Source organism: Ranitomeya variabilis, chromosome 1 (genome assembly GCF_051348905.1).
Source record: "Ranitomeya variabilis isolate aRanVar5 chromosome 1, aRanVar5.hap1, whole genome shotgun sequence".
NCBI lineage: Eukaryota > Metazoa > Chordata > Amphibia > Anura > Dendrobatidae > Ranitomeya > Ranitomeya variabilis.
In genome coordinates, this window is record NC_135232.1 from 789,471,929 (window position 1) to 789,616,107 (window position 144,179).

At 46.9% G+C, this 144,179-nt stretch overlaps 1 long non-coding RNA gene across 1 annotated transcript; it reads left to right on the forward strand.

The window, feature by feature from the left end:
- The first annotated feature begins 136,683 nt into the window (after positions 1 to 136,683).
- LOC143767917 (uncharacterized) lies at positions 136,684 to 137,506 on the forward strand. The gene is made up of 4 exons (XR_013213775.1): positions 136,684 to 136,755; positions 136,885 to 136,957; positions 137,159 to 137,249; positions 137,347 to 137,506. It is a non-coding gene; the product is annotated as an uncharacterized LOC143767917 (long non-coding RNA).
- Positions 137,507 to 144,179: the final 6,673 nt, after the last annotated feature.

The window sequence follows — 144,179 nt, forward strand, 5'->3', positions numbered from 1 at the left end:
TTCTTCTGCGTTGGCAGGTCATCCCGGGATCTTTGGTACCAGGGATTTGGTGGCTAGGTCCTTCTGGTGGCCTTCCCTGTCTCGAGATGTACGAGTTTTTGTGCAGTCTTGTGATGTTTGTGCTCGGGCCAAACCTTATTGTTCTCGGGCCAGCGGATTGTTGTTATCTTTGCCTATTCCGAAGAGGCCTTGGACTCACATCTCTATGGATTTTATTTCTGATCTCCCTGTTTCTCAGAAAATGTCTGTCATCTGGGTGGTGTGTGACCGTTTTTCAAAGATGGTCCATTTGGTGCCCTTGCCTAAGTTGCCTTCCTCATCCGAGTTGGTTCCTCTGTTTTTTCAAAATGTGGTTCGCTTGCATGGTATTCCGGAGAATATCGTTTCTGACAGGGGGACCCAGTTCGTGTCTAGATTTTGGCGGGCGTTCTGTGCTAGGATGGGCATTGATTTGTCTTTTTCGTCTGCGTTCCATCCTCAGACAAATGGCCAGACTGAGCGAACTAATCAGACTTTGGAGACTTATTTGAGGTGTTTTGTGTCTGCGGATCAGGATGACTGGGTTGCCTTTTTGCCGTTGGCGGAGTTTGCCCTCAATAATCGGGCTAGTTCTGCCACTTTGGTTTCTCCTTTCTTTTGCAATTCGGGGTTTCATCCTCGTTTTTCTTCCGGTCAGGTGGAGTCTTCGGATTGTCCTGGAGTGGATACTGTGGTGGATAGGTTGCATCGGATTTGGGGACAGGTGGTGGACAATTTGGAGTTGTCCCAGGAGAAGACTCGGCATTTTGCTAACCGCCGTCGTCGTGTTGGTCCTCGTCTTCGCGTTGGGGACTTGGTGTGGTTGTCTTCTCGTTTTGTCCCTATGAGGGTTTCTTCTCCTAAGTTTAAGCCTCGGTTCATCGGCCCGTATAAGATTTTGGAGATTCTTAACCCCGTGTCCTTTCGATTGGACCTCCCAGCATCTTTTTCTATCCATAATGTCTTCCATCGGTCATTATTGCACAGGTATGAGGTACCGGTTGTGCCTTCCGTTGAGCCTCCCGCTCCGGTGTTGGTTGAGGGTGAATTGGAGTACGTTGTGGAGAAGATCTTGGACTCCCGTGTTTCCAGATGGAAACTTCAGTATCTGGTTAAGTGGAAGGGCTACGGTCAAGAGGATAATTCTTGGGTGACAGCCTCTGATGTTCATGCCTCTGATTTGGTCCGTGCCTTTCATAGGGCTCATCCTGATCGCCCTGGTGGTTCTGGTGAGGGATCGGTGCCCCCTCCTTGAGGGGGGGGGTACTGTTGTGAATTTGGTTTTTGGGCTCCCCCGGTGGTCACTGGTGGTACTGGACTTGTGTGCTTCACTTTCTCTGTTCACCTGTTTCCATCAGGATATGGGTGTATCCTATTTAGCCTTGCTGCTCAGTTATTCTAGTGCCGGCCATCAATGTAACCAGAGCCTTTCTGTTGCATGTTCCTGCTTCTAGACTACTATCAGCTAAGTTGGACTCTTAGTCCTAAGTTTGTTTTGCATTTTTGTTCCAGTTCACAGTTATGTTATTTTTCTGTAGCTGGAAGCTCTTGTGGGCCGAAATTGCCACTCCGGTGTCATGAGTTGACACATGAGTCTTAAAGTAATTTCGGGATGGTATTTTAATAGGGTTTTCAGCTGACCGTGAAGTTCCCTATTGTATCTTCTTGCTATCTAGTAAGCGGACCTCGCTTTGCTGAACCTACCTTCATACTGCGTATGTCTTTTCCTCTGAACTCACCGTCAATATATGTGGGGGGCTTCTGTCTCCTTTTTGGGGGAATTTCCCTAGAGGTAAGCCAGGTCTGTCTTTTCCTCTATTAGGGTTAGTTAGTCCTCCGGCTGGCGCTAGGCGTCTAGGGATAAAACGTAGGTACGCCACCCGGCCACTGCTAGTTGTGTGGTAGGTTTAGCTCACGGTCAGCTCGAGATTCCATCACCCAAGAGCTAGTCTGTTGTTTAAGTTCTCTGACGTTCCCTTGCCATTGGGAACCATGACACTCTGGGTGGCTCAGGAGTTTGGCGCTGACATGGATGTTCAGGGACTTGCTTCTCATGTGGATCAACTTGCTGCTAGAGTACAGGGTATTTCTGATTATATCGTTCAGACTCCGGTTTTAGAGCCTAGAATTCCAACTCCTGATCTGTTTTTTTGGGGACAGGTCTAAATTTCTGAGCTTTAAAAATAACTGTAAACTGTTTTTTGCTCTGAAGCCCCGTTCCTCTGGTGATCCCATCCAGCAGGTTAAAATTGTCATATCTCTGTTGCGTGGCGACCCCCAGGATTGGGCATTTGCCCTGGAACCTGGGAATCCGGCGTTGCTTAATGTAGACACCTTTTTTCAGGCGCTTGGGTTATTGTATGATGAACCTAACTCTGTAGAGCATGCTGAGAAAACCTTGTTGGCCCTGTGTCAGGGTCAAGAAGTGGCAGAATCATATTGCCAGAAATTTAGAAAATGGTCTGTGTTGACTAAATGGAATGAGGATGCCTTGGCGGCAATCTTCAGAAAGGGTCTTTCTGAATCTGTTAAAGATGTTATGGTGGGGTTCCCCACGCCTGCTGGTCTGAGTGATTCTATGTCTCTGGCCATTCAAATTGATCGGCGCTTGCGTGAGTGCAGAGTTGTGCACACTATGGCGTTGTCTTCCGAGCGGAGTCCTGAGCCTATGCAATGTGATAGGATTGTGTCTAGAGCTGAACGACAAGGATTCAGACGTCAGAATAGGTTGTGTTTTTACTGCGGCGATTCTGCTCATGTTATTTCTGATTGCCCTAAGCGTGTCAAGAGAATCGCTAGTTCCGTTACCATCAGTACTGTACAACCTAAATTTCTGTTATCTGTGACCCTGATCTGCTCATTATCATCATTTTCTGTCATGGCATTTATGGATTCAGGCACCGCTTTAAATTTAATGGATTTAGAATTTGCCAGACGTTGTGGGTTTCCCTTACAAGCCTTTGCAGAGTCCTATCCCTTTGAGGGGCATTGATGCTACACCATTGGCTAAAAAAAACCCTCAGTTTTGGACACAGCTAACCATGTGCATGGCGCCAGCCCATCAGGAAGATTGTCGTTTTCTGGTGTTGCATAATCTGCATGATGCTAATGTGCTGGGGTTTCCATGGTTACAGGTGCATAATCCGGTGTTGGATCTGAAATCTATGTCTGTGACTAGCTGGGGTTGTCAGGGGGTTCATGATGACGTTTCTTTGATGTCAATTTCCTCCTCCCCCTCTTCTGAAGTTCCTGAGTTTTTGTCAGATTTCCAGGATGTTTTTGATGAGCCCAAGTCCAGTTCCCTTCCACCGCATAGGGACTGTGATTGTGCTATTGACTTGATTCCAGGCTGTAAGTTCCCTAAGGGCCGACTTTTCAACCTGTCTGTGCCAGAACATGCCGCCATGTGGAGTTATGTTAAGGAGTCTTTGGAGAAGAGGCATATTCAGCCATCTTTTTCTCCATTGGGAGTAGGTTTCTTTTTTGTTGCCAAGAAGGATGGCTCCTTGAGACCCTGTATTGATTATCGCCTCTTGAATAAGATCACGGTCAAATTTCAATACCCTTTGCCTTTGCTTTCTGATTTGTTTGCTAGGATTAAGGGGGCTAGTTGGTTTACTAAGATTGACCTTCGAGGGGCATATAATCTTGTTCGTACTAAGCAGGGTGACGAATGGAAAACTGCGTTTAATACGCCCGAGGGCCATTTTGAATATATTGTGATGCCATTCGGACTCTCTAATGCTCCATCTGTGTTTCAGTCCTTCATGCATGATATATTTCGGAATTATCTTGATAAATTCATGATTGTATATTTGGATGATATTTTGATTTTCTCCGATGATTGGGAGTCTCATGTTAAACAAGTCAGGATGGTATTTCAGATCCTTCGTGATAATGCCTTGTTTGTGAAGGGGTCTAAGTGCCTTTTTGGAGTACAGAAGGTTTCTTTTTTGGGCTTCATTTTTTCTCCCTCATTTATAGAAATGGATCCGGTTAAGGTTCAGGCCATTCATGATTGGATCCAGCCCACATCCGTGAAGAGCCTTCAGAAATTTTTGGGCTTTGCTAATTTTTATCGCCGTTTCATTGCCAACTTCTCCAGTGTGGTTAAACCCCTGACCGATTTGACGAAGAAAGGCGCTGATGTGACGAATTGGTCCTCTGCGGCCGTTTCTGCCTTTCAGGAGCTTAAATGCCGATTTACTTCTGCCCCTGTGTTGCGTCAGCCGGATGTTTCTCTTCCTTTTCAGGTTGAGGTTGACGCTTCTGAGATTGGGGCAGGGGCCGTTTTGTCTCAGAGGAATTCTGATGGTTCCTTGATGAAACCGTGTGCCTTCTTCTCTCAAAAGTTTTCGCCTGCAGAACGCAATTATGATGTCGGTAATCGTGAGTTGTTGGCTATGAAGTGGGCATTTGAGGAGTGGCGACATTGGCTTGAGGGGGCTAAGCACCGTATTGTGGTCTTGACTAGTGTTGAGCATTCCGATACCGCAAGTATCGGGTATCGGCCGATACTTGCGGTATCGGAATTCCGATACCGAGATCCGATACTTTTGTGGTATCGGGAATCGGTATCGAAACAACATTAATGTGTAAAATAAAGAATTAAAATAAAAAATATTGATATACTCACCTGTCCGGAGGCCCCTGGACATCACCGCTGGTAACCGGCAGCCTACTTTGCTTAAAATGAGCGCGTTTATGGCCTTCCATGACTTCACGGTTTCTGATTGGTCGCGTGCCGCTCTTGTGACCGCCACGCGACCAATCACAAGCTGTGACGTAATTCTCAGGTCCTAAATTCCTAATTCTAGGAATTTAGGACCTGAGAATTACGTCACGGCTTGTGATTGGTCGCGTGGCGGTCACATGAGCGGCACGCGACCAATCAGAAGCCGTGACGTCATGGAAGGCCATAAACGCGCTCATTTTAAGCAAAGAAGGCGCCGGTTCACAGCGGTAAGGTCCAGGCTGCGTCGGAGAGGTGAGTATATCAATATTTTTTATTTTAATTCTTTATTTTACACATTAATATGGATCCCAGGGCCTGAAGGAGAGTTTCCTCTCCTTCAGACCCTGGGAACCATCAGGGATACCTTCCAATACTTGAGTCCCATTCACTTGTATTGGTATCGGGTATCGGTATGGGATCAGATCCGATACTTTGCCGGTATCGGCCAATACTTTCCGATACCGATACTTTCAAGTATCGGACGGTATCGCTCAACACTAGTCTTGTCCGATCATAAGAATCTGATTTACCTCGAGTCTGCCAAACGGCTGAATCCTAGACAGGCCTGATGGTCCCTGTTTTTCTCCCGTTTTGATTTTGTTGTCTCGTATCTTCCGGGTTCTAAGAATGTTAAGGCTGATGCCTTCTCTAGGAGTTTTTTGCCTGATTCCCCTGGGGTCCTTGAGCCGGTCGGCATTCTGAAGGAGGGGGTGATTCTTTCTGCTATCTCCCCTGATTTACGACGGGTTCTTCAGGAATTTCAGGCTGATAAACCTGACCGCTGTCCAGTGGGGAAACTGTTTGTTCCTGATGGATGGACTAGCAAAGTGATTTCTGAGGTTCACTGTTCTGTGTTGGCTGGCCATCCTGGGATTTTTGGTACCAGAGATTTGGTTAGTAGGTCATTTTGGTGGCCTTCTTTGTCACGGGATGTGCGTTCCTTTGTGCAGTCCTGTGGGACTTGTGCGCGGGCCAAGCATTGCTGCTCATGCGCCAGTGGGTTGCTTTTGCCTTTGCCGGTCCCTGAGAGGCCTTGGACGCAAATTTCTATGGATTTTATTTCGGATCTTCCGGTTTCCCAGAGGATGTCGGTTATCTGGGTGGTTTGTGACCGGTTTTCTAAGATGGTTCATTTGGTACCTTTGCCTAAGTTGCCTTCCTCTTCTGAGTTGGTTCCGTTGTTTTTTGAGCATGTGGTTCGTTTGCATGGCATTCCGGAGAATATTGTGTCTGATAGAGGTTCCCAGTTTGTTTCCAGGTTTTGGCAGGCCTTTTGTGCTAGGCTGGGCATTGATTTGTCTTTTTCTTCCGCATTTCATCCTCAGACAAATGGCCAAACTGAACGAACTAACCAGACTTTGGAAACTTATTTGAGATGCTTTGTGTCTGCCGATCAGGATGATTGGGTGGCTTTCTTGCCATTGGCCGAGTTTGCCCTTAATAATCGGGCTAGTTCTGCTACCTTGGTTTCACCTTTTTTTGTAATTCTGGGTTTCATCCTCGTTTTTCTTCGGGGCAGGTTGAGCCTTCTGATTGTCCTGGGGTGGACTCTGTGGTTGACAGGTTGCAGCAAATTTGGGCTCATGTTGTGGACAATTTGGTGTTGTCTCAGGAGGGGGCTCAGCGTTTTGCTAACCGTCGGCAGCGTGTGGGTTCCCGGCTTCGGGTTGGGGATTTGATCTGGTTGTCTTCCCGTCATGTTCCTATGAAGGTTTCTTCCCCTAAGTTCAAACCTCGGTTTATTGGTCTTTATAGGATTTCTGAGATTATCAATCCAGTATCTTTTCGTTTGGCCCTTCCAGCCTCTTTTTCCATCCACAATGTTTTTCATAGATCTTTGTTGTGGAAATATGTGGTACCCGTCGTTCCCTCTGTTGATCCTCCTGCCCCGGTGTTGATTGATGGGGAGTTGGAGTATGTTGTTGAGAAGATCTTGGATTCTTGTTTTTCAAGGCGGAGGCTTCAGAATCTTGTCAAGTGGAAGGGTTATGGCCAGGAGGATAATTCTTGGGTTGTTGCCTCTGATGTTCATGCTGACGATTTGGTTCGTGCCTTCCATTTGACTCGTCCTGATCGGCCTGGGGGCTCTGGTGAGGGTTCGGTGACCCCTCCTCAAGGGGGGGGTACTGTTGTGAATTCGGTTCTTGGGCTCCCTCCGGTGGTTATAAGTGGTAGCGCTGCTGTCTGTCCTTCACAGCAGTCATCAGGTGTTTCCACTTTGGACTGGGCTATTTAGTCTGGCTTCACCCTTTAGCCAGTGCCAGTTGTCCATTGTTTCTGGAGGATTCACAGGGTCCTGGTCTCTCCTGCTTGTTGTTCTTTTCAACAAGATAAGTCCTGCTTGTTTTTGCAGTCCACATTTTGTGGGCCTCATTGTTTAGTGCATTTCATGTCTTTTCTTGTCCAGCTTAATCTGTGTAAGGATTTATGCAGTCAAGCTGGAATCTCTGGAGAGGCAGATATACCCTCCATGTCTTTAGTTAGATGTGGAGTTTTTTGTATTTTCTGTGGTGGATATTTCCTAGTATTTTAATACTGACCGCATAGTTCTCTGTCCTATCTTTCCTATTTAGCTAGATTGGCCTCCTTTGCTAAATCCTGTTTTCAGCCTGTGTATGTTTTTTCCTCTCCTCTCACAGTCAATATTTGTGGGGGGCTGCGTATCCTTTGGGAATTTTCTCTGAGGCGAGATGGTTTTCTCTTTTCTATCTATAGGGTTAATTAGTCCTCCGGCTGTGTCGAGGTGTCTAGGATCAGTAGGTACATCCCACGGCTACTTCTAGTTGCGGTGTTAAGTTCAGGGTCCGCGGTCAGTACAGATACCACCTTCTCCAGAGTATGTCTTATGCTGCTCCTAGGCCACCAGATCATAACAGCGGGGTGCGTATAACCTGATTCGCATCCGTGAGGGGGCCGAATGGAAGACGGCGTTTAACACCAGAGATGGGCACTATGAATATCTAGTGATGCCCTTCGGGCTCTGTAATGCCCCAGCCGTTTTCCAAGACTTTGTCAACAACATTTTCCGGGATATGCTCTCCACCTCGGTTGTAGTCTATCTGGATGATATTCTCATCTTTTCTCCTGATATTGACTCCCACCGGAGAGATGTTGGCAGAGTCTTCGACCTCTTACGGGCAAATACCCTGTATGTCTTTACCTTTCCTGGGCTATATCATCTCAGCACAGGGATTGGCTATGGATCCTGCCAAACTACAAGCTGTGATGGACTGGCAAGAACCTCATTCTCTTAAAGCGGTGCAGCGCTTTATGGGGTTCATTAATTATTACCGCCAGTTCATTCCCCACTTCTCAACTTTAGTAGCTCCCTTGGTAGCCCTCACCAAGAAGGGAGCAAATCACAAAATGTGGTCAGAAGAGGTCTCCAGGGCCTTCTCTTCTATCAAGTCTCATTTTGCTAGCGCTCCCATTCTACATCGTCCCGATGTAGATAAGCCGTTTATCATGGAGGTGGATGCCTCATCCGTTGGTGCAGGAGCAGTCCTTTTCCAAAAGGATGCTCAAGGTCGGAAGCATCCTTGCTTCTTTTTCTCCAAGACCTTTACACCAGCGGAGAAGAATTATTCCATCGGGGACAGGGAGTTGCTAGCGATGAAGTTGGCTTTCTCTGAGTGGAGACATCTCTTGGAGGGGGCTTGTTTTCCCTTTCAAGTCTTCACGGACCACAAAAATTTATTATATTTGCAAACAGCTCAGCTGCTAAATTCTCGCCAGGCCAGATGGTCCTTGTTCTTCTCCCGATTCCATTTCACCCTCCATTATCTCGCTGGGGAGAAGAACATTTGTGCTGATGCCCTTTCTCGCTCTGTTGTGTCATCTGAGGAGGAGGAAGGAGAGCCTCGGCTTATTGTCCCTTCCGAGAGTCTGAGAACCGTAGCTCCGGTTTCGCTAGAGTCTGTGCCTCCGGGCAAGACTTTTGTGCCCATTAATTTGCGACCTGAGGTTCTCTCTTGGGCTCATTCATACAGGGTGGGTGGACACTTTGGGACAAAGAGGACGTCTGAGCTGTTGGCGAGAACGTACTGGTGGCCACATATGGTCTGTGATGTCAGAGATTATATTCAGGCGTGTGTCTCCTGCGCCAAAAATAAGTCTCCTCGACAATGGCCAGCTGGGTTACTCTATCCCTTGCCGGTGGCAGACAGGCCCTGGGAAATGGTCGGGATGGACTTTGTGGTGGGTTTGCCAAAGTCTCGTGGCTGTACCATCATTTGGGTTATCACTGATCATTTCTCGAAAATGGTGCATTTGGTGCCGCTACCACGGTTACCTTCTGCACGGGCTTTGGCAGCGTTGTTCATAAAACACATCTTCCGCCTACACGGTATGCCGGACAAAATTGTCAGTGAATGGGGTCCCCAGTTTGCGTCTCGGTTCTGGAGAGAGCTTTGTCGTCTTCTCAGCATTGAGTTAAATCTCTCTTCCGCATATCATCCCGAGACGAATGGGTTGGTAGAGAGGGCCAACCAGACCTTGGTCACATATCTGCGACATTTTGTCTCAGCCAGGCAGGATGACTGGGCATCCCTGCTACCGTGGGTGGAGTTTGCGCTGAACAATACTGTAGCCGACTCCACTGGTCAAACCCCATTCCTCCTCAACTGTGGTCAGCATCCGTGGGTACCTGTGCCTACGCCTGTGTCTTCCGCCAACTCCAGGGTGGCAGACTGGGCTGTGGAGGCACGGGATATTTGGGACCGCACTCAGGATGCCATTCGGGACTCCAAGGAGAGAATGAGGTCTTCCGCCAATGCACATCGGTGCCCCGCTCCGACCTTTGCTCCTGGTGACTTGGTGTGGCTCTCCGCCCATAACATCAGGCTTCGAGTTGAGTCCACTAAGTTTGCACCTCACTACTTGGGTCCTTTCAAGGTCCTCGAACAGGTTAACCCTGTGGTCTATCGTTTAGCCCTTCCGCCACGCCTGGGTATCACCGACACCTTTCATGTGTCCCTCTTGAAACCCGTACACATGTCCCGGTTTTCCGAGTCATCTGCTGGGACATCGGGTTCATCTATGGATGATTACAAGGTGAACACTATTTTGGGGTGCAAGGTGGTATGTGGCAAAAAACTATATTTGGTGGACTGGAAGGGTTATGGTCCTGAGGACAGGTCTTGGGAGCCTGCTGAGCACATTAGGGCTCCGCAGCTCATTGCTGCCTTCAAGCATAGCGAGGCCCAAGGAGGGGGGCCCTAGGAGGGGGGTAATGTTAGGGGTCGAGTTCCCGCCTCTGCACAGGGGGAATCTCGGGCCATCTCCGCTGCGGTCTCCCATTCTTCTCCTGCCACAGTGGAGGCTACTCAGCAGAGACGTCGGTCTCAGCGTCTCGCTCAATCTGACTCTGTGAGGAGGATTACTGCTGCTCTTCCAGCTTCTGCTATTGTAGTCAGTGCTGGGCAGCAGTGAGCAGATGCTTTTGGGACTAAGTCTTGCTTTTCTCCTTCTGAGCATGCCCAGGGTAAGATCTCTCATTGGAGATCGAGGGTTACATGCTTGGATACTGCAGCAAAGCCCATTGGTCCTTTTTTGGAAGGTCCTGTTCAGGCTGCAGCTATAAAAGGCCATGCGCTAGTGTCTTTCTAATTTATGTGCTTTGCGCCAGTGTGGTCATGTCCCAGGCCATTTACAGCTTTGGCCTGGGAGAGCTCATAGAATCTCATGGCTTTCAGTATCACCTCTATGCTGATGACACACAGATCTACATCTCTGGACCAGATATCACCTCCCTACTAACCAGAATCCCTCAATGTCTGTCCACTATTTCATCCTTCTTCTCCGCTAGATTTCTGAAACTTAACATGGACAAAACAGAATTCATCATCATTCCCCCATCTCACGCGACCCCCCCCAACGAGCCTAACCATTACAGTAAATGGCTGCCCACTTCCAGTCCCAAAAGCTCGCTGCCTCGGGGTAATCCTTGATGCTGATCTGTCCTTCAAACCACATATCCAAGCCCTTTCCACTTCCTGCCGACTTCAACTCAAAAATATTTCACAAATCCGTTCATTCCTCAACCAAGAATATGCAAAAACCCTAGTCCATGCCCTCATCATCTCTCGCCATGACTACTGCAACCTCCTGCTCTGTGGCCTCCCCTCGAACACTCTTGCACCTCTCCAATCTATTCTAAACTCTGCTGCCCGGCTAATCCACCTGTCCCCCCGCTATTCCCCTCCCTCTGTCAATCCCTTCACTGGCTCCCCATTGCCCAGAGCCTCCAGTACAAAACCCTAATCATGACATACAAAGCCATCCACAACCTGTCTCCTCCATACATCTGTGACCTCGTCTCCCGGTACTTACCTACACGCAACCTCCAATCCTCACAAGATCTCCTTCTCTACTCCCCTCTTATCTCCTCTTCCCACAATCGCATACAAGATTTCTCTCGCGTATCACCCCTACTCTGGAACCCTCTACCACAACACATCAGACTCTCACCTACCATTGAAATCTTCAAAAAGAACCTGAAGACCCACCTCTTCCGACAATCCTACAACCTGCAGTAACCACCGATCAACCAAACCGCTGCATGACCAGCTCTATCCTCACCTACTGTATTCTCACCCATCCCTTGTAGATTGTGAGCCTTTACGGGCAGGGTCCTCACTCCTCCTGTACCAGTAGTGACTTGTATTGTTTAAGATTATTGTACTTGTTTTTATTATGTATACCCCTCCTCACATGTAAAGCGCCATGGAATAAATGGCGCTATAACAATAAATAATAATAATAATAATGTGTGATTGTGTTCAGGGACCCGGCTGAAATAAGCCCCTAGAATGCTGGCACCTCCGGTGAGGAGTTTGTGTGTCTGAGTACATTCAGGGACCTGGCTGAAATAAGCCCCTAGAATGCTGGCACCTCCGGCGAGGAGTTTTGTGTGCATGCATGACCACTGACTGCTCTCTCTTGGGTAGTTAGCCTGTGCTCCTGTGAAGTTAACAGGGCGCAGAGCTTTGCTTTCACGGCTGCTCTGTGAGTTAACCAAGCTAGCCAATACCGCCATATAGTGCTGCCATTTGTCTAGCAGCAGGTTCTCCTGCACGGTGGACCCCGGGCTGCGAACGCACCAATAACAATAAAAACTATTTTCCTCGGTGCGTTCTGCTAGCCCTAACAGCGAATTCTGGAGTATTGAAACATGAAACATTGAAACTTCTGGTTGGGTCTTCTTCATGCGTGTTTTTTGTAGCAGTAGGCCTCCGCGACCATCAGGCCTCCACTTCATTGGAGTCAACTACCCACGTTACTACTATCCTTAGATTTTTCTGACAATGGTAGTCTACGAAATTGATATGTTTGCCACCTGAGTGTGGCTCAGCATGAAAGCAGGTTGAGCTTTTGTATGTGTTATCAGGGCTCCCAGCACAGCAGGCCTACACCAATCCATCACCTACCTCGTCTTACTTTGACGTTCAGTTTAATACTGTAAATGATGGCCCTGACCACAATACCTTATGCGTGGCTGATTGTTATCGTGCCATGCTACAATTTGTACTGTGGGTGAATTGAGGCCACTTTCCTGATGTCTGTCCCTCATTTGATGTGTTTTGCCAGCTTTTGGGGCCATTGAAAGGTGTTGTACATGCGTTTGTTTCTGCCTCCCTTAGACTTGAAAGGCGTTTGGTTATGTTTGGCGAATATTCGACTAATAAATCGTTGAATATTGCAAATTCAGTGATTGTAATCCGAACCAAATATTGAAATGTTCACTCATCTCTAGTCTCCAGGCCTCTAACTTCAGGAGCCGCTGCGCACAATTCAGGGACGAAAAAGTTCATTGCAACAAGCAAATGCTTACTAGTCAGTTCAAGTTCATCAGTTGGTAACACGTTGGATAGGGTACAGCAATTGCTATTCCATACTTTCTTAGCACAACACACCTTGAGCCCTACCATTCATTCCTCCTTTGACCACTGGCTCTGTTAGCCCCAATGAGATTAAGCCCGGGATTACCCTCGCAGCCCACTGGATTTGAACTTGAACTTGTCACTGCTCTTCTTTGTCTTTATGGGTAGGAACACAGCAGAGTAGTCCATTATTACACACGTTTGCCTCCAAAACACCAAACAGCTACTGTTACAGATAAATGAGTACATTGTGATAAGCTATTGCACTGCAAAGGTCCCATATATTGTTCTTGCATAATGCCCCCTCTTGTGTCTTTGCCAGCCCTTGATACACTGTGTAATGGTCTTTCTCATTCAGACATGCCATCTGAGTAAACAATCAATGGGGTGGGTGCACCAAAGGGCAAATTTTGCATCAGTAACTATTCAGCCTAAGGCCAGCCCTTGATATTATCACCAGAAAAGACATTAGCAAGCTTTCAAAGACAATATTCACAAACAAATGGTTTCTATGCATTATGCTACAAATCAGGTAATGCCTGTTTCCAAAATACTCAGTAACAATCCTTCAGCTTCTCACAATGTATCATTAGCTGATCCTGCTCAACCTGCCATTAATAATTTTCTGTTTTTACGGAATCACTTTGGTCACCACAATATTGATGTTTTTATTTGTATATGTTTATACAGTTGGATTCAAGAAGGATGGTGAAAAATTGTAGCCTCGGTATTGATAACCATGAGAGCATAACACAAATTTACTATCGTGAAAATTTACAATTAGAGATGGGCGAACTTGTTCAGAAAACGTTCGGCAGTTTCAATTCGGCACGAATGTAGCATATTCAGATTCGCGTTCGGTTTCCCGAGCATTTTTCTTCAAAGTCGTCAACATTCGGTCACTGAAAAGTTTCCACTAATGCTTTTATTTAGACTTTCTCTAGGATAGTGGTGCCGTATAATGAGCGAGGGGGATATGTTATATTAGGGGAGGGAATGTGTCTAGGTCAGAGGAGTGGCGAAGTGTAGTTTTTTTATCATTATTGTTTGGGATAAAACTGTGTTACAGTCGCGAGACCCCATTTGCTAATCCAAATAATTTGGGCTAAAACTGTGTTGCAAGAATCAGGAAGCACCATTTGCTAATCAAAATCGTTAGGGCTAATATTGGGGATCAGCCAGGAGGCCCCATTTTCTAATCCATATCACTTGGGATAAAACTGGAAAAAGTAGGGTCTGAGCAGAATCCACACCCTCTTTACAAGATGTTAACCTCTGGTTGTGGAGGTCATCCTGTTGAGACTCAGATACCAGATCAGCAGTGGACTGAAGTGTCGTATCAGAGCAGGAAGAGAAGGAGGGTGGGAGAACAGGGAGGATGACGATGAAGTTGAATATCCATGCAGCTGAGTAGCTCAGCAGAGGAGATGGAGGAAGAGGAAGATGAGGAGGTTACATTGCGGAATGCCGCTCAGACAAGGAGTGATGCAATCATGACAAGCACTTCATCCAGTACCAGTCACAAATTTGCAGTTCGCAGGAGCTCCAAAGGGTTGCCTAGCCTGTGCCTTTTTTGAGAATGCAAAGGATGACCTGATTCATGTTATCTGTCAAATTTGCTAAAAAAGACACAATAGAGGCAAAAATTGCAATAATTTGACTACTACATGCATGAACTGGCACATGCGCTATCAACATGCCTTAGTCTGGGAATCTCACTGAGCTAAAATGCGGACTAGCGGGCCTCGCCATCCACCAGCTGTCCCATTACCATATCTGCTGCTTCTTTCTCCTCCATCATGTTGCCAAGTGTTCTCACACAGGTTTCTGGCTGCAGAAGCTCTTCTTGTTTACCCACTACAGTCAGGGTGAGGGAGAACCCATCAGCTGTTATGGAAGTGGACATAAATGCTGTTTTTGTCTCACCGAGCACAATACATCTTTCTCAATCCATCATAACATCTCCGCCTGCACCTCACTCCCAGATCAGCAGTTTGTCCTGTTCACCCCACTCCTTCCTTACTCAGCACAACAGCCTGCCCTCAGTCCCACAGTTGTGGTCATGCAAAATAATGTTTCCTCCTACACAAAACAAAGCTAAGAGCTTGAACTCCACCATCTCCAATCTGTTGGCCATGGAAATGCTGCTTTCCTGCCTGGTGGATACAGACAGTTTCTGAAAGTTGATGGCTGTCACAGTCCCAAACACCAGTTGCCCAGTCACCTATACTTCTCTACAAAAGCTGTGCCTGCGCTACACCAGCTTGTCACAGACAACATCACCCATCCCTGAAAACATGTATGTCTGTCAGGGTGCATTTCACCAATGACACCAGGACGAGCAAACATGGGAAGAGGCATTACATCTCGCTGACTGGCCACTGGGTGTCTCTGGTGGTGTTGAGGGCAGCCGTTCAAGAGGGATGCTCCACAAGTCTTGGAATCCTCAAGGCTTAGTGGACAAACCTCTGTATCTAACACTTCCTCCACTGCTTCTGCCTCCTTCACCTGCACCCTCAACCTCTCTCTTAATCAGACATGTGTTCCAAAAGTGCAGAGAGAATCCCCCGCACCTCTGTCCTGCGCAGCCAGGACTCACGGCAATCAGGCAGTGTTTAAATTAATATGCCTTTTAAATCACAGTCACACATCTCAAAAGTTGTAGACAGCTATCCATGCCAAGTTAGAGCAATGACTGTCACCACTGAACCTGGAGCCATGGAAGGTCGGGTGCGATAACGGTGCAAATTTTGGTGGTGGCCTTTTGCCAGGGCAACCTCACACACGTGTCTTGCATGGCTTACATCCTAAAACTGGTGGCACAGCAATTTCTCTGCCACTATCCCGGTCTAGATGTGGTGCTGCAAAAAACATGATCACTGTGTGCTCACATCCCGCAGGTCATCGACTTGCATTTCTGCAAAGGTCTTTTGGCCTACCATATAACCATTTGATTTGGGATGTGCCGACAAGGTGGAATTCCACTCTGCACATGATGCGACGACTATGGCAGTAGCAACAAGCCCTGGTGCAGTATGTCTTTTTGCATAGCCAGGGCCAACGCACTGTGGACACCGTGCAAATCAAGCTTGCGGAGTGGGCACAGATGAAAGACCTCTGCACCCTTCTGCACAGTTTTGAAATGGTTACTAAGATGGTTAGTGCTGGCAATGCCATCATCACTAAACTAATAGCAAAGCCACAAAAGAGGACTAAAATCCTCCAAAAAAAAAAAAAAAAAAAAGCAGACAAAAGGCAGCACCGTTTACCTGCCCAGGTCTTTGAACAAATGAACTATAGGATGCAGCCAGCCCATATAGCAAAATGCTGGCAACACAGATGCAAAATATTAAATAGACAGCCACTCACTATTGCACTATTTTTTTCAGGGTGCAGCCAAGCCCAGCACGTTTGCTCTTTTATGCAGGGGTGTTCACACTGGGATGCATTGAGAGAGTGCTGGCCAGCCCGCCTAATCAAATAGTAGAGGCATGACTAATAGGCTGAGAACCAGACACTATGCATTTCCTTTATGTGAACAGGGTCCTATACAGGCCTTTATTGTGGAAATGTAACTAAGCAGTCACCTCCTTCATTAATGGGTATGTGGTGAGTGGCTGTCTATTTAGCATTTTGCACCTGTGTTGCCAACATCTTGCTATATGGGCTAGCTGCATCCTGTAGTGCATTCGTTCAAAGACCTGGACAGGTAAGTGGTGCTGCCTTTTTTCTGCTGTTTTGCTTAATTTTTGGAGGATTTTAGTCCTCTTTTGTGGTTTTGCTATTAGTTTAGTGATAGGACTTGAAAGTGTGGGGATCCTTGACGTGGATTGCGAGCTTGTGTATTTTGGCCGAAATATCGACCAATAATTCACTATTTTTACATATTTTGTGCAATATTTTTTCAGGGTCCAGCCAAGCCTAGCACATTTGGTCTTGCATACAGGGGTGTTCACACTGGGATGCATTGAGAGAGTGCTGGCCAGCCCGCCTAATCAAATAGTAGGGGCATGACTAATAGGCTGAGAACCAGACACTATGCATTTCCTTTATGTGAACAGCGTCCTATACAGGCCTCTATTGTGCAAATGTATACTAAGCAGTTCCCCCCTCTATGAATGGGTAGGTGGTGAGTGGCTGTCTATTTAGTATTTTGTGAAATGCCCGCCAGAACTGTGGGGTACTCGGTACCGCGTCCAGTACTTAAGGGGACGTGTCATGACGGCAACCTGGTCTGTGGCCCGTGGCGCCCATGTAAATGGGACATTGATTAAAGTTTGTGTTCGTGATGCCACCTGTGGTATTCGGTCAGTAGGGACCGACGCTGCTTAAAAGGGGTCCTCTGGGGTGATGTTATGGCAGCTAGATGGTATACCTTCCCACAGGTGAAGTAAATCCCCAGGGCTCCCGGTGTATAGATAGAAGATGGTGAATGGTGCAGTAAAGAATGGAGGACACAGGGTTGCAGTCTATTTACCTGGTTTACTGTAGCTTCAGGCAACCGCAGCCCAGGGCACCAGATCACAGGACAGGCAGGGTTCGGCCGGCCTGGAAGCGAATCCAGAGTCTCCTTTACCAGGCGGAGATGAAAGCCTTCCTCAAAGCGCGGTGGTGTTGTAGTCCCTTACTGTCTATGGCTTCTGATAAGGTCCTCACAGTTCTTCTCTGTCCCCCATATAGGTTAGGACACAACCTGTATGACAGGTGAAGCAAGCCTTTTTTACAGGGTCTCTATCATGACCAGGGCCCTATAAGTATCACTGTGTCTCCTGGGTGTTAAGGCGGACAGGTAACTTGAAGTTCAGCTGTCCTGCCGGTTTCAGCTATGCCACTTAGAATTCAGCACGGCAACAGTTGTCCGGCTACCGGAATCTGCGCCAGCCAGGGAGGTAGCTAATTTACTGCTCTGCTGGTATCACTCTGCTGTGCCTTTGCTCTCCTGCACACTTTCCACAAGCTGTTAATTCTTTCTAAGTTCTCCTTTCTCCAGGAGCAGTAGTACCTCAGATTACATGGCCCCTTCAGACCTTCTGACACTCTATGTCTGTCTGCTCTCTTCTCTGTCCACTGACAGTCTGCCTGAAATCTCTCTTTCCCTCCAGACCAGAATGTATTAATAGGAGAGTTCACCCTAAACCAGGTTTAAAACTCCCCCTTCTGGCCTGGAGTATGAACGTGTTGTGTGTATGTGATTACCTGGTGAAAGATATCCTTCATCGCTTCCAAGTGTGACATCACTCTCCCCAAGGGGAAAGCAATGCCACTGTGATGACCAGGACCCTGGGGCATCACATTTGCACCTGTGTTGCCAACATCTTGCTATATGGGCTGGCTGCATCCTGTAGTGCATTTGTTTAAAGACCTGGGCAGGTAAGCGGCAATGCCATCATCAGCATCACTATTCCAGCCATCTACATGCTGGATCAAATTTAGAATAGCTTGGGTGAGGAGAATGTTAGTGAAGGTACAGGAGCTGAGGAACAAATTGAGGAGACGAGGAGGAAGATGTAATGGACGCGCAACCGTGAGGAGATGAAAAGGATAATAATCCCCTATCTGTTGTCCGTGGTTGGCAGGAAGGGACAGAGGAAGCAACCTTGAGTGTTACCCTGCCACGAACAAAGCATGGACTTGGGCCTCATGGAATTGCCTGACATGATGCCCATATTCTTAGGGTTCGAAATAGTGCTGGGTTGCCACTCTTTTAGATCCACGGTACAAGAGCAAATTTTGCCAGCTAGTTCCCCACGAGGAAAAAGACACGCGCATGCTGGACTATTGAAACACGCTTGTAAACGATCTTAAGAGTGGTTTTCCCCAAAACAGCAGTGAAGCACACAGTGTGCATCGCAGTTCTAAACGTCAAACCCCAGGAACGTCAAGGCGTCACTGCAAAAACATTAGCAGCAGCAGTGTAAGTGGCATAAGCAATTTCTGTGAGTCATTTGACACATTTTTTAGACCAGCCCATCATCCACAGAACAGAGTATATGTCTGACACGTTGTGAATGACTTAAGAGTATGGTGCAGGAGTCTCTCTAGCTCAATTACAATGCTATTAGGGTTAATCTGGACCATTTTGCATTTTGGCTTCAAAAATAGAAAAGTGGCCTGAGCTCGCCTGTCATGCCTTGGAGGTTTTGTCATGCCAGTCAGCCAGTGTTCTCTCAGAACTTGTGTTCAGCGCTGCTGGTGTTGTCCTGATGGATAAGCGCATCCGGCTGTCCCCTGAAAGTGTAGACTGGCTAACTTTCATCATTAACAAGTCATGCATCTCCAATGACTTTTGCACCCCAGTCGCTAACTGACCAGACTAGGCAATTGTGTAGTTTGTAATGTCATGCATTGAACTTGCGTTATGGCAGTCTATGACACCTTTGTCATGGCTTCTGTGCTTGCTGTTGCTACTGCTGCTAATGCTACAAACATTTTTTTGAAATGTGGAGACTCCAAGTTGGGTCTCCATCTGGTGGGTTGCCTCTAGTACAAGGTGTGTCAGAGGCCTATTATACTGTTTCTACTCTGTGGAAATGTTTGCCACCTTAGTGGTGTGTGACAATAAATATTGGAACTGTGGAGACTCGAAGTTGAATCTCCATCTTGTGAGTTGCCTGTAGTAGAAGGTGTGTCAGAGGCTTGTTATACTGTTTCTACTCTGTGGAAGTTGATGCTACTTTAGTGATGTGTGACAATAATTTTTTGGAATGTGAGAATTCAAGTTGGGTCACTTTCATGTGTGCTGTGCTTGTAGCAGTAGGGCTCCCACACTGGCAGGCTTGCACTTACTTTCACTCAACTACCTGTGTTATTATCCTTAGATTTTTTTTACCAATACTACTCTATGAAACTGATGGTTGTGCCACCTGAGTGTGGCTGGGCAGGAAACAAAATTTGCACTATTGCATGAGGTATCATGGTTCCCAGCAAAGAAAGCTTACACCGCTCCCTTAACTAGCAGGTCTCAATTGAAACTTGAATTCAAACTTCTAATGCTGGCCAAGACTCTGATACTTCTTGTTTGGCCCATGGCGTGCTGCTGCTGTGCCATTATTTTAGCTCTTTGGGAAGCTTTTCATCACCACTTAAGGTATTGTGTATACATTTGTTTTTTCCTCCCATTGAATTTAATGGTGTTCTGGTAAGTTCATTGAACTGTTTGGCGAGCATTGAGACGTTCAGCAATCCGAACCTTGGAAGTTTGGCTCATCTATACCTGTGACTGGGATGGACAAATACACTGTCAGTGATGTAGCCTCACAAAAAGAAGTCACAGGTTTTAAATCTGGTGATCTCGGAGGCTGTTGTGAATTCTGCTCTTGGGCTCCCTCCGGTGGTTGTTAGTGGTAGTGCAGTGGTCTCTGGATTATAGGCCAGGGCAGGTGTTTCTGCTTATTGCAGTTCTATTAGGTATTTAGGTTTGTAGGATCCATCAATCCCTGCCAGTTGTCCAGTGTATCTTGGAGGGATTGCATCTCTGTCTCGCTCCACTGCCCTGCTGTCATTTCAGCTAAGATAAGTGCTTTGTTTTGGTTCTCTGTAGCACGCATGCAGTGTGCTTTTATGTGCAGTGCAATCTATTGTGTTTTTGTCCAGCTTGACTTGTTTGGATTTTTCTGTCATGCTGGTTTCTCTGGAGATGCAGATATACATCCTATGTCTTTAGTTAGATGTAGTATATAGTATTTTCTGCTGTGGAATTTTCTAGTGTTTTAATACTGACCGCTTAGAACTCTGTCCTATCCTTTCTATCTAGCTAGAAGGGCCTCTTTTGCTAAACTCTGTTTTTTCTGCCTGTGTACGTATTTCCTCTTAAACTCACAGTCAATATTTGTGGGGGGCTGCCTATCCTTTGGGGCTCTGCTCTGAGGCAAGATAGGATTTCCCATTTCCATCTTTAGGGGTATTTAGTCCTCCGGCTGTGTCGAGGTGTCTAGGCCTGGTTAGGTACATCCCACGGCTACTTCTAGTTGCGGTGTCAGTATTAGGATTGCGGTCAGTACAGGTACCACCTACTCCAGAGATAGTCTCATGCGGCTCCAGGGTCACCGGATCATAACAGTACAACTGGCCAACTATGAGTTAAATGCATCTCAGAAGAAGGGAAGAAAAGTCCTGAGCCATTTTTTTTTCTGCAGTCTGTTTTGTCTTTCCTTCCCTCTTTTCCTCTGGGTGACTGAGGAGCTGTGTGCTAGCATGGATGTTCAGGGATTAGCTTCTCGTGTAGACCAACTAGCTGCTAGGGTACAGGGTATTTCCGATTATATTGTTCAGACTCCGGTTTTAGAGCCTAAAATTCCTACTCCTGAGGGTATTTTTTGGGGACAGGTCTAAATTTTTGAGTTTTAAAAATAACTGTAAACTGTTTTTTTCTCTGAAACCTCATTCTTCTGGTGATCCCATTCAGCAGGATAAAATAGTCATCTCCCTGCTGTGTGGTGATCCTCAGGATTGGGCATTTTCCCTGGAATCTGGGAATCCTGCCTTGTTTAATGTAGAAGCCTTCTTTCAGGCTCTAGGGTTATTATATGATGAACCAAATTATGTGGCTCATGCTGAGAAGACCTTGTTGACCCTGTTTCAGGGTCAAGAAGCGGCAGAATTGTATTGTCAGAAATTTAGAAAATGGTCTGTGCTGACTAAATGGAATGAGGATGCTTTGGCGGCAATTTTCAGAAAGGGTCTTTCTGAATCTGTTAAAGATGTTATGGTGGGGTTTCCCACGCCTATTGGTCGGAGCGATTCTATGTCTCTGGCCATTCAGATTGATCGGCGCCTGCATGAGCACAGAGTTGTGCGCGCTGTGGCGTTGTCCTCAGAGCAGATACCTGAGCCTATGCCGTGCGATAGGATTCTGTCTGGAGCTGAACGACGGGGATTCAGACGTCAGAATGGGTTGTGTTTTTACTGTGGCGATGCTTCTCATGTCATTTCGGTCTGCCCTAAGCGTATTAAGAGAATCGCTAGTTCAGTTAACAGAAATTTAGGTTGTACGGTACCAATGGTATCTGTGACATCGATCTGCTCATTGTCGTCATTTTCTGTCATGGCGTTTGTAGATTCTGGCGCCGCTTTGAATTTAATGGACTTTGAAATTGCTAGACGTTGTGGTTTCCCCTTGCAGTCTTTGGAGAACCCTATTCCTTTAAGGGGCATTGATGCTACACCTTTGGCTAAAAATAAACCCCGGTTTTGGACACAGGTGACCATGTGCATGGCGCCAGCCCATCGGGAGGATTGTCGCTTTTTGTTGTTGCATAATTTGCATGATGCTATTGTGCTGGGTTTTCCATGGTTGCAGGTACATAATCCAGTGTTGGATTGGAAATCTATGTCTGTGACTAGTTGGGGTTGTCAGGGAGTTCATGGTGACGTTCCTTTGATGTCAATCTCCTCTTTCCCCCCTTCTGAAGTTCCAGAGTTCTTGTCTGATTTTCAGGATGTGTTCAATGAGCCCAAGTCCAGTTCCCTTCTACCGCATAGGGACTGTGATTGTGCTATTGACTTGATTCCAGGTTGTAAGTTTCCTAAGGGCCGAATTTTCAACCTGTCTGTGCCTGAACATACCGCTATACGGAGTTAAATTAAGGAGTCTTTGGAGAAAGGGCATATTCGGCCTCGTCTTCACCATTGGGAGCGGGATTTTTTTTTGTTGCCAAGAAGGATGGCTCCTTGAGACCTTGTATTGATTATCGCCTTTTGAATAAGATCACGGTCAAATTTCAATACCCTTTGCCTTTGCTTTCTGATTTGTTTGCTAGGATTAAGGGGGCTAGTTGGTTTACTAAGATTGACCTTCGAGGGGCATATAATCTTATTCGTATTAAGCAGGGTGACAAATGGAAAACTGCGTTTAATATGCTCGAGGGCCATTTTGAATACCTTGTGATGCCCTTCGGGCTCTCTAATGCTCCATCTGTTTTTCAGTCCTTCATGCATGATATCTTCCGGAATTATCTTGATAAATTCATGATTGTATATTTGGATGACATTTTGATTTTTTCCGATGATTGGGAGTCTCATGTGAAACAGGTCAGGATGGTTTTTCAGATCCTTCGTGACAATGCTTTGTTTGTGAAGGGGTCTAAGTGTCTTTTTGGAGTGCAGAAGGTTTCTTTTTTGGGCTTTATTTTTTCTCCCTCATCTATAGAGATGGATCCGGTTAAGGTTCAGGCCATTCATGATTGGATTCAGCCCACGTCCGTGAAGAGTCTTCAGAAATGTTTGGGCTTTGCTAATGTTTATCGCCGTTTCATTGCCAACTTCTCCAGTGTGGTTAAACCCCTGACCGATTTGACGAAAAAGGGCGCTGATGTGACAAATTGGTCCTCTGTGGCTGTCTCTGCCTTTCAGGAGCTTAAATGACGATTTACTTCTGCTCCGGTGTTGCGTCAGCCAGATGTTTCTCTTCCATATCAGGTTGACGCTTCTGAGATTGGGGCAGGGGCCGTTTGGTCTCAGAGGAATTCTGATGGTTCCTTGATGAAACCATGTGCCTTCTTTTCCCGAAAGTTTTCGCCTGCTGAACGTAATTATGATGTCGGCAATCGGGAATTGTTGGCTATGAAGTGGGCACTCGAGGAATGGCGACATTGGCTTGAGGGAGCCAAGCATCGCATTGTGGTTTTGACCGATCATAAAAATCTGATTTACCTCGAGTCTGCCAAGCGGCTGAATCCTAGACAGGCTCGATGGTCTTTGTTTTTCTCCCGTTTTGATTTCGTGGTCTTGTATCTTCCGGGATCTAAGAATATTAAACCTGATGCCCTCTCTAGGAGCTTTTTGCCTGATTCTCCGGAGGTCCTTGAACCGGTCGGCATTCTAAAGGAAGGGGTGGTTCTTTCTGCCATCTCCCCTGATCTACGACGGGTCCTTCAGGAATTTCAGGCTAACAAACCTGACCGCTGTCCAGTGGGGAAACTGTTCGTTCCTGATAAATGGACTAGTAGGGTGATTTCGGAGGTTCATTGTTCCATGTTGGCTGGTCACCCTGGTATTTTTGGTACCAGAAAAATGGTTGGTAGGTCTTTTTGGTGGCCTTCTTTGTCGCGGGATGTGCGTTCTTTTGTGCAGTCCTGTGGGACTTGTGCGCGGGCTAAGCCTTGTTGTTCCCGCGCTAGTGGGTTGCTTTTGCCTTTGCCGGTCCCTGAGAGGCCTTGGACGCATATTTCTATGGATTTTATTTCAGACCTTCCGGTTTCCCAGAGGATGTCAGTTATCTGGGTGGTTTGTGACCGGTTTTCTAAGATGGTTCATTTGGTGCCTTTGCCTAAGTTGCCTTCCTCTTCTGATTTGGTTCCATTGTTTTTTCAGTATGTGGTTCGTTTGCATGGTATTCCGGAGAATATTGTGTCCGACAGAGGTTCCCAGTTTGTTTCTAGGTTTTGGCGAGCCTTTTGTGCTAGGCTGGGCATTGATTTGTCTTTTTCTTCCGCATTTCATCCTCAGACAAATGGCCAAACCGAGCGAACCAACCAGACTTTGGAAACTTATTTGAGATGCTTCGTGTCTGCTGATCAGGATGATTGGGTGGCTTTCTTGCCATTGGCCGAGTTTGCCCTTAATAATCGGGCTAGTTCGGCCACCTTGGTTTCGCTTTTTTTTGTAATTTTGGTTTTCATCCTCGTTTTACTTCAGGGCAGGTTGAGCCTTCTGATTGTCCTGGTGTGGATTCTGTGGTGGACAGGTTGCAGCAAATTTGGGCTCATGTGGTGGACAATTTGGTGTTGTCTCAGGAGGAGGTGCAACGTTTTGCTAATCGTCGTCGGTGTGTTGGTTCCCGGCTTCGGGTTGGGGATTTGGTCTGGTTGTCTTCTCGTCATGTTCCTATGAAGGTTTCTTCCCCTAAGTTTAAGCCTCGGTTTATTGGTCCTTATAGGATTTCTGAGATTATCAATCCGGTGTCTTTTCGTTTGGCCCTTCCGGCATCTTTTGCTATCCATAATGTTTTCCATAGATCTTTATTGCGGAAATATGTGGTGCCCGTTCTTCCCTCTGTTGATCCTCCGGCTCCTGTGTTGGTTGATGGGGAGTTGGAGTGTGTGGTTGAGAAGATTTTGGATTCTCGTTTTTCGAGACGGAAGCTTCAGTACCTTGTCAAATGGAAAGGTTACGGCCAGGAGGATAATTCTTGGGTTTTTTCCTCTGATGTCCATGCTGCTGATTTGGTTCGGGCCTTTCATCTGGCTCGTCCTGATCGGCCTGGGGGCTCTGGTGAGGGTTCGGTGACCCCTGTTCAAGGGGGGGGGTACTGTTGTGAATTCTGCTCTTGGGCTCCCTCCGGTGGTTGTTAGTGGTAGTGCAGTGGTCTCTGGATTATAGGCCAGGGCAGGTGTTTCTGCTTATTGCAGTTCTATTAGGTATTTAGGTTTGTAGGATCCATCAATCCCTGCCAGTTGTCCAGTGTATCTTGGAGGGATTGCATCTCTGTCTGACTCCACTGCCCTGCTGTCATTTCAGCTAAGATAAGTGCTTTGTTTTGGTTCTCTGTAGCACGCATGCAGTGTGCTTTTATGTGCAGTGCAATCTATTGTGTTTTTGTCCACCTTGACTTGTTTGGATTTTTCTGTCATGCTGGTTTCTCTGGAGATGCAGATATACATCCTATGTCTTTAGTTAGATGTAGTATATAGTATTTTCTGCTGTGGAATTTTCTAGTGTTTTAATACTGACCTCTTAGAACTCTGTCCTATCCTTTCTATCTAGCTAGAAGGGCCTCTTTTGCTAAACTCTGTTTTTTCTGCCTGTGTACGTATTTCCTCTTAAACTCACAGTCAATATTTGTGGGGGGCTGCCTATCCTTTGGGGCTCTGCTCTGAGGCAAGATAGGATTTCCCATTTCCATCTTTAGGGGTATTTAGTCCTCCGGCTGTGTCGAGGTGTCTAGACCTGGTTAGGTACATCCCACGGCTACTTCTAGTTGCGGTGTCAGTATTAGGATTGTGGTCAGTACAGGTACCACCTACTCCAGAGATAGTCTCATGCGGCTCCAGGGTCACCGGATCATAACAGGAGGCCAACACAACACTGGTGAACACACCTGAAACATTACATCGCTGAAACAGTAGAATCCATAGGATATGATGGCACGCGTCTGGACAGAATTGTGCAACCACTTAAACATCTGCCAAGAACTAATGAAAATTATTTTGAACATGTATGGCATAGATAAAACTTGGATACATAGCATGTCTTTTCATGTTAATTAATTAGTGATTTGTTCTTGGTTATAAATACAGAGGCTATAATTTTGCATCATCCTCTTTCAATCACCCAGTATAAGACTTAAAATATGTATAGTCAGTATGTTACATTTTTTCCATGTTCATAATTTTTTTAAATGTATTAAATGTCTTCCTACTACATGCTGAATTAGTATTGGATGGCTGTATTTTGTGGGTGAAAACAAAAATGCATGCAGCCAAAATACATGTACATAACATAAATGTTGCATGATCAAAATATTATGACAAATAAGCATGTATGTGTTAAGGAGTGGAGGATTGCCAGCACTGCTTAAGAGATTTACTTTATGACATAATGCTTTATTTGTTATGCTGCTGCAGATATTCTAATACTATATTTTTCAGACTATAAGACATACTTTATCCTCCAAAATTTTGGAGGAAAGTGGGTGGTGCATCTTATATTCTGGATGTACCTTTATACTGTGGCTTTGGATTGGGAGGAGGGAGTGGCAGAATCGGAAGAGTGGTTCACAGAAGGCAGGAGCCGGCTGCTGTAGCTAACACGTGTGCCTGCTTTATATGTCGCCGGCGTCTGATATCACCGATGGAATGCAGCCAGGTAACGAGAAATTTTTTTTTTAAATTACTTTTATTTCAAAGGCAGGATGGAGACACATGGACCATGAGTCTCCATCCTGCACAATCTGTCTCCATTCTGTCTCATGTCTCCATCCTGTACCATGTGTCTCCATCCTGCCCCATGATCCTTCACCATGTGACATGGGGCAGGATGCAGACATATGGTGCAGGATCATTCATGGGGCAGGATAGAGACATGGGGCAGGATGGAAACAGATGGTGCAGGGTGGAAATACATGGTGCAGGATGGAAACACATGGTGCAGGATGGAAACACATGGTGCAGGATGGAAACACATGGTGCAGGATGGAGACACATAGTGGAGGATGGAGACACATGGTGCAGGATGGAGACACATTATGCAGTATGGAGACTGTTGTGAATTAGACTTTTTGGCTCCCTCTTGTGGTTACTATTGATATGACTCTGGGATTGTCTTTCCTCAGTTTGGCACCCACCTGGGTCGTTAGTCCAGGGGTGTTGCTATATAAGCTTCCTGGATCCTTAGTCCAGTGCCTGGCATCGTTGTAATCAGATCCTTTCTGTTTGCTCCTGTCCGCTGGTCCTGGTTCGTGCAAAATTAAGCTAAGTCCTGCTTCTTTGTTTTTTGGTTATTTGCTTTGCTCTTATTTTTGTCCAGCTTGTACTAATTGTGATTCCTGACTTTGCTGGAAGCTCTAGGGGGCTGGTGTTCTCCCCCCGGGCCGTTAGACGGTTCGGGGGGTTCTTGAATATCCAGCGTGGATATTTTGATAGGGTTTTTGCTGACCATATAAGTCATCTTACTATATTCTGCTATTAGCTAGTGGGCCTCTCTTTGCTAAATACCTAGCTCATTCTTACATTTGTCTTTTCCTTTTACCTCACCGTTATTATTTGTTGGGGGCTTGTATCCAACTTTTGGGGTCTTTTCTCTGGAGGCAAGAAAGGTCTTTCTTTTCCCTTCTAGGGTTAGTTAGTTCTCCGGCTGGCGCGAGACGTCTAGAACCAACGTAGGCACGTTCCCCGGCTGCTGCTATTTGTGGTGCTAGGATTAGATATATGGTCAGCTCAGTTACCACTGCCCTATGAGCTGGTTTTTTGTGTTTGCAGACTTAGTAATTATTTCTGAGACCCTCTGCCATTGGGGTCATAACAGTATGCCAGGCCAACATTGAATGTTTAATGCATTGCAGAAGTGGGATAATAAGAAAGGAAATTCTGAGTTTGTTTTTTTTTTTTTTCCTCTCTTCCTCCCCTTTACCTCTGAGTGGCTTGTGCTTGCTGCAGACATGAATGTCCAGACCTTGATTACAAGTGTAGACCAGCTTGCTGCTCGTGTGCAGGGCATACAAGATTTTGTTACCAGTAGTCCAATGTCTGAACCTAAAATACCTATTCCTGAACTGTTTTCTGGAGACCGATTTAAGTTTAGGAATTTCAGGAATAATTGTAAATTGTTTCTATCTCTGAGACCCCGTTCATCTGGAGATTCAGCTCAGCAAGTTAAAATTGTTATCTCTTTTTTACGGGGCGACCCTCAGGATTGGGCTTTCTCGCTAGCGCCAGGAGATCCGGCATTGGCAAATATTGATGCGTTTTTTCTGGCGCTCGGATTGCTTTACGAGGAACCCAATCTTGAAGTTCAGGCAGAAAAAGCCTTGCTGGCTATTTCTCAGGGCCAGGATGAAGCTGAAGTGTATTGCCAAAAATTTCGGAAATGGTCCGTGCTTACTCAGTGGAATGAGTGTGCTCTGGCCGCAAATTTCAGAAATGGCCTTTCTGAAGCCATTAAGAATGTGATGGTGGGTTTCCCCATTCCTACAAGTCTGAATGATTCCATGGCGCTGGCTATTCAAATTGACCGGCGTTTGCGGGAGCGCAAAACCGCTAATCCTCTGGTGGTGTTGTCTGAACAAACACCTGATTTAATGCAATGTGATAGAATTCAGACTAGAAATGAACGGAAAAATCATAGATGTCAGAATGGGTTGTGTTTTTACTGTGGTGATTCTACACATGTTATATCAGCATGCTCTAAACGCCTAACAAGGGTTGTTAGTCCTGTCGCCATTGGTAATTTGCAACCTAAATTTATTTTGTCTGTGACTTTAATTTGCTCATTGTCTTCTTACCCTTTTATGGCGTTTGTGGATTCAGGTGCTGCCCTGAGTCTTATGGATCTGTCATTTGCCAAGCGCTGTGGTTTTGTTCTTGAACCGTTGGTAAATCCTATTCCTCTTAGAGGTATTGATGCTACGCCATTGGCGGAAAATAAACCGCAGTTTTGGACGCAGGTAACCATGTGCATGACTCCTGAACATCGGGAGGTGATTCGTTTTCTTGTTCTGCATAAAATGCATGATTTGGTCGTTTTGGGTCTGCCATGGTTACAGACCCACAATCCAGTCTTGGATTGGAAGGCAATGTCTGTGTCAAGTTGGGGCTGTCAGGGAATTCATGCTGATTCCCCGCCGGTGTCTATTGCTTCCTCTACTCCTTCGGAAGTTCCTGAGTATTTGTCTGATTATCAGGATGTATTCAGCGAGTCCAGGTCCAGTGCTCTGCCTCCTCATAGGGACTGTGACTGCGCCATAGATTTGATTCCAGGTAGTAAATTTCCTAAGGGAAGACTATTTAATCTGTCTGTACCTGAGCATGCCGCAATGCGTTCGTATATCAAGGAGTCTCTGGAGAAGGGGCATATCCGTCCATCCTCTTCCCCTCTTGGTGCGGGATTTTTTTTTGTGGCCAAGAAGGACGGATCTTTGAGACCTTGTATTGACTATCGGCTTCTGAATAAAATCACTGTTAAATTTCAGTATCCTTTGCCTCTGTTGTCGGACTTGTTTGCCCGGATTAAAGGTGCCAAGTGGTTCACCAAGATAGATCTTCGTGGTGCGTACAACCTTGTGCGCATTAAGCAAGGAGATGAATGGAAGACAGCATTTAATACGCCCGAAGGTCATTTTGAGTACTTGGTGATGCCTTTTGGGCTCTCTAATGCTCCCTCAGTGTTTCAGTCCTTTATGCATGATATTTTCCGGAAGTATCTGGATAAATTTATGATTGTTTATCTGGATGATATTCTGGTTTTCTCTGAAGATTGGGACTCACATGTGGAGCAGGTCAGGATGGTGTTTCAGGTTTTGCGTGAGAATGCTTTGTTTGTTAAGGGCTCAAAGTGTCTCTTTGGAGTACAGAAGGTTCCCTTTTTGGGGTTTATTTTTTCCCCTTCTGCTGTGGAGATGGACCCAGTCAAGGTCCGAGCTATTCATGATTGGACTCAACCCACGTCAGTTAAGAGTCTTCAGAAGTTCTTGGGTTTTGCTAACTTCTACCGTCGTTTTATCGCTAATTTTTCTAGCGTTGTTAAACCTTTGACGGATATGACCAAGAAAGGTTCTGATGTTGCTAACTGGGCTCCTGCAGCCGTGGAGGCGTTCCAAGAGTTGAAGCGCCGGTTTACTTCGGCGCCTGTTTTGTGCCAGCCTGATGTCTCACTTCCCTTTCAGGTCGAAGTGGATGCTTCTGAGATTGGGGCAGGGGCCGTTTTGTCGCAGAGAGGCCCTGGTTGCTCGGTAATGAGACCATGTGCTTTCTTCTCTAGGAAGTTTTCGCCTGCTGAGCGGAATTATGATGTTGGCAATCGGGAGTTGCTGGCCATGAAGTGGGCATTTGAGGAGTGGCGTCATTGGCTCAAGGGTGCTAAGCATCGTGTGGTGGTCTTGACTGATCACAAAAATTTGATGTATCTCGAGTCTGCTAAACGCCTGAATCCTAGACAGGCCCGCTGGTCATTGTTTTTCTCCCGTTTTGACTTTGTGGTCTCGTATTTTCCAGGTTCAAAGAATGTGAAGGTTGATGCTCTTTCAAGGAGCTTTGTGCCTGACTCTCCTGGAGTCGCAGAACCAGTTGGTATTCTTAAAGAGGGAGTTATCTTGTCGGCCATTTCTCCTGATTTGCGACGTGTGTTGCAGAGATTTCAGGCCGGTAGACCTGACTCTTGTCCACCTGACAGACTGTTTGTTCCTGATAAGTGGACCAGCAGAGTCATTTCCGAGGTTCATTCCTCGGTGTTGGCAGGGCATCCGGGAATTTTTGGCACCAGAGATCTGGTGGCTAGGTCCTTTTGGTGGCCTTCCTTGTCACGGGATGTGCGGTCATTTGTGCAGTCCTGTGGGACTTGTGCTCGAGCTAAGCCTTGCTGTTCTCGTGCCAGCGGGTTGCTCTTGCCCTTGCCTGTCCCGAAGAGGCCTTGGACACACATTTCCATGGATTTCATTTCAGATCTCCCAGTGTCTCCCAGTGTCTCAGATCTCCCTGGTCTGTCATCTGGGTGGTATGTGATCGCTTTTCTAAAATGGTCCATTTGGTGCCTTTGCCTAAGCTGCCTTCCTCTTCCGATCTGGTTCCTGTGTTCTTTCAGAATGTGGTTCGCTAACACGGCATTCCTGAGGATATTGTGTCTGACAGAGGATCCCAGTTTGTTTCCAGGTTCTGGCGATCCTTTTGTGCTAGGATGGGCATTGATTTGTCGTTTTTGTCTGCCTTTCATCCTCAGACTAATGGACAAACGGAGCGAACTAATCAGACTCTGGAGGCTTATTTGAGGTGTTTTGTTTCGGCAGATCAGGATGATTGGGTGACCTTCTTGCCGTTGGCTGAGTTTGCCCTTAATAATCGGGCTAGTTCCGCTACTTTGGTTTCGCCATTTTTCTGCAACTCTGGTTTCCATCCTCGTTTTTCCTCGGGACATGTGGAGCCTTCTGACTGTCCTGGGGTGGATTCTGTGGTGGATAGGTTGCAGCAGATCTGGAATCATGTGATGGACAACTTAAAGTTGTCACAGGAGAAGGCTCAGCGTTTTGCCAACCGCCGCCGCGGTGTGGGTCCCCGACTTCGTGTTGGGGATTTGGTATGGCTGTCTTCTCGATTTGTTCCTATGAAGGTCTCCTCTCCTAAATTTAAGCCTCGCTTCATCGGTCCTTACAAGATATTGGAAATCCTTAATCCTGTGTCCTTTCGCTTGGATCTTCCGGTGTCGTTTGCCATTCACAACGTGTTCCATAGGTCTTTGTTGCGGCGGTACGTTGTACCTGTGGTTCCTTCTGTTGAGCCTCCTGCTCCGGTGTTGGTTGAGGACGAGTTGGAGTACGTGGTGGAGAAGATCTTGGATTCTCGTCTCTCCAGACGGAGGCTTCAGTATCTGGTCAAGTGGAAGGGCTATGGTCAGGAGGATAATTCCTGGGTGGTTGCTTCTGATGTGCATGCGGCCGATTTAGTTCGTGCCTTTCACGCTGCTCATCCTGATCGCCCTGGTGGTCTTGGTAAGGGTTCGGTGACCCCTCCTTAAGGGGGGGGTACTGTTGTGAATTAGACTTTTTGGCTCCCTCTTGTGGTTACTATTGATATGACTCTGGGATTGTCTTTCCTCAGTTTGGCACCCACCTGGGTCGTTAGTCCAGGGGTGTTGCTATATAAGCTTCCTGGATCCTTAGTCCAGTGCCTGGCATCGTTGTAATCAGATCCTTTCTGTTTGCTCCTGTCCGCTGGTCCTGGTTCGTGCAAAATTAAGCTAAGTCCTGCTTCTTTGTTTTTTGGTTATTTGCTTGCTCTTATTTTTGTCCAGCTTGTACTAATTGTGATTCCTGACTTTGCTGGAAGCTCTAGGGGGCTGGTGTTCTCCCCCCGGGCCGTTAGACGGTTCGGGGGGTTCTTGAATATCAAGCGTGGATATTTTGATAGGGTTTTTGCTGACCATATAAGTCATCTTACTATATTCTGCTATTAGCTAGTGGGTCTCTCTTTGCTAAATACCTAGCTCATTCTTACGTTTGTCTTTTCCTCTTACCTCACCGTTATTATTTGTTGGGGGCTTGTATCCAACTTTTGGGGTCTTTTCTCTGGAGGCAAGAAAGGTCTTTCTTTTCCCTTCTAGGGTTAGTTAGTTCTCCGGCTGGCGCGAGATGTCTAGAACCAACGTAGGCACGTTCCCCGGCTGCTGCTATTTGTGGTGCTAGGATTAGATATATGGTCAGCTCAGTTACCACTGCCCTATGAGCTGTTTTTTTGTGTTTGCAGACTTAGTAATTATTTCTGAGACCCTCTGCCATTGGGGTCATAACAGGAGACACATGGTGCAGGATGGAGACACATGGTGCAGGATGGAGACACATGGTGCAGGATGGAAACTCATGGTGTAGGATAGAGACAGATGGGGTGGGATCATAGGGCAGGATGGAGACAGATGAGGCAGGATGGAGACAGATGGGGCAGGATGGAGACAGATGGGGCAGGATGGAGACAGATAGGGCAGTATGGAGACACAATGTTGCAGGATGGAGATACATGGTTCAGGATGGAAACTCATGGTGCAGGATGGAGACAGATGGGGCAAGATCATGGGGCAGGATGGAGACAGATGGGGCAGGATGGAGACAGATGGGGCAGGATGAAGACAGATGGGGCAGGATGGAGACAGATAGGGCAGTATGGAGACACATGGTGCAGGATGGAGATACATGGTTCAGGATGGAAACTCATGGTGCAGGATGGAGACAGATGGGGCAGGAACATGGGCCAGGATGGAGACAGATGGTGCAGGATGGAGACAGATGATGCAGGATGGAGACAGATGGGGCAGGATGGAGACAGATGGGGCAGGATGGAGACAGATGGGACAGGATGGAGACAGATGCAGCAGGATGGAGACAGATATGCAGAATCATGGGGCAGGATGGAGACAGATGGGGCAGAATGGAGACCTATGGGGCAGGATCATTGGGCAGGATAGAGACAGATGGGACAGGATGGAAACAGATGGTGCAGGATCATGGGGCAGGATGGAGACAGATGGGGCAGGATGGAGACAGCTGGGGCACGATGGAGTCACATGGTGCAGGATCATGGCGCAAGATGGAGACGCATGGGGCAGGGTGGATATGATGGAGACAGATGGGCAGGATCATGGGGCAGATGGGGCAGGATCATGGGACAGATGGGGCAAGACCATGGGACAGATGGGGCAAGACCATGGGACAGATGGGGCAGGATCATGGGACAGATGGGGCAGGCTCAAGGGACAGATGGGACAGGACGGGACATCAAATGGGGCAGAAAAAAATACTCATGAGGGTAGGATGGGAGAACACATGGGGCCAGGATGAGAGAACATATGGCTGGAGCCAGGAATAAGACACGCTGGGGCCAGGATGGGGTTATTATTACCATAGGGGCTAATTAAGAGATATTATTACTGCAGTGATGTATTTATTTTATTTTTTGAGGATACTGTTTTAAATGGGGGGCGGTCCTGTTACTGTGCAGAGCGACACTGTGGCACCTTTTTTTCTTCATCTGGTGTAGTGTAGAAGTTGGGAAAAAATTAAGTAATGTGCTCTGCAAGCGGTGCTCTAGATAACTGTTATTCCCTGCAGAGATGAGCCCTGGCTGTATGAAGTGATGGCGGTCTATGCTGGATGAAAATGAAAAGCGAAGATGAAGGACTTCACCTAGAGACGTCACCTGTGAGTCAGTGTGTAACCTGTACACTGACACTATACACTGCATACTATATACAGAGGTCCTTTGTACAATGTCACCAGTGATCACTGTATTACCTTTACACTGACACTATATACAGAGCTCCTGTGTACAATGTCACCAGTGATCACTGTATTACCTTTACACTGACACTACATACAGAGCTCCTATGTATAATGTCACTGGTGATCACTGTATTACCTGCACACAATACATCAGAGGTCCCCAACGTTTCTGACCTTGACAGCCACATTCATCTCTGAGAGGGTCGCAAGCCACATCCAGCCTTGAGAGAGGGTCGCGAGCCACATTCAGCTCATGCACGCCTCACAATAGTGGCAACCAAAGCCCCCATTACAGGCATAATGGTAACCAAAGCTTTCCCACAAAAATCAATCACCCCAAAGCAGCATACAAAGATCCAGGGGTTCCCACAATACCCCCCATTCAATATTCTCCTATAAAACACTCCCAAGACACTGTCACATTCAGCTTCAAGCACCTCCTCTGACAGGTGGTGTCATCTTGTCTCCAGCGTACCATACTTAAATCATCTCAAAACCCCTAAGACCAGTAGAAGTGTACCCAGATCCACTCTTCTGTGCAGGGCTGCTCGCAAAATTCATCATTTTCAGATGTGCTCTTCATACCTGTTTGCTTGAACAGGAGCTAATGCACCAAGTTGGCAGACAGCCGTGAGCCACAATTGATGGGACCGCGAACCACATGAGGCTCCTGAGCTACAGGTTGGGGATCCCTGCAATACACTATATACAGAGCTCCTGTGTATAATGTCACTTATGGTGATATTATTATTGTGTTTTTTTCATTAATGATCAGTATTTTAGTATTCTGTCACTATGTGGTGGTAATACGTGGTTTGGCCATGGTGTGGGTGTATTTGTTTCTTGTATGTGGTATTATAGGTCACTGTATGGTGGTAATATGGTGTCTGGTCATGGTGCGGTGGTATTTGTCCCTTGTATGTGATATTATTGGTCATTTTAAAAATTGAAAAATAAATAAAAATATACCTAAATTGTATTGCATATTTTAACAAATGTTTAATAGGTTAGAGTAGACTAGGGCCCGGCCAAAATATTCTACCTTGCTGTGGTGGCAGATTAAAAAAATATTTTGGCCAAAACAAAAGCTGCTGGCTATGCTTGTGATCTCGTGATGGGAACTGTTTATGTGTGATTGTTGTGAAGTGGAGTTATTCCAAGAGAAAGCGGTGGGGCTGTTGACAGTTCGAGGGGTGGAGCCTGGGTTGAGTCTCAAGGGGGCCAAAAAATTTTTGCCAGTATGGGGCCCCGAAATTCCTAGTGGCAGCCCTGGTTAAAGAAGTTGTCCGGCCCTAGTCTACAAGTCTACAGTCACTATATGTGACTGCAGACTTGAGAATACTCACATTGTGCATACTGCGAAGATTGTCCAATGCTGGCATCGGAATCAGAAGCGTAACTGCAAGTATGCAATTTTTCAATGTGTCAATTTGCTGACTGCAATTATATTAACCCCTTAAGCCCCGAGGGTGGTTTGCACGTTAATGACCGGGCCAATTTTTACAATTCTGACCACTGACCCTTTATGAGGTTATAACTCTGGAACGCTTCAATGGATCCTGGTGATTCTGACATTGTTTTCTCGAGACATATTGTACTTCATGATAGTGGCAAATTTCTTTGATATTACCTGCATTTATTTGTGGAAAAAAACAGAAATTTGTCAAAAATTTTGAAAATGTCGCAATTTTCCAACTTTGAACTTTTATGCCCTTAAATCACAGAGATATGTCCCACAAAATAGTTAATAAGTAACATTTCCCACATATCTACTATACATCAGCACAATTTTGGAAAAAATTTTTTTTTGTTAGGGAGTTATAAGGGTTAAAAGTTGACCAGCAATTTCTCATTTTTGCAGCACCATTTTTTTTAGGGACCACATCGCATTTGAAGTCATTTTGAGGGGTCTATATGATAGAAAATAACCAAGTGTGACACCATTCTAAAAACGGCACCCCTCAAGGTGCTCAAAACCACATTCAACAAGTTTATTAACCCTTCTGGTGCTTCACAGGAATTTTTGGAATGTTTAAAAAAAATGAACAAACAATTTACTACAGCTCCAATTTTTTATTTTACCAAGGGTAACAGGAGAAAATGGACCCCAAAAGTTGTTGTACAATTTGTCCTGAGTACCCCGTTACCCCATATGTGGGGGGTAAACCACTGTTTGGGCACATGGCAGAGCTCGGAAGGGAAGGAGCGCCATTTGACTTTTCAATGCAAAATTGGCTGGAATTGAGATGGGATGCCATGTTGCATTGGGGAGCCCCTGATGTGCCTAAACATTGAAACCCCCCACAAGTGACACCATTTTGGAAAGTAGACCCCCTAAGGAACTTATTTAGATGTGTGGTGAGCACTTTGACACACCAAGTGCTTCACAGAAGTTTATAATGTAGAGCCGTAAAAATAAAAAATAATATTTTTCACAAAAATGAACTTTTCACCCCCAATTATCTATTTTCCCGTTACCACAAGAAATTGTACCCCAAACGTTGTTGTGCAATTTGTCTTGAGTACGATGATACACCATATGTGGGGGTAAACCACTGTTTGGGTGCATGGCAGGGCTCGGAAGGGAAGGAGCGCCATTTGACTTTTCAATGCAAAATTGCCTGGAATTGAGATGGGACGCCATGTTGCATTGGGGAGCCCCTGATGTGCCTAAACATTGAAACCCCCACAAGTGACACCATTTGGAAAGTAGACCTCCTAAGGAACTTATCTAGATGTGTGGTGAGCACTTTGACCCACCAAGTGCTTCACAGAAGTTTATAATGTAGAGCCATAAAAATAAAATATAATATTTTTTCACAAAAAATAACTTTTCGCCCCCAATTTTTTATTTTCCCAAGGTTACCAGAAGAAATTGTACCCCAAAAGTTGTGCAATTTGTCCTGAGTATGCTGATACCCCATATATGGGGGTAAACCACTGTTTGAGTGCATGGCAGAGCTCGGAAGGAAAGGAGCGCCTTTTGACTTTTCAATGCAAAATTGGCTGGAATTGAGATGGGACGCCATGTTGCATTGGAGAGCCCCTGATGTGCCTAAACATTGAAACCCCCCACAAGTGACACCATTTTGGAAAGTAGACCCCCTAAGGATCTAATCTAGATGTGCTGTGAGAGCTTTGAACTCCCAAGTGTTTCACTACAGTTTATGACGCAGAGCCTAGAAAATAAAAATTCTTTTTTTTTCCACAAAAATTATTTTTTAGCCCCGTTTTGTATTTTCCCTAGGGTAACAGGAGAAATTGGACCCCAAAAGTTGTTGTGCAATTTGTCCTGAGTACTCTGATACCCCATATGTGGGGGGTAACCACCGTTTGGGCGCATGGCAGAGCTTGGAAGGGAAGGAGTGCCATTTGGAATGCAGACTTAGATGGAATGGTCTGCAGGCATCACATTGCGTTTTCAGAGCTCCTAATGTACCTAAACAGTAGAAACCCCCCACAAGTGACCCCATATTGGAAACTAGACACCCAAAGGAACTTATCTAGTTGTGTTGTGAGAACTTTGAACCCCCAAGTATTTCACTACAGTTAATAACGCAGAGCCATGAAAATAAAAAATCATTTTTTTCCACAAAAATTATTTTTTAGCCCCCTGTTTTGTATTTTCCCTAGGGTAACAGGAGAAATTGGTCCACAAAAGTTGTTGTCCAATTTGGACAGAGTACGCCGATACCCCATATGTGGGGGGAAACACCGTTTGGGCGCATGGCAGAGCTCGGAAGGGAAGGAGCGCCATTTGGAATGCAAACTTAGATGGATTGGTTTGCAGGCGTCACATTGCATTTGCAGAGCCACTGATGTACCTAAACAGTAGAAACCTGCAAGTGACTCCATATTAGAAACTAGACCCCCCCAAGGAACTTATCTAGATGTGTTGTGAGAACTTTGAACCCCCAAGTGTTTCACTACAGTTAATAACGACAGAGCCGTGAAAATAAAAAATAATTTTTTTCCTACAAAAATGTTTATTTAGCCCCCCAAATTTTTATTTTCCCAAGGGTAGAAAGAGAAATTGGACCCCAGAGCTTGTTGTCCAATTTGTCCTGAGTACGCCGATACCCCATATGTTGGGGTAAACCCCTGTTTGGGCGCACGTGAGAGCTCGGAAGGAGCACTGTTTTACTTTTTCAACGCAGCATTGGCTGGAATTGAGATCGGATGCCATGTCGCGTTTGGAGAGCCCTGATGTGCCTAAACAGTGGAAACCCCCAATTCTAACTGAAACCCTAACCCAAACACACTCCTAAACCTAATCCCAACCACACCCCTAACCCCAACTCCAACACACCCCTAACCCTAATCCCAACCATAACCATAACCACACTCCTAACCCTGACACACCCCTAACCCTAATCCAAACCGTAAATGTAATCTAAACCCTAACCCTAGCCCTAACCCTAGCCCTAACCCTATCCCTAGCCCTATCCCTAACCCTAACCCTAACCGTACCCCTAACCCTAGCACTAACCCTAATGGGAAAATGGAAATAAATACATTTTTTAATTTTTTTTATTTTTCTCTAACTAAGGGGGTGATGAAGGGGGGTTTGATTTACTTTTATAGCGGGTTTTTTTAGCAAAGTTTTATGACTGTCAGCCGTCACACACTAAAAGAAGCTTTTCATTGCAAAAAATATTTTTTCCCTTTAACACATTTTGAGAGCTATAATTTTTTCATATTTTGGTCCACAGAGTCATATGAGGTCTTGTTTTTTGCGGGACGAGTTGACGATTTTATTGGTAACATTTTCAGGTACGTGAGATTTTTTGATCCCTTTTTATTCTGATTTTTGTGAGGCAGTATGTCCAAAAAACAGCTATTTATGAATTTGTTTTGGTAAAATGGATAAAGCAGTTTTATTCTTCGGGTCAGTGCGATTACAGCGATAACTCCTTTATGTCTTTTTTTTATGTTTTGGCGCTTTTATACGATAAAAACTATTTTATAAAAAAATAATTATTTTTGCATTGCTTTATTCTAAGGACTATAACTTTTTTTATTTTTTTGCTGATGACGCTGTATGGCAGCTCATTTTTTGTGGGACAAGATAACTCTTTCAGCGGTACCATGTTTATTTATATCCGTCTTTTTGATCGCGTGCTATTCCACTTTTTGCTCGGCGGTATGATAATAAAGCGTTGTTTTTGGCCTTTTTTTTATGGTGTTCACTGAAGGGGTTAACTAGTGGGACAGTTTTATAGATCGGGTCGTTACGGACGTGGCGATACTAAATATGTGTAATTTTATTGTTTTTTTTATTTAGATAAAGGAATGTATTTATTGGAACAATATATATATATATTTTTATTTATTTAGGTTTTTTTTTTTTTTTTTACAGATGTAAATATTTTTTTTTTAAACTTTCCACTCTTCCCCAGGGGGGGACATCACAGTAAAGGGACAGATCGCTGTAGGCACGGTAGGGAGGCTTACCAGCCTCCTAAATTTCTCCAATATAAAGAAAGACACCAATACAATATTACCAAAGAATAGATATATTCAATATTAGTAACTTAAATGTATGAATTCTTCAGTATCAAAAACTGCAATATAGTGCAACGCTAGTCAAATTTGGTAACACTAATGGTAGCATAGGTTTAGTCTTTCTGAAAATCATATTACTTCAGTTCAGAAATTGCTATGTATGCATCTATTCACTACTCTGGATGTATACTGATTTATGAATTGGAAGACGCAATCCTATACTACAGGACTATGGACTTTATGCATATTTTATTGGCTGTTATTAGGGTCTCTTAGGGACTCCTAGGGGGCATTAGAGTATGCCACATTTGAGCTAAAGTGCCAGTTGTGCATATAGGGTGCAAACCTCCGCGGCTAAGCAGAGTACTACAGAGATACGTTAGGGCATCCTAGGCTATACCTAACTTCGCACTACGTCCCTTTCCTTGATTCCATGGTACAAAATGGGGAAACAGTTCTATAGCCTACCTATGTTGTGATTTTTCAGTTACATATTTCATTTTAAGAAATCATTAAAGATTATATTTTAATGGTACATTTCTGTTTTTCTGTGAATAAGGACATAATTACAGGATGAGGATACTATTACAGAATGGGGGCTGGGATGGGGATCTTTATTATAGGATGGAAGGCATTATTATAAGAAGGGAGAAATTATTAAAGAATAGGGCCATGATGAGGGTCATTTATACAGGATGGGTGACATACTTACTGTATTTGGGCTAAAATGAGGAACATACAGTAGGGGAAATAAGTATTTAATCCCTTGCTGATTTTGTAAATTTGCCCACTGACAAGGACATAAACTGTCTATAATTTTAATGGTAGGTTAATTTTAACATTGAGAGACAGAATATCAAAAATAAAATCAAGAAAATCAAAATCACATTGTATAAATTAAATAAATTTATTTGCATTTTGCAGTGAGAAATAAGTATTTAATCCCCTACCAACCATTAAGAGTTCTGGCTCCTACAAACCAGTTAGACACTCCTTCTCAACTCGTTACCTGCATTAAAGACAGCTGACTTACATAATCTCTTTTATAAAAGACACCTGTCCACAGACTCAATTAGTCACTTAGACTGTAACCTCTTCAACATGGGTAAGACCAAAGAGCTTTATAAGGATGTCAGGGACAAGATCATAGACCTGCACAAAGCTGGAATGGGCTACAAAACCATAAGTAAGATGCTGGATGAGAAAGAGATAACTGTTGGTGCAATAGTAAGAAAATGGAAGAAATATAAAATGACTGTTATTCAACACTAGTCGGTGGCCCGATTCTAATGCATTGGGTATTCTAGAATATGTATGTATGTATATAGCAGCCACATAGTATATAGCACAGGCCACATAGTATATAGGAGCCATGTAGTATATAGCAGACAAATACTACGTGGCCTGTGCTATATACTATGTGGCTGCTATATACATACATACATATTGTACAATACCCGCTGCGTTAATACAGGCCACGCAGTATATAAAAGTGGCCACGCAGTATATAACACAGCCCACGTACTATATAACACAGCCCACGCAGTATATAGCAGCCACGCAGTATATAACACAGGTGACCTAGTATTTAACACTGGCCACGTAATATATAGCACAGCCCATGCAGTATATAGCAGCCACGCAGCATATAACACAGGCGACGTAGTATATAACACAGGACATGTAATATATAGCACAGCCCACGCAGTATATAGCAGTCACGCAGTATATAGCACAGTCCCCGCAGTATATCACACTGGCCACGTAATATATAGCACAGCCCACGCAGTACATAGCAGCAACGCAGTATATAGCACAGCCCACGCAGTATATAACACTGGCCATGTAATATATAGCACAGCCCATGCAGTACATAGCAGCCATGCAGTATATAGCACAGCCCCCACAGTATATAATACTGGCCACATAATATATAACACAGCCCACGCAGTATATAGCAGCCACGCAGTATATAACATAGCCACGTTAGTATATAGCACAGAGATGTAGTATATAACAGAGCCCATGCAGTATGTAACACAGCCCACATAGTATATAGCAAAGTGGGCACTATATGCGTGGTTAAAAAAGACTTAAAATAAAAAATAAACATATACTCACCTTGCAAAGGCCCCTTGAAGTCCTGGCCCTGTGTGCAGTGCACGCAGCAGTTTCCGGTCCCAGGGTTGGTATGAGCGCAGGACCTGTGATGACGTCATGGCAGGTCCTTCTCGCAAAGCATCCTTGGCACCAGAATCTGCCGCTTGCACTGCCGAGGACAGCCGCGATGTCGGAGGGTGAGAATAACCTTTTTTTTTATTATTCTTATTTGTAACATTAGATGTTTTTACTATTGATGCTGCATACACAGCATCAATAGTAAAAAGTTGGTCACCCAGGGTTAATAGCTGCATAACCGGAGTGCGTTACACCGTGCTCCGGTAACGCTGGCATTAACCCTGTGTGAGGGCTGACTGGAGGGGAGTATGGAGCGGGCACTGACTGTGGGGAGGAAAGAGCGGCCATTTTGCCGCCAGACTGTGCCCGTCGGTGATTGGTCATGGGCGTTTTGTCATGACCAATCAGCGACTTGTATTCCATGACAGACAGAGGCCGGGACCAATAAATATCCGTGACAGACAGACAGACAGAAAGACAGACAGAAGGACAGACAGAAAGACGGAAATGACCCTTAGACAATTATATAGTAGATTGATCTGGGTCACCATGCAAAATCTCACCTCGTGGGCTATCCTTCATTATGAGGAATGTAAGAGATCAGCCTAAAACCACACGGGGGAACATGTTAATGATCTCAATGCAGCTGGGACCACAGTCACCAAGAAAACCATTCGTAACACATTATGCCTTAAAGTTTAAAATTTTGCAGTGCTGCCTGTGACCCAAAGAACACCGTTCCCACTGTCAAACAAGAGGTGGAAACATTATGTTTTAGGGGTGTTTCTCTGCTAAGGTCACAGGGCTACTTCACCACATCAATGGGAGAATGGATGGAGCCATGTACTGTAAAACCTGATTGACAACCTCCTTCCCTCTGCCAGGAAATTAAAAATGTGTCCTGGCTGGGTCTTCCAGCAAGACAATGACCCAAAGCATACAACAAAGGCAACAAAGGAGTGGCATAAAAAGAAGCACATTAAGGTCATGGAGTGGCCTAGCCAGTATCCAAACCTTAACCCCTTAGTGACAGAGCCAATTTGGTACTTAATGACCGAGCCAATTTTTACAATTCTGACCACTGTCAATTTATGAGGTTATAACTCTGGAACGCTTTAACGGATCCTGCTGATTCTGAGACTGTTTTTTCGTGACATGTTGTACTTCATGCTAGTCGTAACATTTCTTCGATATTACTTGCGATTATTTATGAAAAAAATGGAAATATGGTGAAAATTTTTAAAATTTAGCAATTTTCAAATTTTGTATTTTTATGTCCTTAAATCAGAGAGATATGTCACACAAAATAGTTAATAAATAACATTTCCGACATGTCTACTTTACATCAGCACAATTTTGGAAACAAAATTTTTTTTTGTTAGGGAGTTATAAGGGTTAAAATTTGACCAGCAATTTCTCATTTTTACAACACCATTTTTTTTAGGGACCACATCACATTTGAAGTCATTTTGAGGGGTCTATATGATAGAAAATAACCAAGTGTGACACCATTCTAAAAACTGCACCCCTCAAGGTGCTCAAAACCACATTCAAGAAGTTTATTAACCCTTTACGTGCTTCACGGGAACTCAAACAATGTGGAAGGAAAAAATGAACATTTAACTTTTTTTGCAAACACTTTAATTCAGAACCATATTTTTTTATTTTCACAAGTGTAAAAACAGAAATTTAACCATACATTTTGTTGTGCAATTTCTCCTGAATACGCTGATACCCCATATGTGGGGGTAAACCACTGTTTGGGCGCACCGCAGAGCTTGGAAGAGAAGGAGCGCCGTTTGACTTTTTCAATGCAGAATTGGCTGGAATTGAGATCAGATGCCATGTCACGTTTGGAGAGCCCCTGATGTGCCTAAACAGTGGAAACGCTCCACAAGTGACACCATTTTGGAAACTAGACCCGTCAAGGAACTTAACTAGATGTGTGGTGAGCACTTTGATCCCCCAGGTGCTTCACGGAAGTTTATAACGTAGAGCCGTGAAAATAAAAAAATCGCATTTGTTTACACAAAAATGATATTTTTGCCCACAAATTCTTATTTTCACAAGGGTAACAGGAGAAATTAGACCACAAACGTTGTTGTGCAATTTCTCCTGAGTACGTTGATACCCCATATGTGGGGGTAAACCACTGTTTGGGCTCACTGCAGAGCTTGGAAGAGAAGGAGCGCCGTTTTACTTTTTCAATGTAGAATTAGCTGGAATTGAGATGGGATGCCATGTCGCGTTTGGAGAGCCACTGATGTGCCTAAACAGTTTAAACCCCCCACAAATGACACCATTTTGGAAACTAGACCCCTTAAGGAACTTATCTAGATGTGTGGTGAGCACTTTAAACCCCCAGGTGCTTCCCGGAAGTTTATAACGTAGAGCCGTGAAAATAAAAAAGTTGCATTTTTTCTACAAAAATGATCTTTTTGCCCCCAAATTTTTATTTTCACAAGAGTAACAGGAGAAATTAGACAACAAATGTTGTTGTGCAGCCTCTCCTGAGTACGTCGATACCCCATATGTGGGGGTAAACCACTTTTTGGGCGCACTGCAGAGCTTGGAAGAGAAGGAGTGCCGTTTTACTTTTTCAATATAGAATTGGCTGGAATTGAGATCGGATGCCATGTCGCGTTTGGAGAGCCCCTGATGTGCCTAAACAGTGGAAACCCCCCACAAACGACACCATTTTGGAAACTAGACCCCTTAAGGAACTTATCTAGATGTGTGGTGAGCACTTTAAACCCCCAGGTGCTTCACAGAAGTTTATAACGTAGAGCCGTGAAAATAAAAAATCCTTTTTTTTACTCAAAAATGATTTTTTTAGCCTGCAATTTTTTATTTTATCAAGGGTAACAGGAGACATTGGACCACAAAATCTGTTGACCAGTTTGTCCTGAGTACGCTTATACCCCATATGTGGGGGGAGGGCACTGTTTGGGCACCCATCAGGGCTCGGAAGGGAAGGAGCGCCGCTTGGAATGCAGACTTTGATGGGATGGTCTGCAGGTGTCATGTTGCATTTGCAGAGATCCTGATGTACCTAAACAGTAGAAACCACCCACAAGTGACTCCATTTTGGAAACTAGACCCCCCAAAGAGCTTATCTAGATGTGTGGTGAGCACTAGGAACCCCCAACTGCTTCACAGAAGTTTATAATGCAGAGCCATGAAAATAAAAAAAATCTTATTTTTTCCACAAAAATGATCTTTTCACCCCCAAATTTTTACTTTCACAAGGGTAACAGGAGAAATTGGACCCCAAAATTTATTGTGCAATTTATGCTGAGTAGGCTGATACCCCATATGTGGGGGATAAACCACTGTTTGGGCGCATGGCAGAGCTTGGAAGGGAAGGAGCGCCGTTTTGGAATGCAGACTTTGATAGAATGGTCTGCAGGCATTATGTTGCGTTTGCAGAGCCCCCGATGTACCTAAACAGTAAAAAAACCCCACAAGTGACCTCATTTTGGAAACTAGATCCCCCAAGGAACTTATCTAGATGTGTTGTGAGAACTTTGAATGCCCAAGTGCTTCACAGAAGTTTATAATGCAGAGTCGTGAAAACAAAAAAAAATATTTTTTTCACAAAAAAGATTTTTTTAGCCCCCCAATTTTTATTTTCACAAGGGTAACAAAAGAAATTGGACCCCAAAAGTTGTTGTCCAATTTGTCCTGAGTACACTGATACCCCATGTGTGGGGGGGACCACTGTTTGGGCGCATGGCTGAGCTCGGAAGGGAAGGAGTGCCGTTTTGGAATGCAGACTTTGATAGAATGGTCTGCAGGCATTATGTTGCGTTTGCAGAGCCCCCAATGTACCTAAACAGTAGAAACCCCCCAGAAGTGACCCCATTTTGGAAACTAGACCCCCCAAGGAACTTATCTAGATGTGTGGTGAGAACTTTGAATGCCCAAGTGCTTCACAGAAGTTTATAATGCAGAGTCGTGAAAATAAAAAATATTTTTTTTTTCCACAAAAAAAGATTTTTTAGCCCCCAAGTTTTTATTTTCAAAAGGGTATCAGGAGAAATTGGACCCCAAAAGTTGTTGTCCAATTTATCCCGAGTACGCTGATGCCCCATATGTGGGGGTAAACCACTGTTTGGGCGCACGGCAGAGCTCAGAAGGTAGGGAGCACCATTTTACTTTTTGAGCACAAAATTGGCTGTGGCGTTTAGAGACCCCCTGATGTACCTAAACAGTGGAAACCCCCCAATTCTAACTCCAACCCTAACCCCAACACACCCCTAACCCTAATCCCAACCCGATCCATAATCCTAATCACAACCCTAACCCCCAAAACACCCCTAACCCTAATCCCAAAGCTAACCATAACCCTAATCAAAACCCTAAACCCAACACCCCCTAATCCTAATCTCAACCCTAACCTCAAAACCTAACCCTAATCCCAATACACCCCTATCCTTAATCCCAACCCTAGCCTTAACCCTAATCCCAAACCTAACCCTAATCCCAAATGTAACCCTAATGCCAACCCTAATCCAAATCCTAATCCCAACTCTAACCCTAACTTTAGCCCCAACCCTAGCCCTAACCCTAACTTTAGCCCAAACCCTAACTTGAGCCCTAAACCTAGCCCCAACACTAAACCCTAACTTCAGCCCCATCCCTAGCCCTAACCCTAGCTCTAACCCTAATCCTAGCTCTAACCCTAACCCAAGCCCTAACCCTAACCCTAAGGCTATGTGCACATGTTGCGGATTTTGCTGCGGATCCGCAGCGTTTCCGCAGCTGTGGATCCGCAGCAGTTTCCCATGAGTTTACAGTACAATGTAAACCTATGGGAAACATAAAACGCTGTGCCCATGCTGCGGAAAAAACCACACGGAAATGCAGCGGTTTACATTCCGCAGCATGTCAATTCTTTCTGCTGATTCCGCAGCGGTTTTACACCTGCTCCATAATAGAAAACCGCAGGTGTAAAACCGCAGTGGAATCCGCACAAAAACCGCGGTACATCCGCGATAAATCTGCAGGAAAAACGCAGCGTTTTGGTCCTGCGGATTTATCAAATCCGCTGCTGAAAAATCCGCAGAGAACCATTCTATGTGTGCACATATCCTAACCCTACCCCTAACCCTAACCCTAACCTTACCCCTAACCCTACCCCTAACCCTACCCCTAGCCCTAACCCTACCCCTAACCCTACCCCTAACCCTACCGCTAACCCTACCCCTAACCCTAACCCTATTTGGAAAATAGAAATTCATACATTTTTTTTATTTTATTATTTTTTTCTAACTAAGGGGGTGATAAAGGGGGGGGTTATTTACTATTTTTTTTATTTTGATCACTGTGATAGGATCTCACAGTGACCAAAATAAAAAAAGAGGAAGAATTTTCTTTTGCCGGCCGGCAGATCATGGCGGGCGCACTGCGCATGCGCCCGCCATTTTCTTACCGGAGCAAGAAGCCGGCGGCCAGCAGAAGAAGCAGGAGGACCCAGGGACACCGGTAAGTATAACAGGGTCCCCGAATCCCCCTATTTCTCTGTCCTCTGATGTGCGATCACATCAGAGGACACAAAATGACATTGCTTTTTTTTTTTTTTTGCGGTCACCGGTAAACAGTTAATTACCGGCGATCGCAAAACAGGGGTCGGTAAAAACCGACCCCGACATGTTCTTTGGGGTCTTGGCTACCCCCGGCAGCCGAGACCCCAAAGAACATCCGGGTGCCGGGCGGCGGGCGCACTACACATAAAATGGCTTTTATTAGAGAACGTGATAGGCCGCTCTGAACAAATATGTTTTAAGGGCGCACCTAAAATTATAAAAAATTGTGAATGGCCCTAATTTCTTGGGGAATAGCATTCCAGAGAATTGGCGCAGCTTGGGAGAAGTCTTGGAGACGGGAGTGGGAGGTACGGATTAGTGCAGAGGTTAGTCGAAAATCATTTGCAGAGCGCAGCGTTCGGCTAGGCCGATAGACAGAAATAAGAGAGGAGATGTAAGGGGGTGCTGCACTGTGAAGAGCTTTGTGGGTGAGAACAAGTACTTTGAGTTGGATCCTATAATGAATGGGCAGCCAGTTTAACGACTAAGGAAGAGCGGCTGCATCTGAATACTGATTAGACAGGTAGATGACCCTGGCTGGTGCATTAGGGATAGACTGGAGAGGGGAAAGTCGAGTGAGGGGGAAGCAAATTAATAGAGCATTACAGTAATCCAGGCGGGAGTGAATCAAGGCGACAGTGAGGGTTTTTGTTGTTTCCATGGTGAGAAAAGTGTGGATTCTAGAGATGTTCTTTAGGTGTAAGCGGCAAGAGCGGGCAAGAGATTGTATATAGGGTGTGAAGGAGAGATCGGAGTTAGGGTTGAGCGACCTTTACTTTTATAGGATCGGGTCGGGTTTCACGAAACCCGACTTTTTCAAAAGTCGGGTCGAGTGAAATCGGCCGATCCTATAAAAAAGTCGGGGTCGGGGTCGGCCGAAACTCGAAACCCAATGCAGTGCATTGGGTTTCCAATGGTTCCCAGGGTCTGAAGGAGCGGAAACTCTCCTTCAGGCCCTGGGATCCATATTTAAGTGTAAAATAAAGAATTAAAATAAAAAATATCGCTATACTTACACTCTGACGGGCCCTGGTACTAACCGGGAACCTTCCTTCCTTAGAATCAGCCTTCCAGGACCTCGCGGTGACGTCGCGGTGACGTCGCGGCTTGTGATTGGTGCGCGGCCGCCCATGTGACCGTGACGTCACCGGAGGTCCTGGAAGGGCTGATTCCTAGGAAGGAAGGCTGCCGGAACGAAGCCGAGGGTGAGTATATTCCTATTAGGTATATACTCACTCTCGGACACGCCCTGCGTCGTTCCGGCAGCCTTCCTTCCTAAGAATCAGCCCTTCCAGGACCTCCGGTGACGTCACGGTCACATGGGCGGCCGCGCACCAATCACAAGCCGCGACGTCACCGCGACGTCACCGCGAGGTCCTGGAAGGCTGATTCTAAGGAAGGAAGGTTCCCGGTTAGTACCAGGGCCCGTCAGGGGGTAAGTATAGCGATATTTTTTATTTTAATTCTTTATTTTACACTTAAATCTGAATTCCGATACCAATTCCCGATATCTTAAACATATCGGGAATCGGTATCGGAATTCCGATTTTAGATTCAGAAGATCGCCGACTTCATGGCCGACCCCACACAGGGGTCGGGTCGGGTTTCATGAAACCCGACTTTGCCAAAAGTCGGCGACTTCTGAAAATTGCCGACCCTTTTCGCTCAACCCTAATCGGAGTCAAACATAACACCCATATACAAAAAACATATACAAACATAACACCCAGACAGCGCGCCAGCTGCTGGGGTGTTATTATGGTGCCACCCACGGAGAGGGAAACGTCAGGTTTAGGGAGGTTAGTAGATGGTGGGAGCGAAAGAAGTTCAGTTTTGGAGAGGTTGAGTTTCAGATAGAGGGCGGACATGATGTTGGAGACTGCGGACAGACAGTCACTGGTGTTCTGTAGTACAGCGAGAGTAAGGTCAGGGGATGACGTGTATAGTTGTGTGTCATCGGCATAAAGATGGTACCGAAAGCCAAATCTGCTGATGGTCTGTCCAATTGGAGCCATGTAGGGGGAGAAGAGAAGGGGGCCAAGGACTGAGCCCTGAGGTACCCTGACAGTGAGAGGAAGAGAGGACGAAGTGGAGCCAACAAACGATACACTGAAGGAGCGGTCAGAAAGATAGGAAGAGAACAAGGAGAGAGCAGTGTCCTTAATGCCTAATGACTGGAGCCTAGAGAGTAGGAGAGGGTGGTCAACAGTGTCAAAAGGTGCAGAAAGGTCCTGAAGAATGAATAGAGAGTGGTCACCATTACATATTGCTGTCAGAAGGTCATTGGTCACTTTGATGAGTGCAGTTTCTGTCGAATGTAGGGGACGGAAGCCGGACTGTGAAGGGTCTAGGAGGGAGTCAGTGGAGAGGTAACTGGTAAGGCGGGAGTAGACCAGGCGCTCCAAGAGTTTTGAGAAGAAGGGGAGATTGGACTCTGGTCTGTAGTTATTTGTGCAGGATGGATTCAGAGAGGGTTTCTTTAGTAATGGAGTAATGATAGAGTGTTTGAAGGAGGAGGGGAAAATGCCAGAGGAAAGGGAGAGATTAAAGATTGTAGTAAGGTGAGTTGTGACGACTGGAGAAAGCGATTTGAGGAGGTGTGAGGGAATGGGGTCAGTAGTGCATGTAGTCGGACGAGAAGAAGAGAGGAGCCTGGAGACTTATTCTGTCATGGGATCAAATGTGGAGAGTGAGAAGGGGAAATGCAGGGAGGGATGGAAGTCACTGCGCTTGATGGCTGGGAGTGGATTTCCTGACATTTACTATCTATTTTCTCTATAAAGTGGGAGGGCAGGTCATCAGCACAAATGTCTGTGATAGGGGCTTGTGCTTTTGGCCTGAGGAGGGAGAGAAAGGTGTCAAAAGTTTCTTGGGGTTTTTGGATGGTGAGGAGAACAAGGTGGTGAAGTAGGTCTGTTTGGAGTGTTTGAAATCTTCCGGTGTACGAGTTTTCCTCCATAAGCATTCAGCACTTCTAGAGCATCGCTGGAGAAGCCGAGTTTGCGATGTGAGCCAGGGAGGTTTTACTCTGTGTTTGGAGGTTCGGAGAGTGAGGGGCGCTACTTTGTCCAGGGTGCTTCTAAGAGTGTCATTGTAGTGATGTACAGCCAGATCAGGACAGGAAAAAGAGGAGATTGGGGACAGTGTTGAGTGTAAGGAGTCTGAAAGTGTATGAGGGTTAATAACTTGAAGATTTCTGAATGTGTGGTAGGTAGGAGTATGCTGGGGTGGGCGAAGAATTGTGAGCATGAAGGAGAGAATGGTGTGGTCAGAGAGGGGAAGTGGTGAGTTATCTAGGTAGGAGATTGAGCAGAGCCTGGCGAAGACCAGGTCAAGGGTGTTACCGTCTTTGTGTGTTTCAGAGGTTGAGAGCTGTGAGAGGCCGAGAGAAGTGGTTAGTGATAGAAGCTGGAATGCAGATGTGGAAGTGGGGCTGTTTATGGGGATGTTGAAGTCTCCCAGGATAAGGGTTGGGAGTTCTGAGGACATGAAGTGCAGCAACAAGGCAGAGAAATGGTCCATGAAGTGGGTGGGCGAGCCTAGGGGCCAGTATATGACTGCTACTCTGAGGGAGAGGGGATGAAAGAGCCTGATGGTGTGGACCTCAAAAGGAGGCAATAAGAGTGATGGAACTGGGGGATGACCTGGAAGGTGCATTGTGGGGACAGGAGTATGCCGACTCCACCAACATGTCTGTTTGTGGGTCTCGGGGAATGGGAGAATTGTAGGACATAATGGGAAATGGCAGCAGGGGAGACAGTGTCAGAATCCTGAATCCAGGTTTCCGTGAAGGCGAACAGATTCAGAGAGTTGCTCAGAAAGTAATTGTGCAGAAAAGGAAGTTTGATATGTACAGACTGTGGATTCCAAAGTGCACAATTAAAAGAAGGAAATGAAGGAGTGCAAGAAATATTAATAAGATTAGTGTGGTTATGGTACGCGGTAGGATAGGGGTTGAGGTTGGGGGTGGTGGACCAGGGTTGGGGGAAATGTCCCATTGAAATCAGTAGGAGTAGGAAGATAAAGAGCAAGTAGGAAATGGAATTGTATGAAGATTTTTTGTGCAGTGTGTTTGGGCAAGATGGGCTGAGGTTTTTCAGGAAGGTGAGAAGTGCATGGGAGCTGTACATGGGAGAGGGAAGGAAAGAGGAGCTGATTTATATGAGTCGCGATGGAGAGGGGATTGTGTGGTGAATGTGGATGGCAAGGGAACATAGGAGGATATGAATAAAGCACATGGATAGAAGGGAGAGCAGAGAGTGGGTTACCTGACTCCTGCCCTGACTAACTGCCATGGAATAACTGCCTTTTGATCGATGCTTATCTTCGGGATGCTTTGCTTTTGGATGCTCGCGTGCACCTCCACATGCTTGCACCCCTAAGGATGTTTCTAAATTTATAGTCCAGAATGCTGGGTCACAAGAGATGTATTGTGAGAACTGGTTGGGGATAATTTGGCAGCTGGGGCCATCACACCAGGGGGTGGTTAGATGATCAAAGACAATGGGGCTGGCAACATCTATATGCTATAACACCTTCCATCAGATAATATCTAGAGTGACCACAGTCATGGATATACATCAAACAGTGAGTAAAATGTACAATGCAACAAATTAATTATACCAATCATTAAGCAGGCACATTAAAATATGTTGCTAGATGGTAAAGTGGCAGATGACAGACAGCAATCAGAGGTGGGAGGTTGTACCATTAAAGTCTATTGCAGCAGATGCCACAGCAAGCAGAGGTGGGAGGTGTTACCATTAGTCTATTGCAGCAGATGCAACTGCAAGCAGAGGTGGGAGGTTGTACCATTAGAGTCTATTGCAGCAGATGCGACAGCAAGCAGAGGTGGGAGGTTGTACCTGGGTGAAGAGAGAAAATGGATTTTAATTCCTTGCCATGGAATAACTGCCTTTTGATCGATGCTTATCTTCGGGATGCTTTGCTTCGGGGATGCTTGCGTGCACGCCCACACCCTCACATTAATCCCATAGAAATCTTATGGAGGGAGTCGAAGCTCTGAGTTGCCAAGCAACAGCCTCAAAATCTTAACGATTTAGAGGTGATCTGCAAAGAGGAGTGGACCAAAATTCCTCCTGACAAGTGGACAAACCTCATCATCAACTACACAAAACGTTTGACAGCTGTGCTTGCTAACAAGTGTTTTACCATCAAGTATTATGTCTTGTTTGCCAGAGGGATCAAATACTTATTTCTCACTGCAAAATGTAAATAAATGTACAGTACAGACCAAAAGTTTGGACACACCTTCTCATTTAAAGATTTTTCTGTATTTTCATGACTATTAAAATTGTAAATTCACACTGAAGGCATCAAACCTATTAACACATGTGGAATTATATACTTAACAAAAAAGTGTGAAACAACTGAAAATATGTCTTATATTCTAGGTTCTTCAAAGTAGCCATCTTTTGCTTTGATGACTGCTTTGCACACTGTTGTCATTCTCTTGATGAGCTTCAAGAGGTAGTCACCAGAAATGGTTTTCTCTTCAGAGTTGTGCCCTGTCTGGTTTAATAAGTGGGATTTCTTGCCTTATAAATGGGGTTGGGACCATCAGTTGTGTTGAGCAGAAGTCTGGTGGATACATAGCTGATAGTCCTACTGAATAGACTGTTAGAATTTGTATTATGGCAAGAAAAAAGCAGCTAAGTAAAGAAAAATGAGTGTCCATCATTACTTTAAGAAATGAAGGTCAGTCAGTCCGAAAAATTGGGAAAACTTTGAAAGTGTCCCCAAGCACAGTTGCAAAAACCATCAAGCGCTACAAAGAAACTGGCTCACATGAGGACAGCCCCAGGAAAGGAAGACCAAGAGTCACCTCTTCTTCTGAGGATAAGTTTATCTGAGTCACCAGCCTCAGAAATCGCAGGTAAACAGCAGCTCAGATTAGAGACCAGGTCAATGCCACACAGAGTTCTAGCAGCAGACACATCTCTACAACAACTGTTAAAAGGAGACTTTGTGCAGCAGGCCTTCATGGTAAAATAGCTGCTAGGAAACCACTGCTAAGGACAGGCAACAAGTAGAAGAGACTTGTTTGGGCTAAAGAACAAAAGGAATGGACTTTAGACCAGTGGAAATCTGTGCTTTGGTCTGATGAGTCCAAATTTGAGATCTTTGATTCCAATCACCATGTCTTTGTGCGACGCAGAAAAGGTGAATGGATGGACTCTACATGCCTGGTTCCCACTGTGAAGCATGGAGGAGGAGGTGTGATGGTGTGGGGCAGCTTTGCTGGTGACACAGTGTGTGGGATTTATTCAAAATTGAAGGCATACTGAACCAGCATGGCTACCACAGCATCTTGCAGCGGCATGCTATTCCATCTGGTTTGCGTTTAGTTGGACCATCATTTATTTGCCTGTGTAAGGGCTATATGAACAAGAAGGAGTGTGATGGGGTGCTACACCAGATGACCTGGCCTCCACAGTCACCAGACCTTAACCCAATCGAGATGGTTTCGGGTGAGCTGGACTGCAGACTGAAGGCAAAAGGGCCAACAAGTGCTAAGCATCTCTGGGAACTCCTTCAAGATTGTTGGAAGACCATTTCCGGTGACTACCTCTTGAAGCTCATCAAGAGAATGCCAAGAGTGTGCAAAGCAGTCATCAAATCAAAAGGTGGCTACTTTGAAGAACCTAGAATATAAGACATATTTTCAGTTGTTTCACACTTTTTTGCCTTCAGTGTGAATTTACAATTTTCACAGTCATGAAAATACAGAAAAATCTTTAAATGAGAAGGTGTGTCCAAACTTTTGGTCTGTACTGTATATAATTTATATAATGTGATTTTTTGGATTTTATTTTTGATATTCTACCTCTCAATGTTAAAATTAACCTAAAAGAAAAGAATGTCCAGCTTCACCGAATCCGTAAATAAGAGTTTTCTTTATTCACATACTTTTAAGCATAGAGGATACAGACTTCAGCACAAGCCATATGGGTAAGAATCTCAACGCGTTTCTGGAGACTAAGCTCCCTTAGGCTACGTTCACATTTGCGTTGTGCGCCACAGCGTCGGCGACGCAACGCACAACGCAAACAAAAACACAACAAAACGCACGCTAAAACGCAGCGTTTTGCGACGCATGCGTCCTTTTCTGCCAAAAGTTGGACGCAAAAAAAATGCAACTTGCTGCGTTCTCTGCGCCCAATGCTTGCGGCCAAAAAAACGCATGCGTCGCAAAACGCAGCACAACGCATGTCCATGTTAAATATAGGGGCGCATGATGCATGCGGCGACGCTGCGGCGCCCGACGCTGCGGCGCCGAACGCTAATGTGAACGTAGACTTAATCATGACATCATGTCATGATTAAGGGAGCTTAGTCTCCAGAAACGCGTTGAGATTCTTACCCATATGGCTTGTGCTGAAGTCTGTATCCTCTATGCTTAAAAGTATGTGAATAAAGAAAACTCTTTTTTACGGATTCGGTGAAGCTGGACATTCTTTTCTTTTTGGACTCTATACGCCTGAACACAGCAGGTCCGTGCTCCCGAGGATTGGTTTATGCATCACGGGTGAGCTGGTTTATATTCCTTCTTTTAAAATTAACCTACCCTTGAAATTATAGAGTGCTCATGCCTTTGTCAGTGAGCAAACTTACAAAATCAGCAAGGGACCAAATACTTATTTCCCCCATTGTACATTATTAGTTTATGGTATCAAGGATATAATTACAAAAGAAGGTCAATTGGGGAACATTATTTCTGTATGGGTCAAATAATGGAAAAAGATTACTGTATTGGGGCCAAAAAGGGGACACATTTATTCCACAATGTAGGACATTAACAATATTCCAAATTAAGGCCCATACATTATTGATTTATGGAGTCACAATATGGGATGTTCCAACTGTATTGAAGAAATAATAGTGGTGTCACGGTTCTGTTGTCAGGTGTCCATGGACCAGGGGCTCCTTCCCTGTCCCTAACGCTAAGGGTGCCCTAGCTCGCTCTGTTCTCTGGATAAATTATGGTGGTGAAGACACCAGGGCTAAGTACCTTGCCTTAGCTTTTAAATCCGCCCTCAGTCTGTATCCTTCCACCACCCAGGGAACAGGGGAGTAGTAGTGTAGCATAATACACCAACCAGACTAAAAAGGTAATACAAAAAGGGATAAAGGAAAACACTGATCATACAAATATACTCACACAAACAATAGAGGTATACACCAGGGAGTGGAGGATGGTATTAAACCAAAGTAGGAGAAGGAGGGGAATTAGCACACACCCAAAACCTAGCAACAGTCTCAGATAAATCCACCAAATGCCTTCTCAAATAACAACCACCAACCACCATCTATTAACCATGCAGCATAAACTATCTCTGGCAATGAGTGCTAGCTAGGGCCCGGTTTGCATAGGAGATGGGAGTGGCTAACAGTGAACAGCTGAAAGCCTTAATGCAGGAAAGCTTCCAAGAGCTCTCAACTGAGCAGATTAACCCCTGCACTGCTAAAAGTAACCTGCACCGTTTAATATGAAGGTAAAGTGCTTCTAATCAGTGCAGGAGTAGGAGAAATCAGACTCTGCGGTCTTCTGGCTCACTTTGGTTGCATTAAACCCAGGACACTGTTACTGCATGGGGATATAAATGATGTAGGTTACTACTGTGTTGTTGCCACTGGGTAGAGGGCATTTCTTTTGCATTTGATCACAAAGACAGAAATTTTTACTGTATGGGGCTTAAAATACATTTTACTATTGCAAGGGAGGCACACAAGGGGATATATGCATTGATATTGTCTAGGGGCCACATATGGGGACATTTCTACTTTAGAGGGTAACAAAGGAAGATATCACTTTTGTAATATATTTTACTTTTGTGGATACTGCTACCATTTGACAAAACAGAGCTACTGTTTAACTGTGCAGGGCACAAGGACGATACTATTACAAATTTCTTCTTCATATGGCACATTGTTGACGTTGGGGGGAAAGTTTGGAGGGTGCTGTAGAAGTGATCAGACATAGATTTCTGTGTATTACTTCTGACTAGGGTTGAGCGAAACGGATCGGACAAATTGAAAAATCGCCGACTTTTGGCAAAGTCGGGTTTCATGTGGGATCGGCCATGCTGTCGGCGATCTTTGTGCCAAAGTCGCGTTTCGTATGACGCTTTCACCGCCATTTTTCAGCCAATGAAGGAGGATGCAGAGTGTGGGCAGCGTGATGACATAGGTCTCGGTCCCCACCATCTTAGAGAAGGGCATGACAGTGATTGGCTAGCTTTCTGCGGCGTAACAGGGGCTATAAAAGGGCATGCACACCGACCGCCATCTTACTTCTGCTGATCTGAGCATAGGGAGAGGTTGCTGCAGCTTCGTCAGAAGCAGGGATATACTTAGGGAGGGAAGATTAACCCCCAAACCGCTTGTGCTGTAGCGATTTCCACTGTCCAACACCACCTTTTCTTTGCAGGGACAGTGGACGCTAGATTTTTGTGCATCAGCTCTGTAGCTTATTAGGCTGCCTTATAAGGCTCCCTGATGGCTGCATTGCTGTTTGTATGCCGCTGTGCAAACCAACTGCTTTTTTAAAAGCAAAAATCCTGTTGCTCCTTTCTGCACAGTTCTATTGTTTATTTGTCCACACTTTTGTGTGCAGCAGTCCTTTTTATTGCTGGCTGCCATACTTGTCCTGAGATCATTGTAGGCAGATTGTTATTGTAGTACAGTCCCTTTTTTTATATATATATCTTCCTGCCACGTTCTGCCACTTACATTGTGTAGTGTAATACACTGGGCATGATTGTTGCAGCAGTCTCTCACCCAAAAAAGGGAGATTTAAATTGCCACTAAGTGGATCTACGTCAGTTCTGTTTGTCGTATATCTGCCAGCCACTTTCTGCCACTTACATTGTGTAGTGTAATACAGTGGGCCTGAGTTTGGGTGCAGTGTCACCCCCAAAAAAGGGAAATATAAATTGCCACTAAGTGGATCTGCGTCAGTTCTGTTTGTCGTATATCTGCCAGCCACGTTCTGCCACTTACATTTTGTAGTGTAATACAGTGGGCCTGAGTTTTGCAGCAGTCTCCCACACAAAAAAGGGAGATTTAAATTGCCACTAAGTGGATCTGCGTCAGTTCTGTTTGTCATATACCTGCCAGCCACTTTCTGCCACTTACATTGTGTAGTGTAATACAGTGGGCCTGAGTTTGGGTGCAGTGTCACCCCCAAAAAAGGGAAATATAAATTGCCACTAAGTGGATCTGCGTCAGTTCTGTTTGTCGTATATCTGCCAGCCACGTTCTGCCACTTACATTTTGTAGTGTAATACAGTGGGCCTGAGTTTTGCAGCAGTCTCCCACACAAAAAAGGGAGATTTAAATTGCCACTAAGTGGATCTGCGTCAGTTCTGTTTGTCATATATCTGCCAGCCACTTTCTGCCACTTACATTGTGTAGTGTAATACAGTGGGCCTGAGTTTGGGTGCAGTGTCACCCCCAAAAAAAGGGCGATTTAAATTCTCAACAAGTTTATATACACCTTCTACCTTGTTTTACAGTACCATATAACGGTTGTTAGTGTGGTTACATTTTCCCAAAAATGAGGAAGTCTGGTGGAAGAGGCCGTGGGCGGTCATTGCCAGCTGGTAATGGTGGTGGTGGTGGTGGTTGTGGAGCATCTAGTGGTAGTGGGAAAAGCAAAATAGCACCTAAGGCTCGAGTTGTTCAGACAGTGTCATCATCTGGCTATTAGTGTTGAGCGATACCGTCCGATACTTGAAAGTATCGGTATCGGAAAGTATCGGCCGATACCGGCAAAGTATCGGATCCAATCCGATACCGATACCCGATACCAATACAAGTCAATGGGACTCAAGTATCGGACGGTATTCCTGATGGTTCCCAGGGTCTGAAGGAGAGGAAACTCTCCTTCAGGCCCTGGGATCCATATAAATGTGTAAAAGAAAGAATTAAAATAAAAAATATCGCTATACTCACCCTCCGACGCAGCCTGGACCTCAGCGAGGGAACCGGCAGCGTTGTTTGTTTAAAATTCGCGCTTTTACTTGGTTACGTGAAGTCCCGGCTTGTGATTGGTCAGGGCGGCCATGTTGCCGGGACGCGGACCAATCACAGCAAGCCGTGACGAAATTACGTCACGGCTTGCTGTGATTGGTCCGCGTCCCGGCAACATGGCCGCCATTAACCAATCACAAGCCGTGACGTCACGGGAGGCTGGACACGCGCACTTTTTAAAATGGGCGCGTGTCCAGCCTCCCGTGACGTCCCGGCTTGTGATTGGTTGCGCCGCGGTCAACCAGTCACAAGCCGGGAGGCTGGACACGCGCGCATTTTAAAATTTTAAAATGGGCGCGTGTCCAGCCTCCCGGCTTTGTGATTGGTTGCGTCGCAGTCACATGGGAGACCCAACCAATCACAAGCCGTGACGTCACGGGAGGCTGGACACGCGCACTTTTTAAAATGGGCGCGTGTCCAGCCTCCCGTGACGTCCCGGCTTGTGATTGGTTGCGCCGCGGTCAACCAATCACAAGCCGGGAGGCTGGACACGCGCGCATTTTAAAATTTTAAAATGGGCGCGTGTCCAGCCTCCCGGCTTGTGATTGGTTGATCGCGGCGCAACCAATCACAAGCCGGGACGTCACGGGAGGCTGGACACGTGCCCATTTTAAAATGCGCGCGTGTCCAGCCTCCCGTGACGTCACGGCTTGTGATTGGTTGCGTCTCCCATGTGACTGCGACGCAACCAATCACAAAGCCGGGACGTAATTTTAAAATCCTTAAGGACCTGAAATTACGTCACGGCTTGCTGTGATTGGTTGCGTCTCCCATGTGACTGCGACGCAACCAATCACAACGCCGGAACGTAATTTTAAAATCCTGAAGGACCTGAAATTACGTCACGGCTTGCTGTGATTGGTTGCGTGCCGGTCACATGGGCGGCACGCAACCAATCACAAGCCGGGACTCACGTAAAGGAAAGAAAAGCGCGAATTTTAAACAAAGAACGCTGCCGCTTCCCTCGGTAAGGTGCAGGCTGCGTCGGAGAGGTGAGTATAGCAATATTTTTTATTTTAATTCTCTCTTTTACACATTTTTACATTAATGTTGTTTCGATACCGATACCCGATATCACAAAAATATCGGATCTCGGTATCGGAATTCCGATACAGCAAGTATCGGCCGATACCCGATACTTGCAGTATCGGAATGCTCAACACTACTGGCTATACAAGGCCTCGAAGGCTCCCTTATCTGGGAGTAGGAAAACCGCTTTTAAAGTCGGAGCAGCAGTAACAAGTTTTGGCTTTCATTGCTCAGCCTCTAGCTCTTTCGCCTCCTCTTCAGAAAGTTCGAAATATAAAAGCAGCGAGTCGTCAGTGGATGCTCCCGGTCAAGAACAAGTTGCTTCCATGTGTTCTTCACCCAAAGCAAAAGTGAAGGATGCGGCAGGCAACACTACAGTTTACTCCATGGAGCTCTTTACACATACCGTGCCAGGGTTAGAAAGGGAAATAGTTAACAGCCTATTACAAGATGAGTCAGACATGGAGTGCACAGATGCACAGCCACAGCTATATTATTATGCTGTTCCATTGACTCAGATCACTACATTGCCCTCGCAGTGTACTGAGCCAGAATGTGACCCTGATGAGACTATGGTGCCCCGTCCCGAACGCTATAGCACCTTACTTGGTGACAAAGAGGAAGGTGCACATGACATTGAAGAGGAGGTGATAGATGACCCAGTTGTTGACCCAGATTGGCAGCCATTGGGGGAAACGGGTGCCGCTGGGAGTAGCTCTGAAGCGGAGGAGGATGATCCGCAGCAGGCATCTACATCGCAACAGCTTTCAACTGGCAGGCCCGTATCTGGCCAAAAACATTTGACAAAACCAAAAACACTTTTAGGACAGCGTGGCCATCCGGTTAAAGTAGCACAGTGTGCAATGCCTGAAAAGGTATTCGATAGTAGGAAGAGTGCAGTGTGGGAGTTTTTTTAACCAAGATCCGAATGATCAGTGCAAAGTTATCTGTAAGAAATGCTCAAAGACCTTTAGCAGAGGGAAGAATGTCCAAAATTTAAATACAACGTGCATGCGTAGACATTTAACCAGCATGCACTTGCAAGCCTGGACTAACTACCAAATGTCCCGTACCGTTGGTGCACCCACTCAGAATGAAGGTAGTCAGCAACGCTACATTGCTTCCCTCACTGTAAGACCACTAGTTAGGACACCACCAGCAGCAAATGTGGAGGTATTGTCGCAAGGCCAAAGCAGTCAGGGAATCACAAGGCTATTGGTAGGAAACACTGTATGTCGGCCAACATCGAGAATACCATCACCAACCCTCTCTCAATCCGCCATGTCCACCACTGCCACCACCGCTTGTTCCACCATATGCAGCTCTCCAGTCCAGCTCACCCTACAAGAGACTCTCGTTAGGAAAAGGAAGTACTCATCCTCACATCCGCGTACACAGGGTTTGAACGCCCACATTGCTAGATGAATCTCGTTAGAGATGATGCCCTACCGGTTGGTTGAAAGCGAAGCTTTCAAAGCCCTGATGGCCCTGATGGCCAATGCAGTACCACGCTATGACCTACCCAGTCGACACTTCTTTGCAAGAAATGCCATCCCAGCCCTCCACCAGCATGTCAAAGACCGCATTGTCCATGCACTCAGGCAATCAGTCAGTAGAAAGGTGCACCTCACAACAGATGCATGGACCAGTAGCCATGGCCAGGGACGTTACGTGTCCATCATGGCGCACTGGGTTAATGTGGTGGATGCAGGGTCCACAGGGGACAGCCATAGTGGGACAGTTCTGTCTAGCCCATGGTCTAGGAAACAGTTGGCAGTAGGCGTTCGACACCCCTCCTCTTCCTCCTCCTCCAGAAGCGAAAGCTCGTCCACAGAGCGCAGTCGCCCTACCACTCCATCCGCAGCTGCCAGTTTTGCACATGAGGTGTCACATTATGGAACAGCTAGTGGTAAGCGTCAGCAGGCTGTGTTGGAAATGAAGTGTTTGAGTGACAACTAGTGTTGAGCGATACCTTCCGATATTTGAAAGTATCGGTATCGGATTGGATCGGCCGATACCGGCAAAATATCGGATCTCGCCAATACTGATACCCGATACCAATACAAGTCAATGGGACACAAATATCGGAAGGTATCCTGGATGGTTCCCAGGGTCTGAAGGAGAGGAAACTCTCCTTCAAGCCCTGGGATCCATATTCATGTAAAAAATAAAGAATAAAAATAAAAAATATGGATATACTCACCCCTCCGGCGGACCCTGGACCTTAGCGATGTAACCGGCAGCCTCCGTTCCTAAGAATGCAGAGTGAAGGACCTTCGATGACGTCGCGGCTTGTGATTGGTCGCGTGACTGCTCATGTGACCGCTCACGCGACCAATCACAAGCCGCGAGGTCATCGCAGGTCCTACACTCACTGCATTCTTAGGAACGGAGGCTGCCGGTTACATCGCTAAGGTCCAGGGTCCGCCGGAGGGGTGAGTATATCCATATTTTTTATTTTTATTCTTTATTTTTTACATGAATATGGATCCCAGGGCCTGAATGAGAGTCTCCTCTCCTCCAGACCCTGGGAACCATACACTGGGAACTTCCGATTCCGATTTCCGATATCACAAAAATATCGGAACTCGGTATCGGAATTCCGATACAGCAAATATCGTCCGATACCCGATACTTGCGGTATCGGAATGCTCAACACTAGTGACAACAGACACACTGCGGAAGTACTGGCTGAGTATTTGCAGCAAGAAACTCAGTCATGGCTGGGCAGTGTACATCTTGAGGCAGGCAAGGTAGTCAGTGATAACGGAAGGAATTTTATGGCTGCCATGGCCCTTTCAGAACTGAAACACATATCTTGCCTGGCTCACACCTTGAACCTGGTGGTGCAGTGCTTCCTGAAAAGTTATCCGGGGTTACCAGCCCTGCTCCTGAAGGTGCGAAGACTTTGCTCGCACATCCGCCGGTCGCCCGTGCACTCCAGCCGTATACAGAACCATCAGCGATCGCTTAAGCTTCCCCAGCACCGCCTAATAATCGACGTTGCAACAAGGTGGAACTCCACACTGCACATGCTTCAGAGGCTGTGCGAACAGAGGCGTGCTGTAATGTATTTGTGGGAGGATACACATACATGGGCAGGCAGTTGGATGGCAGACTTGGAGTTGTCAGGTGTGCAGTGGTCGAAGCTACAAGACCTCTGTCAAGTCCTTCAGTGCTTTGAGGAATGCACACAGCTGGTAAGTGCAGACGACGCCATCATAAGCATGAGCATCCCACTAATGTGTCTGCTGATGCAAAGTTTCATGCACATTAAGGAGCACGCGTCTGCAGCCGAGGATGAGGGAAGCTTTGATGACAGTCAGCCATTGTCTGCTCAGGGAACTCTCCTGGACGAGGTGGCGGACGAAGAGGAGGAGGAGGAGTATGATGAGGATGAATATTTATGGGAGGATGCTTCTCAGGGGGCAATAGAAAATGGTGGCGTTGCAAGGTCAGGTACAGGGTTTTTGCGGGACACAAGTGATGTTGATTTGCAAGAAAGTGTTCCTCCATCCAGCACAAGCAGTGAATTGACACCTGGAACATTGGCCCACATGGCTGAATATGCCTTGCGTATCCTAAAAAGGGACCCCCGCAATATAAAAATGATGACCGATGATGATTACTGGTTGGCCTGCCTCCTGGATCCATGCTATAAAGGGAAATTACAAAATATCATGCCACATGAGAACCTTGAGCAAATATTGGCTACCAAACAAGCAACTCTTGTTGACCGTTTGGTTCAGGCATTCCCAGCACACAGCGGCGGTGATGGTTCTCACATGAGCTGCAGGGGGCAACATGGCAGAGTTGTTAGAGGTGCACAAATCAGAAGTGGCGTTGGACAGAGGGGTTTTATGACCAGGTTGTGGAGTGATTTTGCAATGACCGCAGACATGACAGGTACTGCTGCATCAATTCAAAGTGACTGGAGACAACATTTGTCCAGTATGGTTACGAACTATTTTTCCTCCCTTATCGATGTTCCCCCTTACACGTCATTCCCCTTTGATTACTGGGCATCTAAAATAGACACCTGGCCTGAATTGGCAGAATATGCATTACAGGAGCTCGCTTGCCCAGCTGCTAGTGTGCTATCAGAAAGAGTCTTCAGTGCTGCTGGTTCAATACTGACCGAAAAAAGGACTCGTTTGGCTACCCAAAATGTTGATGATCTAACCTTCATTAAAATGAACCAATCATGGATTTCTAATTATTTTGCCCCACCTTCCCCTGCTGACATGTAGCTTGCCTGAAAAATGTCTTGCTTTTGGCCTCCTCTTACTGACTGCTCCAATTCCTCCATTTGCAGCTGCTGAATGTCCACCATAGGCCATTTTTTTACCTCCCTAAATGGGCTGACTCCCCCCACAGGGCCGTGGTCACCACCTAGCGCAAGCACCCGTGCGAGTGCTGTTTGCCTGGACAGGTGGGTGTGCCCACTCTTGGGCGACGGCACTGGCACAGGGTCCCTCATAGTACAATAAAGTGTCTCTGACAGTGGTGGTGCACAACCAACGTTAGACACACCTGTGCCAGTACCGCCGCCCACGAGAGAGTGTTCCCCCCCTGGTCGAACAGTGCTCTACCACTTGCAATACTTACCTCTCCCTGCTCCACCACAGTGTAGCCTGTGCTGATAAATCCTTCAATGGCACTGCCAATACAAATTTGTTGAAATGATAGTTGATAGTTAAAATATACAGGGGCCCTGGCTTCCATTTAGACCATTTAATACTTTACGACAACTACCAATGTCTGCTACTCAGCAGAGGAGCCCACCCCTGTACCTAGCTATGCCACCTGTTTATTTTTGAAAAAAATTTTGGCAGACATTTACCTCACTTTATTATTTTGGCCCACTAACTGTGTCAGCCACTCCTTACAGTTGTCCTCCACTGAACAAAGCTATGCCGCCAGTTTACTACTGTTACCAATTTTGAACTGCATTTAGCCTACTTACTTTTTTGGGCCTACTAACTGTGTCTGTCACTCCTTACAATTGTCCTCTGCTGAACAACGCTATGCCGCCTGTGTACCCCTGTAACCAATTTTAAACTACATTGAGCCTACTTTTTTATTTTAGGCCTACTAAGTCTGTCTGCGCCACTCATTACAATCATCCTCTGCTGAACAACGCTATGCCGCCAGTTCACTCCTGCAACCCATTTTGAACTGCATTGAGCCTACTTTTTTATTTTAGGCCTACTAAGTCTGTCTGCGCCACTCCTTACAATTGTCCTCCGCTGAACAACGCTATGCCGCCAGTTCACTCCTGCAACCCATTTTGAACTGCATTGAGCCTACTTTTTTATTTTAGGCCTACTAAGTCTGTCTGTGCCACTCATTACAATCGTCCTCCGCTGAACAACGATATGCCGCCAGTTCACTCCTGCAACCCATTTTGAACTGCATTGAGCCTACTTTTTTATTTTAGGCCTACTAAGTCTGTCTGCGCCACTCCTTACAATTGTCCTCCGCTGAGCAACGCTATGCCGCCAGTTCACTCCTTTAACCCGTTTGGAACTGCATTGAGCCTACTTTTTTATTTTAGGCCTACTACCTGCCTACTACCTGTGTCTGTCTGCGCCACTCAATACAGCTGTCCTCCATTGAACAAAGCTATCCTGCCTGTTTACTCCTGTTACCATTTTTGAACTGCTTGGAGCCTACTTTTTAAATGTGGGCCTACAACCTGTGTCTGCGCTACTCATTACAGCTGTCCTCCATTGAACAAAGCTATGTCGCCTGTTTACTCCTGATTCAAATATTAAACTGCATTTGGCCTACTTGTTTGGTTGGGCCTACTAACGGTGTCTGCCGCTGCTTGTTGTTCTCCTCCACTGAACAAAGCTGAGCTTCAATTTTCAGCCTATATCAAATATTAAACTGCATTTGGCCTACTTGTTTGGTTGGGCCTACTAATGGTGTCTGCCACTCCTTGCTTTTCTCCTCCACTGAACAAAGCTGAGCTTCAATTTTCAGCCTATATCAAATATTAAACTGCATTTGGCCTACTTGCTTGGTTGGGCCTACTAACGGTGTCTGCCACTCCTTGCTTTTCTCCTCCACTGAACAAAGCTGAGCTTCAATTTTCAGCCTATATTAAATATTAAACTGCATTTGTCCTACTTGTTTGGTTGGGCCTACTAACGGTGTCTGCGGCTGCTTGTTGTTCTCCACTGAACAAAGATGAGCTTCAATTTTCAGCCTATATCAAATATTAAACTGCATTTGGCCTACTTGTTTGGTTGGGCCTACTAATGGTGTCTGCCGCTCCTTGCTTTTCTCCTCCACTGAACAAAGCTGAGCTTTAATTTTCAGCCTATATCAAATATTAAACTGCATTTGGCCTACTTGTTGGGTTGGGCCTACTAACGGTGTCTGCCGCTGCTTGTTGTTCTTCTCCACTGAACAAAGCTGAGCTTCAATTTTCAGCCTACATCAAATATTAAACTGCATTTGGCTAACTTCTTTGGTTGGGCCTACTAACGGTGTCTGCTGCTGCTTGTTGTTCTCCTCCACTGAACAAAGCTGAGCTTCAATTTTCAGCTTATATCAAATATTAAACTGCATTTGGCCTACTTGTTTGGTTGGGTCTACTAACTGTGTCTGCCGCTATTTGTTGTTCTCCTCCACTGAACAAAGCTGAGCCGCCTGTTTACTCCTGTTACCAATTTTGAACTGCATTTGGCCCACTTTATTACTTGGCCCTACTAACTGTGTCTGCCACTCCTTACAGTTGTCCTCTGCTGAACAAAGCAATGCCGCCTGGTTAGTCCTGTTACCAATTTTGAACTGCATTTAGCCTACTTACTTTTTTGGGCCTACTAACTGTGTCTGCCACTCCTTACAATTGTCCTCCGCTGAACAAAGCTATGCCGCCAGTGTACTTCTGTTACTAATTTTGAACTGCATTGAGCCTACGTTTTTATTTTAGGCCTACTAAGTCTGTCTGCGCCACTCCTTACAATTGTCCTTTGCTGAGCAACGCTATGCCGCCAGTTCACTCCTTTAACCCGTTTGGAACTGCATTGAGCCTACTTTTTTATTTTAGGCCTACTACTTGCCTAATACCTGTGTCTGTCTGCGCCACTCAATACAGCTGTCCTCCATTGAACAAAGCTATCCCGCCTGTTTACTCCTGTTACCATTTTTGAACTGCTTGGAGCCTACTTTTTAAATGTGGGCCTACAACCTGTGTCTGCGCCACTCATTACAGCTGTCCTCCATTGAACAAAGCTATGCCGCCTGTTTACTCCTGATTCAAATGTTAAACTGCATTTGGCCTACTTGTTTGGTTGGGCCTACTAATGGTGTCTGCCACTCCTTGCTTTTCTCCTCCACTGAACAAAGCTGAGCTTCAATTTTCAGCCTATATCAAATATTAAACTGCATTTGGCCTACTTGTTTGGTTGGGCCTACTAACGGTGTCTGCCACTCCTTGCTTTTCTCCTCCACTGAACAAAGCTGAGCTTCAATTTTCAGCCTATATTAAATATTAAACTGCATTTGTCCTACTTGTTTGGTTGGGCCTACTAGCGGTGTCTGCCGCTGCTTGTTGTTCTCCACTGAACAAAGATGAGCTTCAATTTCAGCCTATATCAAATATTAAACTGCATTTGGCCTACTTGTTTGGTTGGGCCTACTAACGGTGTCTGCCGCTCCTTGCTTTTCTCCTCCACTGAACAAAGCTGAGCTTCAATTTTCAGCCCATATTAAATATTAAACTGCATTTGTCCTACTTGTTTGGTTGGGCCTACTAACAGTGTCTGCCGCTGCTTGTTGTTCTCCTCCACTGAACAAAGCTGAGCTTCAATTTTCAGCCTATATCAAATATTAAACTGCATGTGGCCTACTTGTTTGGTTGGGCCTACTAAGGGTGTCTGCCGCTGCTTGTTGTTCTCCTCCACTGAACAAAGATGAGCTTCAATTTTCAGCCTATATTAAATTGCATTTGGCCTACTTCTTTGGTTGGGCCTATTAACGGTGTCTGCTGCTGCTTGTTGTTCTCCTCCACTGAACAAAGCTGAGCTTCAATTTTCAGCTTATATCAAATATTAAACTGCATTTGGCCTACTTGTTTGATTGGGCCTACTAACTGTGTCTGCCGCTATTTGTTGTTCTCCTCCACTGAGCAAAGCTGAGCTGCCTGTTTACTCCTGTTACCAATTTTGAACTGCATTTGGCCCACTTTATTACTTGGCCCTACTAACTGTGTCTGCCACTCCTTACAGTTGTCCTCCGCTGAACAAAGCAATGCTGCCTGGTTAGTCCTGTTGCCAATTTTGAACTGCATTTAGCCTACTTACTTTTTTGGGCCTACTAACTGTGTCTGCCACTACTTACAATTGTCCTCCGCTGAACAAAGCTATGCCGCCAGTGTACTTCTGTTACCAATTTTGAACTGCATTTAGCCTACTTACTTTTTTAGGCCTACTAACTGTATCTGCCACTCCTTACAATTGTCCTCCGCTGAACAAAGCTATGCCACCAGTGTACTCCTGTTACCAATTTTGAACTGCATTTAGCCTACGTACTTTTTTGGGCCTACTAACTGTGTCTGCCACTCCTTACAATTGTCCTCCGCTGAACAAAGCTATGCCGCCAGTTTACTCCTGTTACCAATTTTGAACAGCATTTAGCCCACTTTATTATTTGCGCCTATATCTGTGTTTCCTCCTCATCCTGCCCATTGCCCAGCCACTGCTAGATGAGTCTGCTGGTACACTGACCCAGACCACTACATTCCCCTTGCACTCTACACAGCCAGAATCTGACCCTGCTGAAAGTCAGGTTCCCCTTCCCGCATACTATACCACCTTACACGGGGACAAACAGGAAGGTGCAGATGAAAGTGCAGGTTCCTTCATCAGGTGGGGGGCATACTCATTGGCAACATCAGTGGCACAGGGCCCCTCATAGTACGCAAAAGTGTCTCCGCCGGTGAGAGGCGCCCCCGCCGTCAAACACACCGCCGTACTTTGAGGGGCCCTGTGCCAGTGCCAATGCGAATGAGTGGGCCCCCCCTGCTTGCTCAGGATCACAGCACTTGCAAAGTTGAAATACTTACCTCTCCCTGCTCCACCGCCGTGATGTAGTCCGCATTTCCTGGGCCCACGAAAAACTTGAACCAGCCCTACCCCCCACAACTTTAGCCAAATGACCCCCAATTTTCAATGCCTAACTATTATTATAAAGTAAATTAAGATTGACAAGCTTCAGTAATAAGAATTTATGTTTTTGGCATTAAAATAGGCACTGTAGGTGTTTTCCTGTCCTCCACTCTCTGCCGACTTTGATTCCCCATTGACTTGCATTGGGTTTCGTGTTTCAGTCGGCCCCCGACTGTTCGCAATAATCGGCCGATTTCACCCGACCCGACTTTTGACAAAGTCGGGTTTCGTGAAACCCGACTCGATCTTAAAAAAGTAAAAGTCGCTCAACTCTACTTCTGACAGAGAAGTGTTATAGCTGGAAGAAATCGTAACAGTCTGCAAAGGATGAAATAGAAAAGTGAAAAGGAATGACTTCATTTAGAAGCGATAATGGTAAGTCACTCAATATACCTATACTACATACATTTTATTGATTTACTGTATAACTGTCACTAGTGATAATGTTAGTGTTATTAATGTGGTTGTAGATACAGATCAGTATGGTGGTAATATTCTGTTATTATGTGGTGGTATTATGTTGTCTGGTCTCTGAGAGACAGTATTTATCCCTTGCATGTGGTATTATTGGTATACAGGTCTTAGTATAGTTGAATTTATTCAGTTACAGGTGGTGATTATATTAATACACTATGACACTACTTGGTGATAGTGTATGGTCATGGTGTGGCAGTATTTATCCCTTGCATGTGGTATAATTGGCATATTGGTCTTGTATAGCGGAATTTGTTCAGTTATAGATGGTGCTTATATTAAAAAGCTATGATACTATGTGGTGATAATATATGGTCATGGCGTACTGGTATGTATCCCTTGTATATGGTATTATTGGTACACTGGTCTTAGTATAGTTGAATTTGCTCAGTTCATTGTGTGGTGGTATTTATCACTGTTTATTATTGGTATATTACTTTCTAAATAGTGGACTTATTCAGTAACAGTATGGTGATAATTGTTAATTGGTAACTGATTAATATTTAGAAATATATGAATTAAACAGTTAGGTTATTGCCATGTTTTCTATGAGATACAATACGATTTCAATACAAATCATAGAACAAAATATGAAGAGATGTATTAGTTAATTCCTCCAAGAAAAACATCAGTCGCATTATTTCCTGAAATTACAAAAGGTACACCAAATATGGTCTCATACAGAAGACAGAGATTTTTCACATACGCAAAAAATGTCACTAGTGTCCTTAATGTTTTTCATCCGAGTTTCATCAGTAACTTTCATGTATGGAAAATTAAATAAATACATTTCAAAGCTTCTCCTATTGATTACATGTCATTTTCACGGACACAAAGGTTTATATGAATAATTTTGATCCTTGTGACTTGGATCAAAATAGAAAACCCCGGATAGAACAAGGACTTGAAAAACAGACACACGAATGAAACCTAAATGTAGCATTTCAGTATAATCAACAGTATAAAACTCAAATTACATCTAAACTATCATGATTTCTAACAGGTCCATTGCATATTCTTGAAGGAGCGCTCCAGAGTGCGAAACAAAGCTTCATGATGTTTTCAAAGTAGCACAACACTGGTTCTGCCTCTCTCTGACATTCTGAGATTGTCCTCAAGTCATCTGTTCCCCAAGCATTGCAAGTGGCTGGTGAGCGAACAGAAGAAATTTCAGCCCACTCAATCAGACGCATTATGCCAATACTAAGCTATATTACAGACATTGTTAAATGGCTGGCACTGCTTAGTAAGAGGGTGTTACTTGTGTGACTGGCACAACCATGTTACTAGCATTGCCGCACAGTGCCATGTTTTTGAACAACATTAGCCACATTGTGCCAACCACAAAAGATGCAGCCACCAATTATCTAGTAGCCATTTAACAGTGTCTATAAAATTACTCATGAAGGGCCATTGATATCCTCTGGCAAACCAGGCCTACAGCTAGGACCCACTGTATATCGGGAGCCAAAGATTAACTTGGTTACAAATTTCCCTTATATAAGTTCCTCGTGCTCTTGAATATTTATTCCATTCCTAAACTCATCATGTATTAAACAATAATTCTAATAAATTTTCATGCATTTGCACTCTATATGTCAGCATTTGTCTCCTTTGTGTGGCTGTCTGTTAAGACCCCATGTTCCATTAGCGCACAAGACTCTGAAGTTTGTTGGCATGATTGTGAGGTACACTGCTTTTGTGCATAATCTAATTTGGCTTTTGTGATGATGGTTCAGCATGTGTAATTACCTGATGAATTACTACTCCTTATTAAAAACCTGTAAGTGGATAAATGGTAATTAATGGTATTATTATTATTCATTGTTTATGTGGAGTTAAAATGTTATATGTCATCATTAGTGTTGAGCGATACCGTCCGATACTTGAAAGTATCTGTATCAGAAAGTATCGGCCGATACCGGCAAAGTATCGGATCTGATCCGATACCGATACCCGATACCAATACAAGTCAATGGGACTCAAGTATCGGAAGGTATCCCTGATGGTTCCCAGGGTCTGAAGGAGAGGAAACTCTCCTTCAGGCCCTGGGATCCATATTAATGTGCAAAATAAAGAATTAAAATAAAAAATATTGATATACTCACCTCTCCGACGCAGCCTGGACCTTACCGCTGGTAACCGGCAGCCTTCTTTGCTTAAAATGAGCGCGTTCAGGGCCTTCCATGACGTCACGGCTTCTGATTGGTCGCGGCCGCCCATGTGACCGCCACGTGAACAATCACAAGCCGTGACGTAATTCTCAGGTCCTAAATTCCTAATTCTAGGAATTTAGGACCTGAGAATTACGTCACAGCTTGTGATTGGTCGCGTGGCGGTCACATGGGTGGCCGCGACCAATCACAAGCCGTGACGTCATCTAAGGCCCTGAACGCGCTCATTCTTAGGAAGGAAGGCTGCCGGAAAGAAGCCGAGGGTGAGTATATTCCTATTAGGTATATACTCACCCTCGGACGTGCCCTGCTTCTTTCCGGCAGCCTTCCTTCTTAAGAATGAGCGCGTTCAGGGCCTTAGATGACGTCACGGCTTGTGATTGGTCGCGGCCACCCATGTGACCGCTCACGCGACCAATCACAAGCCGTGACGTCATCCCTCAGGTCCTAAATTCCTAGAAGGGAATTTAGGACCTGAGGGATGACATCGCGGCTTGTGATTGGTCGCGTGGCGGTCACATGAGCGGCACGCGACCAATCAGAAGCCGTGACGTCATGGAAGGTGCTGAACGCGCTCATTTTAAACAAAGAAGGCTGCCGGTTACCAGCGGTGATGTCCAGGGGCCTCCGGACAGGTGAGTATATCAATATTTTTTATTTTAATTCTTTATTTTACACATTCATATGGATCCCAGGGCCTGAAGGAGAGTTTCCTCTCCTTCAGACCCTGGGAACCATACACTGGAAACTTCCGATTCCGATTCCCGATACCACAAAAGTATCGGATCTCGGTATCGGAATTCCGATACCGCAAGTATCGGCCGATACCCGATACTTGCGGTATCGGAATGCTCAACACTAGTCATCATCAGTGTTCCCTCTAGCTGTGTAAGTCAGGGATTCTTTACCTTCAACATATCAAGAGCATACATATTAGAGGGAACAATGGTTGGAGTTTGCCACTAGACGTTTGTGAAATTACACTAGAAATGAATATTAATTATTAAACAGAGCGGTAAAGAAAGGGATTATAGAATTTGAATATAATGCATCCTTTATTGATAAATGAAATCATTAAAATATTAGTGTAAGTACACCTATTTAAAATGATTTCACTATGTTCTATCAAGTTGACTTTAGGTCAAAATGCTGAACGAGCTACAATCATGCTCCTATACATATCTACTATATACGAGTTATCTAAGGGTCACTTCCGTCTTTCTGTCCTTCTGTCTGTCTGTCTTTCTGTCATGGATATTCATTGGTCGCGGCCTCTCTCTCTCATGGAATCCAAGTCTCGCCAGCTGCCTGTCATGGCTGCCGCAACCAATCAGCGACGGCCACAGTCCGAATAGTCCCTCCCTACTCCCCTGCAGTCAGTGCCCGACACCCGCTCCACACTCCCCACAGTCACCGCTCACACAGGGTTAATGCCAGCGGTAACGGACCGCGTTATGCCGCGGGTAACTCACTCCGTTACCGCCGCTATTAACCCTGTGTCACCAAGTTTTTACTATTGATGCTGCCTATGCAGCGTCAATAGTAAAAAGATCTAATGTTAAAAATAATAAAAAAATAAAAAATCATTATATACTCACCTACGCTGCCTTTCCCGCTCCTCGCGACGCTCCGGTCACCGCTCCATGCAAGCGGCAGATTCCGGTGCTAAGGATGGTGTGCGACAAGGACCTGCCATAACGTCACGGTCATGTGACCGCGACGTCATCACAGGTCCTGCGCGCCTGTGCGAGAAGGACCTGCCATGACGTCACGGTCATGTGACCTCGACGTTATCACACCCTGGGACCGGAAGCTGCTGCCCGCACCGCACACAGGCGACAGAACTACAAGGGTACCCTCGGAAGGTGAGTATATGTTTATTTTTTATTTTTTAACCTGTGACATACGTGGCTGGGCAATATACTAAGTAGCTGGGCAATATACTACGTGACTGGCAATATACTACGTGGCTGGGCAATATTCTATGTGGCTCTGTGCTGTATACTATGTCGCTGTGCAATATACTACGTGGCTCTGTGCTGTATATTATGTCACTGGGCAATATACTACGTAACTGGGCAATATACTACGTGGCTCTGTGCTGTATACCACGTCGCTGTGCAATATACTACATGGCTCTGTGCTGTATACTACGTCACTGTGCAATATACTACGTGGCTCTGTGCTGTATACTACGTAACTGGGCAATATACTACATGGATGGGCAATATACTACATCACTGGGCAATATACTACATAACTGGGCAATATACTACGTAACTGGGCAATATACTACGTGGCTCTGTTCTGTATACTACGTCACTGGGCAATATACTACGTAACTGGGCAATATACTACGTGGCTGGGCAATATACTACGTGGCTGGGCAATATACTACGTCACTGGGCAATATCCTACGTAATTGGGCAATATACTACGTGGCTGGGCAATATACTAAGTGGGCTGTGCAGTGTACTACGTGGGCTGTGCAATATACTACGTGGACATGCATATTCTAGATGGGCCACCATCTAGTATATTATACACAGCTATAATTCACAATTATGTCCTAGTCATGAGTCAAGCAAATCAAATTATCGAGTAGCCAAAAAGGGATGATAGTCAAAATCTTCTTGTGATAATTTTTATTTGGCTACTAATACAAATCCTACATTATGAGGAAGAAGAAATAAATTATAATGCCCATGCAGAGGTGTGCTTGTTAATTAGTTGCAATGAGATATTAATGTTCAGCCATTGAGTTATGTTGCAAGAGTTAGTACACTGTAAGCAAGCTATCAGTCACTATTAAAAAGTCATTTAAATATGCAAATAACATCTTCAGAAATAAGAGAATTTGATGTTTCACCACCTATTGGAAGTAGCAATCGTAAAAGTCAAATCACTATCAAATCCAATTGGAATAACATAATAAAATTATAAAATATATATTAAAATGTACAACCACTAAACAGAAACTGATACAAAAAGAAAATCATCTCCCACAGCGCCATATAATTTCCTGATATATACAGTGATTAATTTACTGCTATAATCTAACACGCAGTCAGATAATCATATATCTAATTGTTATAAATAGTTCTAATAACTGGATTCTCAGAGTCATTGGATCCCAAGTATCTGTCACCTCATTTTGCCACTATAAACTGCGGCCACCGCCATTAGGGGCTTATCTACACCAATCCGTAATGCTGTAGATAAGCCCCGATGTAACCTGAAAGATAAGAAAAACAAGTCAGAGTTTTGCTCACACAGGGGCGGTCCTGTGCGGTCCGGTCAGATGGGCGTCGCAGGTCCGGGTCTGGATCCTCCCATCTTCATGCAATAACGTCCTCTTCCTTGCTTCTGTCACGGCTCCTGCACAGGCGTAATTCTTTGCCCTGTTGAGGGCAGAGCAAAGTACTGCAGTGTGCCAGGAAAGGTCAGAAAGGCCCGGCACCTGCGCACTGCAGTACATTACGCTGCCCTCAACAGGGCAAATCAGTACGCCTGTGCCGGAGCCGCAACAGAAGCAAGGAAGAGGATGTCATCACATGAAGATGAGAGGCTCCGGACCTGGACCTGCGATGCCCACCGGACCTGAACCGAACTGGGACCGCCCCTGGGTGAGTATAATCTAACTTGTTTTTCTCATCTTTCAGGTTAATCGGGGGCTTATCTACAGCATTACAGAATGCTGTAGATAAGCCCCTAATGGCAGTGGCTGCAGTTTGTAATGGCAAAATGAGGTGACAGATTCCCTTTAATGATCATATCCTGCTTAGAAAGAATCAGCTACCATGGTGACAGTATAACCACTCATGTTGGTAGCTATACCCAATGCTTATTTATATATCAGTGACCACTGTATATATGGACACTATACCGAAACATAACCACTCATCTTGGTGGCTATGTTTAACTCCTTCCCGACCTTTAAGTATCCCCTATAATGAGGCAGATGGAGGCACTGTGGACACAATCTGGCCTATGATCCGGCAATGTCTGTCTTTTTAGGCTTGCATAAAAGTGCCGTCAACCACCTAAAAAAAGGACAATGTGAAACAGAGGCCAGACGTTGTTCAGAGTAACTCCTCTGCCTAATTTTAGTGAATGGATCCCTTGGGGGTTTCATCTGAATCATGTCACTTGGAGATTTAGATAGAAACCCCAATGTAAGTGCTCAGCGTAGAGTACTGGATAAATGTGATCCCACACGTTATGCAAATTGTTCATAATGAAAGCTTCAAATCAATACACATGAAAAAGCAAGTCCCCACTCAGGTCCTTAATCTGTCAATGAAAATATAGGGGGCTGTGTTGCATGTTATATATTTTAAATGATTTCAACACTCCAATTAATTAATATGAATGATAGAGCTATTGATGTGGTTTCAATCAGATATATATATATATATATATATATATATATATATATATATATTTCCCTCACATGTGTTCAGGGGTCCATCCCCCAGTTGTTGAATTTCTGCCATGTGTCCTACATGAAGCCCCTTCCTCTAGTTGCAAAAAACTGGTTAATCAGGTTTCATTGGGGATTGAGGGGATGTACCTTGGCCAGTGGACAATAGACTGGTGACATCATTCCCCACATGTGGGGGCTGGACACCTGTGGTAGCTAGAGAGATATAATAGAAGAGCACATGTGCTTGGGCCTCTCTCTTGCTTCCTGGACGATGAGTGATGGACTTCTACCTTGAGAGTGTAATGTATGACTATTGTTTATGTGCCATTTTTAGTGATTGTTTATATTTATTATCTTTTATTAAGTAAATTCATTTTGTCTTATTCAATTTTCGTGTGAGCATTTATTTATTCATCACAATTCTTTGAACCATAAACAAAACAGAGGCTTCCATGTTACTGGTAGCACAAAGGCTCAGGAAAAGCAATATGGCGGCTCACCCTCCAAAAGAAATCCATCAAATTCTATACTTCCTAAACCAAATGCACCTTTCCCTTCTGAGCCCCAGAGTGCCTAAACCACTTTTAGCATCTACATGTTTGGCATTTCTGTAGCGATGAGAGCCTGCCTAATTTATGGGTGCATGTCTCCAGAAGTATAAGCTGGGCACAATGAACTTATCACTACAACATACTGGTCACTACAACGGCAGTTTGCAATTTTCACTCAGCAGCATCCAATACTGCATGGAGTCAAAATAGTCATTACTAGTGTTGAGCGATACTTTCCGATATCGGAAAGTATTGGTATCGGAAAGTATCGGCCGATACCGTCAAAATATCGGATCTAATCCGATACCGATACCCGATCCCAATGCAAGTCAATGGGACGAAAATATCGGAATTAAAATAAACCCTTTCTTTCCTTGTAGGTTCATTCTACATGAAGGAAAACAACTAAGAATAATGTAGGATGTATTGGGGGACGTGGCGGAGATATTAAAGGCACAGAGGTTTAGCCCAATGTAATAGAATAGCAGGTTTTTTTATTTTTTTATGACGTTCGGCGGTAGAAAGATTTTGACTATGTTAATTTTTTTTTATTTTGTCAGATATTGATGTTTCACTACTTCCACGCCCTTCACCTTCTTTTTTACTTCTCCCACACTTTCTTCTTCATTATCCTCATCATCAGCTTCTTTGACATCAACTTCTTCACCTTATTCATCTTCTTCTTCATCTTCTACCTATTATTTTTTTTCTTACATTGTTCATATTCTTTTTATTTTACTATTATCTTCATCATATTCTACTTCTTCATCATATTCTTATTTGTGACAGGCATTCCCGTAGTTGTTATCTATAAAAGTTTGAAGATTACACCTTCCGTTCTGCCTGTCACAAAAGAGTTACATTTGTCCGCGTTCAGTTTGGCCTGCAGCATCAGGCTTTATCCAGGGGCACCACGAGGAGGAACGGACTCACCCCCATACACTGCTTAGTCTTCTTCTGCTTATAATTTAGATAATATTTTTTGCTCTGATATTTAGTGTTATGCTTAATGTTCTTCTGCTCTTTGTTCTGCAGCCTCTTGTTCTTCTGCTTCTCGGTCTTCCAGGTCGTCGTCGTCTCCAGGGTCGTCGTCTCCGGGGTCGTCGTCATCGGGGTGGTCTTCAGGGTCGTCGTCTCCGGGGTCGTCGTCATCGGGGTGGTCTTCGGGGTCATCGTCTCCAGGGTCGTCGTCATCACGGTGGTTGTCGTCTCTGGTGTCGTCGTCATCTTAGGGGTGGTCTTCCGGGTCATCGTGTTTAGTCTCTTGAACTTGGAAATGTAGCAGAAGGTACAAGAAGGCTGAGAAAATGCCGAGAACCAGCTGATGGAACTGGAACTCGGATGGCTACCCGAAGGTCCAAGAGCCAATGGAACTACCGAGGACCAGCTGACGTTACTGGAACCCGGTTACTAAGCAGGAGGTACCCGTGCCTGAAAGCACTACCAAGGACCACCTGACGTTGGTGGAACTCGGATACCCAGAGGGAGGCACCTAAGCCAAAGGCTCTGCCCGGAACCAGCTGACGGTACTGGAACCAGGATGGGGAGCAGAAGGTACAAGAGCAAAAGACACTGCCGAGAACCAGCTGACGGTGCTGGAACCCGGATGGGTAGCCGAAGGTCCAAGAGCCAATGGAACTACCGAAGACCAGCTGACGTTACTGGAACCCGGTTACTAAGCAGGAGGTACCCGTGCCTGAAAGCACTACCAAGGACCACCTGACGTTGGTGGAACTCGGATACCCAGAGGGAGGCACCTAAGCCAAAGGCTCTGCCCGGAACCAGCTGACGGTACTGGAACCAGGATGGGGAGCAGAAGGTACAAGAGCAAGTGTCTGCATGGCTTTTGCAGGACACGATGCCGGCTGCACAGCAGGGGAACAGCTGGCGGTGCTGAACCCCACTGACACATTGGCTGGTGTTTTTCTCTGTGCAGCTAGCAGTACCGGGCCCCAACTGGCGGTGTTAGAGCCCGGGGTCAGCAGGAGGAGGAGATGGAGCAGAGTGTAGGCCTAAGCCTGCACTGGCGGCAGCTTTGGGTCTGTTGTGCCTGCGTGGCTGTTGCAGGACACGTTGCCGGCTGCACAGCAGGGGAACAGCTGGCGGTGCTGAACCCCACTGACACATTGGCTGGTGTTTGGCTCTGTGCAGCTAGCAGTACAGGGCCCCAACTGGCGGTGTTGGAGCCCGGGCTCTGCAGGGGGAGCAGAGTGTAGGCCGAAGCCTACTTGAACCAATTTCAAAGGTAACCTTTAACCCCCCCCTCAGGGGTTACAAAGTAGAAGAGCCACAGCTTATGCAGCAGTAGTGCTGCACAAGTCAAAGGTTGCTCTTTTAATTTTGCTCCTTGCACACGCTGAATGAAACACGTATAACATTTAGCCCTTTATACAGTCAAACTGTGTTGGAGGCGCGAGTTCCCTTTGTAATGAGACGCAGCACAGATGTCAAGAATCCCACCTTGGTGCTGGGTGCAGCCTCCTGAGCGTTGTTATTTGCTGTACAGGAGTCTGCGCTGTCGTGTTATCCCCTGGCCTAGCGCTGTTAGCGCTGCCCATCTTCTGACCTCATTTAATGTCGGCCGCTGCGGTTCGCGATGACCATGAATCCCAGCCCCGCGGTGTCTTAACATTGTTAAAACACTGCGGGGCTGGGATTCATGGCCTGGCGCAGCACATATGTTCGCCTCTCGCACTCGGGTCCTTACACCCGCTGCAGACTGTGCGGCGTCAGCTGATCCCTTATGGCATGCCACGGTCATGAAGCCGCACAGTCTGAAGAAGGCGGAAGGAGATGAGGGACAGGCGAACTGATGCACTGCTCATGCCCATCAATCACACCCTCGCAGTCCCAAGAAATAAGACACCGAGGGGCGTTGTGTGGGTCAGGGCGGCCGCAGAGGCGCAGGCAGCCAAACAATGATGCCAGAAGACGGGCAGCGCTACCAAGGGGGTTGCAGCGTGTCATTACAAAGGAAAGTCACACCCCCGGGACGGTTAAATGGTCACACAGAGGACACATTTCAGACGTGTTTTCAGTTCCACATGTGCGAGGAGAATACGTTTATGAGCCACCTTGCACACATGCAGCATTACCGCTGTACAAGGTGGCCTTAAAAACGTACAAACGCCTGGGGGAGGGGGGACAGGTTCCCTTCAATTTCAGTTCTTGTGTCTGCGTGGCTTTTGCAGGACATGATGCCGGCTGCACAGCAGGGGAACAGCTGGCGGTGCTGAACCCCACTGACACATTGGCTGGTGTTTTTCTCTGTGCAGCTAGCAGTACCGGGCCCCAACTGGCGGTGTTAGAGCCCGGGGTCAGCAGGAGGAGGAGATGGAGCAGAGTGTAGGCCGAAGCCTGCACTGGCGGCAGCTTTGGGTCTGTTGTGCCTGCGTGGCTGTTGCAGGACACGTTGCCGGCTGCACAGCAGGGGAACAGCTGGCGGTGCTGAACCCCACTGACACATTGGCTGGTGTTTGGCTCTGTGCAGCTAGCAGTACCGGGCCCCAACTGGCGGTGTTGGAGCCCGGGCTCTGCAGGGGGAGCAGAGTGTAGGCCGAAGCCTACTTGAACCAATTTCAAAGGTAACCTTTAACCCCCCCCTCAGGGGTTACAAAGTAGAAGAGCCACAGCTTATGCAGCAGTAGTGCTGCACAAGTCAAAGGTTGCTCTTTTAATTTTGCTCCTTGCACACGCTGAATGAAACACGTATAACATTTAGCCCTTTATACAGTCAAACTGTGTTGGAGGCGCGAGTTCCCTTTGTAATGAGACGCAGCACAGATGTCAAGAATCCCACCTTGGTGCTGGGTGCAGCCTCCTGAGCGTTGTTATTTGCTGTACAGGAGTCTGCGCTGTCGTGTTATCCCCTGGCCTAGCGCTGTTAGCGCTGCCCATCTTCTGACCTCATTTAATGTCGGCCGCTGCGGTTCGCGATGACCATGAATCCCAGCCCCGCGGTGTCTTAACATTGTTAAAACACTGCAGGGCTGGGACTCATGGCCTGGCGCAGCACATATGTTCGCCTCTCGCACTCGGGTCCTTACACCCGCTGCAGACTGTGCGGCGTCAGCTGATCCCTTATCGCATGCCACGGCCATGAAGCCGCACAGTCTGAAGAAGGCGGAAGGAGATGAGGGACAGGCGAACTGATGCACTGCTCATGCCCATCAATCACACCCTCGCAGTCCCAAGAAATAAGACACCGAGGGGCGTTGTGTGGGTCAGGGCGGCCGCAGAGGCGCAGGCAGCCAAACAATGATGCCAGAAGACGGGCAGCGCTACCAAGGGGGTTGCAGCGTGTCATTACAAAGGAAAGTCACACCCTCGGGACGGTTAAATGGTCACACAGAGGACACATTTCAGACGTGTTTTCAGTTCCACATGTGCGAGGAGAATACGTTTATGAGCCACCTTGCACACATGCAGCATTACCGCTGTACAAGGTGGCCTTAAAAACGTACAAACGCCTGGGGGAGGGGGGACAGGTTCCCTTCAATTTCAGTTCTTGTGTCTGCGTGGCTTTTGCAGGACACGATGCCGGCTGCACAGCAGGGGAACAGCTGGCGGTGCTGAACCCCACTGACACATTGGCTGGTGTTTTTCTCTGTGCAGCTAGCAGTACCGGGCCCCAACTGGCGGTGTTAGAGCCCGGGGTCAGCAGGAGGAGGAGATGGAGCAGAGTGTAGGCCGAAGCCTGCACTGGCGGCAGCTTTGGGTCTGTTGTGCCTGCATGGCTGTTGCAGGACACGTTGCCGGCTGCACAGCAGGGGAACAGCTGGCGGTGCTGAACCCCACTGACACATTGGCTGGTGTTTGGCTCTGTGCAGCTAGCAGTACCGGGCCCCAACTGGCGGTGTTGGAGCCCGGGCTCTGCAGGGGGAGCAGAGTGTAGGCCGAAGCCTACTTGAACCAATTTCAAAGGTAACCTTTAACCCCCCCCTCAGGGGTTACAAAGTAGAAGAGCCACAGCTTATGCAGCAGTAGTGCTGCACAAGTCAAAGGTTGCTCTTTTAATTTTGCTCCTTGCACACGCTGAATGAAACACGTATAACATTTAGCCCTTTATACAGTCAAACTGTGTTGGAGGCGCGAGTTCCCTTTGTAATGAGACGCAGCACAGATGTCAAGAATCCCACCTTGGTGCTGGGTGCAGCCTCCTGAGCGTTGTTATTTGCTGTACAGGAGTCTGCGCTGTCGTGTTATCCCCTGGCCTAGCGCTGTTAGCGCTGCCCATCTTCTGACCTCATTTAATGTCGGCCGCTGCGGTTCGAGATGACCATGAATCCCAGCCCCGCGGTGTCTTAACATTGTTAAAACACTGCGGGGCTGGGATTCATGGCCTGGCGCAGCACATATGTTCGCCTCTCGCACTCGGGTCCTTACACCCGCTGCAGACTGTGCGGCGTCAGCTGATCCCTTATCGCATGCCACGGCCATGAAGCCGCACAGTCTGAAGAAGGCGGAAGAAGATGAGGGACAGGCGAACTGATGCACTGCTCATGCCCATCAATCACACCCTCGCAGTCCCAAGAAATAAGACACCGAGGGGCGTTGTGTGGGTCAGGGCGGCTGCAGAGGCGCAGGCAGCCAAACAATGATGCCAGAAGACGGGCAGCGCTACCAAGGGGGTTGCAGCGTGTCATTACAAAGGAAAGTCACACCCCCGGGACGGTTAAATGGTCACACAGAGGACACATTTCAGACGTGTTTTCAGTTCCACATGTGCGAGGAGAATACGTTTATGAGCCACCTTGCACACATGCAGCATTACCGCTGTACAAGGTGGCCTTAAAAACGTACAAACGCCTGGGGGAGGGGGGACAGGTTCCCTTCAATTTCAGTTCTTGTGTCTGCGTGGCTTTTGCAGGACACGATGCCGGCTGCACAGCAGGGGAACAGCTGGCGGTGCTGAACCCCACTGACACATTGGCTGGTGTTTTTCTCTGTGCAGCTAGCAGTACCGGGCCCCAACTGGCGGTGTTAGAGCCCGGGGTCAGCAGGAGGAGGAGATGGAGCAGAGTGTAGGCCGAAGCCTGCACTGGCGGCAGCTTTGGGTCTGTTGTGCCTGCGTGGCTGTTGCAGGACACGTTGCCGGCTGCACAGCAGGGGAACAGCTGGCGGTGCTGAACCCCACTGACACATTGGCTGGTGTTTGGCTCTGTGCAGCTAGCAGTACCGGGCCCCAACTGGCGGTGTTGGAGCCCGGGCTCTGCAGGGGGAGCAGAGTGTAGGCCGAAGCCTACTTGAACCAATTTCAAAGGTAACCTTTAACCCCCCCCCTCAGGGGTTACAAAGTAGAAGAGCCACAGCTTATGCAGCAGTAGTGCTGCACAAGTCAAAGGTTGCTCTTTTAATTTTGCTCCTTGCACACGCTGAATGAAACACGTATAACATTTAGCCCTTTATACAGTCAAACTGTGTTGGAGGCGCGAGTTCCCTTTGTAATGAGACGCAGCACAGATGTCAAGAATCCCACCTTGGTGCTGGGTGCAGCCTCCTGAGCGTTGTTATTTGCTGTACAGGAGTCTGCGCTGTCGTGTTATCCCCTGGCCTAGCGCTGTTAGCGCTGCCCATCTTCTGACCTCATTTAATGTCGGCCGCTGCGGTTCGCGATGACCATGAATCCCAGCCCCGCGGTGTCTTAACATTGTTAAAACACTGCGGGGCTGGGATTCATGGCCTGGCGCAGCACATATGTTCGCCTCTCGCACTCGGGTCCTTACACCCGCTGCAGACTGTGCGGCGTCAGCTGATCCCTTATCGCATGCCACGGCCATGAAGCCGCACAGTCTGAAGAAGGCGGAAGGAGATGAGGGACAGGCGAACTGATGCACTGCTCATGCCCATCAATCACACCCTCGCAGTCCCAAGAAATAAGACACCGAGGGGCGTTGTGTGGGTCAGGGCGGCCGCAGAGGCGCAGGCAGCCAAACAATGATGCCAGAAGACGGGCAGCGCTACCAAGGGGGTTGCAGCGTGTCATTACAAAGGAAAGTCACACCCCCGGGACGGTTAAATGGTCACACAGAGGACACATTTCAGACGTGTTTTCAGTTCCACATGTGCGAGAATACGTTTATGAGCCACCTTGCACACATGCAGCATTACCGCTGTACAAGGTGGCCTTAAAAACGTACAAACGCCTGGGGGAGGGGGGACAGGTTCCCTTCAATTTCAGTTCTTGTGTCTGCGTGGCTTTTGCAGGACACGATGCCGGCTGCACAGCAGGGGAACAGCTGGCGGTGCTGAACCCCACTGACACATTGGCTGGTGTTTGGCTCTGTGCAGCTAGCAGTACCGGGCCCCAACTGGCGGTGTTGGAGCCCGGGCTCTGCAGGGGGAGCAGAGTGTAGGCCGAAGCCTACTTGAACCAATTTCAAAGGTAACCTTTAACCCCCCCCTCAGGGGTTACAAAGTAGAAGAGCCACAGCTTATGCAGCAGTAGTGCTGCACAAGTCAAAGGTTGCTCTTTTAATTTTGCTCCTTGCACACGCTGAATGAAACACGTATAACATTTAGCCCTTTATACAGTCAAACTGTGTTGGAGGCGCGAGTTCCCTTTGTAATGAGACGCAGCACAGATGTCAAGAATCCCACCTTGGTGCTGGGTGCAGCCTCCTGAGCGTTGTTATTTGCTGTACAGGAGTCTGCGCTGTCGTGTTATCCCCTGGCCTAGCGCTGTTAGCGCTGCCCATCTTCTGACCTCATTTAATGTCGGCCGCTGCGGTTCGCGATGACCATGAATCCCAGCCCCGCGGTGTCTTAACATTGTTAAAACACTGCGGGGCTGGGATTCATGGCCTGGCGCAGCACATATGTTCGCCTCTCGCACTCGGGTCCTTACACCCGCTGCAGACTGTGCGGCGTCAGCTGATCCCTTATCGCATGCCACGGCCATGAAGCCGCACAGTCTGAAGAAGGCGGAAGGAGATGAGGGACAGGCGAACTGATGCACTGCTCATGCCCATCAATCACACCCTCGCAGTCCCAAGAAATAAGACACCGAGGGGCGTTGTGTGGGTCAGGGCGGCCGCAGAGGCGCAGGCAGCCAAACAATGATGCCAGAAGACGGGCAGCGCTACCAAGGGGGTTGCAGCGTGTCATTACAAAGGAAAGTCACACCCCCGGGACGGTTAAATGGTCACACAGAGGACACATTTCAGACGTGTTTTCAGTTCCACATGTGCGAGAATACGTTTATGAGCCACCTTGCACACATGCAGCATTACCGCTGTACAAGGTGGCCTTAAAAACGTACAAACGCCTGGGGGAGGGGGGACAGGTTCCCTTCAATTTCAGTTCTTGTGTCTGCGTGGCTTTTGCAGGACACGATGCCGGCTGCACAGCAGGGGAACAGCTGGCGGTGCTGAACCCCACTGACACATTGGCTGGTGTTTTTCTCTGTGCAGCTAGCAGTACCGGGCCCCAACTGGCGGTGTTAGAGCCCGGGGTCAGCAGGAGGAGGAGATGGAGCAGAGTGTAGGCCGAAGCCTGCACTGGCGGCAGCTTTGGGTCTGTTGTGCCTGCGTGGCTGTTGCAGGACACGTTGCCGGCTGCACAGCAGGGGAACAGCTGGCGGTGCTGAACCCCACTGACACATTGGCTGGTGTTTGGCTCTGGCAGCTAGCAGTACCGGGCCCCAACTGGCGGTGTTGGAGCCCGGGCTCTGCAGGGGGAGCAGAGTGTAGGCCGAAGCCTACTTGAACCAATTTCAAAGGTAACCTTTAACCCCCCCCTCAGGGGTTACAAAGTAGAAGAGCCACAGCTTATGCAGCAGTAGTGCTGCACAAGTCAAAGGTTGCTCTTTTAATTTTGCTCCTTGCACACGCTGAATGAAACACGTATAACATTTAGCCCTTTATACAGTCAAACTGTGTTGGAGGCGCGAGTTCCCTTTGTAATGAGACGCAGCACAGATGTCAAGAATCCCACCTTGGTGCTGGGTGCAGCCTCCTGAGCGTTGTTATTTGCTGTACAGGAGTCTGCGCTGTCGTGTTATCCCCTGGCCTAGCGCTGTTAGCGCTGCCCATCTTCTGACCTCATTTAATGTCGGCCGCTGCGGTTCGCGATGACCATGAATCCCAGCCCCGCGGTGTCTTAACATTGTTAAAACACTGCGGGGCTGGGATTCATGGCCTGGCGCAGCACATATGTTCGCCTCTCGCACTCGGGTCCTTACACCCGCTGCAGACTGTGCGGCGTCAGCTGATCCCTTATCGCATGCCACGGCCATGAAGCCGCACAGTCTGAAGAAGGCGGAAGGAGATGAGGGACAGGCGAACTGATGCACTGCTCATGCCCATCAATCACACCCTCGCAGTCCCAAGAAATAAGACACCGAGGGGCGTTGTGTGGGTCAGGGCGGCCGCAGAGGCGCAGGCAGCCAAACAATGATGCCAGAAGACGGGCAGCGCTACCAAGGGGGTTGCAGCGTGTCATTACAAAGGAAAGTCACACCCCCGGGACGGTTAAATGGTCACACAGAGGACACATTTCAGACGTGTTTTCAGTTCCACATGTGCGAGGAGAATACGTTTATGAGCCACCTTGCACACATGCAGCATTACCGCTGTACAAGGTGGCCTTAAAAACGTACAAACGCCTGGGGGAGGGGGGACAGGTTCCCTTCAATTTCAGTTCTTGTGTCTGCGTGGCTTTTGCAGGACACGATGCCGGCTGCACGGCAGGGGAACAGCTGGCGGTGCTGAACCCCACTGACACATTGGCTGGTGTTTTTCTCTGTGCAGCTAGCAGTACCGGGCCCCAACTGGCGGTGTTAGAGCCCGGGGTCAGCAGGAGGAGGAGATGGAGCAGAGTGTAGGCCGAAGCCTGCACTGGCGGCAGCTTTGGGTCTGTTGTGCCTGCGTGGCTGTTGCAGGACACGTTGCCGGCTGCACAGCAGGGGAACAGCTGGCGGTGCTGAACCCCACTGACACATTGGCTGGTGTTTGGCTCTGTGCAGCTAGCACATCTGGGCCCCAACTGGCGGTGTTAGAGCCCAGGGTCAGCAGGAGGAGGAGAGGGAGCAGAGTGTAGGCCGAAGCCTGCACTGGAGCAAGTTGAAAGGGAAACTTTAACCCCCCCCCCCAGGCGTTTGTAGCTGAAAGAGCCATCGTGTACAGCACTAATGCTGGAAAAGGTAAACTTAGCTCTTTTAATTATGGTCCTTGCACATGCTGAACCTAACACTTATAAAAAGTGTCCCCTCCTACCGTGATACCGTCCGGTTGGTGGAACTTTCCTTTGTGATGTGACGCAGCACAGCCGTCATTCTTACCCCCTTGGCGCCGTGCGCCGCCTCCTCAGCGTTGTTTTAATCAGTCCCGGAGCCTGCGCTGTTAGGTTAGCCCTTGGCCATGCACACATTTTGCGCTGCCCGTCTTCTGACATCATTTGGTGTCAGGCTGGCTGCGCCTGTGCGGCCGCGCTGGCAGAGAGCCCGCCTCGTACTGTCTTCTGATTAAATCCCACTGGGGGCCTGAGATCCATGGACATGCGCAGTGCATATCTGAACCTCCACCTCTCACTCATCTCCCTACGGCTTCTTCTGACTGTGCGGTGTCACGGCCGTGGCATGCTATTAGGGACCAGCTGACACCGCACAGTATGAATAAGCCGTAGGGAGATGAGTGAGAGGTGGAGGTTCAGATATGCACTGCGCATGTCCATGGATCTCAGGCCCCCAGTGGGATTTAATCAGAAGACAGTACGAGGCGGGCTCTCTGCCAGCGCGGCCGCACAGGCGCAGCCAGCCTGACACCAAATGATGTCAGAAGACGGGCAGCGCAAAATGTGTGCATGGCCAAGGGCTAACCTAACAGCGCAGGCTCCGGGACTGATTCAAACAACGCTGAGGAGGCGGCGCACGGCGCCAAGGGGGTAAGAATGACGGCTGTGCTGCGTCACATCACAAAGGAAAGTTCCACCAACCGGACGGTATCACGGTAGGAGGGGACACTTTTCATAAGTGTTAGGATCAGCATGTGCAAGGAGCACCACGAAAAGAGGCACTTTTTCCCTTTGCATCATTACTGCTGCACAAGGTGGCTCCTTCAGTAACAAACGCCTGGGGGGGGGGACAGGTTCCCTTAAATTTAACTTGTTGTGCCTGCGTGGCGGTCGCAGTACACGTTGCCGGCTGCACAGCAGGGGAACAGCTGGCGGTGCTGAACCCCACTAACACATTGGCGAGGTGTTTTGCTCTGTGCGGACAGCACTTCTGGACGGCAACTGGCGGTGTTGGAGCCCAGGGACAGGAGGGGGAGGTGGAGGAGGTAGGAGGGATTGCCACACACACAGCTGGGGAACAGCTGACGTTACTGAACCCCAATAACAGAGGAGGGACTGTTGACTGTGCGTACAGCACTTCTGGACGGCAACTGGCGGTGTTGGAGCCCAGGGACAGGAGGGGGAGGTGGAGGAGGTAGGAGGGATTGCCACACACACAGCTGGGGAACAGCTGACGTTACTGAACCCCAATAACAGAGGAGGGACTGTTGGGACTGTGCGGACAGCACTTCTGGACGGCAACTGGCGGTGTTGGAGCCCAGGGACAGGTGGAGGAGGAGGAGGTAGGAGGAGGTAGGAGGGATTGCCACACACACAGCTGGGGAACAGCTGACGTTACTGAACCCCAATAACAGAGGAGGGACTGTTGACTGTGCGTACAGCACTTCTGGACGGCAACTGGCGGTGTTGGAGCCCAGGGACAGGAGGGGGAGGTGGAGGAGGTAGGAGGGATTGCCACACACACAGCTGGGGAACAGCTGACGTTACTGAACCCCAATAACAGAGGAGGGACTGTTGGGACTGTGCGGACAGCACTTCTGGACGGCAACTGGCGGTGTTGGAGCCCAGGGACAGGTGGAGGAGGAGGAGGTAGGAGGAGGTAGGAGGGATTGCCACACACACAGCTGGGGAACAGCTGACGTTACTGAACCCCAATAACAGAGGAGGGACTGTTGACTGTGCGTACAGCACTTCTGGATGGCAACTGGCGGTGTTGGAGCCCAGGGACAGGAGGGGGAGGTGGAGGAGGTAGGAGGGATTGCCACACACACAGCTGGGGAACAGCTGACGTTACTGAACCCCAATAACAGAGGAGGGACTGTTGGGACTGTGCGGACAGCACTTCTGGATGGCAACTGGCGGTGTTGGAGCCCAGGGACAGGTGGAGGAGGAGGAGGTAGGAGGAGGTAGGAGGGATTGCCACACACACAGCTGGGGAACAGCTGACGTTACTGAACCCCAATAACAGAGGAGGGACTGTTGACTGTGCGTACAGCACTTCTGGACGGCAACTGGCGGTGTTGGAGCCCAGGGACAGGAGGGGGAGGTGGAGGAGGTAGGAGGGATTGCCACACACACAGCTGGGGAACAGCTGACGTTACTGAACCCCAATAACAGAGGAGGGACTGTTGGGACTGTGCGGACAGCACTTCTGGACGGCAACTGGCGGTGTTGGAGCCCAGGGACAGGTGGAGGAGGAGGAGGTAGGAGGAGGTAGGAGGGATTGCCACACACACAGCTGGGGAACAGCTGACATTACTGAACCCCAATAACAGAGGAGGGACTGTTGACTGTGCGTACAGCACTTCTGGATGGCAACTGGCGGTGTTGGAGCCCAGGGACAGGAGGGGGAGGTGGAGGAGGTAGGAGGGATTGCCACACACACAGCTGGGGAACAGCTGGCGGTGCTGAACCCCACTGACACATTGGCTGGTGTTTTTCTCTGTGCAGCTAGCAGTACCGGGCCCCAACTGGCGGTGTTAGAGCCCGGGGTCAGCAGGAGGAGGAGATGGAGCAGAGTGTAGGCCGAAGCCTGCACTGGCGGCAGCTTTGGGTCTGTTGTGCCTGCGTGGCTGTTGCAGGACACGTTGCCGGCTGCACAGCAGGGGAACAGCTGGCGGTGCTGAACCCCACTGACACATTGGCTGGTGTTTGGCTCTGTGCAGCTAGCAGTACCGGGCCCCAACTGGCGGTGTTGGAGCCCGGGCTCTGCAGGGGGAGCAGAGTGTAGGCCGAAGCCTACTTGAACCAATTTCAAAGGTAACCTTTAACCCCCCCTCAGGGGTTACAAAGTAGAAGAGCCACAGCTTATGCAGCAGTAGTGCTGCACAAGTCAAAGGTTGCTCTTTTAATTTTGCTCCTTGCACACGCTGAATGAAACACGTATAACATTTAGCCCTTTATACAGTCAAACTGTGTTGGAGGCGCGAGTTCCCTTTGTAATGAGACGCAGCACAGATGTCAAGAATCCCACCTTGGTGCTGGGTGCAGCCTCCTGAGCGTTGTTATTTGCTGTACAGGAGTCTGCGCTGTCGTGTTATCCCCTGGCCTAGCGCTGTTAGCGCTGCCCATCTTCTGACCTCATTTAATGTCGGCCGCTGCGGTTCGCGATGACCATGAATCCCAGCCCCGCGGTGTCTTAACATTGTTAAAACACTGCGGGGCTGGGATTCATGGCCTGGCGCAGCACATATGTTCGCCTCTCGCACTCGGGTCCTTACACCCGCTGCAGACTGTGCGGCGTCAGCTGATCCCTTATCGCATGCCACGGCCATGAAGCCGCACAGTCTGAAGAAGGCGGAAGGAGATGAGGGACAGGCGAACTGATGCACTGCTCATGCCCATCAATCACACCCTCGCAGTCCCAAGAAATAAGACACCGAGGGGCGTTGTGTGGGTCAGGGCGGCCGCAGAGGCGCAGGCAGCCAAACAATGATGCCAGAAGACGGGCAGCGCTACCAAGGGGGTTGCAGCGTGTCATTACAAAGGAAAGTCACACCCCCGGGACGGTTAAATGGTCACACAGAGGACACATTTCAGACGTGTTTTCAGTTCCACATGTGCGAGGAGAATACGTTTATGAGCCACCTTGCACACATGCAGCATTACCGCTGTACAAGGTGGCCTTAACCCCTTCACCCCCAAGGGTGGTTTGCACGTTAATGACCGGGCCAATTTTTACAATTCTGACCACTGTCCCTTTATGAGGTTATAACTCTGGAACGCTTCAACGGATCTTGGCGATTCTGACATTGTTTTCTCGTGACATATTGTACTTCATGATAGTGGTAAAATTTCTTCGATATAACTTGCGTTTATTTGTGAAAAAAACGAATATTTGGCGAAAATTTTGAAAATTTCGCAATTTTCCAACTTTTAATTTTTATGCCCTTAAATCACAGACATATGTCACGCAAAATACTTAATAAGTAACATTTCCCACATGTCTACTTTACATCAGCACAATTTTGGAACCAAAATTTTTTTTTGTGACGGAGTTATAAGGGTTAAAAGTTGACCAGCAATTTCTCATTTTTACAACACCATTTTTTTTTAGGGACCACATCTCATTTGAAGTCATTTTGAGGGGTCTATATGATAGAAAATACCCAAGTGTGACACCATTCTAAAAACTGCACCCCTCAAGGTACTCAAAACCACTTTCAAGAAGTTTATTAACCCTTCAGGTGTTTCACAGGAATTTTTGGAATGTTTAAATAAAAATAAACATTTAACTTTTTTTCACACAAAATTTGTTTCAGCTCCAATTTGTTTTATTTTACCAAGGGTAGCAGGAGAAAATAGACCCCAAAATGTGTTGTACAATTCATCCTGAGTACGCTGATACCCCATATGTGGGTGTAAACCATTGTTTGGGCGCAGGGCAGAGCTTGGAAGGGAAGGAGCGCCATTTGACTTTTCAATGCAAAATTGACTGGAATTGAGATGGGACGCCATGTTGCGTTTGGAGAGCCCCTGATGTGCCTAAACATTGAAACCCCCCACAAGTGACACCATTTTGGAAAGTAGACCCCTTAAGGAACTTATCTAGATGTGTGTTGAGCACTTTGACCCAACAAGTGCTTCACAGAAGTTTATAATGCAGAGCCGTAAAAATAAAAATCATATTTTTTCACAAAAATGATCTTTTCGCCCCCATTTTTTTATTTCCCCACGGGTAAGAGAAGAAATTAGACCACAAAAGTTGTTGTGCAATTTGTCCTGAGTACGACGATACCCCATATGTGGGGGTAAACCACTGTTTGGGCGCATAGCAGAGCTCGGAAGGGAAGGAGCGCTATTTTACTTTTCAATGCAAAATTGACTGGAATTAAGATGGGATGCCATGTTGCGTTTGGAGAGCCCCTGATGTACCTAAACATTAAAAACCCCCACAAGTGACACCATTTTGGAAAGTAGACCCCCTAAGGAACTTATCTAGATGTGTTTTGATAGCTTTGAACCCCCAAGTGTTTCACTACAGTTTATAACGCAGAGCCATGAAAATAAAAATTATTTTTTTTTTTCACAAAAATGATTTTTAGCCCCCAGTTTTGTATTTTCACAAGGGTATCAGGATAAATTGGACCCCAAAAGTTGTTGATCAATTTGTCCTGAGTACGCTGATACTCCATATGTGGGGGAGAACCACTGTTTGGGCGCATGACAGAGCTCGGAAGGGAAGGAGCGCCATTTGGAATGCAGACTTAAATGGATTGGTCTGCAGGCGTCACGTTGCATTTGCAGAACCCCTGATGTACCCAAACAGTACAAACCCCCCACAAGTGACCCCATATCGGAAACTAGACCCCCCAAGGAACTTATCTAGATGTGTTGTGAGAACTTTGAACCCCCAAGTGTTTCACTACAGTTTATAACGCAGAGCCGTGAAAATAAAAATTCTTTTTTTTTTTCACAAAAATGATTTTTTAGCCCCCAGTTTTGTATTTTCACAAGGGTATCAGGATAAATTGGACCCCAAAAGTTGTTGATCAATTTGTCCTGAGTACGCTGATACTCCCTATGTGGGGGAGAACCACTGTGTGGGCGCATGACAGAGCTCGGAAGGGAAGGAGCGCCATTTGGAATGCAGACTTAAATGGATTGGTCTGCAGGCGTCACGTTGCATTTGCAGAGCCCCTGATGTACCCAAACAGTACAAACCCCCCACAAGTGACCCCATATCGGAAACTAGACCCCCCAAGGAACTTATCTAGATGTGTTGTGAGAACTTTGAACCTCCAAGTGTTTCACTACAGTTTATAACGAAGAGCCGTGAAAATAAAAATTCTTTTTTTTTTCACAAAAATAATTTTTTAGCCCCCAGTTTTGTATTTTCACAAGGGTATCAGGATAAATTGGGCTCCAAAAGTTGTTGTCCAATTTGTCCTGAGTACGTTGATACCCCATATGTGGGGGGGAACCACTGTTTGGGTGCATGACAGAGCTCGGAAGGGAAGGAGCGTCATTTGGAATGCAGACTTAAATGGATTGGTCTGCAGGCGTCACGTTGCATTTGCAGAGCCCCTGATGTACCCAAACAGTACAAACCCCCCCAAGTGACCCCATATTGGAAACTAGACCCCCAAAGGAACTTATCTAGATGTGTTGTGAGAACTTTGAACCCCCAAGTGTTTCACTACAGTTTACAACGCAGAGCCGTGAAAATAAAAAATCTTTTTTTTCCCACAAAACTTATTTTTTGGCCCCCAGTTTTGTATGTTCCCAAGGGTAGCAGGAGAAATTGGACCCCAAAAGATGATGTCCAATTTGTCCTGAGTACGCTGATACCCAATATGTTGGGGTAAACCCCTGTTTGGGCACACGGGAGAGCTCTGAAGGGAAGGAGCACTGTTTTCCTTTTTCAACGCAGAATTGGCTGGAATTCAGATCGGATGCCATGTCCCGTTTGGAGAGCCCCTGATGTGCCTAAACAGTGGAAACCCCCCAATTATAACTGAAACCCTAATCCAAACACATCCCTAACCCTAATCCCAACGGTAACCCTAACCACTCCTCTAACCCAGACACACCCAACCCTATTCCCAACCGTAAATGTAATCCAAACCCTAACCCTATCTTTAGCCCCAACTCTAACTGTAGCTCCAACCCTAACCCTAGCCCTAACCCTAGCAATAACCCTAGCCCTATCACTAGCCCTAACACTAGCCGTAACACTAGCCCTAACCCTAGCCCTAACCCTAGCCCTAACCCTAGCCCCAACCCTAGCCCTAACCCTAGTCCTAACCCTTGCCCTAACCCTAACCCTAGCCCTAACTCTAGTCCTAACTCTAGCCCTAACCCTAGCCCCAACCCTAGCCCTAACCCTTGCCCTAACCCTAGTCCTAACTCTAGCCCTAACCCTAGCCCCAACCCTAGCCCTAACCCTAGCCCTAACCCTTGCCCTAGCCCTAACCCTAGCCCTAACCCTAGCCCTAACTCTAGTCCTAACTCTAGCCCTAACCCTAACCCTAATGGGAAAATGGAAATAAATACATTTTTTTATTTTTTTATTTTTCCCTAACTAAGGGGGTGATGAAGGGGGGTTTGATTTACTTTTATAGCGGGTTTTTATGATTGGCAGCCATCACACACTGAAAGACGCTTTTCATTGCAAAAAATATTTTTTGCGTTACCACATTTTGAGAGCTGTAATTTTTCCATATTTGAGTCCACAGAGTCATGTGAGATCTTGTTTTTTGCGGGACGCGTTGACGTTTTTATTGGTAACATTTTCGGACACGTGACATTTTTTGATCGCTTTTTATTCCGATTTTTGTGAGGCAGAGTGATCAAAAACCAGCTATTCATGAATTTCTTTTGGGGGAGGCGTTTATACCGTTCCGCGTTTGGTAAAATTGATAAAGCAGTTTTATTCGTCGGGTCAGTACGATTACAGCGATATCTCATTTATATCATTTTTTTATGTTTTGGCGCTTTTATACGATAAAAACTATTTTATAGAAAAAATAATTATTTTGGTATCGCTTTATTCTCAGGACTATAACTTTTTTATTTTTTTGCTGATGATGCTGTATGGCGGCTCGTTTTTTGCGGGACAAGATGACGTTTTCAGCGGTACCATGGTTATTTATATCAGTCTTTTTGATCGCGTGTTATTCCACTTTTTGTTCGGCGGTATGGTAATAAAGCGTTGTTTTTTGCCTCGTTTTTTTTTTTTTCTTCTTACGGTGTTTACTGAAGGGGTTAACTAGTGGGGCAGTTTTATAGGTTGGGTCGTTACGGACGCGGCGATACTAAATATGTGTACTTTTATTGTTTTTTTTATTTTATTTAGCTAAAGAAATGTATTTATGGGAATAATTTATTTTTTTTTTTCTTTATTTAGGATATTTTTTTTATTTTTTTTTTTACACACATGTGGGGATTTTTTTTTTTACCTTTTTACTTTGTCCCAGGGGGGGACATCACAGATCATTGATCTGGCAGTGTGCACAGCACTCTGCCAGATCTGTGATCTGCTGTGCAGGGCTGCAGATTTACCAAGTGTCTGCTCTGAACAGGCACTCGGTAAGCCACCTCCCTCCCTGCAGGACCCGGATGCCGCGGCCATCTTGGATCCGGGACCTGCGGCGAGGAGGGAGGTAGGAGACCCTCAGAGCAACGCGATCACATCGCGTTGCTCCGGGGGTCTCAGGGAAGCCCGCAGGGAGCCCCCTCCCTGCGCGATGCTTCCCTATACCGCCGGTACACCGCGATCATGTTTGATCGCGGTGTGCCGGGGGTTAATGTGCCGGGGGCGGTCCGTGACCGCTCCTGGCACATAGTGCCGGATGTCAGCTGCGATAGTCAGCTGACACCCGGCCGCGATCGGCCGCGCTCCCCCCGTGAGCGCGGCCGATCGGCTATGACGTACTATCCCGTCGAGGGTCAGATAGGCCCAGGTCACCTCGACGGGATAGTACGTCTAAGGTCACAGAGGGGTTAAAAACGTACAAACGCCTGGGAGAGGGGGGACAGGTTCCCTTCAATTTCAGTTCTTGTGTCTGCGTGGCTTTTGCAGGACACGATGCCGGCTGCACAGCAGGGGAACAGCTGGCGGTGCTGAACCCCACTGACACATTGGCTGGTGTTTTTCTCTGTGCAGCTAGCAGTACCGGGCCCCAACTGGCGGTGTTAGAGCCCGGGGTCAGCAGGAGGAGGAGATGGAGCAGAGTGTAGGCCGAAGCCTGCACTGGCGGCAGCTTTGGGTCTGTTGTGCCTGCGTGGCTGTTGCAGGACACGTTGCCGGCTGCACAGCAGGGGAACAGCTGGCGGTGCTGAACCCCACTGACACATTGGCTGGTGTTTGGCTCTGTGCAGCTAGCAGTACCGGGCCCCAACTGGCGGTGTTGGAGCCCGGGCTCTGCAGGGGGAGCAGAGTGTAGGCCGAAGCCTACTTGAACCAATTTCAAAGGTAACCTTTAACCCCCCCCTCAGGGGTTACAAAGTAGAAGAGCCACAGCTTATGCAGCAGTAGTGCTGCACAAGTCAAAGGTTGCTCTTTTAATTTTGCTCCTTGCACACGCTGAATGAAACACGTATAACATTTAGCCCTTTATACAGTCAAACTGTGTTGGAGGCGCGAGTTCCCTTTGTAATGAGACGCAGCACAGATGTCAAGAATCCCACCTTGGTGCTGGGTGCAGCCTCCTGAGCGTTGTTATTTGCTGTACAGGAGTCTGCGCTGTCGTGTTATCCCCTGGCCAAGCGCTGTTAGCGCTGCCCATCTTCTGACCTCATTTAATGTCGGCCGCTGCGGTTCGCGATGACCATGAATCCCAGCCCCGCGGTGTCTTAACATTGTTAAAACACTGCGGGGCTGGGATTCATGGCCTGGCGCAGCACATATGTTCGCCTCTCGCACTCGGGTCCTTACACCCGCTGCAGACTGTGCGGCGTCAGCTGATCCCTTATCGCATGCCACGGCCATGAAGCCGCACAGTCTGAAGAAGGCGGAAGGAGATGAGGGACAGGCGAACTGATGCACTGCTCATGCCCATCAATCACACCCTCGCAGTCCCAAGAAACAAGACACCGAGGGGCGTTGTGTGGGTCAGGGCGGCCGCAGAGGCGCAGGCAGCCAAACAATGATGCCAGAAGACGGGCAGCGCTACCAAGGGGGTTGCAGCGTGTCATTACAAAGGAAAGTCACACCCCCGGGACGGTTAAATGGTCACACAGAGGACACATTTCAGACGTGTTTTCAGTTCCACATGTGCGAGGAGAATACGTTTATGAGCCACCTTGCACACATGCAGCATTACCGCTGTACAAGGTGGCCTTAAAAACGTACAAACGCCTGGGGGAGGGGGGACAGGTTCCCTTCAATTTCAGTTCTTGTGTCTGCGTGGCTTTTGCAGGACACGATGCCGGCTGCACAGCAGGGGAACAGCTGGCGGTGCTGAACCCCACTGACACATTGGCTGGTGTTTTTCTCTGTGCAGCTAGCAGTACCGGGCCCCAACTGGCGGTGTTAGAGCCCGGGGTCAGCAGGAGGAGGAGATGGAGCAGAGTGTAGGCCGAAGCCTGCACTGGCGGCAGCTTTGGGTCTGTTGTGCCTGCGTGGCTGTTGCAGGACACGTTGCCGGCTGCACAGCAGGGGAACAGCTGGCGGTGCTGAACCCCACTGACACATTGGCTGGTGTTTGGCTCTGTGCAGCTAGCACATCTGGGCCCCAACTGGCGGTGTTAGAGCCCAGGGTCAGCAGGAGGAGGAGAGGGAGCAGAGTGTAGGCCGAAGCCTGCACTGGAGCAAGTTGAAAGGGAAACTTTAACTCCCCCCCCAGGCGTTTGTAGCTGAAAGAGCCATCGTGTACAGCACTAATGCTGGAAAAGGTAAACTTAGCTCTTTTAATTATGGTCCTTGCACATGCTGAACCTAACACTTATAAAAAGTGTCCCCTCCTACCGTGATACCGTCCGGTTGGTGGAACTTTCCTTTGTGATGTGACGCAGCACAGCCGTCATTCTTACCCCCTTGGCGCCGTGCGCCGCCTCCTCAGCGTTGTTTGAATCAGTCCCGGAGCCTGCGCTGTTAGGTTAGCCCTTGGCCATGCACACATTTTGCGCTGCCCGTCTTCTGACATCATTTGGTGTCAGGCTGGCTGCGCCTGTGCGGCCGCGCTGGCAGAGAGCCCGCCTCGTACTGTCTTCTGATTAAATCCCACTGGGGGCCTGAGATCCATGGACATGCGCAGTGCATATCTGAACCTCCACCTCTCACTCATCTCCCTACGGCTTCTTCTGACTGTGCGGTGTCACGGCCGTGGCATGCTATTAGGGACCAGCTGACACCGCACAGTATGAATAAGCCGTAGGGAGATGAGTGAGAGGTGGAGGTTCAGATATGCACTGCGCATGTCCATGGATCTCAGGCCCCCAGTGGGATTTAATCAGAAGACAGTACGAGGCGGGCTCTCTGCCAGCGCGGCCGCACAGGCGCAGCCAGCCTGACACCAAATGATGTCAGAAGACGGGCAGCGCAAAATGTGTGCATGGCCAAGGGCTAACCTAACAGCGCAGGCTCCGGGACTGGTTCAAACAACGCTGAGGAGGCGGCGCACGGCGCCAAGGGGGTAAGAATGACGGCTGTGCTGCGTCACATCACAAAGGAAAGTTCCACCAACCGGACGGTATCACGGTAGGAGGGGACACTTTTCATAAGTGTTAGGATCAGCATGTGCAAGGAGCACCACGAAAAGAGGCACTTTTTCCCTTTGCATCATTACTGCTGCACAAGGTGGCTCCTTCAGTAACAAACGCCTGGGGGGGGGGACAGGTTCCCTTAAATTTAACTTGTTGTGCCTGCGTGGCGGTCGCAGTACACGATGCCGGCTGCACAGCAGGGGAACAGCTGGCGGTGCTGAACCCCACTAACACATTGGCGAGGTGTTTTGCTCTGTGCGGACAGCACTTCTGGACGGCAACTGGCGGTGTTGGAGCCCAGGGACAGGAGGGGGAGGTGGAGGAGGTAGGAGGGATTGCCACACACACAGCTGGGGAACAGCTGACGTTACTGAACCCCAATAACAGAGGAGGGACTGTTGACTGTGCGTACAGCACTTCTGGACGGCAACTGGCGGTGTTGGAGCCCAGGGACAGGAGGGGGAGGTGGAGGAGGTAGGAGGGATTGCCACACACACAGCTGGGGAACAGCTGACGTTACTGAACCCCAATAACAGAGGAGGGACTGTTGGGACTGTGCGGACAGCACTTCTGGACGGCAACTGGCGGTGTTGGAGCCCAGGGACAGGTGGAGGAGGAGGAGGTAGGAGGAGGTAGGAGGGATTGCCACACACACAGCTGGGGAACAGCTGACGTTACTGAACCCCAATAACAGAGGAGGGACTGTTGACTGTGCGTACAGCACTTCTGGACGGCAACTGGCGGTGTTGGAGCCCAGGGACAGGAGGGGGAGGTGGAGGAGGTAGGAGGGATTGCCACACACACAGCTGGGGAACAGCTGACGTTACTGAACCCCAATAACAGAGGAGGGACTGTTGGGACTGTGCGGACAGCACTTCTGGACGGCAACTGGCGGTGTTGGAGCCCAGGGACAGGTGGAGGAGGAGGAGGTAGGAGGAGGTAGGAGGGATTGCCACACACACAGCTGGGGAACAGCTGACGTTACTGAACCCCAATAACAGAGGAGGGACTGTTGACTGTGCGTACAGCACTTCTGGATGGCAACTGGCGGTGTTGGAGCCCAGGGACAGGAGGGGGAGGTGGAGGAGGTAGGAGGGATTGCCACACACACAGCTGGGGAACAGCTGACGTTACTGAACCCCAATAACAGAGGAGGGACTGTTGGGACTGTGCGGACAGCACTTCTGGACGGCAACTGGCGGTGTTGGAGCCCAGGGACAGGTGGAGGAGGAGGAGGTAGGAGGAGGTAGGAGGGATTGCCACACACACAGCTGGGGAACAGCTGACGTTACTGAACCCCAATAACAGAGGAGGGACTGTTGACTGTGCGTACAGCACTTCTGGACGGCAACTGGCGGTGTTGGAGCCCAGGGACAGGAGGGGGAGGTGGAGGAGGTAGGAGGGATTGCCACACACACAGCTGGGGAACAGCTGACGTTACTGAACCCCAATAACAGAGGAGGGACTGTTGGGACTGTGCGGACAGCACTTCTGGACGGCAACTGGCGGTGTTGGAGCCCAGGGACAGGTGGAGGAGGAGGAGGTAGGAGGAGGTAGGAGGGATTGCCACACACACAGCTGGGGAACAGCTGACGTTACTGAACCCCAATAACAGAGGAGGGACTGTTGACTGTGCGTACAGCACTTCTGGATGGCAACTGGCGGTGTTGGAGCCCAGGGACAGGAGGGGGAGGTGGAGGAGGTAGGAGGGATTGCCACACACACAGCTGGGGAACAGCTGACGTTACTGAACCCCAATAACAGAGGAGGGACTGTTGGGACTGTGCGGACAGCACTTCTGGACGGCAACTGGCGGTGTTGGAGCCCAGGGACAGGTGGAGGAGGAGGAGGTAGGAGGAGGTAGGAGGAATAGCCACACACACAGCTGGGGAACAGCTGACGTTACTGAACCCCAATAACAGAGGAGGGACTGTTGACTGTGCGTACAGCACTTCTGGACGGCAACTGGCGGTGTTGGAGCCCAGGGACAGGAGGGGGAGGTGGAGGAGGTAGGAGGGATTGCCACACACACAGCTGGGGAACAGCTGACGTTACTGAACCCCAATAACAGAGGAGGGACTGTTGGGACTGTGCGGACAGCACTTCTGGACGGCAACTGGCGGTGTTGGAGCCCAGGGACAGGTGGAGGAGGAGGAGGTAGGAGGAGGTAGGAGGGATTGCCACACACACAGCTGGGGAACAGCTGACGTTACTGAACCCCAATAACAGAGGAGGGACTGTTGACTGTGCGTACAGCACTTCTGGACGGCAACTGGCGGTGTTGGAGCCCAGGGACAGGAGGGGGAGGTGGAGGAGGTAGGAGGGATTGCCACACACACAGCTGGGGAACAGCTGACGTTACTGAACCCCAATAACAGAGGAGGGACTGTTGGGACTGTGCGGACAGCACTTCTGGACGGCAACTGGCGGTGTTGGAGCCCAGGGACAGGTGGAGGAGGAGGAGGTAGGAGGAGGTAGGAGGGATTGCCACACACACAGCTGGGGAACAGCTGACGTTACTGAACCCCAATAACAGAGGAGGGACTGTTGGGACTGTGCGGACAGCACTTCTGGACGGCAACTGGCGGTGTTGGAGCCCAGGGACAGGTGGAGGAGGAGGAGGTGGAGGAGGTAGGAGGGATTGCCACACACACAGCTGGGGAACAGCTGACGTTACTGAACCCCAATAACAGAGGAGGGACTGTTGGGACTGTGCGGACAGCACTTCTGGACGGCAACTGGCGGTGTTGGAGCCCAGGGACAGGTGGAAAAGCAGAGGAACACAATGTAGGCCGAAGCCTGAGAAAGTCGAATGGGAACCTTTAACCCCCCCCCAAGGCGTTTGTAGCTGAAAGAGCCAGCTTGTGCAGCACAAAAGATGCAAAAGGAAAAGGTGGCTCTTTTCATCACGCTCCTTGCAAACACAGAACTAAACACTTATAAAATGTGTCCCCTGAAACCGTGAAACCGTCCCGGAGGTGGGACTTTCCTTCGTAATATGACGCAGCACAGCCGTCATTCCTACCCCCCCGGCACCGTGCCCCGGCTCCTCAGCGTTGTTTGATTCCGTCCCGGAGCCTGCGCTGTTAAGTTATCCCTTGGCCAGGCACACTTAGCGCTGCCCATCTTCTGACATCATTTGGTGTCAGGCTGGCTGCGCCTGTGCGGCCGCGCTGGACGAGAGCCCGCCTCGCAGTGTCTTCTGATTTTATCCCACTGGGGGCCTGAGATCCATGGCCATGCGCAGTGCATATCCTCGCCTCTCACTCCCCTCCCTACGGCTTCTTAAGACTGTGCGGTGTCACGACCGTGGCATGCTATTAGGGACCAGCTGACACCGAACAGTCTGAAGAAGCCATAGGGAGATGAGTGAGAGGTGGAGGTTCAGATATGCAATGCGCATGTCCATGGATCCCAGGCCCCCAGTGGGATTAAATCAGAAGACACTGCGAGGCGGGCTCTCGGCCAGCGCCGCCGCACAGGCGCAGCCATCCTGACACCAAATGATGCCAGAAGACGGGCAGCGCTAAGTGTGCCTGGCCACGGGATAACATAACAGCGCAGGCTCCGGGACGGAATCAAACAACGCTGAGAAGCCGGGGCGCAGCGCCGGGGGGGTAGGAATGACGGCTGTGCTGCGTCATATTACGAAGTAAAGTCCCACCTCCGGGACGGTTTTACGGTATCAGTGGACACATTTTATAAGTGTTAAGTTCTGCGTGTGCAAGGAGCTAAACCAAAATAGCTACCTTTTCCTTGTGCAGCATTACTGCTGCACAAGGTGGCTCTTTCAGTAACAAACGCCTTGGGGGGGGGACAGATTCATTTACATTTCAGTTGTTGTGTCAGCGTGGCGGTCGCATGACACATTGCCGGCTACACAGCTGGGGATCAGCTGACGTTACTGAAACCCAATAACACTGGGTCGTATGTTTTGACTGTGCAGACGGCACTTCTGAGCCTCAACTGGCGGTGTTGGAGCCCAGGAATTTAAGTTCAGGTGGAAGAAAGATGAACACAACAGGAGACCTGGATAACGTATACAGTGACCTAATTATTTAATCAGGAGGAGGAGTGGCAAATTCCTGCGAGATCCAGGCCTTGTTCATTTTCAGGAAAGTAAGCCGGTCAACGTTATCGGAGGATAGTCGCATGCGACGGTCAGTTAGTACACCACCTGCAGCACTAAAGACACGTTCCGATAATACACTGGCCGCAGGGCAAGACAGCACCTCCAATGCATACTGGCTTAGCTCTGGCCATGTATCCAGCTTTGAGACCCAAAACTTGAAAGGGGAAGAGCCGTCTGGGAGTACAGCAAGAGGGCAAGACATGTAGTCTGTCACCATCTGACGGAACCGTTGCCTCCTGCTGACTGGAGCCGTCTGTGATGGTGTAGACTTTTGTGGGGGGCACAGAAAACTGTGCCACAGTTGGGCCATACTGGTCTTGCCTTGGGCAGAGGCACTGCTTCTGCTCCCTCTTTGTGCAGAGCCTCCACCACTGCCTGGACGCACTGAGCTGCTTTGGAATGCACTAGCAGCACTTCTCTCAGTTGGAATGGAGAAGATGATGGAATTGACCAGTGTGTCTTGGTACTCCCGCATTTTTCGCTCCCGGTTCAACGGTGTGATGAGGCTTTCTACGTTGTCCCGGTAGCGAGGATCGAGGAGGGTGAACACCCAATAATCAGACATGTTGAGAATGTGGGCGATGCGGCGGTCGTTTCTCAGGCACTGCAGCATGTAATCCACCATGTGCTGCAGACTGCCAACTGCCCAAGAAACGCTGTCCCCTGCTGGAGGCGTGGTCTCTGCCCGCTCGTCATCACCCCACCCTCGCTGTACACACTGAGTACTGGACAATTCGGTAACTCCCTCCTCTGGACGGATGTCTTCCTCCTCCATTGACTCCTCCTCATCCTCCTCACAAACTGTCCCCTGCCTACGCGTTTGTGAGGAACCACGTGGCGCTGACTGTCCAGAAGATGATGGAAATGGTGAATCCTCATCCTCCACCTCTTCCACAACATCATCCCTTAGCGCTTGCAGTGATTTTTCAAGCAGGCAGATAAGGGGGACAGTCATGCTGACTAGTGCATCATCTGCACTCGCCATCCGCGTGGAATAATCAAAGGGACGCAAAACCTGGCAGACGTCATTCATAGTGGCCCACTCTGTGGTTGTGAAGTCTGTACGGCGCTGACTGCGACTTCTTTGCGCCTGAAGCAGCTGGTACTCCATTACAGCTTGCTGCTGCTCACACAACCGCTCCAACATATGTAACGTGGAATTCCACCTGGTAGGTAGGTCACATATGATGCGATGTTCCGGCAGGCGGTGTCGGCGCTGCAGAGCCGCAATGCGCGCTTTTGCCGTGCTGGAACGCCGCAAGTGAGCACACTCTAGGCGGACCTTGTGCAGCAGTGCATCAAGATCCGGATAGTCCCTCAAAAAGCTCTGCACGACCAAATTGAGCACATGTGCCAGACATGGGATGTGAGTGAGGTTGCCGAGGCCCAGAGCTGCCACCAGATTTCGGCCATTATCACACACTACCATGCCTGGCTGGAGATTCGCTGGCACAAACCACACATCGCTCTCCTGCTTGATGGCATTCCAGAGCTCCTGCGCTGTGTGGCTACGATTCCCCAAAAAAATTAATTTCAACACGGCCTGTTGACGTTTGGCCACGGCTGTGCTCATGTCGGTCGTAACAGGTACACGTTCATCACGGGTCCATGTGGAGGTGGACTGTGACGGCTCCTGCAGCGATGATTCTGAGGAACTGGTGTAAGAGGAGGAGTCAATGTGTACAGAATGGATTCCTGCAATCCTTGGAGTGGGCAGGACACGTCCTGCGCCACTCGCACGGTCTGTACCCGGCTCAACGACATTAACCCAATGGGCAGTGAGGGAAAGGTATCGCCCCTGTCCATGTTGACTGGTCCACGCATCGGTGGTGAGGTGGACCTTGCTACTGACGGCGTTCAGTAGCGCGTGTTTTATGTGTCCCTCCACATGCTTGTGCAGGGCAGGGACGGCTTGCCTGCTGAAGTAAAAGCGGCTGGGCACATTGTACTGTGGGACTGCCAATGACATCAAGTCACGGAAGCTGTCAGTCTCCACCAGCCTGAATGACAGCATTTCCAGTGAAAGAAGTTTGGCAATGCCTGCAGTCAGAGCCTGTGCTCGTGGGTGGTTTGACGAGAAAGGCCGCCTTTTCTCCCATGCCTGTACTACCGATGGCTGTAGAGTGGGCTGGGAGTGTGTGGATGACTGGGAAAGTGGTGCTGCGGGTGGAATTACAGCGGGTCTCTGGACAACAGGGCCAGAGGTTCTTCCACGGCGATCCTGGGAGGAAGCCGAACCAGCTGCGTGTGAGCTAGAGGAAGAGGCAACACGAGCTGAAGAGGTGGTAGCTGCCGCTGTTGGTTGGCCTAGCTCTTCAGTGTGTTTTTCTAACTCCGCTGGGTGCCTGTTGCGCACATGTTTCCACATGTTGGAGGTATTGAGGTTGCTGACATTTTTCCCTCTTTTGACTTTTTGATGACACACCTTGCATCTGACATAGCAAATGTCATCTGCAACTGTGTCAAAAAAGGACCAGGCACTGCAAGTCTTGGGAGCGCCCTTTTTGGCTTTTGGAAGAGACATGCTCCTAACGGGTGCCAAAGCGGAGGCTGCAGGATCCGCAGTCTTCCCCCTCCCTCTCCCTCTTTGGGCCGTACGGGGAATCTCTTCCTCAGAGCTGCTCCCACCACCTTCCTATCCCTCACGCCAAGATGGGTCAAGGACCTCATCATCTACACTACCCTCTGCCCCCAACTGCTCCTCCTGGGTAGTCTCAGCAGCAGAGCACGCACCAGTAAGTGGCACCTGAGTGTCATCATCAGCTGATGCGGCCTGCGATGTGGTGACCGGAGCCACTGGCCCACCCGCCTCTTCAGAGGAAGAGAGAAAAAGCTGTTGGGCATCACTGCACCCTGCCTCTTCTTCCATTTCTCCAATGCTGCTTGGCTGGCCCCCTGTTTCCAAGCCAAGAGATTCAGAGAACAGAAGTAGAGACGGCTCCTGTCCTGGGCTCTCTGTCTGCCTGGGCAATTTGGCAGGTGGTGAAGAGACAGATGGCTGCTCTCCAGTGCTCTGTGTCTGAGAGGATGTGGCACTAATTGAAGTTGATGCATTAGCTGCCATCCATCCGACAACGGCTTCAATTTGTTCTTCACGCAGCAGCGGTGTACGGCGCTCTGACACAAAGCTGCGCATGAACGACTGTTGCCTGGTGAATGTGGGTGCTGATGAGTCACCGGTGCCCGCAGCAGGCACAGAATCCCCACGTCCCCTCCCTGCTCCGCGCCCACGCCCACGCCCACGTGCCTTACTCACTGCCTTCTTCATCTTGGTTGACTGATAAAGATAAGCAGAAAAGTACTAACGGCTTTGTGTGCTTATTCCTGAGCAACTCCTCCTAACAGGTATAAGAAACACTAATTTTCTAAAGTGTGGACTAGACTTTAATATGAGCTAATGTGGCCTACACAAATGTAAAGTGGTGTAACTGGTGTGTTTGGTGAACTTTATTATTTATTTATTTTTTGGGGGCTGAACTGACAACGGATAGAGCTGCAGTCACACGGAGACCGTGCAGACAGACGTAAACGGCGCTGCAAGGCCCAAAAACCCTCCTCTACGTTATCCTATGTAGTGTTTTTCCACAAGTTAGCTGGAGACGGGTGGAAAGACACTAATAGGAATTTTTTGAAAAAATGTGCAGCAGCCTGCACTACTTAAAACAAAATGAAAATTGATTTGGCGGTATGACGCAGTGAACAACCCTGAGCTGGAGACAACCAGGCTACGGCTGCTCACAGACTACAGGGCGAGCTGCAGTCACACGGAGACCGTGCAGACAGCCGTAAACGGCGCTGCAAGGCCCAAAAACCCTCCTCTACGTTATCCTATGTAGTGTTTTTCCACAAATTAGCTGGAGACGGGTGGAAAGACACTAATAGGATTTTTTTGAATAAATTAGCAGCAGACTACACTACTTGAAAAAAAAAAAAAAAAAGAACAGTATGAGGCAATGAACCACCCTCCCTGAACTGAATACAACCAGCTATGGATGGCCTATGTGGCTGCACTCAGACTAGAGAGTGGGCTGCACTCACACACACACACACACAGACCTTGCAGATCGCTGTGAAAACAGCGCTACAAGGCAAAAGCAAGGTGAATAGTAGGTGAACACAGCGGTTGCTAATTTAGCCTTTGGAAAGCACAAAGAAGCAAATCGCTATCTCTAAACTGTCCCTCAGTCAGCAAACAGCGTCCTGTCACTAACTGAATTCACAGCAGAGTGATCGCAAAATGGCGCCAGCGACTTTTAAACTGCATCATGACATCATTTCAGCAGCCAATCACAGCCTTGCCAGTAGTTTCATGCCCTCCATGCTAAACAGGATGTGCCCACACTTGGAATCATTCTCATTGGCTGAATTTCTGCATTTTGAATCTTGGAACTTCCGATTCCGGTATCCGATACGCGGCAAGTATCGGAATCCCGGTATCGGAATTCCGATACCGCAAGTATCGGCCGATACCCGATACTTGCGGTATCGGAATGCTCAACACTAGTCATTACACCTGTAGATAAATTCCCAAAGGGGTATAATTTCCAATATGGGGTCACTTGCTCTTCTTGCACTTATGGGCTGTGTATATAGAGTCTCCATACTATTTTAGGAAAATCTGTGCTCTAGGAGGCAAATAGCAATCTTCCCTACCAAGTCTCGCCATATGACTAAGCAGTACTGTGCAGCCACATATTGAAAATTGTGGGCAAATTTTGGTGCAATTTTTACCCATTTTTAATCTGGGGCTAAAACTAGATTTTGGTGGTAAAAATGCCACAGCCCAAAGGTATAAAGTTCTTCTGGCACCTTTGAGGCTTTGTGACATGGCACCCTCCAACCAGTCCAGCAAAATCTGAACTCCAATATGGTGCAACTTCCCTTCATAACTGTGCACTGTACGTCAAAAGTAGTTTTGGACCACATATGGCATACAGGTGTACTCAGGAGAAATTGCACAACAAATTTTCGGGTCCATTGTCTTCTGCTATCCTTGTGAAAATGAAAAAAATGTATGGCTAAAACAACATTTTTGGGTGAAAAATATGTTTTTTTTTCATTTTTTTTTCATTTCCACAGATCAATATTGTAAAATAATGTAAAGCATCTGTGGGTTGAAGGTGGTCACCAAACATCTAGCCAAATTCTTTGAGAGGTCTAGTTTCCAAAATGCGGTCACTTGTGGGGTTTTTCCCCTGTTTAGGCACATCAGGGGCTCTTCAAATGTGACATGACACTAGCAGACCATTCCATCCAAGTTTGCGGTCCAAAACGTCACTCTTTTCTGAGCCCTGTCATGTGCTCAAACAGTAGTTTACCCCACAGTAGTTTACCAGGGGAGGAGTCCTGAGGAGAGAATTTGTATTTTCCCAGTCCATTCTGGGATAAGATAAGAGTCTCCGCGAGCTCAAAGAACACTGGATTTTGGCCGTTGCAGCTGAAAGGAAGACATCGGTAAACCAGGGGAGGAGTCATGAGGAGAGAATTTGCATATTCCCAGTCCATTCTGGGATAAGTGAAGAGTCTCCGCGAGCTCAAATAACACTGGATTTTGGCCGTTGCAGCTGAAAGGAGGACATCAGTAAGCCGCGAGTCACCAGGCTTTTTGACAGGTTTTTCACAGCTTTAATATCTATTTAACAGTAAGAACATGGAAGAGGCCAGGAGACATTTGGTGAGCTGCATTTCTTGCTACATGTTCACAGACTGACCAGTGGAAAAGCCAAACTTTGCATGCCAGAAATGCAAGCTTGTGTCCATGATGGAGGAAAAGTTGCAAAATCTAGAAAAGAGATTAGCTACATTGAAAACCATTAAGGAAGGTGAAGAGTTCTTAGACAGAGCAGAATTATCTCTTCATTTTAAAGAAAGAGAAGAATTTCGAGGTGCACCTGAAGAAACAGAGAAATGGAAACATGTGACACAGAGAAGCAGGAGGATCGGGAGGCAGTCAGCACCCATTCTGCTCAGGAACCAGTACCAGGCTCTCACGCAGGAGAACAATGAAGAAACACCTCAAGATAAGACTTTACCCACAAAGAACAACCTTGCATGCCTTCAGAGTCCTCCTGGATGGAGAAAGAAAAATGTGAAGAAGAAACAAAGAGTTGTTGTCATGGGGGATTCCCTGTTGAGAGGAACAGAGGCCGCTATCTGCAGACCTGATATGTCCTCAAGAGAAATGTGCTGTCTCCCAGGTGCAAAAATTAAAGATGTGTCTGACAGGATATCAGGACTCTTCAGACCTACAGACGACCACCCATTCCTGCTAATACATGTGGGGACAAATGACACAGCAAGAAAGGACCTGGAAATCATCTGCAGTGACTTTGAAAACTTAGGTAAGAAACTGAAAGAACTGGGAGCACAGGTGGTCCTGTCGTCCATCCTCCCAGTGGATGGCCATGGAGCAAGGAGGGGGAATAAGATTCTGTAGGTGAACAACTGACTACGTTGATGGTGCCATCAGCAAGGATTTGGATTTCTGGATCATGGACTGAATTACCTATACGATGGACTGCTTGCTAGAGATGGGGCGCACCTTACGAAGACTGGAAAACATGTATTTGGAAGTTGCCTTGCTACACTCATCAGGAGAGCTTTAAACTAGAACAATGTGGGAAGGGAAGCAAAAGGCCAGAAAAAGCCATATACCTGACAACTACTATTGAGAACTTTGCTATTAGAAGTGGAAAGGAAGAACAAAGACAAAAAAAATCTAAATAATAAAAATATTGGAGGAAGAGAAACCAATCACAAACTAAAATGTTTCTATACAAATGCACAAAGCATGGGCAACAAACAAGGAGAATTGGAACTACTAACACAGGAGAAGAGATATGATGTTATTGGAAAACAGGACAAGAAGGATACAACTTATTTGCCAGAAACAGATTTGATAAACAAGGAGGAGGTGTCGCATTGTATGTTAGAAAAGCATATATCTGCACAGAGATTGAAGCTTCAGAGACTGGGAGTTCTATGGAAACTGTTTGGGTAAGAAAACAAGGAGAGAACAACGGAAAGGACACCATTGTAGGCATTTACTACAGGCCGCCTGTGCAAGCTGAAGATAAGATGAACTCTTTATGCATCAAATGGCTAAGTTCTCCAAAAAATATAACATAGCGATCATGGGAGATTTCAACTATCCAGACATTTTTTGGGAATCTCTCTCAGGTAAAACTAACAGGTCAAGCAAATTCTTATCTTCTCTTGCTGACAACTTTATCTTCCAAAAGGTAGGGGGATCTGCTACCTTGGATCTAATCCTTATAAACAGGGAGGAAACGGTTGAGGAGGTAAGAGTGGCTGGGACCCTAGGATGTAGCGACCATGCTATTTTAGAATTTTGGATAAATAAAGGAGGAAGACCTGTGATGACTCAGACTTCAAGGTTAGATTTCAGAAAGGCAGATTTTAAGGGACTCAGAAAGAGAATCGGAGGGATCCAATGGCTGGATATCCTTAAGGACAAAAATGTCCTGGAAGGTTGGGAAATTTTTAAAAATTTGATTCTCAAAGCACAATCGTTAACAATTCCAAAAAGAGGGAAGAATACAAAGCATTTAAGAAAACCAGGATGGATGAACACAGTACTTAAACATTTCTTTCTTCCTTTTTAGCATGTGTTTATCAAATGGAAAGAAGGAGGCATATCTAAAGAAGAATATACTGTATTTTTCGGGTTATAAGACACACCGGACTATAAGACGCACCCAGGTTTTAGAGGTGGAAAATAGGGAAAAAAATATTTGCAGCAAAAAAAAAAAATGTGGTAAAATTTAACATACTATTATATATAATAACACCACATATAATAGTATGTTATTATGTTAGAAGCTAGGGGTAGAAAATGGTGCTGCGGGACCAGTGTGGTGTCTGTAAAGTACTATATGAAGACGCTAGAGGGTGAGTATAAGAATGGGGGCACAGGGCCTAAAATTAAAGCACCATTCCAGAACTGAAAAATAACACTAGAATGTTGCTTTAAGATCCCATTGGGAGAACTGTAACTCCCAGCATGCCCTGCAGATCCTATGGCATGCTGGGAGTTATAGTTCACCACAGGAGTAGCAGAGTGCTTTATTGTGTGCTGTAAAGCCACTGTGGTGAGGTGAAAAGCTGGAGCATCCCATGACTGCACACACAGAGCTCTCCCTACCTTTTCGCAGCACAGGTCATAAGAGGAAGCTTGCAGATACTAGTGTGGTGTCTGAAGGACCTGTGATGACATCAGAAGAGGGAGGGCTCTGTGCCATCTTGTGATGCTCCAGTCCGCCCTCTTCATGACATCACACAGGTCCTTATGCCTCAGCATCCTGCACAGCCAGGCAGATATGCAGCGATCTTGTCCCCTCTGGCCCCCTGCTGCTGCCCCTCCTCCACTGGACACACAGATCTCCCCAGCTGCTGCAGGAATCCAGCGCTGGGGAAACCATGTGTGTTTCAGTGTTTCAGTGAAGGACTATTCATTTGCTGCTCCCTGCTCACTGCTCAGCTGACAGGTGGGCGGGGAAGCGGCTAATGAATATTCACTGCACTTTAATCATGGGGACCACGTGGTTTTCCAGCTTTGGATTCTGGGCAGCTGGCACATTTTTCTGCCTCCTGCAAGTGGGATCACAGTGCGATCTCACTCACTGCTGCCCCCTCCCTACATGCTACGTTCCAACCATAAGACGCACCCACACTTTCCTCCCAAATTTGGAGGAAAAAAGTGCGTCTTATGGTTGGAAAAATACGGTAATGCTGTCTGCAGAACCTGCAGGGCACAAATCAGATTAACTAAAGCTGACAATGAATTAAGGCTTGCAAGAGATGTCAAAAGCAGTAAAAAAAGGATTTTGGGGTTATGTCAAAAGTAAAAAAAAGCAGAAAAACTCAAAAAATATTAAACTCTAGGTCCTGGGAAATCAACAAGAACAATACAAATGACCTTAATCCCTATTAATATTCAAGATAATACATAACTTTATTCAATATCTTTAAAACCATGAAAAGACAACCACAGTCAAACACAACAGACAACCGTGCTCTCTAAATATACCCCTGTCATGGGTTTGAAAGCGGTGCAGAACTTCCTGAGAACAAGAGCAGTCCAATGTGAGGCCCATAGCCAATTTGGGCTAGACCCCCTACACTTTACACTTACAAAAAATCATTTTGTGTTTGAAAGGAAGTATTTCCACCAGCTTAGGGGCACGGCTATGGGGAGTCCCTGCGCCCCATCATACGCTAACCTGTTCCTGGGCTGGTGGGAGGAAAAAATTTTCTTCACAGATGAGTCCAGATGGTGGCATCAATGTGTGGGGGTCTGGTACAGATTTGTTGATGACATATTTGTCATATGGCAGGGCACAAAACAGCTGTTTATGGAGTTTATACAAGAACTAAATGAAAACAGTATTGGCATGAAGTTCACTTATGAAATTAACCAGGAAGCCTTATCGTTTCTGGATGTTCAGATCCAAAAAAATTGGGATGGTTCACTTAAAACTGAGACCTTTCGAAAACCCACGAGCAGCAATAGTCTGCTAAGATGGGAGAGCCATCATCCGAGAGCTTTAAAACGTGGCATCTCTAAAGGTCAGTTCTTGAGACTAAGAAGGAACTGCTCTGATGTAAATACATTTGTTAAACAATCAGTAGATATGAAGAGGAGGTTTTTTGAAAAAGGATACCCAAGAGGTATCATCGAAGCAGCATTTAATCATGCCCTTGAACAAGATAGAGGTATTTTGCTACAGTCCCAAACTAAGAAGCATATGAGTAATATGGAAACAACCAGGATAATTGGGACCTATGATTGTCAAAATGAAAGAGTCACTAAGATCCTGGCTAAACATTGGGATATCCTATCAGCTGAGCCTGATTTGATACAGATGATAGGACCGAGACCTTTGGTGACCTATAGAAAAGGTCGGTCCTTAAAGGACAATCTGGTACATAGCCATTTTAAAAGGGCTACCCCTGAGGGTGCAGCGCCCCAGAGTCCTGGTCGTTGCAGTACTGCCGCTCCGCCGCTAAGGGGAGTGATGGTACGTCTGATGGCACGTAAGGAGTTCACCTGACCAGGTATCACAGTCACACACTACATTTCACACTCTGGCCACTAGGGGGAGCAAAGGGTTCTATGTATTAGGCCACTCCTCACAATATGGTAAAACTGGGGGCTGGATAGGAAGTTAGTCAGAAGCTGACTGGGTTGGATCCAGGCAAGATCCTGTGGCAGAGGGTGTTGCAGGGGAAGATTCAGGGGGGTCTCTGTCAGGGGTGGGATCCTGACAGTGGCCTAGCGAAGAGAACAGAACATTACGGAGCCGCGCCTGCACCCGTTGCGGTGGCATCCTAAGAAAGGAAACGAAGAGAAGTTTATTGTGGAGAAGTGAGAAACGAGATCGCAGCAAAAAGGAGATAAAGCCAGTAGGAGTTGTGCCGTAAGATCGAGGCAACATCCTACTGAGGCGCATAGCCGGTGGCCGGAACGCCGAGGAAGTATTAGGCTCCAAGCATTACTTCAAACAGCAGCAGGACAGTTAATTTTAGGTTGGTTGTCTCACCTAAATCACCTAAGCAGACATAGGGGGCAATTGTGGGAGAGGGGCGACGCTAGGGTCCCAGAAGAACTCCAGGCCTACCCGTCATACGGGTGCGTCCTATCCATATCATCTGGGGGACGGAGAAAGAACATCAGAATAGATACGAGTTGTGAGAGAAGAACATCAGAAACAGACACAACAGTTGTGAGGACTATCCCGTGGTGCTCAGCAGGGAGGTACTACAACACACAGGCGCTAGAAGGTAGGCACTGATTTCCACCTGCAAAGAAAACTCTGGATGTGCCTTCGGACCGGCCGGTCTCAGCCAGCCCTGTTAGCAGTGCTCTGGATTGTGGATCCTGAAGCCTTCAGTAAAGAGGTAAAGAGACTGCCACCCTGTGTCCTCGTTATTCATCGCGACTTGCACCACGCATCACCATCACATCTTTCATTGGACGCCCCTTAGCAGGGTCACGGACCGGGTCTAGCCACCGTAACAACCCCAGAACTGAGAAAGAGAAGCCCGGTACCGAGTACCCCGTGGCCCTGCGTCTGGGGGTGCTCCAAGGGCACTTGGTTGGACAGAAAAATCTGTGGTTTCTTTAGATGTGGTGGCTGTGTAAACTGCAGATTTATGAAACCAGGGAAAATTTATTATCAGTTCATCTACGGGGAAGAGATTTTTCCTTCGTGACTTTTCAAACTGTAAAACTACTGGCTTGGTTTACATAGCCACATGTAGCTGCCCAAAAGACTAAAAGACTATGTTGGCAAAACAAGAAGGGAGTTTAGGAGGAGAGTAAGTGAACACGTGGGTGATATCAGGCATAGACGTGACACTCCTATTGCTAGACATATGAATGAAGTGCATCAGGGTAATGTCTGCGAAATTTCATTCAGTGTAATTAAAGTCTTTACACCTAATCCAAGAGGTGGTAACTTTGATACTATTACAAAAAGAATGTGCATGGATCCACCGTGTTAACTGTATTGCACCGCTGGGATTAAACGAAAATCTATCCTATGCATGTTTCTTGTAAATTGGTAACTAAAAGATATTTCTCAAATCATAGAAGGAAGAAAGCGGCAGCACTCACCGATCTTCAAAGCAGGTAAATCTTTATTGCGTTACAACGGAGTGTACAGGCTCAAACGACGGCCGTTTTGCGCCGCTCCAAACCTGTTGAAGCGCCGGAGCGGAGTGAAAGCAGGGAGCAGCATAGTGAGGCTATTTATGTACACATGAGCACTTTAGCACTTTTGCACTTTTTTGTCTGTGTCTCTCACCTTGCCACAGTCTAAACTTTGGCAAGTATCAGCCATTATTGGTTCTGTTAATCTCTATCTCCTGTTTATCTATTTTTCAGTGTTGTATAATTGTTAGCCCAATTGAGACACCAGTTTCGGGCTACTATAGGAGATTTAGGGGCAGCTGACGCTGAGCGGGGGCGCCAATCTCGTTTGTGTATTAGGATGCCAACCTCCGCTGATAGGCAGTGTGACATAGGTACTGTGACAGTGGTATATTTAGAGAGCACGGTTGTCTGTTGTGTTTGACTGTGGTTGTCTTTTCATGGTTTTAAAGATATTGAATAAAGTTATGTTTTATCTTGAATATCAATAAGGATTAAGGTCATTTGTAAAAGTAAAAGAAAAGTCAAAGATGCTATAGGATTTTTACAGGATGAAAATGATGAAATGGTAAGAAAGAATGTTGAGAAGGCCAAACTTTTAAATTCCTATTTTGCATCTGTTTTCTCTCAGAAAGGAAATGTAATATCTTCACTGTCCTATTGAAGGAGTAGAAGAATCCAGGATATCTATAAACAGAAAGATAGTAAGGAAACATTTAGCTAACATAAATGAATTCAAGTCTCCAGGTCCAGATGAATTACATCCCAGAGTACTGAAGGAGATAGCAGAAGGAATTTTTGAACCACTCTACATAATCTTTGAAAATTCTTGGAGAACAGGAGAAGTTCCAGAAGACCGGAGAAGAGCAAATGTCGTTCCTATCTTCAAAAAGGGGAAGAAAGTGGACCAAGGGAACTATAGGCCGGTGAGTCTGATGTCCATACCAGGAAAGATCTTTGAACAAATTATTAAACAACATGTAAGTACCTGGATAAGAATGAAGTGATTAACCAGAGTCAGCATCTACTATATAATTGTCTAATGGTCACTTCCGTCTTTCTGTCTGTCCTTCTGTCTGTCTGTCTGTCACGGATATTCATTGGTCGCGGCCTCTGTCTGTCATGTAATCCAAGTTGCTGATTGGTCGTGGCAAAACAGCCATGACCAATCAGCGACCGGCACAGTCCGGAGGAAAAATGGCCTCTCCTTCCTCCCCGCAGTCAGTGCTTGCTCCGTACTCCTGTCCAGTCTGCGCTCACACAGGGTTAATGGCATCGTTGACCGCTGTGTAACACACTCGGTTAACGCTGCTATTAACCCTGTGTGACCAACTTTTTACTATTCATGCTGCCTATGCAGCATGAATAGTAAAACGATCTAATGTTAAAAATAATAAAAAAAATAAAAAATCGTTATATACTCACCGTCCATCAGCCCCCGGATCGACAACAGGCCTTTCCCGCTCGCGACACTCTGGTAACCGGTCCATGTTGCGATCTCGCGAGATGATGACGTAGCGGTCTCGCGAGAACGCTACGTCATCATCTCGCGAGACCGCAATGCACTCTTGAGACCGGAGTGCACGAGCAGCGTCGGTAACCGCTTTGCTTGGATCCGGGGGCTCCGGAAGGTGAGTATATAACAATTTTTTATTTTATTTCTTTTTTTTAATAGGGATATGATGCCCACATTGCTATATACTACATGGGCTGGGCAATATACTACATGGGCAGGGCAATATACTACATGGGCTGTGCTATATACTACGTGGCTGGGCAATATACTACGTGACTGGGCAATATACTACGTGGCTGGGCAATATACCACGTGACTGGGCAATATACTAAGTGGCTGGGCAATATACTACGTGGCTGGGCAATATACTACATGGCTGGGCAATATACTACGTGGCTGTGCTATATACTACGTGGACATGCATATTCTAGAATACCTGATGCATTAGAATCGGGCCACCATCTAGTGTGTTTATAACTAATAAGTCATGTCAGACTAACTTAATTTCCTTCTATGACAGAATCACTGACTGGGTGGATCAGGGAAACGCTGTAGATATAGTATATCTTGACTTCAGCAAAGCATTTGACAAAGTATCTCACACCATCCTTATTCAAAAAATGACTAAGTATGGAATGGACAAGGCATCTGTTAGGTCGATTCATAACTGGCTTAGTGATCAGACCCAAAGAGTGGTCGTAAATGGCTGCACATCCGGTTGGAAGAATGTGTTAAGTGGTGTACGACAGGGTTCTGTCCTGGTACCTGTATTGTTCAACATCTTTATCAATGATTTAGATGAAGAAATTGAGGGTACACTAATTAAATTTGCTGATGACACAAAGCTATGAGGGATAGCTAATGCTAGATAGGCCTGGCTATGTGGGTCGATTAAACCTACCACATGTTTCACTTTGAATATGGAGTGCTGCCTCTTTTTTGAGTCTCTAAGTATCTGAAGTAATCGTTGGACTGGTTACCTGGGGCCTTGCACCCGAAGATAAGTACTAGTGTTGTGCTGTTCCTTTTTCTTTACTACTTTCTTTACTAATGCTAGAGGAGAGAGAGAGAGAGGATTCAAAAAGATATAAATAAACTGGAGCAGTGTGCAGCAACTAACAGAATGGTTTTTAACAAGGAAAAATGGAAAGTACTACATTTGGGCAATAAAAATGAAAAAAGCATTTACAGAATGGGAGGCATAGGGCTAAGCAGCAGCACATGTGAAAAAGACTTGGGTATACTTATAGATCATAAACTGAACATGAGTCAATAGTGTGATGCAGCAGCAAAAAAGGCAAATGCAATTCTGGGATGTATTAACAGAAGCATACAGTCTAGATCACGCAAAGTCATTATTGCCCTCTACTCCTCTTTGGTCAGCCCTCACCTGGAATACTGTGTCCAGTTTTGGGCACCACATTTTAAAAAAGACATCAACAAACTGGAGCAAGTTCAGACAAGAGCGACCAGAATGGTGACCGCTCTGCAAACCATGTCCTATGAGGAACGGTTGCAGGATTTGGGAATGTTTAATTTGCAAAAAAGAAGACTGAGAGGAGACTTAATAGCTGTCTACAAATATGTCAAGGGCAGTCACATTGTACAAGGATCGTCTTTATTCTCATTTGCACAAGGAAAGACTAGAAGTAATGGGATGAAACTGAATGGGAGGAGACATAGATTAGATATTAGAAAAATTGTATTGCCAGTTAGGGTGACCAATGAGTGGAACAGGCTGCCACGAGAGGTGGTGAGTTCTCCTTCCAAGGAAGGGATGATTTAGCGAATCCTGCTTTGAGCAGGGGGTTGGACCAGATGACCCAGGAGGTCCCTTCCAACTCTATCATTCTGTGATTCTATAGAGTATCGGCGTACTCATGAGGAATAGCACAACAAATTTTAGGTTCCATTTTCTCCTTTTACCTCGCAAAATTAAAAAAAAATGGGGCTAAAATATCATTTTTGTGACACCTGCAGACCATTTCACACATCTTAACCAAAGGCAGTTTAGATGGTCTTTGTTTTTCACCAGATTTAATTTTGAGGTCACTTACTGTCCTGGGATTTAAAACATCAAAGTGGATGCTTTGTCTCAGAGTTTTCCTAGGGTTGGGAGTACTGACGATGCTGTCCCTATTTTACTAGAAGGGGTGGTTGTCTCCACAGTCTATCCTGAAGTTGAGGGTGAGGTACTGAAGGCTCAGGGGGATGCCCCTGCTGGTCTTTCAGGGAAACTGTTTATACCTTATGAAGGGTTGACTAACTCAGCTGCTTCCCAATGTAGACTCTGGTATGCTTCTTGTGGAAAATCACCTGCTGGTTTATTGTAGAACAGCATAAACTGTAGCAGGGTTCAGCAAAGTAAACAAAGCCATTTTGGCGTAATGGCAAAACAAAAAGATAACGTATAACAAAGTCCAAATGTCTGATGGATTTGCCCTCTCAGACCACCATGTGTCTTCACCTTCACCTGGAGCCACCGTTAGGAGTCATTCAGCTCCAAACACAACACACAGACTGCCTCTCAAGTCCAGCCATTTAAACACAGACATGTGACTGATCACATGACTGTCAAGGAGAAGTAAGAACAACATCCAATCCAGGTGAAGAAGTTGAAAAAAAAGCTTTATTCCTCCACGATATGACATTTCAATAAGTAGCAGGTCTTTATCAAGTATACACAACAACCAGTAGCGTAGCTACTGGGGGGGCAGAGGGGGCCGTCGCCCCGGGCCCTGTCACATGAAGGGGCCCACTGGGAGCCAGGACAGGGCCACTTCTGTGACGAGGCAGAACACCGCATAGGAGCAGCGCAGTATAATGTCTGCTCCCGTCTGACGGAGACTCTGCAGGCTATTAGCACAGTGGCCGGCTGCAGAGTTTCCCTCCTGCAGTGAATGGTTTCGCCTGTGTCTGACCTGATGATGAAGCTTTTCCTGGCTGCAGTTTTTCTTCACTTTGTGCACGCTGAGGTTGACTCAGGCACGTTGGGTCCTAGTGCCCACCTTACCTTGCATTCACTTACACTTCCTGGTCTTGCCTGCAAACTTTATCAGTAAGTGGAGATAGAACTTATTAGGTTTATTCAATTCAGGTATGTCACTGTGAGACCGTTGGGGTATTGTGGGGGTGGAAAGTGAGTGAGGGGGGACAGAGTACTTAGGGGTAAATGTGAGACCATGGGGGTATTGTGGGGGAGGGGAGACAGGACACTGGGGGGTGAATGTAAGACCATTTGGGTGCTGTGAGGGCAGAAGGTGAGTGAGGTGGGACAAGGCATTGAGGGGTGGATGTGAGATGATGGGGGTATTGGGGCTGAAGTGGGGGAGGGGGGACAGGGCACTGGGGGCTGAATATTATAATGTTTAGTTATGATATTATATGTACTCCATCATGTAATATTTGCTGTCTGGAGGGGCTGGAGATGGGGGTAGGGGGCTTTTGATATGTACCACCTGGGTCTTTTATGAGTATTAGTATAAGGAGCCCGTATACAGTAACCAAGAGCTGCATCACATTTACAGCACCACTCCAGCAGTATTTTTTATTTCATTGCTGGAGCGGTGCTGAAAATCCACGTCCCCTGCCTCCTGTCTGATACTCACCTTCTGGCGTTTTCATCTGTTTTTGTCTCCACTCGGCTCCGTCTCCTGCATTTTGTGACCTGTCCGAGGCTCCAGTGTTTCATGGAGCAGTGCAGAGGTCACTAATCAAGTGAGTCTGTGGGAGCCTCGTTCTGGCCTCTTTCTCACTCTCAGGCTATGTGCACACGATGCGGATTGGCCGCTGCGGATTCACAGCAGTTTTCCATCTGGTTTACAATACCATGTAAACCTATGGAAAACCAAATCCACAGTGCCCATGGTGCGGAAAATACTGCGCGGAAACGCTGCATTGTATTTTCCGTAGCATGTCAATTCTTTTTGAGGATTCCGCAGCGTTTTACACCTGCTCCTGCACAAAAAACACAGGAAATCCACGGTAAATCCGCACACGAATCCGCAACAAGTGCACATAGCCTCATAGTCTTACATTGAGCGCTTGTGACATAGCTTCTCACTTCTGGCCAGTCAGAAGCTGCGCTCACAAGTTTGAGCCGCGGCACTGCAGCAGTGCCACAAAATAGTGATTACGCCGGAGGATGAGTAAATGACCGGGGCATCCAAATCATGACAGGGAGCTGTGAGTCCACCATACCGTGTATATGGGAGCTGCGGGCCAATCATACTATGTATACGGGAGCTGTAAGTCCTTCATACTGTGTATACGGGAGCTGCGGGTCCATCATACTGTGTATAAGGGAGCTGCAACCCCATCATACTGTGTATAAGGGAGCTGCGGGCCAATCATACTGTGTATAAGGGAGCTGCGGGCCCATCATACTGTGTGTAAGGGAGCTGTGCACACATCATACTGTGTATAAGGGAGCTGCGGGCCAATCATACTGTGTATAAGGGAGCTGCGGGCCAATCATACTGTGCATAAGGGAGCTGCGGGCCCATCATACTGTGTATAAGGGAGCTGCGGGTCCATCATACTGTGTATAAGGGAGCTGCGGGCCAATCATACTGTGTATAAGGGAGCTGCGGGCCCATCATAATGTGCATAAGGGAGCTGCAAGCCCATCATACTGTGTATAAGGGAGCTGCAAGCCCATCATACTGTGTATAAGGGAGCTGTGGGCCAATCATACTGTGTATAAGGGAGCTGCGGGCCCATCATACTGTGTATAAGGGAGCTGCGGGCCAATCATACTGTGTATAAGGGAGCTGCGGGCCCATCATACTGTGTATAAGGGAGCTGCGGGTCCATCATACTGTGTATAAGGGAGCTGCGGGCCAATCATACTGTGTATAAGGGAGCTGCGGGCCCATCATACTGTGTATACGGGAGCTGCGGGCCCATCATACTGTGTATAAGAGAGCTGCGGGCCCATCATACTGTGTATAAGGGAGCTGCGGGCCCATCATACTGTGTATAGGGAACTGTGAAGGCATATTGTGCATATGGGAGCTGTTGGCCCATTACACTGTATATAGGGGAGCTCTGGGAGGCATTATACTTTCTATAGTGGAGTTCTGTCAGCATTATACTGTGTATAGGGGAGCATTGGGATCATACTGTGTAAAGGGGAGCAGTGGGAACATCATACGGTGTATAGGGGAGTTATAGAATAATCATACTGTGTATAGGGGAGCTGTGGGGGCCTTATACTGTGTATAGGGAAGCTTTAAGCTCACCATACTGTGTATAATGGAGCAGTACATGGGGGAACTTAGGGGACATTATTAACCCCTTCCCGACCCATGACGCCACGTAGGCGTCATGAAAACCCGTGCCTTCCCGACCCATGACGCCTATGTGGCGTCATGGAATGATCGCGTCCCTGCAGATCGGGTGAAGGGGTTAACTCCGATTTCACCCGATCTGCAGAGACAGGGGGAGTGGTACTTCAGCCCAGGGGGGGTGGCTTCACCCCCCCGTGGCTACGATCGCTCTGATTGGCTGTTGAAAGTGAAACTGCCAATCAGAGCGATTTGTAATATTTCACCCAAAAAAACGGTGAAATATTACAATCCAGCCATGGCCGATGCTGCAATAACATCGGCCATGGCTGGAAAACCTAATCTGCCCCCACCCCACCCCACCGATCGCCCCCCCCAGTGCTCCGGTGCGTGGTCCGCCCCCCTAAGTGGTCCTGTCCGCTCCTCCGTCCTCCTGTCCGCTCCCCCCGTGCTCCGGTGCCCCCTCCCTGTGCTCCGGTCCCCCCCCCGTGATCCGATCACCCCCCCCTACATACTTACCGGCCTCCCGGTGTCCGTCCGGCTTCTCCATGGGCGCCGCCATCTTCCAATATGGCGGGCGCATGCGCACTGCGCCCGCAGAGTCTGCCGGCTGTCAGATTCATTTCAGAAGTATTTTGATCACTGCGATATAGCCTATCGCAGTGATCAAAATGAAAAAAAAGTAAATGACCCCCCTTTATCACCCCCATAGGGACAATAATAAAAATAAATAAAATATTTTTATTTTTTTTTCTGCTAGGGTTAGGGTTAGAACTAGGGTTAGAATTAGGGTTAGAATTAGGGGTAGGGGTAGGGTTAGGGCATGTGCACACAGTGCGGATTTGGCTGCGAATCCGCAGCGGATTGCCGCGGATCCGCAGCGGATCGGCCGCGGATCCGCAGCGGATTGGCCTCTGCGAATTCGTAGCAGTTTTCCATCAGGTTTACAGTACCATGTACACCTATGGAAAACCAAATCTGCTGTGCCCATGGTGCGGAAAATACCGTGCGGAAACGCTGTGTATTTTCCGCAGCATGTCAATTTTGTGCGGATTCCGCAGCGTTTTACACCTGTTCCTCAATAGGAATCCGCAGGTGAAATCCGCACAAAAAAACACTGGAAATCCGCTGTAAATCCGTAGGTAAAACGCAGTGCCTTTTACCTGCGGATTTTTCAAAAATGGTGCGGAAAAATCTCACACGAGTCCGCAAAGTGGGCACATAGCCATAGCCTTGTCTCACAGTGGCACTTTGATCGCTACGACGGTACGATCTGTGACGTTCCAGGGATATCCATACGATATCGCTGTGTCTGACATGCAGCAGCGATCAGGGACCCTGCTGAGAATCGTACGTCGTAGCAGATCGTTTGGAACTTTCTTTCGTCGCTTGATCTCCCGCTGTCATCGCTGGATCGTTGTGTGTAACAGCTATCCAGCGATGCGTTCACTTGTAACCAGGGTAAACATCGGGTTACTAAGTGCAGGGCCGCGCTTAGTAACCCGATGTTTACCGTGGTTACCAGCGTAAAAGTTAAAAAAAAAAAAACGTACATACTCACATTTCGGTGTCCTTCAGGTCCCTTGCCGTCTGCTTCCCGCTCTGACTGTCTGCCGGCCGGAAAGTGAGAGCACAGCACAGCAGTGACGTCACCGCTGCGCTCTGCTCTCACTGTACGGCGGCACTCAGTCAGAGCGGGAAGCAGACGGCAAGGGACCTGAAGGACACCAAAATGTGAGTATGTACGTTTTTTTTTTTTTACTTTTACGCTGGTAACCACGGTAAACATCGGGTTACTAAGCGCGGCCCTGCGCTTAGTAACCCGATGTTTACCCTGGTTACCCGGGACCTTGGCATCGTTGGTCGCTGGAGAGCGGTCTGTGTGACAGCTCCCCAGCGACCACACAATGACTTTCCAACGATCACGGCCAGGTCGTATCGCTGGTCGTGATCGTTGGTAAATCGTTATGTGAGACGGTACCCTTAGGGTTGGAATTAGGGCTAGGGTTGGAAATAGGGTTAAGATTAGGCTTGTGGTTAGGGTTAAGGATAGGGTTAGGGTTGTGTTGGGGTTACAGTTGTGGGTAGGGTTGGGATTAGGGTTAGGATTAGGGTTGGATTTAGGGTTACGGGTGTGTTGGGGTTAGGGTTGTGGTTAGGGGTGTGTTGGGGTTAGGGTTGTGATTAGGGTTATGGCTACAGTTGGGATTAGGGTTAGGGGTGTGTTGGGGTTAGTGTTGAAGTTAGAATTGAGGGGTTTCCACTGTTTAGGCACATCAGGGGTCTCCATCGCAACATGGCGCCACCAATGATTCCAGCCAATCTTGCGTTCAAAAAGTCAAATGGTGTGCCCTCCCTTCCAAGCCCCGACGTGCGCCCAAACAGTGGTTTACCCCCACATATGGGATACCAGCGTACTCAGGACAAACTGGGCAACAACTATTGGGGTCCAATTTCTCCTGTTACCCTTGCAAAAATAAAAAATTACTTGCTAAAACATAATTTTGAGGAAAGAACAATTATTTTTTATTTTCACGGCTCTACGTTATAAACTTATGTGAAACACTTGGGGGTTGAAAGTGCTCACCACACATCTAGATAAGATCCTTTTGGGGTCTAGTTTCCAAAATGGGGTCACTTGTGGGGTGTTTCTACTGTTTAGGCACATCAGGGGCTCTGCAAATGCAACGTGACGCTCGCAGACCATTCCATCAAAGTCTGCATTTCAAATGTCACTACTTCCCTTCCGAGCCCTGACGTGCGCCCAAACGGTGGTTTACCCCCACATATGGGGTACCAGCGTACTCACAACAAACTGGGCAACAAATATTGGGGTCCAATTTCTCCTGTTACCCTTGTGAAAATAAACAATTGCTTGCTAAAACATCTTTTTTGAGGAAAGAAAAATGATTTTTTATTTTCACGGCTCTGCGTTGTAAACTTCTGTGAAGCACTTGGGGGTTGAACATGCTCACCACACATCTAGATAAGTTCCTTAGGGGGTCTAGTTTCCAAAATGGGGTCACTTGTGGGGGGTTTCTACTGTTTAGGCACATCAGGGGCTCTGCAAACATAACATGATTCCCGCAGACCATTCCATCAAAGTCTGCATTCCAAATCGTCACTACTTCCCTTCCGAGCCCCGCCATGTGCCCAAACAGTGGTTTACCCCCACATATGGGGTATCAGCGTACTCAGGAGAAACTGGACAACAACTTTTGGGGTCAAATTTTTCCTGTTACCCTTGGGAAAATTAAAAAATTCTGGGCTGAAAAAATATTTTTGAGGAAAGAAAACACATGTTTTATTTTCACGTCTCTGCGTTATAAACTTCTGTGAAGCACTTGGGGGTTCAAAGTGCTCACCACACATTTAGATAAGTTCCCTTGGGGGTCTAGTTTCCAAAGTGGGGTCAATTGTGGGGAGTTCCTACTGTTTAGGCACATCAGGGGCTCTGCAAACGCAACGTGACGCCCGCAGAGCATTCCATTAAAGTCTGCATTTCAAAACGTCACTACTTCCCTTCCGCTCCCCGACGTGTGCCAAAACAGTGGTTTACCCCCACATATGGGGTATCAGCGTACTCAGGAGAAACTGCACAACAACTTTTGGGGTCCAATTTCTCCTGTTACCCTTGGGAAAATAAAAAATTGTGGGTTAAAAAATCATTTTTGAGGAAAGAAAAATAATTTTTTATTTTCATGGCTCTGCGTTATAAACTTCTGTGAAGCACTTGAGGGTTCAAAGTGCTCACCACACATCTAGATTAGTTCCTTGGGAGGTCTAGTTTCCAAAATGGGGTCACTTGTGTGGGAGCTCCAATGTTTAGGCACACAGGGGCTCTCCAAACGCGACATGGTGTCCGCTAATGATTGGAGCTAATTTTCCATTCAAAAAGCCAAATGGCGTGCCTTCCCTTCCGAGCCCTGCCGTGCGCCCAAACAGTGGTTTACCCCCACATATGGGGTATCATCGTACTCAGGACAAACTGGACAACAACATCTGGGGTCCAATTTCTCCTATTATCCTTGGGAAAATAAAAAACTCCGGGCTAAAAATCATTTTTGAGGAAAGAAAAATATTTTTTTTTTTTCATGGCTCTGCGTTATAAACTTCTGTGAAGCACCTGGGGGTTTTAAGTGCTCACTATACATCTATATCAGTTCCTTGGGGGGTCTAGTTTCCAAAATGGGGTCACTTGTAGGGGAGCTCCAATGTTTAGGCACACAGGAGCTCTCCGAACGCAACATGGTGTCCACTAACGATTGGAGCTAATTTTCCATTGAAAAAGTCAAATGGCGCGCCTTCCCTTCCAAGCCTTGCCGTGCACCCAAACAGTGGTTTACCCCCACATATGTGGTATCGGCGTACTCAGGAGAAATTGCCCAACAAATTTTAGGATCCATTTTATCCTGTTGCCCATGTGAAAATGAAAAAATTGAGGCTAAAAAAATTTTTTTGTGAAAAAAAAGTACTTTTTCATTTTTTACGGATCAATTTGTGAAGCACCTGGGGGATTAAAGTGCTCACTATGCATCTAGATAAGTTCCTTGGGGCGTCTAGTTTCCAAAATGGGGTCACTTGTGGGGGAGCTCCAATGTTTAGGCACACGGGGGCTCTCCAAACGCGACATGGTGTCCGCTAAAGATTGGAGCCAATTTTTCATTGAAAAAGTCAAATGGCGCTCCTTCGCTTCCGAGCCCTGCCGTGCCCACAAACAGTGGTTTACCCCCACATATGAGGTATCAACGTACTCAGGACAAATTGGACAACAACTTTTGTGGTCCAGTTTCTCCTTTTACCCTTGGGAAAATAAAAAAATTGTTGCTAAAAGATCATTTTTGTGACTAAAAAGTTAAATGTTCACTTTTTCCTTCCATGTTGCTTCTGCTGTTGTGAAACACCTGAAGGGTTAATAAACTTCTTGAATGTGGTTTTGAGCACCTTGAGGGGTGCAGTTTTTAGAATGGTGTCACTTTTGGGTATTTTCAGCCATATAGAACCCTCAAACTGACTTCAAATGTGAGGTGGTCCCTAAAAAAAATGGTTTTGTAAATTTTGTTGTAAAAATGAGAAATCACTGGTCAAATTTTAACCCTTATAACTTCCTAGCAAAAAAAAAATTTCTTTCCAAAATTGTGCTGATGTAAAGTAGACATGTGGGAAATGTTATTTATTAACTATTTTGTGTCACATAACTCTCTGGTTTAACAGAATAAAAATTCAAAATGTGAAAATTGCGAAATTTTCAAAATTTTCGCCAAATTTCCGTTTTTTTTACAAATAAACTCAGAAATTATCGACCTAAATTTACCACTAACATGAAGCCCAATATGTCACGAAAAAACAATCTCAGAACCGCAAGGATCCGTTGAAGCGTTCCTGAGTTATTACCTCATAAAGGGACACTGGTCAGAATTGCAAAAATTGGCAAGGTCATTAAGGCCAAAATAGGCTGGGTCATGAAGGGGTTAAATGTTAAGTGGGCACTTAAGCATCGTTGTTATAGGGGCACTCAGAGTATTGTGACCATCAAAGTTGCATATGGTCACAATATGGCGGTAAAGTCAACGTTCGTTTTTGTATATAGATTTATTTTCAATAACAGTGCGGTCATATTCTGAGGTTCCCCTATATTCACAATTAGAATGCGCAACCGTAGCTGTAATCAGGGTTAGCTGGTTAGGGGCCCACTCAGATGTTTCGCCCCCCCTAAGTTGAAACCCTAGCTACGCCTCTGACAACAACACATTCCACCTAAAAACAGAAACTTGAGTCTCTATTATGTGAATATCCCACTATATCAATGGACCATGCCTAAAGTAAATTTATGAACTAGAGATCTCACTAAAAAATTAAGGGGTTAATTAATGAAAAAATATAAATTTTATTGCACATATTTAACAAACAGAAAAAAACAAAGGCATTCATATGTAAGGAGCAGCTAAAAGATCATCACTAGCATGATAAGTTGGTAAGTATGATACCAATTAGAAACAATCGTGTCTAGAAATGGCACTACAGCACAGGGCAGTCAATGACCAGCAGGTAGATCTATTACACCATATTAACCAAGTCACTAGGTCAGGTTAGAAGCTGTACCTGGAATAATTCTACATCTAAATACTAGGGAGCCTATGTGCAGGACAGTTATAGTCTGCACCTATAGTTCCTGATTGCTCTCAATCATGACCCAATGAACAATGTATGGTTGGTGAGATGATCTGTGCACAATAAAGGGAAAAACTTGGGTTCACACATAAAGTTATTTACCTTGAGACATGGTGACTACCGTGTGCTGGGGCGCCAGTGAGACAACAACACAAATGGCTGGCTTATGTAGTGGGGAGACACAATCGGCACCAATCACCACAAAGTCACAGCCCCCAGATTTAAATTACATAAATTACTTACAAAATAAAATAAAAAATCACAAAAAAATATACAGATATACACTCTCTTTCTCTGGTATAAATCATACATCTATACTAAGTATAATATAAATTTACATCTCAAATGGGTAAATACTCATATAATCTATACAATATTGTAATACATCATCAGCCAGTAAAAAAGATGCATACCTGTCCCCATGGATACCACAGACGAATCACCAAAGAGGGAGGTTCCGGTGTATAAAAATCCCTGTTGTAAGGGTACTATCAAGAATACCCAAAATAAAAGCGCCAACATTCTCACGAATCAACAAGATAGCCTATCCTAGGTTTCCTAACAGTATCCTCATTTCGGTGTTCACTCATCCACCAACCCTGTGCCGACTTACATCTCCCTGCAACAGAGCAGCGCATACGTCACCCTCCGGGGTCATTGGGAACCAGCCATCTGACTATGTCACGTGACCGGTCCATGACACATGGGCCAAGTGCACAAGCACGCTCCACGCAGAGATGCGTTGCAACAAAGGTGGAGTGGTGTCGGCCATATCCACGGCAACGGAGCTGATAGTAAGGCGCAAACAAAACACAGGGACATGTCACAGCAAAAAAGGCAGAATGAATACCGGCCATAACTATTCCTTCCTTCCCCTTTTTTTCCCACAACTGTATGGCTGATAAACGATTGTCAGGTCCGGACCTGAGGTGAATGATTTAGAATAGCTTTCCAAAAATGTTAAACTGAAAGTTATTTCTTGGAAATTAGGTGCTAGTTTATGTTTATTGGCCCTTATAAGGTGGTCACTGTAACCAACTCTGTAGCTTTTTGTCTCAAGCTTCCGCTGACCCTCAAGATCCATAATGTTTTTCACAGGTCTTTGGTCAAAAAATGTGTTGTGCCTTTAGAACTGTCATATTTACTTCCATCACTGGTCTAGGAGGTGAAGGAAACCCGGATGGAATTATGGCCCGCAATCCTCGTCGGTGTTAGCACATGTGCTGTCCCAGGGTGCGACTCGGTCCCGGCCTTCACAAGGTTCACCCAGTGTGCCATCAGGGAGATTTAGCTTCCCTGACCACAAGCACTTGTCCATGTGTCGATCGTTAAGTGGCTCTTCCTAATTATTGCATTCCTCAGGGCACGGATAATGCTATGGGACAAATGCTGGTGAAAGGTGGGGACGGAACATCAGGAAAAATAGTGGGGGCAGAGGACCGAGTATCGATGGTTGTGGAAAGCCTCCACTTCCACAAGGCTAAATGGCAACATTTCCAGGGCAAGCAGACTGTAAAGGTTCTCGTTTAGCATTTGCATCTGTGGGCGGGTGACTGGGTATCTTTTCTTGCCTTCCAGGACCTGGAGTACGGCCAGCTGAATGCTGTGCTAGGACAAAGAATTGGATGTGGTTGCTGATGGTGCTTACAAATATGCAATGACAGGTGCAGGGAGGGAGGCATCTGCACCTAAGTCCTGGACAGTGATTAGTATGCAACACAGGGGAAGAGACAGTGGTGTCACCAGCAGACAACCACTGTGGACACAGGTGTTCAGCCCACCTAGTCGGGAGCTTTGGTGACATGTGCCTGAGCATGCAAGTGGTGGTCAGGCTGGTAGTGGTCAGGTGCCTTCTGAACTTGGTATGGATCAGGTTGCAAATGACCATTATTTTATAGTCTGCACTTTCCTTAAAAGAAAGCCGGACTGGTTAACACCTAACCCTTGGCCTGAGAGCTTTCCATGTGTGGGTGCTCTGGGGAACTGCTTTCTCCCTCTGGCCACCCCACTGCCTCCTCCTTCCTGTTGCCGTGCTGTGGATTACTCACCCTCTGTGCTGCTAGCCTTGCTCTGCATGGCATCTTCTCAGGTTGGGTCAGTGACTTCATTGTACATGACCTCATCTTCCTTTTCCGCACTCTGGTCCTCCTGACTTGTTAACTTAACAACATCAATTGTTGGCAACTGTGTCTCATCATCGTCTACCTCTTGAGACACTAATTGCTGTTCCCCACAGTCGTCTTTGCCTGAATGTGGCTGCTCAAATATTTGGGCATCACTGCACACAAGCTCCTCATGTCCCTCTATAAATGTACAGGATGAGAGGCTACAATCAATAAATGAAAATGTAACAAGCTCCTTGGAGTGTCGTAGTGTGGGATCAGGAGGATCACGGTGCAGATTATGTTGTCCAAATCCTTGGCTAGTGAGACTGGAACGTGTGGAATACAGGGTTGAGCTGGGAAACATACTGGAAGCATTATCTACCATCCAACTGAACATCTGTTCGCACTGTTGTGGCTTCAAGAGTGGTGTTCCGTGCCCCCCACTGCAAAGTGGAACAGTAAGCTAGGTCTCGTGGATTAGCATGTTGTGCCCCCACAGCAGGCACAGTCTCACCTAGACCATCTGCATGCAGCATCAGCAGCACGTCCACTTCCCTGTCCCTAACCACACGCCTTATTTTAAATCGGGTATATATTTATATGTCTGCAAACATTCCAGCATTAATAGGAAAAAGAAAATATTTAACCCTGAAAATGATTTTTTTAACAGTGCAGCAGGGTATACAAGTACTGTAATAGCAATATTAAACCCTGCCTAGATGCCACTAATCCCAAACTATCCCTCCACTGACTGCAGGTAACAGCAGTTTTACTAGAGAAAGGAGCCCCCTCCTCTTCCTTCATTATCGTTCACCGCGCCTGTACTGTTATTTTTTTTTTTCGGGCATGCACAGTTGTGCTGCCCTTTAAACTTACAGAGCAGGCATCGGGAAAGCTAATAAAGGAAGAGGAGGCGGTGCCCGGCGTGCAGAGGCCATGAGTGACGGCTGCGAGGCGTCTGGATTAGGGGGGAAATACGTGCCTCCCTGGCAATTTTGAAGGTATGAGGGACAAATTTAAAAAACGATTCTTTCAGCAGTGCCAGGGACCTGTACTAAAAGAGCCACCTTGTCAGAATGCAGCATCAGTGCTATAGAAGGTGGCTCTTTTAGTTACAAATGCCTGGGGGGTGACATGTTCCCTTTAAAAGGACTTTTCTTTTAATGTTGCACTAGCAATATACAAATACTCTAATAGCAATATTAAACCCTGACTATATGCCTGTCCTAGAAAATGATCTCTCTCCCATAACAACTCTCCCTGAACTGCTTCCTGAGGACAGTGTGCCAAGCATCATATCACACATCATATTATACAAGAACCCATGACTTGATGCGGACAGGTAATCACAATAATGCCAGTATCCAGCATGGCTATGGTATTACAGTGTATGTCGTGCCATTCCAGCATGTCTATTGGCTGTCTAACAGGCGCCAAACATGCGGGGCGGTGACTCAAGCATAGAGCTTGAGCATCTGTGATATTTGATTGAGTAACAAGTGTGTGCGTTAGTGTTGAGCATTCCGATACTGCAAATATCGGGTATCGGCCGATATTCGCTGTATCGGAATTCCAATACCGAGTTCCGATATTTTTGTGATATCGGAATCGGAAGTTCCTATAAGTTCCCAGGCGCGTGCGGTGCGTATGGTTCCCAGGGTCTGGAGGAGAGGAGACTCTCCTTCAGGCCCTGGGATCCATATTCATGTAAAAAATAAAGAATAAAAATAAAAAATATGGATATACTCACCCCTCCGACAGACCCTGGACCTCAGCGGTGCAACCGGCAGCATCCGTTCCTAAGAATGCAGTGAGTGTAGGACCTGCGATGACGTCGCGGCTTGTGATTGGTTGCGTGAGCGGTCACATGAGCGGTCAGGCGACCAATCACAAGCCGCGACATCATCTAAGGTCCTTCACTCTGCATTCTTAGGAACGGAGGCAGACGTTTGCAGCGGTGACAGCCAGGGCTCGTCCGAGGGTGAGTATATCCATATTTTTTATTTTTATTCTTTATTTTTTACATGAATATGGATCCCAGGGCCTGAAGGAGAGTTTCCTCTCCTTCAGACCCTGGGAACCATCCAGGATCACTTCCGATATTTGTGTCCCATTGACTTGTATTGGTATCGGGTATCGGTATCGGCGATATCCGATATTTTTTGGATATCGGCTCATCCAATCCGATACCGATACTTTCAAATATCGGAAGGTATCGCTCAACACTAGTGTCTGTCCATCCCGATGCCGAGTACCAAGAAGTGGCGAGCTTGCTTGCTCATCATTATGAACAAATCCTTGGAAGCTGCTGTTTTGGAATTCAAGTCTCCCTTAATAATTTGCTCGCGGTCTTGTCACTTTAAAAAGCCACTTAAAAATAATTTGACTCATGACAGCATTCTAATCATGGGGCTATAAAGGTGAGTCCTAAGCTTTTTTTACAATGGAAAAATATTGTATCCTTTCTTAGTCTTTTGATGTTTATAAAGACTTTTTATCTTTTTGTAGGCATGTTGAGACTTGCCACAAATCATGAAAGGAGTGGAGTGTTGAAGAAGTGGAGTCTTTTATTGTTGATTTTGTGTGTGTAGTCATTAACCTTAGCATTTACCTGGTGAAAAGAGAAATTTACATGTGAGGACATATTCAGTTATCCCAGAAAGCGACAGAGCGTGGTGATTTACAACAGAGATATACAGTATGCATCACTATAGACACTACAATAGAGAGAAAAAAAGAGACATGAGTGTCAACAATAAGCAATGTAACCACAACTTTCTGAAATGCGACAAAACCAATATTGACCCAAACAGTTGTGGGCGTTCGTTTTCTGCGTGGTGCAATCTAGTCTTGGAGGTTATCATTGCTAATACAGCATGCAGTTAAGAGATCATCAAACATTATATACCTGCAATAAGGAAAATAGCAAGAAGAACATAATACATTCTAGGATACATATAAATCCAAAAATAAATGTTATCTTCATTTTAGAGATTGTGCGACCTGTCCTGCAAGGCTGCAACTGTCTGTATGCTGGGTATATGTTTACTCTTAACTTTCCATTGAAACCTCGCACAAGGACAACTTTTTTCGTAATCGGCTTTTCTTCATTATTTGTGATCATACCTTTCAGCCATATACATACAGTATGTATCGCCACGTGCTGCATTCAGGATGGACTGGAAGGGATAAAGTTTGGTTAGAGACTGATCAGTAGAGAGTTGCAGTAGTTCAGACGAGAATGAATAATAGCGACCGTAAGAGTTTTAGCAGTTTCAAAGATGAATAAAGGTCGGATTCTGGAGATGTTTTTAAGATGCAGGTAATATGATTGAGCGTGTGAGCAATTGGATGTAGGGAATAAAGAAAAGTTCTGTGTCAAATATGAACCCCAGACAGCGAGGGTGCTGCTTGGGAGTTATGGTTGAAATTGAGATGATACTGGAAACAAAATCTACTGATGGTTTGTCCAATAGGGGCAGTATACAAGGAGAAGGAGAGGAGGGGGTCTAGGACTGAGTCTTAAGTAACCCCCACAGTAAGGGGAAGATTAGAGCGGAAAGAGCAGGCCAAAGATACAGTGAAGGTGTGGTCAAATATGTAAGAGGAGAACCAAGGAAGAATGGTGTCATTGAGGCCGATACAGTAGAGAATATTGAGGAGGAAGTGGTGATCCAGTGTCGAATGCTGCAGAGAGATCCAGGAGAACCAGCAGGGAGTCGTGACCATTAGATTTAGCTGATACTAGATCATTAGAGACTGTAGTAAAGGCAGTTTCTGTGGAGTATATAGAGCAGAAACCAGATTGTAGATGATCAAGAAGAGCATTATGTGATATATAGTGGATTAGCTGAAAGCTGACCAAGCGTTCCAGGACTTTATAAATTAAGGGCAGATTAGAGACAGGTCTTTAGTTAGCAGTGCAGTTACAGTTGAGGGATATTTTTTTCAAGAGAACCTATCACTAATATTATCATTTAATTTAATAGTATATGCAAAAAAAAACCCTTTTTTAAAAGATTTGTCATTACAAAAGTAAAGCCATAACATGAGAAAAACAGCTTTTTATGATACGAGCTCTTAATGTAAATGAGCCAACTTCGAGTGAAGTCGCCTGGAGGGATTCACGTGTGATTACCCATCATCCTCTGCTCTGGCACGTCACTTTCCTATGATGCATAGCTTCATAGTGAAGAGTTACTGCAGGACTACAGCAGCTGAGAAACATGATTTCTATGTGAGGGTATCTATATTTCTCCTTGCATTCAGCATTCTCCATGCTGAATGTGAATACTATATAAGCAGAGTGCATGCTGAATGCGTATACTATGTGAGCGGAGATGCGTGCTGATTGCGTATACTATAAAAGGGTCCTGCGTGCTGAACATGTAAACTATGTGAGTGTCGTGCGTGATGAATGAGTATACTATTTGAGCAGAGATGCATGCTGATTGTGTATACTATGTGAGTGCTCTGCATGTTGAATGCGTATGCTATGTGAGCAGAGATGCATGCTGAATGCGCATACTATGTGAGTGAAGATGCGTGCTGTAAGTGTATACTATGTGAGTGTCTTGTGTTCTGAATGTGTATACTATTTGAGCAACGTGCGTGCTGAATGCTTATACTATGTGAGCGTCTTGCATGCTGAATGCGTATACTATGTGAGCGGAGTGCAAGGTGAATACATACTGTATACTATGTGAGCGGAGTGTGTGCTGAATGCATATACTATGTGAGTGGAGATGCATGCTGATTGCATATACTATATGAGGGTCCTGCGTGCTGAACACGTATATTATGTGAGCATCGTGCATGCTGAATGCTTATACTATGCGGGTAGGAAGTGACATAAGCAGAGGTGGGGTTTTTGCAAGAAAAGGATGCGGCGAGGGTGATTTGCCCTCTTTGACCAAGGATGTCCGGACAGCAAGTCCCACCCACCCATTCCAAGAGGAGAAGAACTACCGGGTCACAGTGGCGATCATCAGCAGCGTTAATAATACCATTTACATGTGGAGTTATTCTGGCCGTTACCATCTAAGCCCAGGGGAAGGGCAATTCGTTAGCAATGGTTCCATGGAGGTTTCCCCCACAGGAGTTTTTTTCTCTCCTGAGTGCTGTCGGATGACTCTTTCTGAGTCACAGGTTCTGCTTCTGTTTTGAGCATTGGTGGGGCCTCGAAGCTGGTAAAAATTTGGAATTGTGGATTCTTGCATTGCAGGGATCCCCTTCATTGGATGGTTATGTGTTGGTGGTGGTCTGGTGAGACTTTGGGTGATACCCAGCGATGGAAGTCGGGGTCACACTGGCATGAGATTTGGGGGCACCTGATGATGGAAGTCAGGTGCACAGTAACGATGTTTTGGGTACCTGACGACGGAAGTGGAGGCAACCTCTTCCCTAGGTTCACGGTGCTTCCACGGCTGGAAGGCTGGGAGGGAAGGGGCAATGCCAAGGAAAGAATCACCAGACCGTGGTAGCTTTGAGGACCCCACCAAGTGTCTTTGATTTTAATAAAATTGGCTGCTGTGGCCATTCTTACCCAAAGACTAATGGTTGTGGCTTGTCCTTTATTCTGGAGAAAGGGGAGGAAACGCCAGGAGAAGGGGGAGGTGTGTTGCGGGGGAGTCAAGGGAAGTCGACCTTTCCAGAGTCAAGACAAAGAGACATCTCACCCATTGTACCCCATATGTGGCAGTGCAATAGATAGCAGCCCCTCTTTTTGTACTAATGACTTTGGTCGTTTGACCTTTGGCAATCTATAAATGTTTTCAGTCTGGCTGTTATTTATCACTGTATTATTATAAAGATTTAATGATACTTGTACATCTTGTATCCCATGCCCGACAACTCACTTTGTGGAATTGTGCAATTGTTTCTTTGACACTGTGTGCCACTTCCCCATTGCCTTATATTTTATTATGTGAGTTATTGTCATCATTTTGTAATAAAATAGTTATATTTTTCATATTTTGGACTTTGTACTCCATGTCTCTTTTAGGTTGATATGCTGAATACATATACTATGTAAGCGCCGTGCATGCTGAATGTGTAAACTATGTGAGTAGAGATGTGTGCTGATTGCGTATACTATGTAAGCGTCGTGCATGCCGAATGCGTATACTATGTGAGCGTTCTGTGTGCTGAATGCATATACCATGTGAGTGCCATGTGTGCTGAATGCGTATAGTATGTGAGCGCTGTGCATGCTGAATACGTACAGTATACTATGTGAGCAAAGTGCGTGCTGAATGCGTATACTATGTGAGCAAAGTGCGTGCTGAATGCATATACTATGTGGGCATCGTGCGTGCTGAATGCGTATACTATATTAGCGTCATGCGTACTTAAAGGGCCACTGTCACCCCCCTCCAGCCGTTATAAACTAAAAGATCCACCTTGTGCAGCAGTAATGCTGCATTCTAACAAGGTGGCTCTTTTAGTTTTAGGCTCAAGTATACCCCAAATAAAGCGTTTTTATACTTAGCCACAATTCCTGTCTCTAGCCAGGTAGGCGGGTCCTCACTCCGCAGCTTGACCAGCTCCTCTGCCGTCACTCCAATCTTCCTGCGCTTTCGGCGCTGCCCCCTCAGCGCTGTTATCGTTTCAAAACCGGCACCTGCACTGTGTACTGGTGTCCTGCGCAGACGCAGTAAGCTCTGGCCGTCTGACGTCCCGGCCAGGCTTGCACACTGCGCCTGCGCGGGCATTGCGGCCAGCCACCTTTGGAATCCCCGCCCCGTGCATAATGCATAACACATAGTGCGGGGCTGGGATTCCAAAGGTGGGTGGCCGCAATGCCCATGCAGGCGCAGTGTGCAAGCCTGGCCGGGACGTCAGATGGCCAGAGCTTACTGCGCCTGCGCAGGACACCAGTACACAGCGCAGGCGCCGGTTTTGAAATGATAACAGCGCTGAGGGGGCGGCGCCAAAAGCGCAGGAAGATTGGAGTGGCGGCAGAGGAGCTGGTCAAGCTGGGGAGCGAGGACCCACCTACCTGGCTAGAGACAGGAATTGTGGCTAAGTATAAAAACGCTTTATTTGGGGTATACTTGAACCTAAAACTAAAAGAGCCATCTTGTTAGAATGCAGCATTACTGCTGCACAAGGTGGCTCTTTTAGTTTATAACGGCTGGAGGGGGGTGACAGTGGCCCTTTAAGGCGTATACTATTTGAGCATCGTGTGTGCTGAATGCGTGCTCAGTGTGTCTTGGATGCAGTTACTAATAAACTTGGCACTCAGTATTTGAACAAAAAAGAGCTTCCTTTTACTTGTGCATCCAGACAAAAATGGTTATGAACATTTTCGGTCCGTCACAGGACCTTCATCAGAACATTCTTTAACATGAACTAAAAGTATACACAAAATAAAGAAAATTTAGAAGGAAATGTCACATGATGCATAATAGCACAGTTACAAATTGTCATACATCAGTGATGATCTTGTTCCAAATAGCTGAGGGTGAAGGTGAACAGCACGACAGGAGAAATGCTATCCAGTGGTGCTCCATGAGCTGTGGGTGATTCCAGTGGTTACTGTGATACCAACATAAGAGTGTACACAGGAGAGGCCAACAGGAGAGGCCAAAACAGAATAAAAACCCTCAAGAAAAGGGAGGCATTCTGGATATTTACACTTCAGACCCTTGAGGCAAAAGGGCTCAATAGGGACTATTCTCTTCTCTATTTTAGAATCGTTAACCTTTGCACTTCTCACATCACTGGGCACCGTTGACACTCATCATGGTACAGTATGATCTGTCTTTAAATAAGTACAGACGCTTTTGCTATATGACAATATGGTTAGCTCACCCACATGGGTCCTCTCATATCCTAGATTAATCCAGTTGTGCCTTACTTACTTCCCCTACTCGCAGTCTATTCCATCAGGCATACATACATTTACACTGGCGGGTCACGGCTCAGCCACAGAACTCATTCATTCACTCATTTTTTTTTTTCATGGTCACATGACCGCTATGATGTCATCACAGACCAGGATTTACCCCAGAAGTACCACTGCATTACAGCGTTCCTCCCTGCTGCATGGCACACTCGCACACTGGGATACAGGTAACACAGGGAGACGAGGCTGCGGCCGGACTCCCTTTAGTCACTATACCTAACCGCTATACAATTTTATTTCCAGCAGGATTCTTTTTGCAATAGTTTTGCCTTTACCTTTTGCGCTGTCCTTGGCTTATGATGCCCAGCTGGTCTACAGGTATATGTCACTACTCTGCTTTTTTCTAAATACTGCCTTAGGCTACATGTATTTTCCTATTAATTGCGCTTTCTCTCACATCGTACTTTTCTCCTCATTGTGCTGTTCTTTTCCTGCCCTTTCTTACAGCACATACCCGCTGCAGCAGGTCCCTATAATTTGGACGCTCATGAATGCTTACCGAGCACCCTTTCATATCCAGGTACACTATCAGTCAGTGACCCCCAGTTAAAAGTTTGCCTTAATTTTTTTTTTCTGGGCACTAGGACACTGATCTAATCTACACCATCTAGGTTAGCGCTGTTACCATAGGTCTTATGATGAGTCTCACGTTTGTTTTCCTCCTATAATGCATAATGGACACCTTTATGCACTGATATTTATGCTAAATTGTATTTTTTAGGTATTCACCTCACAGCCTTAGCACTCCCCTGTATAGACTCACGCTTCTTCAAGCACTCTGAAAATCTTGCTCGTATTATGTGAGAAACGGTGTATCCTTTATTGTACCTCAACATCACTAGTACACCCACAAGTGTACACTCTTATGTTGGTATCACAGTAACCGTTTCCCTTAACGACTAAGAATAGTATGGATCGCACCTCCACTGGAATCACCCACAGCTCATGGAGCACCACTGGATAGCATTTCTCCTGTCGTGCTGTCCACCTTCACCCTCAGCTATTTGGAACAAGATCATCACCGATGTTGTATGACAATTTGTAACTGTGCTATTATGCATCATGTGACATTTCCCATGCTCTAAATTTTCTTTATTTTGTGTATACTTTTAGTTCATGTTAAAGAATGTTCTGATGAAGGTCCTGTGACGGACCGAAAACATTCATAACCATTTTTGTCTGGATGCACAAATAAAAGGAAGCTCTTTTTTGTTCAAATACCGAGTGCCAAGTTTATTATTATATTTTGACGGGTTGGATACCTGACTTGAGCACCAACAACACTTTTACTATAGAGTGCCGTGTTAGTCTATACTATGGGATGCAGTTACTGACAGTTCAGTAATCCAGTCTGGTGCATGGGCATGTTGAGCTGTCAGTGTTTTGATTGACAGCTCATCCATCCAATCTGATGCTGGGTGGTGCTAGCTGTCTCAGGCCTTCATTGTCCCAGATGATTGCCAGGCTACTTAACTGGGCTGTTACTCTCAGACCTCTGCCAAAAATACATGCAGCTACTGTGTGATTTGTATCTCTGCGCCTTGCGTTCTGTTTGTACATCTTTCGTTGCCTGTCCATGGACTTAGTTCTGACCATTCTTCTGTTAAACCCCTTCTGCTCTGATCTGCTATCCTCCTGGTAGTCTGACCTCGGGACGTTATCCGACTATGCCTTTGTTGTTTCCTTGTTTATGACATGCCTTCCTGGCTTTTGACCTTGAACTCCTTAACTATTCCGTCTCATGAGAAGTGACTCAGTGTCACACCGGCAAGTTTATGTTGAAAAGCTGCAACATTACAGAAAAAAAATGTCTCAAAAGACGGCCAGGGACTATAGGTAGAGATCTAACTAGTTATCAGATGGCTTCTCCCTGCCCCGCACCAGATAATTGACTGGTCTCTTCCAGGGGCAGGCTGGGCCGTGTGGCAGAGAGGCAAATGCCCCCGGGCCACTCACGCAGCAGCTGTGCAGGGCCAGCCGCCTGATGGCCGCACACAGCAAACTGCATGCAGCTGTGTCTGCAGTGCTGTACAGTACTGTGCGATGCGGCTGGTAGCAGGGTTTGTGTCTAGATCGGAGTTGATTTCTTGAGGTAATGATGTCACTGAAAGGAGCAGGGCCTCCTTCAGTCCAGTCCAGTGAAGAGATCCAATAGCAGGAAGCTGTTTTTTGCCTAGGCTGCTAGAGAAGAAAGTGGGAAATGAGGGGCTCCACCATGGAGCCCTGTGAGAGGACTGAGGGGCTGCAAATAGGAATGAGTACCCAGGGCTCAGTGTGAGTACTCTGAGGATGGATTTTGGAAAGGGGTTGATGCTACTTGAGTGGGCCTGCAAAGGGATGATTATGATGAGGTGCTGTGTGGGGAATGGGGGGATGATGAGGGGCTTTCTGGGGAGAAGGGGGGGTGATGAGGGGTTGTGTGTGCTGAGAAAGGATGATTAGGGGCTGTGAGGAGATGAAGGGCTTTGGGGAGGAGGATGATGAGGGGCTGTGGGGAGAAGGGTGAATGATGAGGGGCTGTGGGGAGGAGGGTGAATGATGAGGGGCTGTGGGGAGAAGGGTGAATGATGAGGGGCTGTGGGGAGAAGGGGGATGATGAGGGGCTGTGGGGAGAAGGGTGAATGATGAGGCGCTGTATGGAGAAGGATGAATGAGGGGCTTTGGAGAGAATGGTGAATGATGAAGGCTGTGGGGAGAAGAGTGAATAATGAGGGGCTGTGGGGAGAAGGGTGAATGATGAGGGGCTGTGTGGGGAATTGGGGGTGATGAGAGTATGTGTGGGGAATGGGGGTGATGAGGGGTTGTGTGGGGAGAAGGGATAATTAGGGGCTGTGGGGGGATGAGGGGCTGTGTGGGGAATGGGGGGATGATAGGGGCTGTGTTGGGAATGGGGTGATGAGGGGCTGTGTTGTAAAGGGGGTTGATGAGGGGGGCTGTGTGGAGAAGAGGGGTGATGAGGGGCTGTGTGGGGAATTTTTGTGGAGAAGGGGGGATGCTGAGGGGCTGTGTGAGGAATGGTGGGTGCGAGGACCTTCATAATGTGCACATATATATATATTAAATATATAAATATATAAATATAAATATATATATATGCCCGAGTATAAGCCGACGCGAGTATAAGCCGACCCCCTAATTTTGCCACAAAAAACTGGGAAAACTTAATGACTCGAGTATAAGCCTAGGGTGGAAAATGCAGCAGCTACTGGTAAATTTCAAAAATAAAAATAGATACCGATAAAAGTGGTTTTGAATATCCATAATGAATCAGGAGCCCCATATAATGCTCCATAAAGTTCATGATGGGTCCCATAAGATGCTCCATACAAAATACGCCCCATATAATGCTCCATAAGGTTCATGATGGGCCCCATAAGATACTCCATACAAAATAAGCCCCATATCGTGCTCCATACAGTTTATGATGGGCCCCATAAGATGCTCCATATTAAAATATGCCACATATAATGCTGCACAAATGTTGATTATGACCCCATAAGATGCTCCATAGACACATTTGCCCCGTATAATGCTCCACAAATGTGGATTATGGCCCTATAAGATGCTCCATATAGATATTTTCCCCATATAATGCTGCACATGGCCCATACAGATATTTGCCCCATATAACGCTGCACATGGCCCCATAAGATGCTCCATACAGATATTTGCCCCATATAATGCTGCACATGGCCCCATACAGATATTTGCCCCATATAACGCTGCACATGGCCCCATAAGGTGCTCCATACAGACATTTGCCCCATATGCTGTTGCTGCGATTAAAAAAGTAAAAAATTACATACCTCTCAGGCCCCCAACACTTGCTATACTCACCTTTCCCGTTCCACCGCCGACCGCCGCTGTGTCTTCCCCGTCCTATGCACTGACGTTCAGGCAGAAGGCGGAGCGCTCTAATCGTGTCACCGCACCCTCTGACTTGAGCATCACTGCAGAGGACGCGGAAGACGCAGCGGCGCCGACGGTGGAACGGGGAGCAGGTGAATATCGCGCACTGAGTTATACTCACCTGCTCCTGGCGCGGTCCCTGTACGTCTGTTCCCCGGCGCCGGCAGCTTCTTCCTGTAGTGAGCGGTCACATGGTACCGCTCATTAATGAATATGTGGCTCCACCACTATGGGAGTGAAGTTGGGTCCATATTCATTACTGTAATGAGCGGTATCATGTGACCGCTCACTGCAGGAAGAAGCTGCAGGCGCCTGGAGAACGAGGGATGTGCAGGGACCGCGCCAGGAGGTGAGTATTATTACACAGTTCCGCTCCATCTCCCCTGCCGACTCCTGGGTATGACTCGAGTATAAGCCAAGACATACAGACAAAAGTGGGCTGAAAATCTCGGCTTATACTCGAGTATATACGGTATATACATATAATATATACAGTGGGGAAAAAAGTATTTAGTCAGCCACCAATTGTGTAAGTTCCACAACTTAAAAAGACGAGAGAGGCCTGTAATTGACATCATAGGTAGACCACAACTATGAGAGTCAAAATGAGAAAACAAATCCAGAAAATCACCTTGTCTGATTTGGCAAGATTTATTTTGAAAATTATGGTGGAAAATAAGTATTTGGTCATTAACAAAAGTTAATTTCAATATTTTGTTATATATCCTTTGTTGGCAATGACATAGGTCAAACGTTTTCTGTAAATCTTCACAAGGTTGGCACACACTGTTGGTGGTATGTTGGCCCATTCCTCCATGCAGATCTCCTCTAGAGCAGTGATGTTTTGGGCCTGTCGCTGGGCAACACGGACTTTCAACTCCCTCCAAAGGTTTTCAATGGGGTTGAGATCTGGAGACTGACTAGGTCACTCCAGGACCTTCATATGCTTCTTACGAAGCCACTCCTTCGCTGCACTGGCGGTGTGCTTGGGATCATTATCATGCTGAAAGACCCATCCACGTTTCATCTTCAATGCCCTTGCTGATGTAAGGAGGTGTGCACTCAAAATCTCATTATACATGGCCCCATTCATTCTTTCATGTACATGAATCAGTCGTACTGGTCCCTTTGCAGAGAAACAGCCCCAAAACATGACGTTGCCATCCCCATGCTTCACAGTAGGTATGGTGTTCTTTGGATGCAACTCAGCATTCTGTCTCCTCCAAACACAAGTTTTGCTTCTACCAAACAGTTCTACTTTGGTTTCATCAGATCATATGACACTCTCAGAATACTCTTGTGGATAATCCAAATGCTCTCTAGCAAATTTCAGATGGGCCCAGACATGTATTGGCTTATGCCTGGGGACACATTTTGCACTGCAGAATCTGAGTCCCTGGTGGCATAGTGTGTTACTGGTGGTAGCCTTTGTTGCGGTGGTCCCAGCTCTGTGCAGGTCATTCACAAGGTCCCCCCGTGTTCTGGGATTTTTGCTCACTGTTCTTGTGATCATTTTCACCCCACAGTGTGAGATGGTGGAGCCCCAGATCGATGGAAATTATCAGTGGTCTTGTATGTCTTCCATTACTCGCGTATAAGCCGAGATTTTCAGCCCATTAATTCAGGCTGAAAGTGCCCCTCTCGGCTTATAATCGAGTCATTCTCAGGGGGTAGGCAGGGGAGGAGGAGCGGCGGCTGTCACATCATACTCACCTACTCCCGGCACGGTCCCTGCTTCTCCGATGCGATGGTCTCTGGGTGCCGCAGCTCTTCCTGTGTTCAGCGGTCACGTGGTACCGGTCATTAAAGTAATGAATATGGAAGCGACTCCACTCCCATAAGGGTGGAGCGCATATTCTTTACTTTAATGAGTGGTACCAGTGACCACTGAACACAGGAACAAGCTGCTGGCCCAGGACAACGGAGAAGCAGGGACCGCGCTGGGAGGGTGAGTATAACGGGGGAGGGTGAGCATTGCGCAATATTCACCTGTTCCGGTTCCACCGCCGGGCTCCATCTTCCATATCTTCTGGCTGTGACGTTCAGGTGACGATGACGTGGTTAGTGCGCACCCTCTGCCTGAACAGTCAGAGAGACTGAAGATGGAGTGGCGCACAGCGGTGGAACGGGGACAGGTGAATATCGCAAGTGTCGGGGGCCTGAGCGACAAGAGGTGAGTATGTCATGTTTTTTTTCATTGCAGCAGCATATGGGGCATAATCTATGGAGCATCTTATGGGGCCATCAACCTTTGTGCAGCATTATATGGGGCATAATCTATGGAGCATCTTAAGGGGCCATCATTATCCTTTTCTGCAGCATTATATGGGGCGTATTTTGTATGGAGCATCTTATGGGGCCCATCATGAACTGTCTGGAGCATTATATCTGGTGTATTTTGTATGGAGCATTATATGAGGCTCCTGATTCAATATGGATATTCAAAAACACATAACCTACTGATGTCTCAATCAATTTTACTTTTATCGGTATCTATTTTTATTTTTGAAATTTACCAGTAGCTGCTGCATTTCCCACCCGAGGCTTATTCTCGAGTCAATAAGTTTTCCCATTTTTTTGTGGCAAAATTAGGGGTCTCGGCTTATACTTGGGTCAGCTTATACTCGAGAATATACAATATTTCTCCCACAGTTGATTTCATCATGTCTAGCTGCTTGCCTATTGCCTATTCAGTCTTCCCAGCCTGGTGCAGGCTACAACTTTGTTTCTGGTGTCCTTCGACAGCTCTTTGGTCTTCACCATAGTGGAGTTTGGAGTGTGACTGTTTGAGGTTGTGGATAGGTGTCTTTTATACTGATAATGAGGTCAAACAGGTGCCATTATTACAGGTAATGAGTGGAGGACAGAGGAGCTTCTTAAAGATGAAGGTACAGGTCTGTGAGAGCCGGAAATCTTGCATGTTTTTAGGTGACCAAATGCTTCTTTTCCACCATAATTTGCAAAATAAATCTTACCAAATCAGACAAGGCGATTTTCTGGATTTGTTTTCTCATTTTGACTCTCATAGTAGTGGTCTACCTATGATGTCAGTTACAGACCTCTCTCATCTTTTTAAGTGGGAGAACTTGCACAGTTGGTGGCTGACTTAATACTTTTCCCCTAACTGTATAATACATATAGGACAGTGAAGACCTTCATACTATATATAGGGGGCAGTGGGGACATCGCATTTTATATAGGGGCTATGTAGCCATTTTACTATATATAGGGAGCTCTGGGGTCCTCAATGAATTATAAAGGGCTTTGGGGACGAACATATTGTGTATTGGGGACTGTAGGACCAACATTCTGTATATACAGAGCTGTGTGGGTACTCAGAGGACCTTTGTTATAAAAGGTTACATTATTAGTTTTGATAGGGGCACTCAGGTTCCGTTATTTATTTATTTTTGTTGGGGGGGCATTATTAACTTTAAGTGGACACTCAAGGGTATTTGTTGCTGGAAAGGGAGACTTGGGATATTATATAGAATACAGGCCTTTGCACAGTAGGGGCATTAATACTTTCTATGGGACACTTTCATTTTTGAGGGGAGGGAGTAATCCTAATAATGGCAAAAAGTTTTAAATATTGGGGTCAGTGTTCTACTCCGCAAGTGCGCGCAGAGTGGGGAGTTTTTGTAGGTTGGAAATAGATGGCGACGTCGCTGAAAATGTGTTTTTGTTGTAATCTGTGCAGACAAGCTGTGGCTGGAGAATTGGTAATGGAGGTCTGGGCCAGATGGAAAAGACTGGAAAAGTGAACGACCTGAATCAGAAAGAACGTCATGTGTAAGTTAAACTGTACTGTAATCACGTGTATGTTTTGTGGT